Source organism: Haliotis asinina, chromosome 3 (assembly GCF_037392515.1).
Source record: "Haliotis asinina isolate JCU_RB_2024 chromosome 3, JCU_Hal_asi_v2, whole genome shotgun sequence".
Taxonomy (NCBI): Eukaryota; Metazoa; Mollusca; class Gastropoda; order Lepetellida; family Haliotidae; genus Haliotis; species Haliotis asinina.
This window is the reverse complement of record NC_090282.1, coordinates 3,592,276-3,736,454: the sequence shown is the minus strand read 5'-3', so window position 1 is coordinate 3,736,454 and position 144,179 is coordinate 3,592,276. Positions and strand designations below refer to the sequence as shown.

The 144,179-nt window shown below is 40.3% G+C and overlaps 4 protein-coding genes across 5 annotated transcripts; 2 read left to right on the top strand and 2 right to left on the bottom strand.

Moving 5' to 3' along the window:
- Nucleotides 1–210: 210 nt before the first annotated feature.
- On the bottom strand, nucleotides 211–19,260 carry LOC137279153 (degenerin mec-10-like). Its single transcript, XM_067811630.1, has 12 exons — nucleotides 18,834–19,260; nucleotides 16,761–17,336; nucleotides 13,807–14,006; nucleotides 13,354–13,457; nucleotides 11,620–11,783; nucleotides 8,291–8,374; nucleotides 5,592–5,706; nucleotides 4,555–4,627; nucleotides 3,852–3,909; nucleotides 3,483–3,556; nucleotides 2,290–2,365; nucleotides 211–1,851 (listed from the first exon to the last, which is right to left on the bottom strand). The coding sequence occupies exons 1-12, from the start codon at nucleotides 19,035–19,037 to the stop codon at nucleotides 1,669–1,671; spliced, it is 1,911 nt and encodes a 636-aa protein (XP_067667731.1). The 5' UTR covers nucleotides 19,038–19,260; the 3' UTR covers nucleotides 211–1,668.
- Nucleotides 19,261–33,089: 13,829 nt separating this feature from the next.
- LOC137277268 (DNA-directed RNA polymerase II subunit RPB1-like) lies at nucleotides 33,090–35,599 on the top strand. The gene is made up of 2 exons (XM_067808928.1): nucleotides 33,090–33,122; nucleotides 34,100–35,599. Exons 1-2 carry the CDS (start codon nucleotides 33,090–33,092, stop codon nucleotides 35,597–35,599), a joined length of 1,533 nt encoding a protein of 510 aa, XP_067665029.1.
- Nucleotides 35,600–47,164: 11,565 nt separating this feature from the next.
- LOC137277267 (hydroxylysine kinase-like) lies at nucleotides 47,165–52,528 on the top strand. Its single transcript, XM_067808927.1, has 5 exons — nucleotides 47,165–47,480; nucleotides 47,737–47,876; nucleotides 50,048–50,140; nucleotides 51,443–51,527; nucleotides 52,026–52,528. Exons 1-5 carry the CDS (start codon nucleotides 47,165–47,167, stop codon nucleotides 52,526–52,528), a joined length of 1,137 nt encoding a protein of 378 aa, XP_067665028.1.
- Nucleotides 52,529–59,203: 6,675 nt separating this feature from the next.
- LOC137277321 (myosin-9-like) lies at nucleotides 59,204–133,855 on the bottom strand. Of its 2 annotated transcripts, none has more exons than XM_067809004.1 (32): nucleotides 133,814–133,855; nucleotides 133,022–133,076; nucleotides 108,862–108,998; nucleotides 107,464–107,716; nucleotides 106,859–106,942; nucleotides 105,965–106,062; nucleotides 104,888–105,032; nucleotides 104,367–104,492; nucleotides 103,562–103,687; nucleotides 97,881–98,048; nucleotides 96,958–97,083; nucleotides 96,527–96,694; nucleotides 95,959–96,030; nucleotides 92,189–92,254; nucleotides 91,435–91,596; nucleotides 90,153–90,232; nucleotides 89,114–89,210; nucleotides 88,787–88,872; nucleotides 88,346–88,409; nucleotides 87,972–88,106; nucleotides 87,786–87,841; nucleotides 87,437–87,561; nucleotides 86,056–86,233; nucleotides 85,497–85,611; nucleotides 83,787–83,828; nucleotides 82,455–82,597; nucleotides 81,929–82,021; nucleotides 81,481–81,554; nucleotides 79,572–79,612; nucleotides 78,805–78,892; nucleotides 76,318–76,744; nucleotides 59,204–59,329 (listed from the first exon to the last, which is right to left on the bottom strand). In XM_067809004.1, exons 3-32 carry the CDS (start codon nucleotides 108,966–108,968, stop codon nucleotides 59,305–59,307), a joined length of 3,570 nt encoding a protein of 1,189 aa, XP_067665105.1. In that variant the 5' UTR covers nucleotides 108,969–108,998; nucleotides 133,022–133,076; nucleotides 133,814–133,855; the 3' UTR covers nucleotides 59,204–59,304. The 2 variants fall into 2 exon arrangements, with proteins under 2 accessions (XP_067665105.1, XP_067665104.1); XM_067809003.1 differs by lacking the exon at nucleotides 59,204–59,329 and adding an exon at nucleotides 62,866–63,001.
- Between the last annotated feature and the right edge of the window lie 10,324 nt (nucleotides 133,856–144,179).

Below are 144,179 nucleotides of genomic sequence, written 5' to 3'. Positions count from 1 at the left end.
CCGGCAATAGTTTGAAAGAAGTATGATATTGTGCCACATAAAGAATTCAGGCGCCACGTTCCAACAACAAATATGGTCAGAGGTTTCAAATTTAGATGGCACCTATTTTATTGAAAACAAATGATTTAAAGTCGCATTTCAGAGTTTGAATGTTATATCATCGGCAACTTTATATCAAATATTTCAATGAACGAGTGTCGTACACTTTGTTTGAGCTCAGTAGGGTTCTTTGTGACATGACTCCGAATGTTCACGGAAGACATGTCAAAAGATAAAAATGAAAATCATATTGTTGTATATAATCACATGTTCATATGGTTTCTCTATTCGGCTTCGCAGACACTGTAAGTCTGTAGATGTTGGCAAATAGTAGAGATTATGATAAAAATTCTCTTTGTTGAAGTTCTTTCAAATATACACACCACGAAATAATAATAGGAAATGTTTGAGGGTTGTGTTTTTAATGTAGACCTGTGTTACATGACTATGCTCGTGACGCCATGTTAAATAGCTGAAATCTCCCACAAGGAAATATTCGACATTCATTATGGATACTGTCGAATCTATCTCGTATCAATTTTATGCAGTTCATCATATATACAGTATTGTATGAAAAACACCCCTAACTTCATAACAACCTTTCATTTCTATTCTTTATCTTACTGTCTTGTGAATAGGACACCCTACGTGATAATAGTATACAGGATATTGAAATGTACATGTTAATGCCAGGTTTAGAACAAATCTAAATCTTAATGACGCTCATACTGAACAAGAACGTGGGGCATATAGTAGAGTCTGGGTGTGCTGGGTGTGCTGGGTGGTCTACCTGTCACTGTCGGGAAATTGGCACAAGACCAATACGTTCAATATTTCACAGTGCACAGATGCAAGACAGTTATCAGAGAAAATGGTTTACAGACAATATGTTTCACATATACACATGTATGACGTTGATGTGAACGTGCCATATTCATTCCAAGGAAAACAGTTCACAGCAAAAAGAAGTGACAAAATAGCATGGTAAATATAAAGAGGTGATCGAGCACTTATGTATGATGACGCAAAAGATTTATAAACCCTTAATTTCAAAATTGGAAAATGTAAACATTTTAACATTAAGAATATCAACCTGCGAATAGCCTTTGGAAAAATCCGGCAATATCACAGATGACATGGGGATCCCAGCTAACCTGGTTTTAAAATCAAGTCTGGACAATGAATGCATTAGTTTAACGCGTGTAATGAACTGGGTTAGCCATCCAGTCCCCATCTGTCGATTAGCGAGCATACAGGGTGGGCACCCCCTACTGAATATCCCCGTGTTGTGTAGTCATGCAGAAGTTGACATCCATGAGTTTGCCCTCTTTAGATAATTCAGTTTTCACTGGCAATCAATTGTTTTAAGATTTATGTATTAAATTAGTGGTGAGAGATATAGCTGGTGGAATTAATTCCGAAGTTTGGTTGATCAACGAGAGCTGAACGTTTATGAAAATAGACGGCTAACATAATATACTTGATATTGACAACGATGATTATCTGTTCCACAGTGCATTAACACGAAAGGACAGAAGAAAATTAATAATTCTTTTCATACTAACTAGCCTGTGTCCAGTGTAACAGAGCACAAACAATATCTAATATCACACGGTGGTTCTGTGAAGCTTACTCAGCTGGAGCGACTTTGATGACTTTCCCCGAAGGGTTTGGCCGTTCTCTAGAGACAGCCTTGACGATAAGGAGCCACATCATATTGCCCAAAAACTCCACAACCTCCACCAGAGTAATCACCGAGCAGCCGACAAACAACCCCGCCTGGCCTCCGATGTCCGCCAACAGGTTCTCAAACTGGAAACACAAAACAGAGGATCACGGAATGAGTGCTTCAAAACCGGAGACTATGACATCGTAAACCAGCGTGCCACCTGGTCTCAGCGGCTACGTTTCGGAGTCACTGTGCCAAACTCCATAAGAGTATATCGCCCCTATTATGTGTGTTATCACCCACCTGTGTTTGTGGTACACGCTTCCACCTGCATCACCTCGAGCTGTGATATAACAGCAGTATTGTTCAAGGTGGCATTAAACACAACTCACAGACTCATTCGCCATAACAACACCTAGATATGACGACCGTTATGATTCCGTTCTCCCCCAACCATGCGGTTTTCTCACTGGTCGTCAGGTCTAACGAAAATTAATGAGGCAGCAGAGAATTGAAGCCCTCAAAAACGAAAATATCTTTGCAACATCTCGATGATCTGCACGGTATGTTACGTCACTCACAGCGTATGCCTGGGTCTCGGTGATCTTCTCATACTGGAGGGTTTCGTAGAACACCTGCACCTGCAGGAGGTTCCTGCTGTAAGTCGAACACAGAAGGATATATTAAGCAGAGTATGGAATCACCTGCAGGAGGATCCTGTTGTAAGTAGAACACAGTGGGATACATTAAGCTAGGCACTGATGCACCTACAGACGAATCCTGCTTTAAGTAGAACACAGTGGGATACATTAAGCTGGGTATGGAAACACCTGCAGGGGATGATGTTGTAAGTAGACCACAGTGGGATACATTAAGCTGGGTATGGAAACACCTGCAGGGGATGATGTTGTAAGTAGAACACATTGGGATGCATTAAGCAGGGTATGGAAACACCTGCAGGGGATGATGTTGTAAGTAGACCACAGTGGGATGCATTAAGCTGGGTATGGAAACACCTGCAGGGGATGATGTTGTAAGTAGACCACATTGGGATACATTAAGCAGGGTATGGAAACACCTGCAGGGGATGATGTTGTAAGTAGACCACATTGGGATACATTAAGCAGGGTATGGAAACACCTGCAGGGGATGATGTTGTAAGTAGAACACATTGGGATACATTAAGCAGGGTATGGAAACACCTGCAGGGGATGATGTTGTAAGTAGACCACATTGGGATACATTAAGCAGGGTATGGAAACACCTGCAGGGGATGATGTTGTAAGTAGACCACAGTGGGATACATTAAGCAGGGTATGGAAACACCTGCAGGGGATGATGTTGTAAGTAGACCACATTGGGATACATTAAGCAGGGTATGGAAACACCTGCAGGGGATGATGTTGTAAGTAGACCACATTGGGATACATTAAGCAGGGTATAGAAACACCTGCAGGGGATGATGTTGTAAGTAGACCACATTGGGATACATTAAGCTGGGTATGGAAACACCTGCAGGAGGGTCCAGCTGTAGGTCGAACACAGTGGAGCACATTAAGCAGGGTATAACTGCACTTACAGAAGGTAGTTCTTGCTGAAAGTCTGAAACCTAAAGTAAAGTTTGGTCTATAGATGTGGCATCGTAAGGGTACGTGTTCTGTTTCCATACACCATCGTTTATGCTGACACATTTTTGTCAGTATTTCAGACTACGGGTGTAGGGGTCAGGTGTTGACTGATGACGCCCAGAGTGGTGGTATCTGGTATTACAAACCTGATGTTCTCTTTCGTGTTCAGTATCTCCGACAACCGAAGGGTCCTATTGGATATCAGCCTCTGAAGTTCATCCTACAAACAGAAAGAAATTAGAAACGTTAGTTTCATGAAACGAACACGAAAATTGTAGGTTTCTCTTGTGAATCCTACTTTTCACTTGTTAATCAAGGGTTTATGATTTCTTGATGTTACACGGTAATATTGGCAGAGGGAAACGCACATGCTGAATTTCACATGGATCACCATGCCAACTGTAGGTCTGAGCAATAGACACCGCTATTTGTTTGTCTCCTTTATACAGTCAAAGCTGAGAATAATGGCACCTAAGGCACCATAAGAAATTTAGAAATGACCATGAATATGTTACCAGACTGGCAAACGACGGAAAGTCAGCAGTAGATATAGTTTGCTGGTACATATTTAATCTGAAAAACAACAGAACAAAATCTTTGATTAAACCATAATGACATTGCTTTTTGTCGACAACCCCAAGAAATCCCCCGACAGACTGAACATTATTCTTTACAACAAGAGACAAAACCATTCCCATAGCAGCTTGTCGAATGTGTCTCGAGGATGTGTTCTTAAGATCAGAAAGAGTTTTCTAAGACATCATCGCATCCCGCTGACAATGTCATCCGGAAGAAACTCAAGCGAAGCCATCTATTTACTTGAAAAACTACTGAATATCTGACAAGAGTCAGTCTAGACACAATATGTGTCACTTACAAGTCTAACAAACTCCTACACAAATGTGTAGGTACAATCGAGCGCGTTCTTTCTACCAGATTTGAAAGCGTGTTATACCACAACCTATATAAGCTGTTTGATGAAGGGTTCAATATTCGAAGTATCGGGAATACCATCAGGCCGTGTTTTTTGAAGTTCCGTCACCTTCATACAGGAGATCATGTATTTGACAGAAGTGATAAATCGGTGGGCACCCTCTACTGCATCACTTAAGGCTCCCTTGAAACTGAACCATCGTGGCGTTAAAGCAATCTCACTTCCTCCTTGCCTGTAGTATAATGTATTACAACTGTTTTGGCTTTGCACGGACTTGTACTTACTCGCATGGCGGGGGGCAGTCACATTTGTCTCCATCCCTGGCATAGGTGTGGTACACGCCGTTGATGCACTTATCTGATAGGAACACAATAGTCATATTTCTCATAAAGACACATGTTATTCGCACTTCTCAAAGAGACATATGTCATTCACCTGTCTGATAAAGACAATTAAGAGTCACATATCCGAAATCGGTAGATGTTTTCACATATATAATAAGACACAATCCATGCTCCTATAACTCCACTGCATATATCATTTAAGACAAGATGGTATTCACAAATACAAGAAAATGATGACATGCATATGAGCATAAAACGTGAAACCGAGACTGAATTATTTTGGAACTGGTAACATATGCGAGCTTAATAACAGAACTGTGGAAATGGTGGATGTTGAGTGGAACTGTAGAAAGGGTGGATGTTGAGTGGAGCTGTACAAAGGGTGGATGTTGAGTGGAACTGTACAAAGGGTGGGTGTTGGAGTGGATTTGGTACATAAACCTCCGAACAAAAGAACGTTTACACTTGAAAACTGGATTTGAACCAAACACAAGAAAGAACAAAATATGTCTCAAGAATGCGGGGTACACATTGGCGAGGTGAGGTGGGGTAAGATGAAATGGGGTTTAATGCCGTGCTTTAGAATATTTTGCTTACATGACGACGTGCATGCGTGTGTCTGTTTCTAACAGCCCAGATTTAAGCACCAATAGTAGTGTTGGTAGTGTAGCTCACTGAGATATCATACCGCAGGTAATCATGACTAATCCACTCAGACTCCGATCCGATTATAGTGTACCAGACCTTTCTACTAGTAAATAACGAGCACCAGGCAAGAACCAACAAGTAACATATTATAAAGTCTTGTGGTATAACGCTGCCGGGGATCGAACCAGCGACCTTGCGCTCTCCGGACGAACGCCCTTACACCACGGAGGTTGCAATGGAGACACTGGCATAGACATGAACAGCTGACCAGTCAGAGTGGGCCCACAAGAGGATCACAAAATAATTAGCGTATCGTCGGTGCAACTCACAGTCCTCCTCGTTGTCACATGGTCGGCCGTTGTAAGCATCTGCGTTCGAAAACCGGGTATCAGTACAGTTGCAGGCTTTCACAATAGACGTCTGCAGACACGTCTTCCGACATCCCTGGAGATCAATAACCATAGTACAGGAACGTATGCAAAACATGCTTTAACTTATTATCTGGATGCATAGACCCTCGAGGAATGAGTAATTGTTTGATCGGCATTCAAGAAGTTGGTGAGTCAAACATGAAACATATGACTTTATGGATGACAGCTTCTTATGTATTGCATAGAGCGACGTTTCCATGTAGGTTCTTATCAAGCTAAAAGTGGATTCAATCAAGGTATACATGCAAGGTATAAAAAAACGTAATTGAATATCAACTGGTACATAATGATACAGGAATAATTATGTGGTATAAAATAATAACGAAACGTACTTTATTCATAGAAGCAAACATGGCAGGATGGCTTACTCATTTTCTAATACCGATAACGATGGTAACATGACGTTAACAACTGCAATGATTTTCAAGATTCTGGTATACAATCCTTACATATCACATAGTTATCAAGCATGAATAAACGAGCACAGCGTCAATATCTCCAAACTCCAACACCTTCCTCCTCACTGAGCGTATCAAACGTCGTGTTCACACTGAGGTATTACGTTCCATTATTGAGGACCGGCTTTTACAACACATCAAAGTTTTGTACTGGAAGATCTATCTGACCTGTGTTGTCGACCAATAATGTCCCAACCCTGCTCTGTGAGATTGAGATTTGGACTCTTACTGGCCACGGTAGACTTGTCCATTACGTAAGACTCAACGACACGAGCACTATAATGCCGTGTATTGTCGTCCACGGATGACTGGCCTTGTGTTCAGAGGATGTGATACAACACCCTTGTCTTGTATGTCAATAATATACTCTTGTCCACTCAGATTTTGTCTGATCGTCACAAGGGTACGTAAACTGTCGTGTGTGGGACGTCCCAGCAAAGTTAATGAAGCCAAACCAAACGGTACTTGCTCCACGGTATTCCACTGTTGGCATGCAGTGTTTATGCCAGACACAAGCTTGGCCATGAAATACCAACAAAAGAAATGTACTTTCTGGTCCGACCAGTTAGGGATTCCCCTTGCCATGCATTTCTAGTTATGTGGAGCGTGACGGGTTGCACTCTACCCGACAAATGAACCAGAATGTGTACTTCACTAACAAAGCGCCATTCCAAATACAGCACATGTTACATTTGGACATTTTCTAAATCGCATTAGAATTCACGCTGCTATGTTCTCTCGGGAAATGGACGGTCGTCAGAATGTCGTCCGGCTCTATACCAGACTGAGTGTAGGCTATCTGTTGGAACATGAGGTGGACGCCACGGCCCCTAACGCCAATAAGGTGCTGGGCTTTCCTTACCTATCCGATGCCGATGACAATCAACATCTTTTGCAACAGACCTCAGTGACATGACAGCTTTCCACATATCAGCAATACTAATAACAAAAACGCCGAAACATCCTTTCTGGACAGTTCATCCTCACGAACGTAATAGAAGGATCAGTATATCTATATACCTGGCAAACCAGTCCACCCTCGAAATGAAGCCAGGAAGGTTCTGCCTTCTTCTGGTCCTTTCAGTTCTCCTCACTTGTATTCTTATATGTATTCATTGGTGACAGGTTTTCGAGGTTATTCAGTCGAGGAAAATGTCTTCGAGAAAAGCATATTTCATATTTTCTTACATACTATGCCAAAAAAGAAACGCATAGGTCCGAAATCTGTTGCTAAAATGTTGTATTTTCAAAAATGTATAACACGTCCAGAAATAAGATTTAGTGTATGAATGTTTACACCAGTTTAGAAGGTAATGTGCATACATATAGATAACAGAGACGTTGCACGCGATCGTGGCGATGTAGCACGGGCCCAACGTCGGGTCTCTCGGCTCTCAGACCAATCTCTTTCCACCTGTTTCGTACAGTTTCATCGGATATCCTCCGAAGTCCAGACACCCTGGCAGCTGTACTCTCACCCGTGGCAGTACGATCACGCAATTGTAGTACCCGGATGTACCGATCCTCGGCTGCAGTGGTAACTCGAGGTCTGTCCGTACAGGGGCGATCATTTGTTATATCTGTTTGGTTGAAATGTGCTGCAAGCCGAGATATCTTGCTCAGACTAACATTCAGACGACTGGCAACAGAAGATTGGTAATCCCCAGCATGCTTTCTTTCAATGGCGATGTTCCGTGTCGCAGAGTCAAGACTTGACGAAGTGATTTGACCTTGAAATTCTTTCAAAACGAATGTCAGTTTCAGAAGGTAATCTGGATTTTCATTGCCAGACAGTGCATGTTCTTTGCTGGAAGGTGGAAGGTGATTTCTGTTGCATTTGGTGATGCCTTTTTAATCCTTGTAAGAAATCTTATCAACATCAACAAATTAGGTAAAAACATTTATTTGTGCACTATATAATTATGTCATCAAAGCATACATGTCGACGATTGTTTGAACACAATAGGTAATGGATAGAGTTTTGAAAACACAAATCGCCTAAGCGTTTCTTTTTTGTGATATTATATCCATGTTTCCCTTATTCATGTAATACAATATATTTACGGAAATATTGAAATATGTTTATTTGATATCATGTTGCCCTATGACATCAAACTCCTGGGTAGCATCAGTACTTACCTCAACAGAGTACTTCCCCTTGTAAGCGATTTTCCCTCTACGGACACAATGAGAGAATGGCTCACCTTTCTTCTTCACCATTTTCTGAATACGAAAACACAGCATGAGATTAACCATAACCCTTTACATTTTCAAAAAGTATTTTCTTCACAATCACAGAACGTATGTGAAATAAATGGGATAAATACTAAGGGACCGTTCATGAAATTAATGACTACGGGGCGATGTAGATGTTAAAGGAGGTCATCAGTTTGTACACATGTGTTTACCTTTGTACATAGGTATATTGTAAAATGTGCTTAAAAATTGGGATTGGGGCATTGATTATGTATGTGAAATGCATGGGGGTCACTCACTTTGTACATAAGAGGTCATTCACGTTGTACATACCATGAATTATATACGACCCTTAAGTGACAGCAGGACAAGGTTGCATATGTCTGTCTGTTCACTTTGCATATGTTCTGTAATTTTGTTTGCCATGTTCAGAACCCGTGGAGATCTGGGTTAGAATTGGTAATGGACTAGTTTATTTACCGACCGACTTCAATGGCTGGAACAGTGCTGGTTGCGGCGTTAATTTATAACCAACTGACAGACGAACCCAAACACATGAGAGGAACAATTCTGTTCAAATCAAAAGCGGTACATATTATAGCAGTTCTTTTGAGTACCTAGGTTGTAGGATTGTTATCAGATTTCAAAGAGTGTTATGCATAGGCTTTCACATTTCAAGCACTATTCCCACGGGTACAATGTCTTCTACACTTCTGCTAACTACTGGACAGCGTCTTCTTTATTCGTTGCATGTATGTGCCCCTTGGGGCATCTGTTTTCTTTTTTGTTAACATCAGAGTGATTTTTACGCAGGAACAGGATAAGAGCAGGACTGACTGACAATTACACTCATAAAAGTTTCAAGACGACTCAGTGTACATCTCTAAGTGAAACATCTTTACAGAGAAACAGAAATATATGTTAGACAAGCGTCATCCTCCAGGAATTACCTCATGATCATAGTGCCTGAATGGGCCGCGACTGAAGAATGCTTCTGTTAAAGGTCACATATACTCTTATTGGGTACAAATGCAAAATCAGTTGCTGACATCGTTATAAATGAAACCCCGTCATTACAACTGATCTTTAATTACCTTAAATCGACCTTTTTGTCAACAGTGCACAATTCTCAACCGCAAACGAAATTACAACCAATCAGAGCGGCGCGTCTCCGTGACGTAACAGTGGGTATAGAAATGAGGGTTGTGCAGTATTCATCTACATTTCAGGGGTTAAACTATTTCGTTTACAGGTTTGTACAAACCTGAAATCGCGAAAGCTGTTGAGAAAAATGAAAGCTATATGTTCTCACAATCTACTATCATTTAGTTTTGTCTCCTGCTTTGCCTAGTTTTTGAGTTACAACCCTTGTTTCCATAGACGATTCTGTCAAAATCACTTGGTGTTTCGTTTATGACTAACCAAAAGTCTTTCATATGCAGTGATAAAAAGAGTACCAAAAATTGAGTTTAGTGGTCCTTTAAACATTAATTATTTCAAACCGGAGGCGATATGTCCTTTAGATTTCTTAAACAATAGAAGCCAAAAGGTCTGCCATGCATACAAAAACTTCAGGCGTCCATGTGAAAAGGGATTTGCGTTCCTTCCAAAGTTTTGCAGTCATGCAACGAACACAATTATTACTTTATACAAGCGACCTTTGAAATCGAAATCAGCGATGGATGTAAATAAAGAGGTAGTATGTAAATATGCTTGTATGAATTTGAATATATACCAAAATACGACGTATATTCTTGTGAGGTCTAAAGGCACCGAGGGACTGAGTATCTGATAGAGAGGAGGGAGTAGTGAGTGACGTACTTCCAGGGACAGGTAATGATATTTGATACTGAAATATGTTTTCTTTTGGTCGCTTCCTCCATCCAAACTCCCGCATCCTTTCTGAAACATTCCTAGATTATAGAACATTTGATCCCTACAGACAAGTGCGTGTTTTTGGGCTCTTAAGAATTATTATTTAAATTAGCTTGCTTCTATGCTGTCATAACAGACCCGTGAAGATCCGGGGTAGAATAGGTCATTAGCAATCAACGTTTGCCATAAAAGGCGACTATACTTGTCATAAAAGGCGACTAACGGGATTGGGTGGTCAGGCTCGCTGACTTGGTTGACACGCCATCGGTTCCCAACTGCGCAGATCGATGCTCATGCTGTTGGTCACTGGATTGTCTGGTCCAGACTCGATTATTTACAGACCGTCCCCATATATTTGGAATATTGCTGAGTGCGACGTAAACCTAAACTCACTCACTCTGTTAGCAGGCCAGCTTAATGTGTGGAAGTGTGGAAGGTCATCAAACACCATGTCAAAATCCACGCATTATCATAATTAAGTATCACATGAATTAAAGGGAGTTATAAAGTTACGCACCAAACAGGAACCACTACCCTTATACATTGGAATACACATGTACAGCACATGCTGGACACAATAGCTCAAAGGCTATGGGCATGTTTCATGATGCATGATGCGAAGACACCACGGGCAGTGGGTCATGATAGATTCGTAACCAGTATGTACTGTATTACATACAGTAAATATAGTTATTGGCATGTATGACGCATGGATGCACTGTCACTAACTTAAACAATTGCCGTGTGGATAACTGCCACCAGTGAAGTAAGGGATGGTCCCAGGCCATCTGAGATTTCAGAAAGATTTCAGTACACATAATGAATATATATGGGGAAATGGGATCCCCTTGCCTGCAGCCCCGACCTAACTTAAAGAATGAACTGGCGAAACCATTCTGAATTTTGGTAAATGAGTTGAATCCATTTCCTGAAAAACATTCTGCAGTGAATCCGTCAGGTCCGGGGCCGTTTTCATTTTTTAATACTCTTCAAAGTATTTAGTAGTTCTTCATATGATTTCTGCCCCTTCATTACTAAGTTTCTTTCCAGAACTTGGGAATAGTTCTTCTAAATCTACGGGGAAGTGTCTGATTCTCTATATAATGTTTCGTAGAAGCGTTTTGTTTCCTGTAAAATACTCGAAGGATTTGATAATATCTCACCAATCCTGTACTCAAGTTCCACAATTGATTTATTTAGAAACATTCGAGATTCAAACCGGAAGTTGAAGCACTGCCCTGAAGAGACCCCACAAGCATCTGCTGACATACCCAATGCCGATAAGAACGATTTGTGTTATTGGTGGGATGACAGACGATAAGAACGATTTGTGTTATTGGTGGGATGACAGAGTACAATGAGTTGCAATAGAATGAATTTCAAAACTTTCAGCTTACCAGTCGAAGCCCTACGGATGTGACCTTACCAGGGGCAAGGTCAATCCCGTTGTCTTCCGGAAATGGAAACTGGATCGGGTCATGGATTGTTAGCCTTGCTCCTGCTGTTCTGGACAGAGACCCTATGTACTCGTCCTGCTCAATCACCAGTTCCAAACTCAACCCTACAAACAAAGCAAATGTCTAACTTCTTTGAGTGGCATGTATAGAGGAAGTTGGTGAAGCAAATACGCTCACGCTTTATGGATGAACAACCTCTTTAGTCAGGAGAAGAGACGCTTCGGTACAGATGCTTGTATCTTTGCCAAGCAAGGGCTAATAAGACAAGGTGATATTTGGACATATATTGGCGAACCTTGGACATATATTGGCGAAACTTCCAGGTAAATCAACATCAAAGTGAAAGAGACAACAAATAAACATATCCAAAGATGTCCTGCTCTGTACACCCCAGTGGTTCTGCATGTAACCAACCTATTGTCACTAGCTTCTACATGTAATCTCTTGTCATCACATTGTTACTGTTCTTCCCAATGAAGTTTATGTTGTTCCTGTTAATAATTTACTGTGTATCTATAACCCTGTCGTTTCTGTCTCATACTTGCTTGTCAACGGTACAAGAACTTGTATCGAAACGTCGCTTCACCTGAATAAAGAAGTTGTCCATTCATCAGGTTTGTCCTTATCTAAAGCGAACGTAGTTGATTTTGTGATTAAGCCATTCAGAACCTTCATGGCTGATTCCATCTGACAGGACTCGTCTGATTGTGACAGATCAGAGTTTTGACACTGACCGATGTGTCCTAATGTGTTACTGAGAATGGCAATATTGTGATTGAAAATGATTACCACAACTGTTAATTAAACATTGAAATACCACGGCTTGTTATTTTACAGTGACGCGCTTTGGTATAATGGCAATTTGTATAATGGTAATTTATTCCTCATGCACTTATCATGCACGACTGAAATACGTCGTGCGTATTGTCACGGTAGTGAGTCGCCTATTAGAGTAAGACGCATAGAGGTCTTTGCCATATGCGTATCACATGCATGAATGACGAGATGGACATAATGTTGGAGATACAAGGGAGGTGGTGGTAGATTAAACGAGAGAGATATCGAGCATTATAGTGATATATAGCAGTGACAAATTGCTGCAACACTGGGCTGGGACAAAGTTCTGTAACACTAGTTTGGGACAAAGTTCTGACACAGGGACACATTTCTGTAATACTAAGGTGAGACAAAGTTGTGTGTCAGACAAGTTGCTGTAACACTGGGTTGGGACAATGTTCTGAAACAGAGACAAAGCTTCTGTCACACATGGTGGCACAAGGTTGTATATCAGACAAATTGCTGTAACACTGGGCTGGTACAAAGTTCTGTAACACTGGGCTGGTACAAAGTTCTGTAACACTGGGCTGGTACAAAGTTCTGTAACACTGGGTGGGACAAAGGGCTGTGGCATTGTAACAGGAGATGGAGACTAAGACATCCACTATGGGGTTCTGCAATATGGGGTTGGGGAAAAGGGCTGCAACAGGTTAGGATAGTGGAGTGTGACATGTAATTGTGACAAAAGGGCAGTAACATGGGATATCGTGTGACAAAGGGCCTTGCTTTATGACTGTGACAAGCGGCAAACATCTGCTTCATGGTGAAGTGTCTCGGAACCGTGGCATAAGGGTTGTGTATATTTTCTCTTTGCTACGACATCCCGTAGTTGCCTACCATATAAAGGTCCAGACTTGTACGAGCGTATTCTACTGGCCGTCTTGAAACCATTGAATGTGTAGCAGTTGCCGTATAAATTATTGTAGAACATCGTGAAGTTCCTGGCAAACAGAAAAGGACATGTTTGTTTCCAGCATTATTGTTATTCATGATATAGCTGAAAGACGTTTTACATTTCAATCAATGTTGAGTGAGCATCTTTCAACACATATCCTCAGTGTCACGAACAATATAACTACGGCAGTGTGTACAGCAACATGTGAATATGGAACCAGTCCGAAACCTTCAAACATTGAGCCCAGCTGGATGTGGGTTGGTATGGATATAGAGTTCTTGTTTTTTTTACCTTTTTTTCTCTGTACAATGTAGCCAAACCTTTGAAAACCAAAACTGATCTCAGCAACAGGGCTTCTCTAAATTATAAATATTAATTCATTGTAATCTACTCACTTGGCGCCGCAGGTTTCGCCGTTGATGGAGCACGACTGCAACATCTCTCTTAGTTGGTGGCCCATGGTGAGTCTGGTGCTGATGTTCATCTTGACTAGGGCCATGCTGATCTTTTGAGCGGCCGCGGACTGTCCTGTTTCCTTCCCTTCCTCCAGCCATGGCAGTTCTGGTGCGTCATAGAAGGACGCCACGTTCCTCCTCTACACACACAAACTTTACACACTGAGCAAAAAGACCACAAGAAGGAGCAAGAGGGTGACCCGCTTGACTTTACGCCGCTTTAAAAAGTATTTCAGTTATACAACGGAGGGGGAGCTTGATGCGGAAGGACGTTCAAGGTGACAGTATGGTGCTCACAAACCGGGAAACATTATCAGAGATTTGTACCCATGATCACTGGTGCCCTGCAAACCTGTGGAAGGTAGCACCATACAGTCAACAGTGGTGCATGAGCGGCCAGATGACACACTCTTGTTTAATATTCTGTGGGTATGAAAGGGGCGAGTCACGATGGAGGTGATCGGTGATGGTAAACGGGAAGGTGTTACGATGGAAGGGGTATCTTGGGTTAACAGAGGGCAGGCACGATGACGGGGTATGAAAGAGGTGGATTTCACAATGCGGCTGTAACGTACCACCCTTCTCTCAGTACCCGGAGAACTGTCGGCTCACTGAAAAACCCCACCCCACATACAGTGTACTGACACCGGTTCCGTATACCTCGTCTACATACAGTGCACTAACACGGGTTCCATATACCTCGTCTACATACAGTGCACTGACACGCGTTCTATATACCCTGTCCACATACAGTGTACTGACACGCGTTCCATATGCCTCGTCTACATACAGTGCACTGACAGGGGTTCTACATACCCTGTACACATACACTGTACTGATACCGGTTCCATATACTTCGTCTGCATACAGTGTGCTGGCACTGGTTCCATCACATGGCGCCTGACAAAGTGTTATAAAAAACACAGATTTCATGGAATTTGGATTTGACGAGACAGGAGACAACGCGTCAAACCTGACAAACACTGGAACAACCTGACAATCCCCGACAACCGCTTGAGCAACCTGACAATCCCCGACAACCACTGGAGCAGGCTGACATTCCCTGACAACCACTGGAGCAGGCTGACAATCCCTGACAACCACTAGAGCAGGCTGACAATCCCTGACAACCACTGGAGCAGGCTGACAATCCCCGACAACCACTGGAGCAGGCTGACATTCCCCGACAACCACTGGAGCAGGCTGACAATCCCCGACAACCACTGTAGCAGGCTGACATTCCCCGACAACCACTGTAGCAGGCTGACATTCCCCGACAACCACTGTAGCAGGCTGACATTCCCTGACAAGCACTGAAGCAACAACTGGAACAATCCGACAATTCCTGATCCATTTGTGAGATTGTGTGTGGGGGTAAATTAAACGTATACAACCCAAACAATGACATGGTATTGACCAGTATAAATATACAGCGTTGATTACATTGATGTGTCTGGGTGTCAGACTATACAGCGATACAATGAACGAGAGATCGCCCCAGTGCATATATGATGCAGTGTTGTGAAGAGATGAGGCGGTTTTGTAATGTTGTGTATAATACTTGTGTACTTACACTGTAGTGAAAAAGTGTTCCCGGGACTTCGATGCTATGATAACTTTAATAGAAAGTGTAACAGAATTTGCAAAGTTGTTTACCGGTTGCTGACTTGAGCAGTCAGAGAAGGACTTCATTTCAGGAAAGTTTGTGAGCATCTTCACACAGACGTTGCATTAGTCCATGCATGTTTGGGCTGCAGTACATGTAGGCAGTGTTGGTTTGGGGAACTGGGTATTTTGTTTACATGTATTTCAATGAATTATGTTTGACTTTCTCTTGTACCACCAAACGTGGTTATTTGCGAATAAGCGAAACTTGAACTTGATATATCACTTTCTGACCCGGAGAACCTCGAGCTGTCTTGCAAGTTGCTGAGCAGCTTCTTAGACTCTGATAACAAGAAACTGCAACTGATAAAGAATTCCAACAAACTGACGAGTGATCGCTAGTAGCTGATGAATAATTCCTAGAAGCTACAGACGGATTCCTAGTAGCTCCTTAATAATGCCTAGATGCTACAGACGGATTCCTAGTAGATGCTGAGTAATTCCTATGAAAGCTACAGACGGATTCCCAACAAGCTCCAGACGGATTCCTAATAGCTGATACATAATCCCTAGGAGCTACAGACGAATTTCCAGTAGCTGCTGAATATTCTCTAGAAGCTGCAGACGGATTCCTAGTTGCCTCTAAATAATCCCCGGAGGCTACAGATGGATTCCTAGAAGCTGCCGAATAATTCCTAGAAACTACAAAGGAATCTCTACAAGCTACAGAGGGGTTCAGGTAACAAGAAACTGCAACTGCTGAAGAATTCCAACAAACTGGAGGGGGATCCCTAGTTGCTGGTAACTCATTCCTAAAAGCTGCAGACGGATATCCAAACACTTCCAGACAGATCCCTAGTAGATGCCGAATTGTCCATGGAAACTACGAACGGATATATTGCTTAATAATCCCCGAAAGCTACAGACGGACTCCTAGTAGCTGCCAAATAATCCCTAGAAACTACAATGGAATCCCTGGAAGCTACAGAGTGGTTTCGATTAGCTGCTGAAGGATCCGAAGTCAATGCTGGGAGATCGCGCCAAAGGGACACATGAAAATCCAAATTTAAAGCACATCCCCAACAGATCAAGCTTCCTGAGTCTGGCACCTTGTTAATATTTGCAATCGTTGGTTTGTCTGTTCTGCACAAACAGACAATATACCACATCCGATTTGTACTTTGTGTATATTTTATATTTGAATATTTTACACCACTTAACAATTGATACGTTACATATGAAGTATAGTAAAATCGTACTGCTTGTTTTACGCTCTGGATGATACTCACATCAAACGGAGAGTCTGTTTGTTGGTCGCCACTGTAGTCGCCGCTGAAATCGCCGCTGTAGTCGTAGTAATTGCCACTGCCACTCTCGCTATTGTCATCATAACCACTTCCACTTCCGGAACCACTCTCGCTTCCACTTCCGGAACCACTGCCACTTCCACTATAGTCATCATAACCACTTCCACTTCCGGAACCGCTGCCGCTTCCGGAACCACTCTCGCTTCCACCTCCGGAACCACTGCCACTGTCACTGCTTCCGGAACCACTGCCGCTGCCATCACCACTGCCACTTCCATATCCGGATCCACTGCCACTTCCATATCCGGATCCACTGCCACTTCCATATCCGGATCCACTGCCACTTCCATATCCAGATCCACTGCCACTGCCATAATAACTTCCATATCCGGATCCACTGCCACTTCCGTCTGCATAAATCACGCCATTGTTTAACGCTTCCTCCGATTTATTCACTATGTTCGCTAGAACCGAGCCTCCTTCAGAAAGTTTGGAATGTTTCACAATATTCTTGTTGCATATGGTGACAGCAGGAAACTCTAAAGGAGCATGGAGCACCTAAACATTTGGAACTATTTTTAAATAATGTTGGCGAAATTCAATCATAATTGAATTGATAAATCAAGATATATAAGAAATTGTATACCCAATCGAATGGCTGCGAAACACAAGTCAACTGGCACAAACGGCAGGTTGAGTTAACTCTATTAACTTTGACAATCACCTGACAAAGGTGCATCCCTTAACAATAACAGACCAAACCAGTTGTGACATGGTCAACCAATGCATTGGTATTCGCATATCAGTTCAGGCTGAACAAGTTGTAGTTTTATTTTACCGAAATACGTTTTGTCTAAATGCTTCATACAGTTAAACATGAAAATAAATCCGTGATGAATTATTAATGAATTCCATTAACGACCAAAACGCTAACGAAAAATGACAAAAGTGACAATGCGTTTGGCATAAAAAGGTTAAGCCTCATTAACAAGACGGAGAGCTGTTGGCATGGGCATCGAAGATGTCACATACGCTCATGCTGTTTCACACATGTGTCAATTACGAGGTATACGATTAACGATATCCACTGATTTACAAACACATTGGCTGCAACGTGAGGTTGCCCGAGTTCACGGCATCGTTTCACCGTATTCCCATGGATAAGATAACAAGAAGGCAGTTGATGACGAAAATACGGAGAGATCGTGGAAAATTGTTCATTGTAAGTACGTAAGAATTACCGTATGTTGCATAGACTAGATCTTGCAAACTGTTCACTTTCCAATATCGTAATCAGGAGCACATGTAGACGTGAATGCTACACACACACACACACACTCTCTCTCTCTCTCTCTCTCTCTCTCTCTCTCTCTCACACACACACACACACACACACACACACACACACACACACACACACACACACACCAGCAACACCAACACCACCCCTTCCCCTACTCAACTGCCCCCACCCCCTACTACCATAAAACAAAAAGTGATACACCCCACCCAACCTAAAAAAAATTATGAACGGTCCATTTTATTATTTTTAAAGCATATATGGACACATGCAGACACTCTTGTGGTGGAGGCAAACAGTTTTATTTGTAAATATTCTGTATCAATGCTCATCAAAGTAACAATTATATCGCACACGCACACAAACACAAACACACACGTACACACACACACACACACACACACACACACACACACACTCGAGCGCGCACACGCATGCCCCACCTCAGACTGTACAATCTGACTGTAGCATGACTATATGTTTGTTGGTTTGCCGCATTCAGCTGTGTCACAGGTATTGGTCGCGGTCTATAAAAATCGAGTCTGAAAAGTCATTGAACATTTACTGAAGATTTACTGAATCCTTGAATGTTGTAACCCATGATTGTCAGGATCTATAGTCAGGCTCGTTGACTTGGTTGACACACGTCATCGTATGCCAGTTGCGTAGATCAGTACGCACTCACTCACTCCTTGAATGCTGCAACCTTCTTCGAAGAAATCTGTTGTGCTGGAAAGGAAAGGATGTGCACTTACCTCTATCATAGTGTTGACAGGGTAGGAGTAGTATTTGGTGAACAACGCTCGTACCTGATAGCCACATAGCACAGAACACGTGAGTAAAACAGCTGTATAAAACAGTTTCTTTATGATGTTATCGGATATAGCGATGCGATTGACGCCATGCCCTGACCAGTTGTTCGAAAAGTGCTTAGCTTCTTCCTTGAAGCTGTGTTTCATGATGACCAAGATGCTTTCCGATGTGATGTTCTAGAGATGATCACCCAATGATAGCACCCAATGTCCACCCACAAAGCAACACAACCGAGGTCAGGATCATGTGGACTGGTCAATGGTAATCACAAAACGTCATAAAGACACATTCGTGATACACAAAGTCCGGGTGGGTGACCAATTCATCTACTTCTGAAGAACAAAACTGTTGAAGACGTTCAACAATGATGTCAATGTTCTGATGTTGGAGATCGGAATGGCACGACCAGAGACCCGAGTGATACCACACTCTCGCTTGTCCTGTCATCTGTGTGATTTTTGTTCAACTCATCGATTACAATGATCACTGGTCGGTGTCGGTGCCACCAGAGTATTGACGTTCATTAGAGATATTTATTTATTCATCCCATGCGCTAGTCCCATAGGGTCATTGTAGATCTAATGACTCGATAACTATACAACTGCAACCTTAACTCCATTTGAATATCATCTCAATAAACTACTTTCCATTTCCAAGCGAATGTCTCAGCACTGTATAAATTGTGTATAAGCACTGTTTGGCTGGTTGAAAACAACTTCACACACTACCCGACTATAGAAAGAATATCTGAGTATCCCTTACGACATACGTGTTGTGATCTACTGGTATTCTGGGTGGAGCGGTACTGCATGACGCCATGGAATAGTGAACACTGCAGGCATTGTAAATCATCATGCATCATAATGGCAGTTTCTGTTCCAGCAGATAGGTAGATTCCAGTACACTCAACAGAAGAGGAACGTGAGCACTTGCAGCTGTTTGGTATTGACCCAACTGAGTACTGATATAATATATTATGCGTGCACAACCACATTAAATGCTCTGCTACAAGTCAAGTTGGCTGTGTCCCAAGGACCTATAGTAATGAATCTAAATATCAGTTTTTAGTTCTATTTATCAGTGAGTGAGTGAGTTAATATTTAACGTCACATCGGCAGTAGTTCAGCCATATCGTGACACAACATCTAACACTGAAAAGGACTATATGTATATTATAAAACCTGTCAACTAGTAAACCAACTAGATTATCACAAGTAACATTAAACCTAGCGTGGAAGGTTAAACCTGATATCACTATATTGGCAATACAATATAAAAACAGGCTATAGATCGCCAAGAAAGGAAGGTAGACCAGCACACTAGGGACCATGGGGACTTAAAGTATCTTTGCTACTTGCATGGTCCCTAGTTGGATTTACACCATCCCCTCAGCCGCTGGCGATTGTAAGAATTTTTAGCCAAAATTAAAATAACAAATATACTACGCTTTAAAATCCTGGTAAGTTTCCACAGACTTTGAACGTTTTGGGACTTACGTATCCTCTCAGGAGGACATTAATTTTACAATACTTCAACCCCCTTTGAGGGTACAACCACTAACAATTCAAGTTACTAATCTAAACTACCAATATTAAAATACATCTATTTACAGAAGGTATAACTAAACCAAGAAATCAATTTCCTTAAAAAAACAATAATCAAATGAGAACTGTGTTTAAAAAGTCGACATCCTTAATTGTTTTAACTGTAAAATACTTATTCCTTAAGAAGGAGAATTCAACACAGTCAAGCAGGATATGCTTGATCGTGACTCTCTCATCACAAGGGATACAAAACGGAGGATCATTAGCTTTTAACAGGTATGCATGAGTATATCTTGTATGGCCAATGCGACATCGTCGTAAAATAAACTCTTAAAATCATGACTGACAGCCCAAGTAGTTGTAACCAATATACGGTTTTATTTCATGTAATTTATTTATACCTACTTGGGTGTCCCACTTCTTCTGCATCAGATCACGGATGTAAGTTCTAATGCTAGCTTTGTAATAAGTATGAAAAAAGAAGTGGTGTCACAGATTTATTGAGTGCTGCCTTGGCAGCCAGCAAGATCGGCCATCGTGTTACCAGGAATGCCTACGTGGCTGGGTAACCAACAAAAGACTATCTCGTACTGGCCAGTAGCAAGATCATTATACAATTCAATAATTTCAATTAAAAGTGGATGTTTACAAGAAAGATTTTTAATAGCCTGAAGGCAAGAAAGAGAATTTGGAACTGTTATATGTTGTTTATATTTAGGATGTCTTTGAAAATATTTAAGAGCCATTAATATGGCGTTTGCCTCTGCAGTAAATATGGAGCTGTTATCAGGCAATCGGGAAGATAATATTCTGGATCCTATGACAATGGCACAAGCGACAGCCCCACCATCCTTTGATCCGTCTGTAAATAAGGATTTATATGTATCACATTTAGTACGTAATTGACCGAATTCTTGTTTACATTGTAGTTCATTAGTTTCAGATGTTTTATATGTGGTCAATGTTAGATCCACTTGGGGCTTAGCCAACTGTAAAGGAGGGGAAGAAAGAAGACCGGAAGGAGCTATATCATTCAACTCAGCAAAAATAAGTGGTTTAATTTTTCAACCAAGAGGCGGAACAAGAGAAGATTTCTTATTGCATAAATCCTCATAGGGAGTATTGAAAAGTTATGTGCACGGTTTGACTCATTGGAATATAGTTTTGTTATATATTGTAAAGCTAATTTTATACAGCTCTGCTCAAGAGATGGTTCATCAGCCTCGACCTTGCGGTAGCTGTAATTGGGTCACAATATTCAAGGTTCTAGCGTTAGTTATTATGGGTCACATTTCCTACAGAGAATTATTTATGCGACACTCCTCTAAGGCAGTAATTTGGAATTAACTCCCTTTGACAAGCATAAACGAGGCTACGACTTTTCTAGAGCTGTCCACGTTAGTGGCGATGGTCGTATGAGCTCGAACTTTCAGGAAATGACTGTATGTATATACAAATGCTAGTTGCCGTGTTTGACGGACACGGACACATTCACTGGAGTACGTCATCAATATCACCTGATCTACATAGGCGATGCCAGACCGCTCGCTGTGTTACATTCTGCCTGTTTTTCTCTCGCACTAAGACTTTAGTGAGTTTGCTATATATTTTGATACCAAGCCTTAGATTTTGTCTCACTTGTATTGTATTTGAAATCGACATTGTGAAATTGACATGTGCCTTTGTATAGCTTGCTCTCTTTGCTTAACAATACAATATATGAATGTTTTAGACTTTTCTTTGCTCTGTTTTTCTGGTTCACAGGGGATTTCTTATACCTTTTGTCACGGCAAAGGAAAGTGCTGCCGTGATAATAGAATTGAGCCATAATCAAGCTTAGAACGGCAAGTGATCTATATAGGTGTAGAAGGGTAGCTTGATCACCTCTCCATTTTGAATTAGACACAATCAAGTGCCTTCTGACATTTAGTTTTTAGGGATTTGATATGCGGAAGAAAAGTTAAATGTGAGTCGAAAATCAGGCCTAAGAACTTGGCCTCCTTGACAACTTTGATGGGGGCACCATTTAAAAACAGTTCTGGGTCCTTATGTGGTTTTTATGTGCGACAGAAATGGATGTCATTAGTTTTTGATTTAGAAACTTTAAAGCCGTTTTCAAGACACCATCTATTTATTTTACTCAAACACAACTGCAGTTGCCGTTCAATAGTATGCATATTCTTACCGCGACAAGAAATATTAAAATCATCCACAAAAAGTGATCCATCAATTGAATCATTTAAAATCTTGGATAAACTGTTGATCTTAATACTAAATAAGATGACGGACAAAATGCTGCCCTGGGGTACACCCTGATCCTGATTGAAATGATCAGACAGGGTAGAACCCACCCGGACCTGAAATTGTCTGTCAGTTAAAATGTTGGCTATAAATTGAGGGAAACGGCCTCGCAATCCGAAGCCGTGAAATAGGTCGGTAATTGAACGGATCCGTATGATCAAGTGCAGGTTTAAGTATTGGTACTACTACAGCGTCACGCATTGAGGGAGGAAATTTACCCGCAGTCCAAATATCAATAAACATATTTAGAGGAGTTTCTAGGCAGGATTCTGGTAAATGTTTCAGGAGTTTAAAGGTATGCCGAGCTTTACCATTTAAAATTTCAAATTTATTTAAATAATGCACCATAGGATGGCGACGGAAACAATGCTCAGCTTTCTTACGTGCTTTCCTAGCCTGTTTGCATTCATCAGTGAACCATGGTTTTCGTATGTGTGGAAGTGCAGAAGACTTTGGGATACACTCGTCAGCAATGTCATTGAGTACATCTGAAAAACATTTAATAGCATCAGGAACAGTAATAAAACGTTTGGGATTAAGTTTATCAATACAGAGAGATTCATATAGAGTCCAGTTGGCCTTTTTACAATTCCATCGTGATGATGGAGGTACATCAGATGGGTTCACAGGTTTTAGTATTGTAGGGAAATGGTCACTCCCACACAGGTCATCGTGGACCAACCATTCGAATTCATTTAAAAGATTTGAGTCAGTAATTGATAAATCAAGAGTTGAATATATTCCTGTGCCAGGATGTACATATATATATGACCCGTCATTGCAAATACAGAGATCATTATTTGAAAGAAAATCCTCAAGTAATTTACCTTTTGTGTTCGTGATAGTACCAACCCACAGAGGGTTGTGGCCATTGGAATCGCCCACGATTATACAGGCTTTAGGTAATTCATTGTAAAGAGCTTGTAGATCAGTTACTAGTAACTGGACAGTGGATGAAGGTGGGATATACAATGAACAACGTGTAAATGCAACTTGTAATGTAAGTCGCACAGGAAATTTGTTTTAAGCGCTATTGCATTATGTATAACGTTTTGCCGTACCAAGATTGATGATCCTCCACTTGCCCTATCACCTGGAGGTGAAAAATAATGATACGCGTTGAAATGACGGAGGTCAAGAGGTTTTGTCTTTTTTAAAAATGTTTCCTGTGGACAGATTGCTGACGGTGTGAAATCCTGGATTAAAAACTGCAATTCATTAAAACTAGTCCTTAGTCCTCTTCAGTTCCACCGAATAATATCATTGTGATAAACTTTTGGGAGGATTTATAGGTGATCTACCATGCACCGTTTTGGTAGTCGACAAGCTGTGTGCCCTACAACGGACGTTTTCTGATACGTCCATACCCTCAAGAGATCCATATATATTGAATAACTGAATTCTATTTTCTGACCCTTTTTTACTCTGCCACTGAGCCTTATTGAAGAATCCACCTTTATACTTTTGGTTACCTTAACAAGACCTTGTTATGACTTTGTTGAAGATTGAGAAGTGAGGTCGTGATCAGGGGATTTCTCTAATAGTATTCCAGATGTACCAGGACGTGAGTCATCTGTTCGGGTAGATGTAGCGGTCGCGAAAACTGTAGAAGAATCTGTTTGATCCACGTTAAGTTTGTCTGACAACTTGCAGAAACTTTAATTACTCCAGATGTTGCATGCATCAGCCGTTGCCAATGGAATTTATTTAAATAATGCACCATAGGATGGCGACGGAAACAATGCTCAGCTTTCTTACGTGCTTTCCTAGCCTGTTTGCATTCATCAGTGAACCATGGTTTTCGTATGTGTGGAAGACTTTGGGATAAACTCGTCAGCCAATGGAAGCATAGCTTGCTGTCTGGTCTGAGCTGTGTACTAGCTTCTTGCACGCGAACTGGCCTCTGCAAAACTAATGTTTTGCGAGAAGTCTATTTTATTGATTGCCATTTGCTGTTTCGATACGGGACAGTCCTTAGAGTAAGATGAGTGATTCCCTGCGCAGTTGATGCATTTTTTGACATAACTGTCATGTGTCTTTTCACTGCAGTGAGCACACACAACAGACAATCTGCAAGTATTGTCCCCATGGCCGAATTTTTGGCATTTGAAACACCGAAGGGGATTTGAAATGTACTTTTCCACTCTGATATTACAGTATCCAGCCTTAAGTGATGTTGGAGCAGTAGGTGACGAGAAAGAAAACAGATAGGTATTAGTTTGGATAGCTGTGTTATTTTTACAGGTTGTGAAACTTTTGAGATATAGCACACCCTGATCTTTCATCTCGGAAACGATATAAAGTTCAGACATGTCTTCCAGCAATCGATCTCGATCACGTACGATTCCCTTACTCATTTTCAGCGTTCTGTGGGCCGTGACGGTAACCGGAGTGCCAGCAAAAGTGCCAGTGTTCAAAAGGTTGGTTGACTGTTGCCTTTTGGCGCACTAAATCAACAGCGCACCAGAACGTAATTTTCTAATGTCCTTTACATCGCCGGCAATGCCTTGGATACCCTTAGACACAGCAAAAGGGTATAACTTCAAAGGTGTATTATTCTTTGGTCTCGATGACAACAAAACGTGGCCAGTAGTCAATGTGTTTGAACGGTCTGAGGTCGTCAACAAGATCATTTTCAAGAGGACGTTCGCTCTTTTTAGTGGGGGTTTCGTAAGTCATCATGGTAAGTTATTTAGATTTCATCATCTAAACTCCAGCTCGCAGCACCAAGGATACCCGGATGATATACTCCACCAGATGAGCCCATGATACGATTCTAGGCAAAAACAGGAAAGTGTATCTTTCAAATGAAGAAGTTCTAAAAATTCGCCAAGACTTAAAAAGATACAATTTTCAAATTTTTAACATTACATAATGTAACGCTCAGGGCTTGTCGTGACCAGCCGATTGGTTGAACCGGGCCCATTCAACCACCCGTCTAGCTGACGTCAGGGCCGAAGTGGTGTATTAGGCAACAGGAACACGGTTGCAGGTCCCTATTGCCCTCAACCATCAGGATCCCTTCCTCCACCCACTGCAAACTGGTAGGTAGACCAAATACCCGGGTCCACAACGGGGGTGAACGGTTCTTTGCGTTACCCACAAAATTGTGGGTGTGGAGTAAGAAAAGTATTCCAAACAATTCTTTTTAAACGTTTTGATGTATTCACGAGCAAAATTGAATGAAAACGTTTAAAAGTATTAAGAGTGTATGACTATGTGTGTGAAGGTCAGTGGTCACCTCACTGACTGATTGGACTTCTGGTCTCATCCTCGTGACATGTTGTCCTCCATCTCATCGTTCCCCATCTCACCGTCCGCTATCTCACCTCACTGACTGATGGGTCCTCTGGTCTCATCCTCGTGACACGTTGTCCTCCATCTCAACGTCCTCCATCTCAACGTCCTCTATCTCACCTCAGTGACTGGCTTTACGCAATAAACAAGTAGTTGCCATCCATACAGTTGTGTGCTTCATTCTTTTAGTCACCAATGTCTGGAATGGTGATGAAACAGGTGGTTTACCCTCTGCTGAAATTGAGTCGTCCGTGACTGAAAATACGAAAGGGATATGTTTAACCAGACTTGATATTTTATTTAAGATTCTATCTTTGAACAGACGAATATTTGACATTGTGTAACTTTGGTATGTTCTACACGGGTAATAGCTCTGACTGCATTGTTTAGCGTTTTGAACAGGATGTAAAATATTCATATCTATAATGATTTACAACAAAACGACAGAGGTTTCTTGTGTCGTGTTCCGTTCGAGTAATACCTGACTGAAATATAGTATGGTCTAAATTCTATGGTAACTAATTAATTTATCTGCCACCGTGGACTCTGGAGGTAAAGCAGCTACAGGAGCGTGAACACAGGTGATACAAGCGGAACGGGCAATCTCTGACTTGTAGGATGTAATATTGACAAACTTTAAGGACATTAACTTTTTTTCCGTCAGTGCAAAGTTTCCATAAGGATTCTAGTACCATTGTCAAGCAGTGTGAAGCATAAGGTGGATGGGGTGTACAAATGACTGAGTGACTGAATGATAATTGTTTCCTCCACTGATTACGAAGAGTACAATTATTGCAAATAGCCTCAGTTTTGTGTCCGGTACCTCCTCAAACCTACTTCACACGACTGTGTATATACAAACCTGCCCTTGCGAATCACCGCCACACCAACCACCGGTTAACAGAAGACTGAAGAACATAGGAATAGATAGATCCTTTAAGCTTTCTCCCAGAGGTAATAACGTATACAATTGTCTACAATTGTCTGTAAATATGAACAAAACTCCTCTTTGATTGTAACCCAAGAAGATCACAAAAGCCTCCTAATTTAGGAGGTAGTAGCCCAGACGACCTTAGTTGCGACCCTCTTCCGACCCCCTTTACCACCGTTTCACAAAAACGTCGTACGAGGCGGTCCTAAATCCATGTCGTACATCGCTAGAGAGAGACTGTGTTGCAGTGGACCGGAACCTGGCCTAAAGATTGGTGCAGTATGATCTATGCCTAAGTAATAGGTGTCAGTACAGCCAAGTGGATTCCATTGCTCACACGTGTAAATGTGAGAAACACATATCTGGTAGCCATTACTCTGATATTGGGACCCATGAAAGACCGGGATAGAATGGATCTTCGGTAACCCACGGTGTTCGTAAGAGGCGACTATCAGGATGGTTTTAGTCTTGGTTGACACATGTCATCACTTCCCAGGTTGATGCTCATGCTATTGATCACTGAACTGTCTTCTCCAGATTCTATTATTTACAGACCGCCCCCATGTATCTGAAATACTACTGAGTATGGGATTAACACAAAAAAACACCAACCACATCTCTGATTGTGTTAGGTATTATTATTGTCCCAAAGACTTGTGGTCATCGATGCAGCTCCCAATATTGTTCCAGTAACAGGTTGAAAGTACTGATGCATGATTTGCCAGATGTTTTCCATTGCTAACTCGCTAACCTTACATGTGGCAGTATTGGATATGTCACTTACATGAGTTCTTTAATACAAATCAACGGTATAGTGTTGCTCGGTGTTATCATTATAATTTCTTGTAAAAAATACGTAAAAAGAGTATTTCAAAATCTTGCATGAGACTGACTAGAATTTCATGACATGATGCTTCGATGTTAATTAGTTGTATGGAATATATTAATATATGTGAAAGTAAGTATTTCATAGTACCATCACGATTTGATTGTAATTCATGAGCTCATGATATAGCTTCCTCGGGATACAACTGACTTCTTAAAGATGTGGAAAGGGATCTGTTGTTTTTATTGCTTGATGCTGTTGGAGAAATATGTAATGTGGGCTTTTAATAAAGGCATTTAGACTGTATGACACGACAAACCGTTCGGTATATATTGTCATGGACTTGACTGACATTCCCGCTGTTGTGGTATTTATATTGTCTTTTTGTGCTTACACTTTTTGGTGTACTGCTTTGTAATTACTATGTTGTAATTCATATTGAGCCACAGCTAACCACGATATTATTACGTAGAATGGTTATTTTACCTGAGCCCTTGTCTTTTGGGACCTAGTACAACTTTTTATTATATTGAGCAGCCACACTTTGGATAAAGGCGGGCTGGGACAGAGTGAGTTTATTCCTGGTTCCTTTTTTCCAGTTTGTGTATTCCATCAATGACAGCATCAGGTACTGACAAACATGGACCTGCATTTAACATGTATATTCATTCGTGTCTTCATTCAACGATTCACTAATTATCTGTGGATACCGGGTACAGTCTACTGTCAACAAAGGACAGGTTTATCAAGCCGTTCAATCAGCATGTATTTGTACGTGCGCTGGGTGCGTTATCACGATTCCCTAGGGATGCAGAACTGGAACAAGTGTTCTGAGAGAGTGGGCGTACATTCATGGCAAAGCAGCTCCACCGAAAGACCACAACAAAGGCCCAGTTCCCACAGCAGACCCAGCACCCAGGTCTCACAGCGTCCCTACTTTCAGTCTTTAAGCGATTCCAGGAAAATCCTGCAACAGAGAGTGTTGCAACGCGACGTCCTTCCAGGGAAATCCTATAACACTGCATCACTTCAATTTTTGTTATAATGTTATGTTTTACTGTTTTGCTGCTGAAAATGAATATCATGTTTATTTTGATACGTTTCAGAGTTGAGGCAGCTCTTCATACCACCTACACATACTATCAATCCAAGCAAACCATTCGCTATCGTCTATCAACGCCAAGCTTGAACCTAGTATGCAACATTGCATTCTTCGTTCACATATTTGTCTTTTTTTTCTTAATTGTCATTTCTTTCTTTAGTCTGTCCTTGCAACAAGTTTCGTATTATCGTCACCAGTGGATGGTGCTCATGGTAAATCATATTAGATCGGATTTAACGAGTAAGGGAAGCTAGTGGAGTTAAGCGCTACTTTCTTCATTTCAGAATGATATAGAATACACAACGCATATAGTTGGAAATCACAGTGATTGCGTGTAATTCTGTTTGGACAGCACACCAGAGCTGAAAATCAAGCACATAACATCACACATTTTTCAAAGGGTTTCTAAATTTGGATTCTGATTTCAAAAAGAGATATGAATAAATTTGACCTGCTGTACCTGCAATCACTGTTTACTAAGTGACAGAAACCCGTTGACACTAACTGGTGAAGGCAGGCCAGGAAGAGTAAGTCTTGGAATCAGACCAAAGATGTTTAAGAGCCCGGTTGAACGTTATGCATATATGTACACGTATATATGACAACCTTGAGTACTTTCAGAGCGTCCCTCAACCATAGAAATAACACCGTCGGTGATCCACGTGAAATCTGCCATAACCTGCCGTGCATTTGCCAACTGCACCGTTCTTAGTCAACAAGAGCTCTGATTTTCACGGCTGATCGCACTTAAATAGTGTTCAAATATTAATGCGTACAATGCTGGAGGAATATGGCAGGATCGCATTGTATTCTTCTTAATTAAGGTTGGGTTCTAATGACGGTGCATTCATGTTCCATACAAATAGGCATAACCGCCAGAGGTCAGGTCCAACAATAGTAATTCTGTGTTGCACCGACATGGTGGGGTTGACCTTTATGCCAGTTTCCTTTGTCTTCGATATGTTCATGTATCAGACAACGTTCACTCTGACGGAGAGCAATCAAGTTGCCTGAGCGTGTAACTGCACCTTACTTCGAGCTATCTTCATGTAGGTCTTTGTATGTCGATGATGCCTGACTGACGTCCCACAAGGGCTCCACGCTGTCTGTGGTGAGTGAAATGGATCGCAACTAGTCAAGCAACTGAGAGGTATTGGAGTGCAGAAATACACGAAGAAACTCCCGAACACTGTGAATACAATCACTGCATACTTGTCATGCGGTATTTGTTTTCAGGTCTTAATTTATGGTCGCGCTAATTTATGCACCGCAATGAATAATGTTCAAAGACGTAATGTGTCAGGCATTGTAATACACCTCTGGTGTCTCCCTTTCATGCATCATTTTCATTTATGACAATTGTTTACAGACATATGCGGTTACAGACATTTTGGGATGCGGTTACGCGCAGGACACACCACCCATGACATGATTAACTGGATTTAAACAAAGGAATTACCTTCATGGCGATTGCTGTAATAATATGTCGACAGGAACTGCTGATTTTGTTTGCCTTTTTATGCTGTTTTTCTTTTTCTTTTCTTTTCTTTTTTTCTTGGTGTGGAAAAAACATTCGAATCTGTTAGCATAAGATGTTTAAAGCTGAGTATCTACTACTGGAAAATGCCCACAACAACAACTCTCAAATAGATATAGCAAAAGCAGTCTGATGGAAGAACACCTACAACCACACACACTTGACTAGAACCTTTTGTTGATGATCTCCATGCACTTTGATAATCTATCTAAGAGTAAATTTAGACTTTCCGTACACAATTTTAATGTCAGTTTTTCCAGAGGGCATAAACAAGACGATATTGATCTAATCAAATGTGCAAACTGTAAATTGTTTTGTATTTTTTAAGATGACTTTCATGGATTATTAGTTTATTATTAGTTTGATAAATATAAAGATCTACGAGAAAAAGATCTTCCACATATCAAACATGTCCACAAAACAATATGTTACTAATAAATGGTAAAGTTATTAACATTTCAACATCTTCGTAATGCATGCAGTTACAACATTGTTGAAACATATATTTATTGTTATTTCAATCTGTGCTCACGTGACATTATAAATACATAACATTAAGTGTACAATAGGCCATAAGACCGTACATTAATATTACATCAAAGTGTCTGTCTGGTTCTTCGTAGATGTTGACTTGTTCACTGGCGGCAGGTTTCAATAATAAATAACGTTAATAGTATTCATATATTGCTCGCTTCCATTACGCAAAAACAGTTGGTTCATTTTCTGACCGGCCCAGCTTGCCCGTGGTCACAAGAGATACAGGGGCCAGTGATCCCCAATGACATGCTATCAGTAATCTACAGACACAATCTGGAACTCAGTCGTCGCCAAGCCGATACTCTCATCCCATTGGCAGAGTTTCATTATTCCCGTTTATATCACGGTGCAAAGTATGTTACAATTATATGAACAATACATTCCACAATCCTGTTTACTTTTCTCATCGTCAACATTTATAAGATGTGTCTAATTTCTTCACTTACGAATTCAGTTTACAAATATATGTATGCGTCTAATCTCCATTACATTCTAATCTTTCGATTTGCTTATGCACTTATTTTGTAACATTAAACATGATTCCCACAATTACATCCAGGTTGACGAAAACATCACAGATGGCATGCTGAAAACTGTCCTCCGGCTGTGTTTAGAGTCGATAATTCTTCGATACTCCAGTGATTGTCTAATAATATCTCAGTATCGAGTGTGGTCATACTGACATCTGCAATAGGTTCTACGCCAAACAGGACTTCCAACAGTGACTTCCCGATAAACAGTAATAATGATCACGTCTGTCTGTTGTGCAGTCGGCAATGTTTACACTGACCTTTTTAAGCGCTGATGCCATTGCTTCATCATCTAGTTTTGAAAACATGTTTATCATATCTGCCCACCAGTCGGAGCGATCCAGCAACACTGCATGTGACATGTGTATTTTGGCACGTGATTATACACTGCGTGTAAAGGACAAATTCTGTAACAAATTCTGTGACGAAACTGACTAACTGCTATGGCCCTGTTGATGTGAAATAATTGAGTTTTTAACAAAACAAAATACATTTTCAAACGACTTAGCAACGCTGACTTTTGGGTTCCCCAACATTACCTGCTTTTGAAGGCAGATGATCGATTCACGCTTTGTTAAGGTCGGCAGTTCCAATGGATATATACCTCTTAGTTAGTCCATTTAAGTTGAAGAATCCCAGCGTGCTGATGTGGCTCATGGGTGTGGAATACATGGGAGGTGAAATGACATGGTAACCACAGTAAACCCCCACACCGTATGGCTCATTGACCGGAAATGGTAACGACCGTAAACCCCAACACCGTATGGCCCATTGATCTGAAATGTGTCTCCTTGGTTGAGACCCCATCTATATGTCATCATCACTCAAAATACGTGCTTTATGGCATTTCAATACACTTACGATTTTAGTTGTCGGTGGAGGCGGATGGGAAATGGAGCATAACGTGAATTATATACAGCTGCTACCATCACGTCCTCATCAACAAATGTCTGATATTAGTCTCCAAAACACGCTACTGAGAAAGTGCGTAGTAGATGAATTCACAACGCGAAGAACAGACGCTATTAATTATATTGAAGTCATTCAGGCTGGCTCCGTGCACACAGATGGCATATTAGCCTACATAGGTCAACTTAAAAATCACTTTGTAATATGATAAATGCATTTGATGCGTGTGCTGTGTTCCCGTCTCCATGACTAGTAAAGTTATGAGGACAGCCTTCTCTGTGCTGGACCGCACAACAAAATAAGACCGACGTGTGAAAATGCACAAAAGCGGATCAAGGATCTTAAACAGATAGAAACTGAAATAGTTTGTTAAGAAAACAAATTTCACTGCGGCGGCTGTGATTTCACCAGAACACAGGTACATCTAACATTAGAACAAGGTGATCTGTTACAGAACACGCTGGACCTATCTCTTGTGGGGTGGAGGTCATCACCAACTGTCACTCTCAAGGTTCTTGAGAGGCATTTAGAAGTCGGTATTCTAATATACGACAAAATGTTATGGATGTCAACTTCTTCTTTATTGTCTTCACAACGTTTCTGGGCTATTCCTTGCCCCTTCGCCCACCTGACGTATATGTCACTCTTAAGGCAATATCATCCAGACACTGGATTCGGATAATCATGGATAATTCACCCAGCATCTCGGACGATTACGTTTGTTGCCGTATATGCTACTCAATGATTGTTAAGGATCTCCACTTGAAAATGTAAAAGGTCACATTGTGCGACATGCCTTAAGATGGTATTACGCGAAGGATCGTGAACAAAAACATACAACATAACACGACTAGTAAACGGCATCTCATCAAACGTGACGTATAAAAAGGTCATGAAAATAAGTCGCTTGTCAAAATACACCCTGTCAGTTGCGGGTGTGATGTAGTCAGTCTGATGCTGTCATCTCATGCTCCAGTGTCTTTATAGTTTCTGACTCACTCTTCAGTTCGAGCACTTACTCACGATCGAGCCATCCCCTTAGCTGTTCACTGTTCTGGAATATTGAAACCTTATTCGTCTTGAGCCACTCCGACACTGCGATCTATAAGTCTCGATACTATGTCAGTTCATGAGTGTGAACGACTGGACCAAAGTCCTGCTTTGTCCACCCACCTTCATCTACCACCATCTCACCGGCCTACATCTATCACCATCTCACCGGCCTACATCTATCACCATCCTACCTGCCTTCATCTACCACCATCCTACCTGCCTTCATCTACCACCATCCTACCTGCCTTCATCTACCACCATCCTACCTGCCTTCATCTACCATCATCCTACCTGCCTTCATCTACCATTATCCTAGCTACTTTCATCCATCACCATCTCACCGGCCTACATCTACCACCATCCTACCTGCCTTCATCTACCATCATCCTACCTACTTTCATCTATCACCATCTCACCGGTCTACATCTACCACCATCCTACCTGCCTTCATCTACCATCATCCTACCTACTTTCATCTACCACCATCTCACCGGCCTACATCTATCACCATCTCACCGGCCTACATCTATCACCATCCTACCTGCCTTCATCTACCATTATCCTAGCTACTTTCATCCATCACCATCTCACCGGCCTACATCTACCACCATCCTACCTGCCTTCATCAACCATTATCCTAGCTACTTTCATCTATCACCATCTCACCGGCCTACATCTATCACCATCCTACCTGCCTTCATCTACCACCATCCTACCTGCCTTCATCTACCATTATCCTAGCTACTTTCATCCATCACCATCTCACCTGCCTTCATATACCACCATCCTACCTGCCTTCATCTACCATTATCCTAGCTACTTTCATCTATCACCATCTCACCGGCCTACATCTATCACCATCCTACCTGCCTTCACCTACCATCATCCTACCTGCCTTCATCTATCACCATCTCACCGGCCTACATCTATCACCATCCTACCTGCCTTCATCTACCACCATCCTACCTGCCTTCATCTACCATTATCCTAGCTACTTTCATCTATCACCATCTCACCGGCCTACATCTATCACCATCCTACCTGCCTTCATCTACCACCATCCTACCTGCCTTCATCTACCACCATCCTACCTGCCTTCATCTACCATTATCCTAGCTACTTTCATCCATCACCATCTCACCGGCCTACATCTACCACCATCCTACCTGCCTTCATCTACCATCATCCTACCTACTTTCATCTATCACCATCTCACCGGCCTACATCTATCACCATCCTACCTGCCTTCATCTATCACCATCCTATCTGCTTTCATCAACCATCATCCTACCTACTTTCATCTATCACCATCTCACCGGCCTACATCTATCACCATCCTACCTGCCTTCATCTACCACCATCCTACCTGCCTTCATCTACCATCATCCTACCTACTTTCATCTATCACCATCTCACCGGCCTACATCTATCACCATCCTACCTGCCTTCATCTACCACCATCCTACCTGCCTTCATCTACCATTATCCTAGCTACTTTCATCCATCACCATCTCACCGGCCTTCATCTATCACCATCCTACCTGCCTTCATCTACCACCATCCTACCTGCTTTCATCAACCACCATCCTACCTGCCTTCATCTACCACCATCCTACCTGCCTTCATCAACCACCATCCTACCTGCCTTCATCTACCACCATCCAACATGCCTTCATCTACCACCATCCTACCTGCCTTCATCTACCATTATCCTAGCTACTTTCATCCATCACCATCTCACCGGCCTACATCTATCACCATCCTACCTGCCTTCATCTACCACCATCCTACCTGCCTTCATCTACCATTATCCTAGCTACTTTCATCCATCACCATCTCACCGGCCTTCATCTATCACCATCCTACCTGCCTTCATCTACCACCATCCTACCTGCTTTCATCAACCACCATCCTACCTGCCTTCATCTACCACCATCCTACCTGCTTTCATCTATCACCATCCTACCTGCCTTCATCTACCACCATCCAACATGCCTTCATCTATCACCATCCTACCTGCCTTCATCTACCATTATCCTAGCTACTTTCATCCATCACCATCTCACCGGCCTACATCTATCACCATCCTACCTGCCTTCATCTACCACCATCCTACCTGCCTTCATCTACCATTATCCTAGCTACTTTCATCCATCACCATCTCACCGGCCTTCATCTATCACCATCCTACCTGCCTTCATCTACCACCATCCTACCTGCTTTCATCAACCACCATCCTACCTGCCTTCATCTACCACCATCCAACATGCCTTCATCTATCACCATCCTACCTGCCTTCATCTACCATACCTGCCTTCATCTACCATTATCCTACCTGCCTTCATCAACCACAATCCTACCTGCCTTCATCTACCACCATCCTACCTGCCTTCATCTACCATTATCCTAGCTACTTTCATCCATCACCATCTCACCGGCCTTCATCTATCACCATCCTACCTGCCTTCATCTACCACCATCCTACCTGCTTTCATCAACCACCATCCTACCTGCCTTCATCTACCACCATCCAACATGCCTTCATCTATCACCATCCTACATGCCTTCATCTACCATACCTGCCTTCATCTACCATTATCCTACCTGCCTTCATCAACCACAATCCTACCTGCCTTCATCTACCATTGTCCTACATGCCTTCGTCTACCAACACCATACTTGCCTTCATCTACCATTGTCCTACCTGCCTTTATCTACCATTATCCTACATGCCTTCATCTAAAACCATCCTACCTGCCTTTCATCTACCACCATTCTACCCACCTTTCATCTACCACCATCCTACCTGCCTTCATCTACCACCATCCTGCCATCCTTTCATCTACCACCATCCTACCTGCCTTCATCTACCACCATCCTATCTGCCTTCATCTACCACCATCATATCTGCCTTCATCTACCATCATCCTATCTGCCTTCATCTAAAACCATCCTATCTGCCTCCATCTACCATCATCCTACCTGCCTTCATCTACCACCATCCTATCTGCCTTCATCTACCACCATCCTACCTGCCTTCATCTAAGACCATCCTATCTGCCTTCATCTACCACCATCCTATCTGCCTTCATCTACCACCATCCTACCTGCCTTCATCTACCACCATCCTATCTGCCTTCATCTACCACCATCCTACCTGCCTTCATCTACCACCATCCTACCTGCCTTCATCTACCACCATCCTATTTGCCTTCATCTACCACCATCCTACCTGCCTTCATCTATCCTACCTGCCTTCATCTACCACCATCCTACCTGCCTTCATCTACCATTGTCCTACATGCCTTCATGTACCAACACCATACTTGCCTTCATCTACCACCATCCTACCTGCCTTCATCTACCACCATCCTACCTGCTTTCTTTGTAAAGGGATGCGGTTACCATTACAGTTCTATAGCAGTCAGTTTCTAAAGCAAGTGCGATCGGAAGAAAATGCTCTCTAATAATGATGTACTCTGATACCATGTGGAAGAACCCAAACACAGGTTTTCAGGCACGTAATCGCGCCAATGACGTCATATCGGTCCATCTGTATTTGTTGAATGATATTTTGACATCATCAAAAATTTGATCCTTAGGAAATGTTGAGTACTATATATTTTTTTCTTCTTCCCGCGGCCTAGAGCTACACAATCAGAGGCCATACACGGTCTCTCAGGTGAACTGATGCATCGCTCAGGGTAAGTCAAGTGACCCACGTGATTGTTTGTAGCGGTCTATGTTGCCGCATTGTAAAGGACGGTCGAAGCTATGGCACAGTATAAGTATGAATGTATTTGGGGTTTTGGAATTCAGCATGACCTAACCGACATTGTGTGTATTAATCAGTGCGAATCATCCATTCACTACCCACCAACACAGGCTTTTTGTATGTTAGTTTTTTTATGGCTCCAATCAAATGAAGTTGATCTTCTAATGTACATGAAACAAAGGAAAGGGTGAACTTGTTATGTTATATTAGTTTTAGTGATACCACATAAAATTATTCCACAATGTTTGGAATATTTTATAAATTGACATGATGAGAGAAACCCATAGCCTATTTCCATGGAGTGTGTTGTTTATGATGTAGAAGTTTGTGTGAAGCAAGAGATCAACACGAGCCGAGTACCAGGTGAATGATTTTTAAGTGAGTGATCTTATCACTGGTAGAGTCTACAAAGTCAGTCAGACTAAACAAAACAGAACCAAATTTCATACATAATAATGCGTTCTATGATGTAAAAAGTATTTCAACTTTGCAACATATTCGCAACAACGTCGCTCTCCGCAGAATAAAGGAAGTTTTATATCCATGAAAATTGTCAGCATTCTTCATCAACACAATTTCTAAAATGTCCATCAAAGAAAACAACACGAGCCAGATTTGAGCCAAACACGCCGACCACTTACCCGTAGGAGTCCTTCGTTGTGGGAACTGTCACGTGCAGATTTTGTACTGTTAGAAACACTTACACCGATATACGATATTACTGTATGTACACCATTATAATAGGAAATGGTATGTATAATGTATGAGTCTTTGGTTTCCTCGTTCTAAATGGGAATGTTTCTATTATCTACACTGTCCTTGTTGGTGTACATGTGTGTATATGTTAAGCTGATAATGTGATTGCTGCTGTGTACTGTGTGTACTGCTGTGTACTGCTGTGTACTGTGTGTACTGCTGTGTACTGTGTGTACTGTGTGTACTGCTGTGTACTGTGTGTACTGCTGTGTACTGTGTGTACTGCTGTGTACTGTGTGTACTGCTGTGCACTGTGTGTACTGTGTGTACTGATGTGTACTGTGTGTACTGATGTGTACTGTGTGTACTGCTGTGTACTGTGTGTACTGCTGTGTACTGCTGTGTACTGCTGTGTACTGCTGTGTACTGTGTGTACTGTGTGTACTGCTGTGCACTGTGTGTACTGTGTGTACTGCTGTGTACTGTGTGTACTGCTGTGAACTGTGTGTACTGCTCTGTACTGCTGTGTACTGTGTGTACTGCTGTATACTGTGTGTACTGTGTGTACTGTGTGTACTGCTGTGTACTGTGTGTACTGTGTGTGCTGCTGTGTACTGCTGTGTACTGTGTGTACTGTGTGTACTGCTGTGTACTGCTGTGTACTGCTGTGTACTGTGTGTACTGTGTGTACTGCTGTGTATTGTGTGTACTGCTGTGTACTGCTGTGTACTGTGTGTACTGCTGTGTACTGTGTGTACTGTGTGTACTGTGTGTACTGCTGTGTACTGTGTGTACTGCTGTGTACTGTGTGTACTGCTGAGTACTGCTGTGTACTCCTGTGTACTGTGTGTACTGTGTGTACTGCTGTGTACAGTGTGTACTGTGTGTACTGCTGTGTACTGTGTGTACTGCTGTATACTGTGTGTACTGCTGTGTACTGTGTGTACTGTGTGTACTGCTGTGTACTGTGTGTACTGTGTGTACTGCTGTGTACTGCTGTGTACTGTGTGTACTGCTGTGTACTGTGTGTACTGCTGTGTACTGTGTGTACTGTGTGTACTGTGTGTACTGTGTGTACTGCTGTGTACAGTGTGTACTGTGTGTACTGCTGTGTACTGCTGTGTACTGTGTGTACTGCTGTGTACTGTGTGTACTGCTGTGTACTGTGTGTACTGTGTGTACTGCTGTGTACTGTGTGTACTGCTGTGTACTGCTGTGTGCTGTGTGTACTGTGTGTACTGCTGTGTACTGTGTGTACTGCTGTGTACTCCTGTGTACTGTGTGTACTGTGTGTACTGCTGTGTACTGTGTGTACTGCTGTGTACTGTGTGTACTGCTGTGTACTGTGTGTACTGCTGTGTAGTGTGTGTACTGTGTGTACTGCTGTGTACTGTGTGTACTGTGTGTACTGCTGTGTACTGTGTGTACTATGTGTACTGCTGTGTACTGCTGTGTACTGCTGTGTACTGTGTGTACTGCTGTGTACTGTGTGAACTGCTGTGTACTGCTGTGTACTGTGTGTACTGCTGTGTACTGTGTGCACTGTGTGTACTGTGTGTACTGCTGTGTACTGTGTGTACTGCTGTGTACTGCTGTGTACTGTGTGTACTGCTGTGTACTGTGTGTACTGTGTGCACTGTGTGTACTGTGTGTAATGCTGTGTACTGTGTGTACTGTGTGTACTGTGTGTACTGCTGTGTACTGTGTGTACTGTGTGTACTGTGTGTAGTGTGTGTACTGCTGTGTACTGTGTTTACTGCTGTGCACTGTGTGTACTGCTGTGTACTGCTGTGTACTGTGTGTACTGCTGTGTACTGTGTGTACTGCTGTGTACTGTGTGTACTGATGTGTACTGATGTGTTCTGTGTGTACTGTGTGTACTGCTGTGTACTGTGTGTACTGTGTGTACTGCTGTGTACTGTGTGTACTGCTGTGTACTGCTGTGTACTGTGTGTACTGCTGTGTACTGTGTGCACTGTGTGTACTGCTGTGTACTGTGTGTACTCTGTGAACTGCTGTGTACTGTGTGTACTGCTGTGTACTGTGTGTACTGTGTGTACTGCTGTGTACTGTGTGTACTGTGTGTACTGTGTGTACTGCTGTGCACTGTGTGTACTGCTGAGTACTACTGTGTACTGTGTGTACTGCTGTGTACTGTGTGTACTGTGTGTACTGCTGTGTACTGTGTGTACTGCTGTGTACTGTGTGTACTGTGTGTACTGCTGTGTACTGTGTGTACTGTTGTGTACTGTGTGTACTGCTGTGTACTGTGTGTACTGCTGTGTACTGTGTGTTCTGTGTGTGCTGCTGTGTACTGTGTGTACTGTGTGTTCTGATGTGTACTGTGTGTACTGTGTGTACTGCTGTGTACTGTGTGTACTGCTGTGTACTGTATGTACTGCTGTGTACTGTGTGTACTGCTGTGTACTGTGTGTACTGTGTGTACTGCTGTGTACTGTGTGTACTGCTGTATACTGTGTGTACTGTGTGTACTGTGTGTACTGTGTGTACTGCTGTGTACTGTGTGTACTGTGTGTACTGCTGTGTACTGTGTGTACTGTGTGTACTGTGTGTATTGTGTGTACTGCTGTGTACTGTGTGTACTGCTGTGTACTGTGTGTACTGCTGTGTGCTGTGTGTACTGCTGTGTACTGTGTGTACTGCTGTGTACTGTGTGTACTGCTGTGTACTGATGTGTACTGTGTGTACTGCTGTGTACTGTGTGTACTGTGTGTACTGCTGTGTACTGTGTGTACTGCTGTGTGCTGCTGTGTACTGTGTGTACTGTGTGTACTGTGTGTACTGCTGTGTACTGTGTGTACTCTGTGTACTGCTGTGTACTGTGTGTACTGTGTGTACTGCTGTGTACTGTGTGTACTGTGTGTACTGTGTGTACTGTGTGTACTGCTGTGTACTGTGTGTACTGTGTGTACTGCTGTGTACTGTGTGTACTGCTGTGTACTGTGTGTACTGCTGTGTACTGCTGTGTACTGTTTGTACTGCTGTGTACTGTGTGTACTGCTGTGTACTGTGTGTACTGCTATGTACTGCTGTGTACTGTGTGTACTGTGTGTACTGCTGTGTACTGTGTGTACTGCTGTGTACTGCTGTGTACTGCTGTGTACTGTGTGTACTGTGTGTACTGCTGTGTACTGTGTGTACTGCTGTGTACTGTGTGTACTGCTGTGCCCATAATGTTGTGTTCACCTGTTATTGGAACATATTACACTACAGAATCCAGTTTTAGTTCACTTGTCCCTATCAGTATCAAGCGTATTGCATTGTGTATTAGCTATCTTGTATTTTGCTCTATTATCTGCTGGAATACAAATGGAGGGGTTGGGACACCCTAAAGTGAATGACGAATGACGAATGACAAGATATTTCTTATATACAGTGAATGGTCCCTTGTCATTCAGTTTCTCATGGTATGGGAGAAACGGAATGACAATAATATCAGGCGGAATGACACCGATATCGGGTAGAGTGACATTATGTTTGACTGATTTTATGTCCAATATTACCGCAGAGAAATAAAATGACATATCAGGTACAGTGACATTATTTTGACTGAATGTATTTCCAGTATTACCGCAGAGAAGAAGAAAGGAAATAATATCAGGTGGAGGGACACTGATATCAGATGGAATGATACCATTTTGACCGATTTTATGTCCACAATTACCGTAGAAAAATGGAGTGACTCTCATATCAGGTGGAGTGACCCTCATACCAGTTGGAGTGACTCCGTTTGATTGAAAAAGAAACAGTGAAAACGTCATAAACATGCCACTTCTTTTGTAATATTCAGCCCATCTGACTGACGACGAGGCTACCTGTGATGATCTGATTAAATGTAATAGCCTCTCTAAAATCATTCAGCCACTGTTCCTACCGATGAGGACATCTGAATTAGTCCATAGGGTTCCAATCCGACCTCCAACATGTGGTCTTTGTTGTAGCTATATTGAAAATCTGAGATATGCTATAACAGTTAGTCAGCTATTTTTGCTCCTTTTGCGGTACCTGGTTCTTAGTGCATTATCTGTGTTCAGGTATTACACAGTCGTTGCTCAAATAACGTACCCCAGTCAGTGTTAACTTACTTACTATGTTTTGTCGCGGAGACATTACGGATGTACACACACAATTCTCTACTTGTACCGCTGAGTTTGTTTATACTTTCATTACTCTGGACAATTCACCATCTGATAGCTTTAGGATAGAAGCAGAATGTAGATTAATGATTGAATTTGACAAATACATATTGAGTGGATCTATCAAACGTGAGCTTATGAAATTATGAAAACAAGAGATCAAATCATGTAATTGAGTGCAAAAGATATGAGATACGGGAGTAATTTCAAGGACAAGTAACTCTAACACAAGCATGTCTTCTGAAACTTTATTAATTAAAACTCTTGTGAAGTAATATTCTTAATATTGAGCACAAAACTTGCAACTGTAATAAGAGGTGGTTGCCGTAATGTTCTCAAATAAGCACAGATACAACACATGAGGAGTACTCATGGTTCTGTACCCATCAACAAGAAGCACATACGTATTTGTTCAGCAGCTGATAAACAAGGGTGGGAAGTAGTTCTGCTAGAACTTAGTTGAAATGTTCACACGCCAAAGTCCTCAATGGATGAGACAAATGGCAAATCTCACCATAATGGAGATTCTACAGCAGCTATGCAAGTGGACTACCATGTAGTGCATTTACCTATAATTCGAAAATGAAACTGAATGTTACTTCCTAACAGCAAGTGGTGATTTTGATAACAAAAGCGATAAAATGGAATGGCAACACTAACTCCGCCGACCTCTAGCGATGTCGCTGATGTATGTTACTCTTCGAGGTATTTGTGGTGATACACCTGCCTGAGTGAGTGCAATAGCAATCATCCTAGGAGCTGTAGGTCTGCTGTGACTGGACTAGCGCACTGTTTGACACTGGGTTTGTGTCACCTGGTAGACCATCTTGCACCTGATTCAAGCTTGTAGCTTGGGGCACCAGAAATAAAGTCAAGAAAGAGAAAGAAGACATAAGATTTGCTAGTTCAGTTAAATATCTTAAATGTAGAAAATGTATATTTTCACTTTCTAAAAGATATGGTTGTGAAATAAGTTGTATTGTGATGAGTAATGTTTGAAGAAATGTTAATGGAACAAGAAATTAATCCTGAAAAATGTGCATAAATATGCATATGAACTTATGTGTCTAAATATAGAACACTCACTTCTACACATCTTGGAGAATGTTGAATTATGAAGAATAGTTATAAAAAAGAGGATAAAACAGTATTGACAATGATGAAAGGACATACCTTTTCCATAAACATTTAAAACCGTGAATGTGGACGTTTGGGAAGAAAATCCAGTGTGTACTTTCTGTTTGCATACTTTAGCCAGTGCTCGTTGGATCATTCTTGAAGATGCACCCTTTTCAACACCTGCACAAATGACACGCTCTTCTTTAATAGATGACACAATGTCTTTTAGAGCTCCGAACAGAGGCAAGTCTGTGCGCTGAACTAAGTTTGTCTTGTCCTTGTCCTTAAACATCTCCTTCAGTTTCAAAGGCCACTTCCTGCTCGTTTGAACACATAAATGTAATAAGTCTGGATGTAATTAAGTAACAATGTCATTGTGTCTACAGGCCACACATTCCAGCTTGACTCCTCCTTCAAGATTTTGTTGAAATATTCACTGATATTATTTGTGGATTTTAGCTCACCAGGAAATGCTGGAAAATCTGATGTTACAGGCATGGTGTATCATCACGGGTCAAGAAACCTGTCCAAGACTTGTGCAGCTTTTCATAGGTATCAAGGAAATCCTCTTTTATACTGTTATCCAAAAGTTGCTCAGTGTGGTCCTTAAGAACCTTAATGCCATCCTTTTCTCCTTCCTTTCCTTTTTGACCACATTTCAACATCTTTCAAGGGGTGATTTCTGCAAAGGGGATCGGTGAGACGTTTAAATTTTGAATTGAGAGGTCCCGTTATCCCATTTTCTCGGTATGTCACAATGGGAATATTTGAATCAGTTGACAAGCCTCTGTAAGAAAATCATCATGATCTTTCTCACATCTCATTTCATGCAAATGAAACATAACTTGAAAGATTAGGTCGCCCTTCATCGAAACATTCCTAATGACTAAAGGGGACACATAAAAATCTTCAAGATTAAATGTTGTGTCATACGAAAGGAGTTGAGGAAGAGATTTGTTCCTAATGTTCAGCTTGATTAGATGTCTGGCTAACTCAATTGAAGACCATTGTCCAACATACATAATCAGATTTGGCCATAAAGTTACTGTTATATGATGCTTGTATGTACAGCAAGTTCATATAAGCTGAAAATGTCATCATTGGATAATAGGTTTTCTTTTCTGTTTTGGAAATAATATTTGTTTTTTGTCTCTTGGACATCCAAATGGAGCCAAGTCAGGTGGACACCTCTCTGAACTTTCATGCAAATGTTTGTATAGTTGCTGTGGTGTTTTGCGAAACTCTGCCTTCTCTATCTAGTATATCTGTTTCAACACGTTTTTTTGTCGGAATGAAAATCTTTGTGTTTTTCTTGGAATTTCCGTGTGGGATGTTTTTGGCTAGTGACGAATCTTCTAAGCAATGTATGGCATACCTCGAGTGCTCTCACTTTCGTGCCCCATTAGACCAAAGACCAGACTTTTGAATCCGGTCAAGGAATCCTTTCCTTGGGGTCTTTGATCTAATAGTAACGTTTTCACTATGATTGATTTCTTTTTCCTGTTCGTATAGTGTTTGGAGCCGTCAGTCCATCCGACTGTTATCCCTCCAGTAAGGTTAGTCCATCCGACTGTTATCCCACATGTACCGTCAGGCAATCAGACTGTTATCCCTACTGTATGGACAGTCCATCCAATTGTTATCCCACATGTACCTTGAGGCCATCACACTGTTATCCCACATGTACCGTCAAAGTCAATCAAAAAGGTGTCACTCCACCTGATATCAGAGTTATTCAATTTTTACACAGCAATATTGGACATAACATCATGTTACGGATAATAATTTGGCGTGAGAAAGGTATTAGAAACCCCCTCAGAACCAGCAAAATTTTTCACACAATTCTAAAATTATTCACAATAGAACTAGATGTTTATAGTACACAACTGAGTACAACTGAGACAAGTCTAAAGTAATGGGTCACAAATATAATATCAACTCACCAAAGTCTTGGTTTTCACTGAGAAACAGTGCTAATAAATCTTGCACGGTCAGCGGTCAGTCTTGTATGTAGGTCGATTTTGAAAATGAGACGCAGAGGCAAACAGATGTAGGTAGGCCGAATGATGACACAACTCAAGTATTATTGTGTGTGTGCGTCCGTCCGTGCGTTCCGTCAACACAAAAACCAGCCTTCACTGATTCTTAAGCATTCCAGCGAACCATGGAAACTTCGCGACCCGCCAAATGGAGGCAACTCTAAGGCGCCACTTTAAAGGCTTTCTTTAAGGTAATATTGGACCTAAAATACGTCAAAATGGAGTCTTTCCATCTGATATCAATCATTATGTCATACTGCATGAGATTATTGTCATTCCATTTCTATAAGGTAATATTGGACATACGAGACATTCACTCATTCATTGATTGGACACTCACTCGTAACATCAGTGAATATGCAGCCATGTGTCCTTGTATCAGTATCATTGCACCACATGACAGTGGCATACATTTCACAAAGGAAATTTTGGGGAATTTATTCAATCAATATTTTCTCTCTTGTAAGGTATTATTGGCGGTAGCAAAAGTGAAAACGGTGTCATTCAACCTTGTATTAGTGTCACTTGTTGTCTGGTAGGTAATATCAATGATAACGTTAATACAAATGCTTCAACTTTGCCGTTATTTCACTCTTATTCCACGTTATATCAACTGAAATGGTACCATTCCATCTTTTAACAGGGTCATTCTCAATTGTATACGGAAATATATGGGAACATGATACAGTGATAAAAATAGGATAAATTGTGTCATTCTACCTTGTAGCTGTGCCATTCAATATGATTTTGGGTAAAATACAGGAATACCTGTCTAATATCTGTCATCCCATACCGTGAAAAATTGAATGACAAGGGACCATTCATTGTTTAATGAAATACTCTGCCATTCGTCATTCCATGTCATTTACGGATCGTCATTCTCTCTAGGGTGTCCCGAGGGTTTCCATATGTCCAGGTCCATATGCGTCCAGGTCTTACTGACAGCTTGAGGTGAAGTGCTAAACAAAAGGATGACGTCACCAGAGGTTTATAATGTGTGATTAGATAACGTCTATAATCATGAAATATCCCTGGGGTTATTCGTACAATGGAATATGTTCCACAATGATTAGCACTGGCACATTATCAGGACCTGTACGTCCCTGTGAGGAGTAAGGATACTTCAACCCTCTTCTCCAAGCTTTTCAAAAAGTTATTATCAATTCTGCATTTTCAGAAATACGCAAACATGTGCATTTACGTTCAATAAGCGTCCCTTAAATTTAAAATGCGATGTCTCTCCTATAAAAAGAAATTCCACAGCCACTAGGATCCACACCTTTCAATGAGCTGGCCCTTGGGACACCGTCCTGTCTCGACAGGCAACCCAGGGAGATCTAGCGTCATGAATGGGTCTTATCTTGAGACGTTTGTTCTCATACCCTACTAGGTGTTCAACTTTCTTTGGAAGTAATATCAAGGGGTGCCTCACCTGCGGCGTCAGTTATTGTTAAGAACACTACTCCATCACGGCTGAGTGGCCACGAAAACATGACATCATATCCCCAGTAGATACATATCTAGATAGTATACATGGAGGACTCTCAGGAGTTGAAGCATGAATGAGAATCCCCCAAATTTTCCATTTAGTTCTGTCGTACTATCTTTACCCCTGCACTAAAGATTGATCTAACCTCTGAAGTCTGAGTACGTTCAGGTTTTGGTCCAGCGACATTGTTCTGAATGAAATACACGCACGCACGCACGCACGCACGCACGCACGCACGCACGCACGCACGCACGCACGCACGCACGCACGCACGCACGCACGCACGCACGCACGCACGCACGCACGCACGCACGCACACTACTTAGCGCTATTGCCGCTTGTTACCCTTTGAGGATATTTCGCCACTGTTTTTTTTATTACAGGTTGTGTGAGGCTGAATCCTGATTGAGATTACCTGGATAAAGAAAACCATGTCAGACTCCCGACGTCCGTATGTGACCAGAGATCAGGTGGAGGACATCCTGGTGTCCTTGTATCACCACAAGCCCACAACTATCACAGAACTGCCTTCATTTATGGACAGAAACTTCCTGGTGGAAACAGCAACGTTTGACCGATGCGTGTTAAAAATAACAAACCCGGATGAATCCACCAACGACGCCAAGCTGAAAGCTCTGGTGGAGGTTACCCTGATACTGCATACCAAGGGATTCCTGTGCCCAGTTCACTTGCCTAATATACATGGCAACATGTTTATCAAGAGAGGATTCCCTGTGCCATTACAAGGTAACTATGGCAGATAGAATATCTTTGACTGAACTAATATATTTGAAGACCTACTCTTCACCATGTGCAGTCAAAGAAAGGTGTATGATTTGCATTGCTAATGTTACCGCATTTTCTGTAACAGATTATGTGATAAGTAGTCTTTGGTAGAGAAGACCAACAATATTTAATAGCTGAACAAGTATGTTTTTGATACTGTGAGACGGAGAAGTGGGCGGAGTATATGACATATATGTTTGGGATTTCTATTCCGTAGATAGTCCCCACGAAGACTGTTGTATTCGCCTCCTCACCTATCTGCCCGGACAGCCCCTAGACACTTGTTTTCCCCTGCATCACAAGCAGACCTACTTTATGCTGGGAGTGCTACTGGCCGAAATGCATGACGTACTGAAGGTAGTGTGTTAGACAATCCAGTACGTCGTGGGGTGTTGACGAGATGTGCATGACGTATTGAAGGTAGTGTGTTAGACAATCCCAGTACGTCATGGGGTGTTGACGGGATGTGCATGACGTACTGAAGGTAGTGTGCTAGACAATCCCAGTACGTCGTGGGGTGTTGACGAGATGTGCATGACGTATTGAAGGTAGTGTGTTAGACAATCCCAGTACGTCGTGGGGTGTTGACGGGATGTGCATGACGTACTGAAGGTAGTGTACTAGACAATCCCAGTACATCATGGGGTGTTGACGGGATGTGCATGACGTATTGAAGGTAGTGTGTTGGACAATCCCAGTACGTCATGGGGCGTTGACGGGATGTGCATGACGTATTGAAGGTAGTGTGTTAGATAATCCCAGTACGTCATGGGGTGTTGACGGGATGTGCATGACGTACTGAAGGTAGTGTGTTAGACAATCCCAGTACGTCGTGGGGTGTTGACGAGATGTGCATGACGTATTGAAGGTAGTGTGTTAGACAATCCCAGTACGTCATGGGGTGTTGACGAGATGTGCATGACGTACTGAAGGTAGTGTGCTAGATAATCCCAGTACGTCATGGGGTGTTGACGGGATGTGCATGACGTACTGAAGGTAGTGTTTTAGACAATTCCAGTACGTCGTTGGGTGTTGACGAGATGTGCATGACGTACTGAAGGTAGTGTGTTAGACAATCCCAGTACGTCGTGGGGTGTTGACGGGATGTGCATGACGTACTGAAGGTAGTGTGCTAGACATTCCCAGTACGTCATGGGGTGTTGACGGGATGTGCATGACGTACTGAAGGTAGCGTGTTAGACATTTCCAGTACGTCATGGGGTGTTGACGGGATGTGCATGACGTACTGAAGGTATGTACTAGACAATCCCAGTACGTCATGGGGTGTTGACGGGATGTGCATGACGTATTGAAGGTAGTGTGCTAGACAATCCCAGTACATCATGGGGTGTTGACGGGATGTGCATGACATATTGAAGGTAGTGTGCTAGACATTCCCAGTACGGCATGGGGTGTTGACGAGATGTGCATGGAATGACGCAGATGGCGCTTGTGTGGTAGTGGAGTTATATCACATGGTGTTGTATGTTCGTTACTTGGCATGGTAATGTACGCTTGGCACTTGGCATGGTGGTGTATGTTGTTGCTTGGCATGGTGTTTTATGGTGTTACTTGGCATTATTTTTAGGTTTGTTAATTGTCATGGTGTTTTATGTTGTTACTTGGCATGGTTTTGATGTCTGTTGCTTGGTATGGTGTTGTATGGTATGTTTGCTACTTGTCATGGTGTTGTATGCTGTTATTTGGCATGACTTTGGATGTTTGTTACTTGTCATGGTGTTGTATGTTGTTGCTTGGCATGGTGCTGTATGTTGTTGCTTGGCATGGTGTTGTATGTTATTACTTGATGTTGTTACTTGTCATGGTGTTAAATGCTATTATTTGGCATGACGTTGGGTGTGTGTTTCTTGGCACAGAGTTGTAAGTTGGCTGCTTGGCATAGGTTTGTTATTTGGAATGGTATTGTATGTTGTTACTTAGCATGGTGTTGTATGTTGTTACTTAGCATGGTGTTGTATGTCTGTTACTTGTCATGGTGTTGTATGTTGTTACTTGGCATGATGGTGTATGTTTGTTATTTGGCATGGTGTTTAATGCTACTCGGGATGGCGGTGTATGCTTGTTACTTGGCATGGTGGTGTTTGTTATTTGGCATGGTGTTGAATGCTACTCGGGATGGCGGTGTATGCTTGTTACTTGGCATGGTGGTGTTTGTTATTTGGTATGGTGTTGTATGCTACTTTGGATGATGTATATTGTTACTCCACATGGTGATTTATGTTTGCTACTTGACATAGTGGTATATATTTGTTTCTTGGCATTATCGATATTTCTCGGTTTTGTTATAATTGGGAAGACAGTATTGTGCCCAGAGGAGCTGAATTGTTGAGGCGCCGCAGTTTGATGAGCGAAGGATCGTACAGTATGCATGTATTTTCAAACAAATTTAGCTTAGACTTTGCCGACCGATGTCCATAAGTGGATAACAAATGTGTTTGGGTTTTTGTGTGTGTGTGAGTAGTTAATGAAATATGACATTGTGTTTGTTATTTTCTCCTTATATACAGGATTTCCCGACCTGTTGCCTGCAGGTAGAGAAGGATAACCGATGGATCGCAGAAAATGCCGGAATATTAGAGGACTACCTGCTTACAACTCAGGTAGGAACATTTCATTAACATTTTTCCCCCGAGGCTCACGTGGCACGAGCATGTATACCGGCAACATTCATGTCTTTGCTCACACTCAACACAGTTATGACATGCAAGTGCTACTAAAGTCGCCCTTTAGGTCTGGAAGGGATACTCGGATACTTGAATCCGGGCCAGGTGGAGTCCTATTTCAAGGAATTGAGTATCAGGGAAGGGAGGGACTCTGTAATGTCAAGGACGTGTAACTCTATCCTAGTGCGAAATTGACGACACGCGTGCTAAGTTGAGTGTTTAGGCTCCTTTAACCTTGACACAAATCGCAACATGCCACATTATATATTATGGATGCAGTACATGTTAAATGCACAAACATCTTGCTCTAAAACACAACGTAAAACATGCAGGTGTTCATTACATTGGGTAGCTCTAATTGCTTATTAAGTTAGTTCATTGAAACTGTCAAGACTACATTGAATTTTGTCTGTAGCTTATATTTCATTTCAATCTCTGACCACGCCACACTCTTCTACGTACGGTAGTGGCAGACAAATGATTCAACATTGTAAGCTATGCAGGTCAAATACCGACAAAGACAATTCGTGGGTTTGTCTCTGGACATGCTTCATAGGGTGTGTTCGAGAGACACTTACTACTAAGTGCACTTGCAATAATTTCCTAAATAAACATTGGTATCATAGGTATGATCATACACAAGCTGAACAGTAACATACTTGTCCTGGGGTGCTTAACTTTCTTCAAAATTATTTTCCAATGATTTCTATAGCTGTTGAAGTATTCTGTTGTGATATTCACCGACTCTGTATAACACGAGAGCCAGCACACCACCACCGAGCATGCGCTTTCCCCATACCTTACCACTAAACAGTCTACCGCTAAAGAACATGCGCATTACCCCGTACCTCACCACTAAACAGTCTACCGCTAAAGAACATGCTCACGCCCCAATACCTAACCACTAAACAGTCTACCGCTAAAGAACATGTTCACGCCCCAATACCTCACCTCGAAACAGTCTACCACTAAAGAACATGCTCACGCCCCAATACCTCACCTCTAAACAGTCTACCACTAAAGAACATGCTCACGCCCCAATACCTCACCTCTAAACAGTCTACCGCTAAAGAACATGCTCACGCCCCAATGCCTCACCACTAAACAGTCAATCGCTAAAGAACATGCTCACGCCCCAGTGCCTCACCACTAAACAGTCAATCGCTAAAGAACATGCGCATTCCCCCATACCTCACCTCTAAACAGTCTACCGCTGAAGACCTGTAATATTTCATGTAGGAAGACGATATAAGGGACATTGCGAGCATCGTTCTTGGGGATTTTCAGCGCAAACTGTCGGCAAAACAAGGTTTCTTGCAAAAAGGTAATACGTTTCATCGTCAAGTTTCGACATCGCACTACATTCATTGACAAAATGCTTATGTCAGTGACGCATGAAAAGGAGATGGGATGCACAAACTGCTGACAATAACGTATGATGTAATATAGTAAAGACGTCACGTCAAGTGTACTACAGGTTTCAATATGGCGTTTCTCGTTGTATGCAGTGACTTGTTAACTTGCAAACTGACTACTGAGATCATATGCATGTCACTTTGTATTACATCAGCTTTCAAAACGTTGACCGTGTCAAGGATTCGCCTGACAATCATCTGAGCACGTGAACCAAACAATTGTGAAACCTGCTAGTGTACCGTTTGTCCCACACTGGAAGGCAATATGATAGCCTATTTACCAAGACTTCTGAGTGTGTTGTAAACGGAAGGATGGTAGTATTGCGTCTTTAGTCTAGAAGTGTTCCTGTTTGGTCTAAAACTATCATAAACCCAGAAACATAACCACTGGCATGTCCACTTTTCAGGAGTAATTCATGGCGATCTCAACATGGCTAATATCATCGTCAAGACTCAGCTGCCTGGATTCCAACTGGTTGATTACAGGGAAGATGGAAAAAAGCTATTTGGAATAATAGACTTCAACGAAGTCTGCTACACATACCGAGTGGCAGATGTTGCACAGCTAATATTCGGCGCCATGCAGAAATCTAATGCTGGCCAACAGGAAGTACTCCGTATTGGTGGTCACGTTATTTCCGGTTATCTATCCATTCGGGCACTAAGTGCAAGTGACCTTGAGATGTTGTACGACTTTATGCTATTATACAGCTGCCAGATTGTTCTGTTTGGAGAACATTCCATTCGTAATCAGAAGAATGGGAACACGTACATCCAGGGTCTGGTGGATGGAAGTAAACGATGGCTGAGGATTCTCAAGTCTCTATCATGGAAGTCTCTGTGTGGAGTATGGCATGATATCCTGCGGGATTACGGAATACATGGATTTTTCACGCACAATGCCGAATGATGATTATTTGCCTTTCTCTTTTGTTGTGTGACACATCGCTAAAGACCTGAAGATGCGATTTAAAGCAGCTTACAGGTTGAATTTTGAAAACGGTTACAGAATGTTTGACTCAAAGCGGACCGATGAATTGAAATGTAACTCGAAAACTAATAATCATAAAATGCTCAATGAAACTCTGATCTTGATTAAAACATCAGACCAACTCTGTGTGGCATGTGCGTAATGATTTTATGGAGTTGCATGTACAATGTGTTTAGGACGACCCCCCAGCCATTAATTATCAACGGTCCGTAAGATTAGCGTCGCCCACTAACAGTGGTCCCATCCCAAATCATGACTGCCATGTTTGTCATGTTTGTCATGTTTGTTTGGGAGAGTTGGCCTATACAACTGATGTTTGCAAATGCAGTTCGAATATAATTCAGTTATACCAAACTAAACCACGTGCACGCCATTACCAGATATACTTATTAAGTGGTGCAATGGGCATCACGGAACTAATACTTGTCTTCGTTGTGTATGAATTATAACACACACCACCATCTTGTTCATACACAACAATCGATCGAGTTACAGACGATCATAAGCAATTTACGGATATGATTGTGACTTACAACTAACATGCTTTGAGGACCGAGAGAGTGATTGTAAGTTAAAGTAATAACAGGGGTACTCAGTTTAGCGAGGGGCTTTTGCCCGTTCTCCTGTGAGTAAATATTGATGGTTTAGAGCTGTGTCGTCCACAAACCTCACTCCTTGGCGCAAGGTCGCCCCCCAAGAGAAGAACCAGACAATGTCTTGACTTATCCCGGGGCAACAGAGGAGCTATTGTATTAAATAAAGTTGCAGAGTTTCAAAACATCCCAAGCCCCAGTTACTCCCTGAAGAATCTAGGACCCTAACCACACTTTCGACAGTATATAAAATTCGACTTCGCACCAGAATGAACACATAAGCTTCTTGATTTATTACTCCCTGGATTTCAATATCCACATTTCCTGAGTGAACTTGTGAGCGAGGTCAACAGTATTCGCTGCATCCCAGAGTATCCAACTGTTTGCGGGAGGTAAGTTCTGTAGGTCTTTGACATTATGCTCTATAGTGAGCCCCACGTACGAGGGGATGTCAATAAGTTTTGAGCCTTGAGCACTTTTCATACCCAGGTGTCACAGCCTATGGTACGACATTGAACCTTGGGGTGTAGCTGATGTGATATATAAGTTTTGGTATTTTACTCTCAGACGTTATTCAACAGCTCACATTGACAGAAAGAGACCCCCCTCACGGCTGTGAAAATGAATAAAATTGAGTATAGAGCAGTAATTAAGTTTTTAGTTCTTGAAGGAGACTCGGCGAAGAACATTGAAGAAAGGCTTTCAGCAGTTTATGGGAAGTCTTCCCCTTCATCTGCTACCATCAAATGATGAGTGAAAGAATTTAAGCATGGTAGAGAGAGTCTTGAAGATGACCCCCGTCCAGGTCACCCAACAACAAGCACTAGTCAGGAAAACATTGACAGAGTGCATAGACTTGTGCAGGAAAATCGTCGAATCACACCCCACGAGTTAGAGGAGACCACAGGCATTTCACACGGATCCATCGAGACAATTCTTCATGAACATCTCGTCGTGTCTAGGGTGTGCGCAAGATGGGTGATAAGAATGCTTACAGATGAAACAAGGGTCACCATAAGAAACTCCATGCTAACCAGATACAACAAGAATCCAGAAGATTTTCACTTTAGGCTAGTAACCTGTGATGAAACCTGGATCCACCACTATGATCCTGAGAGCAAACAAGAATCCATGGAATGGAAACATGTCACTTCTCCCAGGACCAAAAAGGTCAAAGCCTCCAGATCAGTGCAGAAGGTAATGACGACAGTCTTCTGGGATAGCAAAGGCGTCATCCACATAGATTACTTACCAAAAGGAAGAATGGGGAATATTACGCTAACTTGTTGAGGCAAGTGCAACAGTCAATCAAGGAGAAGCGCCGGGGCAAGATCAGACGTGGTATTCTTCTACATCAAGACAATGCTCCAGTACACACCTATCGCGTTGCAGCCGCTGCTGTCCAGGAATGCGGGTACGAAATCTTGCCGCATCCCCCCTACTCTCCAGACCTGGCACCAAGTGATTGCCATCTGTTCCCAAATCTCAAGAAACACTTGCGTGGTGAGCTTATTGCTGCTACTAAGGCTTGGTTTGAGGACCAAAATGGCTCTACAGAGATGGCATCAGCTCCTGGCAGAAAAGATGGAACAAGTGTCTTGACTCACAAGGGGACTGTGTTGAAAAATAAATGTGGTTAATACCAATATTTTGTGTTTTTCTATGCAAGGCTCAAAACTTATTGACATCCCCTCGTATCACCAAACGGTCTTTCCTTTGAAATATACTCTTCAAAGAATGTAGGGGAACTCTACTTTCAGTGTACGACTGTCGGAATTGGGAGATTTGTGGGACTGAATCAATGTTGATACAATAATAATGGATGTTTTGAGAATGCATCCCCACATGGATTTCATTCACAGCAGAGCTGTTCGTTCAGTTATCCCCCCTGTTAGGTAACTGGAGTATGACATGAAAATTTCAGGTTTACAATTTTCAGTCAGTAGTGTTTGATTTGACCCTGAAAACCTTGACCATGCACAGATGCAAGACAATTGTCGGAAAAAATGGTCTACAGTGACTTATCGACCTGACTGAAAAACGATAAGATTCATAATGACACCCCATGCACGTGTAGGAGGCTCCCACACCGTGCATGTGCTTCCAATGCATTGTGTTTGCGTGTGGTGATAACGTGAAATGATGCTGCATACACAAGATGAATGTCATTATAAGTTCCTCAGTGGGTTTTCTTTCTACCAGACTTCAAAGTTCAGGTTCTTCTACTTTTTTTAAGAGCATAAGAGAGGTCTTTACAGCTCAACATGTTTGTTGCCAAATTGCATGTTTTCGTTTCTTTCTTTCATCGTATAAAACTACGCATTGTTACATATACATAATGAAATATTGTTTCTAGTACCTTGCAATATTGGTGATTCAAGGAATTCGATTTTACGTAGCTACGTCAGAGATGTGGCACTTGGTGGACTTTCAAACTTGGCTGGTCATACCTAAACGATGGAGTGTTTGCACACTGGGGGAAAATGATCAACTAGCCGTGTGCCATGTTGTAAGGTATCTCATGTTTCCAAAAGTTGTGTCCATACTGGTGCTTTATACAGACTGCAGCATTTTAGCATTGTGAGAAATCTTTCAGCCGTGACTACTAATATACATGCACACCTTTGGTGGATCAAGCAATTTAACGGGAAACCTTCCAAGTTGCAAGTCAGGGACCGCCTAGAAGTTTATAGTTATTGGAATGCTGCTATTCCTGGACCCATTATATAGCTGCTACATCACTGATATGCTGTTTCTCAACGTGAAAGAGGGGCAGGTCATATGGAGGACACTGGGTCGGTGTTGTTTGACTACCACTTGAAACAAAACAGTTTGTATTGCAAACAACATCTACCCTATAGTGACAAATATATTGTTAGAAATGCAGCTGTGGGAAGTCTCCCAGTGCTGTCATAGTTTACAAGTACCATGAAAGAAAGAACAGAAACCTTGTTACATATGTATGAGTTTTATTTGGAAATAGAATTATCCAGATTATCTTAACAATAAGTATATGCCAGACACAACTCTCTATACATATCACATCATACTTCATTGGTACACATGTAATCAACTATTGACTGAGCCCATTATTTCATATAGGCACTTATTACCAAGATCACCAAGTATAATGGTACACATAAATGTCACATAGGAAGTTGTCACACCCTTGTCGACTTACTGATCACCATTTTTGTTGCTGCTGTCAGCAACATTTTACTACCAATTTCAAATTAAATATCTCTGAAATTTACTTCAGAAAGATATTGACTGGTTAAAAGGAGAACTTAGTTAAACAGTTCAGTCATTAAATGTCCATATTTGACTACAGGATTAAGGGTGCAAGATCAGATTCCAAGGTTTTCAGGGGCAAGCTTGTTTGGTATCACAATTAGTGTAGACAAAACACTGGTTGACATCTTAAGCCACATTGTCATGGTGAGTTGACCCAGTCAACAATGTCAGATCCTCTCACCACATGATCTGTGGAGCTGAAAAGCACTTGGTCACCGGGTCTTCATGAATGCTAAAAAGGGCCTCATTTCACACCTTTGAATAGCATTTGAGTCATCTCACCGAGCGGCAGCTTCATGTAGAACAGGCTGCAGGTGTCTCACAGATATTCAGTGAACCATTCATGTCTTCCTCACTGCTGTTTTTTTCCTTTACACAGAATCTGTTTGTGAGGATAATCAAGACTGGGTTTTCTTTTGTGCTGACAGTCCATCTATTGAAATGTGAGAACCCCACATCCACCAAACCATCATCCCTTTACCACAATTATCAGATGAATCAATAAAACTGGACGAGTATAATTAAGCATACTCTGCATAAAATTACTTTTGTCTGTTACATGTGAACATTCAGTCTTTCAAATATGTAAGTGAGCACAGGACACAAGAAACAATTGCAAATCTGACCCTGCACCATTGTATCTGAAGCTTAAGTAATACACAAGTATATATCATTTGACTACTATCTAATCATAAGACAACACCTGTCGACTTCATATATACAGTTGTATATAACGTTCGACAACTGGTCAGTGCTAGAAGATATGAGACTAACTTTTCACCATCATAACTAAAAGTTGTAGAAATGTATTCAAGAGAAATTGCATAAGTGCTATTCCTTATGTCAAGGAAGATATGAGAATATTTACCTTTTTGATTTAAAATGCCAATACCAGCAATTAAAATATCTAAAAACAAAATAAAATTCATTCACCTCTATATCAAACAAAAAATGTTATAAATAAATAATAAATAATCCTTGACAACAGAAGACAAATTCAAATTCAAGTTTAGCACTTTAAATATGTAGTTTATGCTGTCAGACACATTCCTGCTGCTCCTGCTGGCTACACATGGTAAACACACCTGATACATCAAACATAGATTTGACAGTTAAGGATACACTCTCCAAATCTGACTGGTGAACCACTCTACACAGCCCTCACAGTCACCAGTATAGACACAACATGTGGACCACATTGGTACATGTGTATGCTGTAAGGGGATCATATGGTGAAACATGTCAGTGATCATCAAACTTTCTTCATTCTCATAAAATGTTACAATACACAGTCTCTACTGTGAGCTGCCATTACCTATGTCAAGAATACTTGGCAAAAGTAACCTTTTTATTCTCTCTTGGTTTCTGACTAACCATCCAAAAAAAGTTTCTTAACTTGATGGAAACAAGAAAAAACAATGTTCATCACAATGGATGACAATGGGATGTGTATCATGATACACACAGTGACGATATGATATACATGCTACAATCTAAATGAAGTAGTGTGGTGTACACCAAGATTCTAGTGTGGAGGTATATCATGTCATAATATAGAGGGTCATGTTGAAACTTCAGTTCAATATTACATGCCTACACATTTAGGCCAGTGGAACATCAAACTCAAGAAGCAGCAGGATTGTGTGTAGACTAGTGATTCTAAAGGCAGGATCAGTTCTTGGTCTGGTTACAATATTACTTCATGCATTTCATCTTCAGAGAGTTATATAATGCTGGCTGGCGTGACAACAATGCTTGACAATGGTATGCAAGCAAGGGCTTGGGGGAATATCTCCCCAGTTCATCCCCTTGGTAAATGAGTTGGTAACTATGTCACAACCGTTTGTTTGCTGAATTGTAACTTCCTCTCCTCTTGCATGCAATGGAAAACAACAAATCTCTCCATTTCATATCTCATGACTAAAGTGAAACATGAGAAGCGACAATGTATGATGATACTCCCGTCATCATCGCTGCTGAAAAGATGGGTTTCCCTGCTCAATGACAATGCATGAAGAATTGCCCCAACACCACCCTGACTACTGTAGATGAGTACATGGAGGTATGAGTGGAAACTGCAATAAATATATACACATACACAGAAAATAAATATCCTCTAAAAGATCTATATGACTTGAGATATCACAGATACGCTGTAATCCTGATATATGAAGACAGAAATCTCCCTCTAAAACAAGACCAACCTGACTACTTCAAACACTATGCATAGTGAGATACTGTTGTGATTTGACATAGGCAGGAAGAATAAAATGCATCATTTTGCTGGCAGTTCTCAAGTTTGTTACAAGGCAAGAAAAGTCCTGCTGAATTTGCATCAGAACATTTTACACAAAAGTTCATTACAAATGATGTTGTTGTTGTTTAGAATTCAAAGGTGATAAAATGGAATGTATGCCCACAATAAAACAGATGTGTCTCCAACGCTGACATCAGATCTACTTATAAATATTCTCAGACACAGATTCGTGTCACCTTTCTCCACATGTTGTGTGAGGTTACTGTCAGTATAACAACAGTCACTTCCTTCAGTGCATGATACCACAGCATGCCGAAACTCAAGTTCAGCATGATTATTCAATTTGTGTTGAATACGACTACCATGGACATCTCTTTATCTGGCATGGTACTGATGGAAACTTTATTCACAACACGCCTTACACTACTTCCTGTTGCAAGAGTAGTGCTGACATGTGACTGTCTTTGTTCCGCTTGTGTTGTGAGGCATCTCATTGGCTTGTTGCTGCACTTCTCCTGTGTTTGACTGGTTGATCATCTCACTTGCTACGTTTACATTTCAAGTACTTTGAGGTACCTGCACAAAAAAGAAGACAATAGTAAGAAAACTAAAGGAGACCACTGCAGTATGAAGAAACTGCCAAGGCTGTTACAAGTGACATGGAGCTTAACACCTAGGTCCACAGTTATCACCAATCAAACACAGAGTCACACAATGCAGCAAGTGTCTCCAGTCCTACTGTATGACCTCTATTCTTTAAAATTGTCATTGTAAGCCAATACCATAAAAAATCACCACTAATTCCACGTAAATATTATCCCAAAATCCAATGTAGTGATTATTAAGATTCTCATATGAAGGAACATCAATTAATTGATGCTTGATCAAATATGTGGAACAGCTTCACTGAGTTAAATCAAACATCTACTTTGCTATAGCATATTGCCAACATTAAGAGGAGAGATTAGCAATATTTAGGAAGGTGAAATACCTTACTTGAGAAAGGCTCAATACCAACATTGAGAGAAGAGAAAGCCAACATTTAGAAAGGTAAAACATATCTAACATGAGAAAGGCATCAAGCCAACATTCAGAAGATAAAAGGAACATTGAAACAGACATGATGCTGGTTTTAGGGGAAAACATATTTTGAGAAAGTAAAATACCTATAGTGAGCAAAGAATGCCTACATCAAATAATATCTATTTGCAAAAAGTTTGAATGCACATTTTCAGAGGCAAAATAGCAGCACTGAGAAAAGCTTGCCTATTTTGAAAGTGCAAAATACCTTCAGTAAGAAAGGGACTTCTACTGTGAGATAGTACAAAGCAGTATATTGAGAAATGGAACATGGCTACACTGACATTTCTCTCAAGCCTGTACAATAAGGCAAACAAACAATTTCAATGAAATGCCAAACCATCCCAGAAACAAACCAAGCACATTCATGTTAAAATGTCATAAATCATGTCCAAATTCACAACAAAAAGTATGCAAAACCATGAAAACTGAAACTATACTCTGTATAAAGTTTAAAACAGTGAAAGCAGTAGTCATGTCAAACTATTCTTTGTCTCAGATCTTGAAGTGACAGCATCAGCCAACACATATTCCTGGTGTACCTGGTCCCAAGCTTTTTCACCTTGAGTATCAGGCTCTATGTATTCTGGGTTCACAAATATGAACGTGAAAACTGCACATTGTGAAGGGTTGTACAGCTTTTGGAACAAGTCCAGTGCAGTTAAGATACGAGGGGATGTCAATAAGTTTTTAGCCTTGAGCATTTTTCATACCAAGGTGTCACAGCCTATGGTACGACATTGAACTTTTGGGTGTAGTTGATGTGATATATAAGTTTTGGTATCCTACTCTCAGAAGTTATTGAACAGCTCACATTGACAGAAAGAGACCCCCCTCACGGCTGTGAAAATGAATAAAATTGAGTATAGAGCAGTAATTAAGTTTTTAGTTCTTGAAGGAAACTCTGCGAAGAACATTGAAGAAAGGCTTTCAGCAGTTTATGGGAAGTCTTCCCCTTCATCTGCTACCATCAAATGCTGAGTGAAAGAACTTAAGCATAGTAGAGAGAGTCTTGAAGATGACCCCCGTCCAGGTCACCCAACAACAAGCACTAGTCAGGAAAACATTGACAGAGTGCATAGACTTGTGCAGGAAAATCGTCGAATCACACTCCATGAGTTAGAGGAGACCACAGGCATTTCACACGGATCCATCGAGACAATTCTTCATGAACATCTCGTCATGTCTAAGGTGTGCGCAAGATGGGTGCCAAGAATGCTTACAGATGAAATGAAGCAAACAAGGGTCACCATAAGAAACTCCATGCTAACCAGATACAACAAGAATCCAGAAGATTTTCACTTTAGGCTAGTAACCTGTGATGAAACCTGGATCCACCACTATGATCCTGAGAGCAAACAAGAATCCATGGAATGGAAACATGTCACTTCTCCCAGGACCAAAAAGGTCAAAGCCTCCAGATCAGTGCAGAAGGTAATGACGACAGTCTTCTGGGATAGCAAAGGCGTCATCCACATAGATTACTTACCAAAAGGAAGAATGGGGAATATTACGCTAACTTGTTGAGGCAAGTGCAACAGTCAATCAAGGAGAAGCGCCGGGGCAAGATCAGACGTGGTATTCTTCTACATCAAGACAATGCTCCAGTACACACCTCTCGCGTTGCAGCCGCTGCTGTCCAGGACTGCGGGTACGAAATCTTGCCGCATTCCCCCTACTCTCCAGACCTGGCACCAAGTGAATACCATATGTTCCCAAATCTCAAGAAACACTTGCGTGGTCGTAGATTTCAGGATGATAATGAGTTTATTGCTGCTACTAAGGCTTGGTTTGAGGACCAAAATGGCGCCTTCTACAGAGATGGCATCAGCGCCTGGCAGAAAAGATGGAACAAGAGTCTTGACTCTCAAGGGGACTATGTTGAAAAATAAATGTGGTTAATACCAATATTTTGTGTTTTTCTATGCAAGGCTCAAAACTTATTGACATCCCCTCGTATAATGCCACTGAACATATATGAATTTCTGCAGACAGAACATTTTTTTCTCCAAATCTCAATGTCATGCAAATAATATAATAAATCAGTTACAATAACATTTTAGTTGAATATTATACTTTCATCTACTATTATAAATCATTTAAGATATATACAGTTCAGATGTGAGATATATGAACAATGCTGGCTGCCTGTGAGAACAGGTGTATCATGTAGCACCTGCTGCCGAAGGTAGAAGATGGACTAGGGGTATACTCGGTCAGTCGCTGTTATATATGCAGCAGTGACAAATCAACATGTGGAAAGGGCACAATAAGAAGTAAAACCTATCACGTGTGTGCATGTTTATTACACAGTGAAGAGTAATATCGACAGACAATTGCTCACCAACTTTCAGTCATTTTGTGAACTATGAGGGTACACATGCAGGAAAAGGATACTAATGACATCAGTGCTCCCTGGACATGACTAACACAAGGAGGACTCAAATATATGACATGGAACATACTCCAGGACAAAATGAAGACATTACTGACACAAGCAGTTTACTGACTAGACATGACACGCAGAGGCACATCCTGGTGGTAGACAGACATCACAGGGCAGAGTCAGCAAGTTGACAACTACGACAAAGACAGACAATCTGTCTGCCATCAGACACTGAACAAACATTATACATGGGTCTCATTGCCAGACATGGAAGTGGGAGGCAATGCAACACAATCAGCCATATGTGTATTGAAAACTGAAAGGACACTGATGTTCCACATTGTGAATATCACCCTTTGATACATGGCCCAGGGCAACCTATCATAGGGTGTTCTTTTCACTGAGCATCAGTTCACCTAGCTCTAAGATTGCAGTTGTCTTTGATGACAGAACGACTGTCATGTAATGACATAACATCCATGTCCGAGACATATAACTGTAATTAACCTCCATGAGGGCCATGAATTTGTTGGTGTATTTGTGACAACACCACCACTTCCATGTCAGCAACACCCCCACGCCACAGTTAATCTACACCACTACGTATCTACCCAGTCACCTGCTTTAGCTAGCACCTCTAGCTCCTCTAACTACTGCAAAGCAAAGACTTGTCACTCGACTTGCCGCGGCCGCGTGGACGCAACAGCTGAGCTATCACCTTACTTGTTATTTTCGGCGGGTTCACAGATAGAATAGGTTTTGGATGGGTGTTACCACCATGCCTGGAAGGCAAGCACATGCAAAGAGCAGGTTAAGACTTGGCTACACACAGGGTTGTCACTTCCATTTGCACACTGCCCATGTCAAATCTTCTCAATTTCAAAATGAAAGAAAGACTTTTTGGAAACATGCCATAAGAAATACATGCCATATCATTCGATATTATACATGTGCCTCACTTATCAAGTGTATCTGACATGAATGACAACATGTCAGACAGTGAGATGTTTGGGAAACTGTATTTCCTGATTTTGTTCCAAAGCAGTTAAAATATATGAGCCATGATGGAAGTGAAAGTGATTTCGTGTACTGACCATCACCACCCTTTCCGGGAATGTTTCCTCAATTAAGAGACATGACTTTGTTGACTTGATGTTACTGTTCAACATGATTGCCCTTAAGGTCTGCTTTTATTGAGTCAAATCTCATATTCCTCTAATTTTCGTGTTGGAATATTACAAAACGAGTTACTGCATTCAAATTTGTGACTTAATCTTAATGCATCCCAACGTGTCCCTCCCTGAACTGAACACAGAGTAAAGACAGTTTGGTTCAGTCAACTTAGAGGTATTCGGACTGGGAGACACCATTATGTGGAAGGTCATATCAGAGACTTCCTGTTAATGTTACCCTTGAATCAAATGAACAGTACAGCCAGTGTGTTAATGTGGGAATACAGCAGTCTATACACACGCACCGAGGGATAGGTTCCCTAAAACATGGAGAAAACATATGGAAGCGATACACTTGAAAATGGTCTGCTGCTGAAGTAAGTGAATTAATGGTCTCAGTTTCATACAATATGATAAAGGACAGACTGTTACAGGAGCATACTCTTCCCAGTGGCTGAATTATGAGGGACAATTGTCTGAAATAAGAATGAGAAATGATTGTGGGAAGTACCAATGCAATGACGACTTCTCATCAGATAGAAGGGTCACTGAGGACACAAACAATCGTATCGGCTCCGGTGTGGAATAGAATCTGATAGTGATAATATGTGATAGTTCTGTGAACTGCACAGTACACAAGTGCCTACAATGTCATCGTAGTACAGACTAAGGTCTCGTCCCTGAGTGAGGGAGTATGCATAAACATCACTTTTAGCAATATTCCAACAATATCATGATGGGTGACACCATTGTATGTGGGGAATTGAACCCAGGTTATCTGCATAACTAGCAAACAGTCTGAAATAAACATGTTTTACAGAGACTGACTAATCCCATCTGGCGAGACAAAAGGCAGACAAGCAGGAATCAGCATGTAGCTGACATGACACCTTCTCCTGTGACCTCTTCTCCCGAGATGTGACCATTCTGTTCTGATACCCCTCTATTCTGATCCTGCAGTCATGAAACCCTTCTGAGGGTCTCTCCACACATAATTCCCATCACCTGAGACTCGTGCCCCTACTCCAGGAATATGCTTCTCCCAAATATCCAGATTCCTCTTCCCTTACTTATGAGTATTGAACATCACAGGGCTGGCTGACTACAGTTCATCAAATGAGTTCTGTGATACACTTGTATGTGTTTAGCATTATTAATGTAAATATTGTGACATTACTGAATTTGACAACAGAGACTTCCTGACCTGTACCTTCACAAATACAGATGTTCTTTTTATGAAAGGCCACTATACTTGTGGTTTGAACAAATGGTAAGATTATCAATGTACTTCTTTACTTTCATCTCTTTATGTGAAGTGTGAAGTCATCAAAAAACAAAGCATATCTCCAAGAAAACTGACTGATTTTCTTACTATTCACTGGTTTCTAACTCAGTTCATTAGAAATCCTTTTTATTACAGCAAGCATATTTCAAACAGGAACAAGGTGAGATCGTCATTCACATTTTGTAAGGGTATCTGACAGATAAGTAAATGTAGTACACCGTAACCCATTTATTACCAAACCTGTATTCAAAATCAGAAAGAGCTGTCAGTGTAGTATCAGAGAAAACATGCCTGAGGGGTTTTGGTAGACAATGTAAAACCAGAGGGGGAGTGAAATTCCTAGAGGCAGAAAGTTGTTGCATTTAAATCTTGCAACGATCATTTTTTAGCATAAAGATATTTCAGGTGAAAGCAGATCTTCAACATGTAGTAGTGACTTGTTTTGTGACTAATAATTGTTTTTGGAAGATCTGGAAGATTCTGAGTAAGACTGTTTTGTAATCTTTGTTTAAATGTATACATGAATGTTTCTGCACCCCCATATCTCCAGGCTTATCTACACAAAGCCAAATCTATATTGAAAGAGTAGAGCCCTGATGTGACTAGCCCGTGTCATCTTCCCATACTCAACCAAGGATTAAGCATGGGATATGCATGCTGTGTTTGTCTGTTCCCCTCCATATGGACAAGCCTGCACCAGTAGCTGACTGCTCTATACCTGTGGTGATACTGACATGGGGTTGTTCTGCCATATTCGCCCAGAACTATGTTGTTATTTGTGTTGTTGTTCAGTCTCCGATGAATTCTACAGAATTTGAGCTGAACCTGTTTAATGACTTTACAATAATTAGTTCCCCATATTTCTGCGCCATAACATAATGTAGGAGTTACCATACTGTGGAATATTCTGAACAGTTCCTTTAAGTCCAAACATCCAAAAGTTTGCCGAAATCTGCTGAGTGCAAATAGAGCTTCTGTGGCTTGTGCTGCTTGGCATCACTGACTTTTTGTCCATGATAATTCCAAGATCTTTTAAATATTCACAGTTTGGATTTGTTGACCTGTGAAATACCACTTTTCATAGTTTCTGAGAAGGCCTCCTTTCCAGATGAAAATGATTTTAGTTTTATTCAGGTTTAATTTCCTTGATGTGGCATCACAAATTCTTCAACTACATCTATTTTGAAAAATTCTGAAAAAGCTGAAACATCATCTGCATATATGTGGCCAGCAATATCCGGACAGTCACACTTTAAGAATATACCTCTTCAACTGGTCTCTTCCAATCTTGTTACAAGCTGATTAATGAAAAGCATGAATGGTCTTCGTATACATCCTTCTCAGGTTCCAACATTGCAAATGAATTAATCTGACAGACCGTGGTCAGTCCTGACACAAGCTGACAAGTTAGAATACATTGATACAAGAAAGTTAAGAAATTGATCCTTAATTCCAATTTGTTGAAGACTTCGGAACAGAACATCATGGAAATGTTATTGAAGAGGCAGTAAAGTTTCCCTCTCTTCTTCACAAGATATTTCTGTATCATAGCATGCACAGTAAATATATGATCAATGGTGACTAAGATATAATGCTCTAATCATCACACTTGTCAGAACTTTGCACCGTGAATCAATGAGAGATATTCCACTAAAGTTACTGGGGTCAGTTACACTTCCAGATTTATGGACAGGACATATAACACTCTTTCCTCAAGCTGGTGGGAATGACTTGTTGGTAAATATTTTATTGAATAAACAAACATTTTGAATGTAATCTTGAACAATATGATTTAATTGATTTCAAAGACCCATATATCATTTGACTGTTGATGTTCATATATAGTTAAGAAAAGACAATTACAAAAAGTAAAATCTGGGAAGAGTTCTTACTAACAAAAAGTAAAACCTGTGAAGAGGTCTTACTAACAAAAAGTAAAACCTGGGTAGAGGTCTTACTAACAAAAAGTAAAACCTGGGAAGAGGTCTTACTAACAAAACAAAAACCTTAAATGTGGCTATGCTCGGTAAACGAGAGATGACCTGAGAGATAGTGAGAAGCACACTTTATATTAGCGAATGATTATGTCTGAATACAACACAGAAAAACATACAACCAGACTTCCTTCAGGAGTGTCCCCTCAGATAAGAGTGGTATACTGGTATCTGGAATGCCAAACTGATGGGTCGTTGATTGAAATCAAGATCCAGGTACTAAATGGGTCCCCAACAGAACCTGCTTCTATTACAAATATCAATATCAACATCAGACAAGCAACAATGGTTAATTATAGTCAATTGTCCTATTCAATATCAGAAGCTTTACCCACAAGTCAAAGCACATGTGTTCCGTCCTTCAATTTCAGCTCATACTTATTCAAAAAAAGTTTTTTAAATGTTAACTGCAGACCAATCAATAGAAGCAAAGAAAAACTCATCACAGCAAAACGCTTTCTGCATTCTGGGCAAATTGCTATGAGATATCTGCTCAGCATGACCTACACCATGTAGAAGTCAACTGGTGACTTGTAGCCTCCAAGCAGCACGTCACCACAATCTTTAAGATGGAATGTTGACTTGATGTTTGTTTCTGTGTTGTTTCCCTCTCATTCCATCAATATTTCAGTCATATGATGGCCGTCTATTACCAATCAAGTCTGGAGCAGACAATCCAGTTGATGATCTCATAAGAACATGTCTTTCCCACACACGTGGGGTGTGACAACATACAACCTTAAATATCACCAGATACATCATGTTTGGGTTACTGGAGTATGATATACAACAACCATATCATACAGCAAACTGCATTATCCATATTTGTGTGATGCTCCCTTGGAACAGTTTGGATACTGACTTGTGATTTTGTATACATGGGGATGGCAACAGGTGAAAGTAATTTCAAATGAATATCAGTTGGGGGTTTGGGGGCCCCTAACAGGGTCTGAGTTCGATTGATATGCATCTAAATCCACTGATTTGCACAGTATGTCAACCCGGTTTGTCAACCTGGTTCTATATGCAACAGAATGTGAATATTACAAACCTTTTGTCTTCACCATCTGAAGGTTTCATCTTAATCATTCTGTTTGCATATATGAAGTTTGTGTTGGTAAATCTGTGACAGGTCTGAATCCTGGGAGGAGACAATTGTACAGAATTGGAAGATGGATTCAAACCAAGATAGTGATGTCACTTTACTGAAGACTGCTGACGACATGACAGAAGGTACACACACCATCCTTCTGTAAAGCACCACTACTCTACAAGGCAGCAGTACATCCAGCATCACCATAGCTTTGATATAAATTTACACCACTTACATAATATATACATATACACAAAAATGGCAGCATTTTTAAATGTAACTGGTGTTCAACACTTATATTCACATTTTACTATAATACTGAAGCTTGGACGATTAAAAACTGAAATTTAATAACAAATTAATGTCATTCTCTAATTGATAAATACTTCACATACACACAATCAAAACAAGATCACAATCATAATTTTAAAAAAGACACCACGATGAAACAACATTTCTAACAAAACAAAAACACATTGTCAATTGTAAACTTTAATATTCAAACTTTAACTTAGTCACAAATGAACAAGTTAAAGGAAGACACCCATGCCAAAAACGTCATCAAACGGGTGAAACTCATAACCAATGTTAATAGACAACATGAACAATTGTTAACTAAAAACGGGGTTAAAGTCTCACCAAGGCACCACGCACACCTTAAATCTTGGATGTTTCAATCACCACGGCAACGACCCGACTTCTGCAAACCTTTACAAAAACACATACATGAATGACAATACACAAGTGAGAACAAACTGTGTGAGTCCAGCGCAACAGTGAGTGGAAGAAACACAATCTGTATACTAATTGTGGAAATCTTCACTGGTAGTCTTCAATTACCTAACCAGGCACACATAGTTTCCACAAGCTTACAGAACATCAGTTAAATAAAGGGCATATCAATGTTTTGTTGGAGCTTTCATGGACGAAGTTCTGAAACGTTTTACATTCCTTGAATTTCATCAGCAAGATGAGGTGCTGACAAGCCAACAATCATGATCAGCACCAACCTTAAGTAGTTATTGGTTCCCTAAATATATAAGATTACATTTTTCAGTAATGATTTAATTTGCAAAGGACATGGAAAGAATAGTAAAAAAATAGCAATTCTATTGTGAAGTACCTGTTAATATATATTTTATATAAACAAATGTGAAGATTTCCACTAGACTAATATCAATCTACACTGGATCCAGGAGCAGGTGCTTGTCTTGAAGACTGCAGAGCCCAGTCTTGTCTCTACAACCATTGTAACAATTATACTATTTCTTACACTTGCAACACTAAGATCACTTGTGCAACCCGGCCCATAATCTCATTCAGGGGCAGTTGCAGGTGCTTGTCTTGAAGACTGCAGAGCCCAGTCTTGTCTCTACAACCATTGTAACAATTATACTATTTCTTACACGTACAACACTAAGATCACTTGTGCAATCCGGCCCATAATCTCATTCAGGGGCAGTTGCAGGTGCTTGCGATGAGGACACATCATCAGATATTTATGCCACATAGGGCATACACACATCTATGTATTCCTTCTAGGGCAATAGCAGGTGCTTGTGATGAACAAACCAAGGTGATTGTTGCTTGGACAGTCTTCAACAACTACTGTCAGAAGTAACCTGGTATTGCTTCAAATCCTGAATGTTCTATGAGTGAATGTTGCAGCAGTTGGAACAAGCACCAGCAGAGGAATCTACTACACCACTATCATCTAGTCATCACACCTCAGAAGCAGTAGCTCTACTTACTACTGAAAGCTTCCCCTGCTGTATGACAATGAATACAGAATTCAGCAGAATCTGTCCTTCCTTATCACTCCATTCCTTCTCTGCTCTAATGGGAACAATTTGAAACATGCCAATGCTGTTGTTTCTTTTCTCTCCATACTTCCTTATACCACCCTGCCTCTGACAAACATTTTAAAATCTGTGACTAGTATGTGGATACCTTCAGGAAACATCTGCACTGTTGGATACATACATATTCCAGATCTGGCATCTTGGCATTGTTGTGCAGGAAGGAATGGAGAGGAAGCATTAAAGGTCAATACTGGTGTAGCTGCCAGGGCTACAGGTCTACCTACAACACACAGTACTACAGACCAGGCTAAGGGAAGGCACTACAGTGCTGCAACTTGGTATTGGCCTCATGACTGGTGGATGATAATCCATACTGAAGATTTGAGAGTAATAAGTGAATTTACTTTGTCTTTCAACAACACTTCTTCCTGACTTCTTTGACTGACAACTTTTCTTCATGATGGACAGATAAAACACACATTTGTGAGTAGACTGCTCTGTCTTCTAATTCCCTGTTTCACATCTGAGGAAATGTGGGATTCTTGATCTGATCTGAACATACCAACTCATTCAGTCTATTGTCCATGGCATCACAAACAAAGGATGATGTTACCTTCAACTATCAGCAACAATACACTGATATGGTGATAAACTGCTATGGGATGCTCGGGGAAAAGGACAACAATTGGTGTCTACCCATAAATGGGTGTGAGCCAAGTTTATGCCACATTCAGGGTACATTTTTAGTATCCCCATGTCCTGTTTGTTATCAAGGGGATAAGGAGTAACATGTGTGATGAATTAACTGTAAAATGTCATTATCATGTGAGCTAAATACTATCTCGTGAAGATGTTCATCAGTACTGCAAGTTCAACTCACAACTCGGGGTTGGGTCTATATAATGTGGAACTGAAGAAAAATGTTGTAAACCATCCAAGAAAGCACAGGTCTTGAATGTACAGGTACCAGTAGAACAGAGACAGAGGCATGCAACCTCTGCATAATGGTCATGTACAGATGAGAGACATGTTTTACACTTGGTAACAAACAAGAAACACAGTCAGAATCTTTGACTGAATTCATGATCAGCAAATACTGGAAAAGGTCCACAGTACTGGACCTCACATCACATTCCCCCTTCCCCACCGCCACCCGAGTAGATGATCAGCACAACACAATAGGACAACCATGCATCCCTGAACTGACTAAATATTTCAATCATAATACCATGGTAAAACCATATCCTAACCCAAACAGCAGACAATAAATGTCTCCAGGAATATGCCTTGGCATGTGCTCCTGATGCCCAACAACTAACACAGACAAAATTATAAGGTTGGTTCATCCTGGAAACTTTGAAGGTAGTGATCTACCATAATACTGAGTGCAACCGAAAAAAACTCAACTTAACCAAACTAATACTTACAAATATAAACCCAGTTCTACAGAGCCAGATGTACTGATAACAAAGGTCACACACCCAAGGTGATGACTATCCCAAAATCCAACAAAGGCAGACAAAATATCACAATAACCAGAAGAAATATGTAAATCTGCAACTTTACCTTGACATATGACTCCAAGTCTTGATGAGAAAAAGTCTACGATGAACTGACAGTGTCATGGATTCTTCATAAAAATAATATTGGCTTTATTACCAAAAAAGGAAAAGGTTTTAGAGTATTAATTATCTATCATATCAAAAAACAAAAATGGAATAAAGTGATGTCTGTTTCAATGTATGGGTACTTTATGAATAACATGATCAGCGATACAGTCTGATACACACCATCTAGGGATATTAGCACATCTATGTTATAATAGAATTATATATAAATATCAGAAAAATAAATCTCTGAAATTGTAATCCGAAGAGATAAATGATGTGATTGCGTGATGGTCTGCAATAATTCAATTAATTAGCAATTAAGACAAACAAAAGTAGCATGTTATCACGCAAACACAAACAATATTTCCCTCTATTAATGCTGATGAATATATGTGTAATGAAGTGAAGCTAGTTGGGATTAAACCAGCTTAAATAGCAACATGCAAAGAACATACAACATGGGATTCTACCTCCCCATGTCTTTAAACAGGCTTTATTATTCTCTGATACATTCTTCTGTTTAAGCTTGGATTCACACAGAATTTCTGCAAAAATCCCCTCCTGATATTAAGAAAACAATTGCAGCTTGAATTTGCTAGAAAATCACTCTTAAAAACAATAAAACTTTTTTTTCCAAACAATACAGTCAGGATGTGAAACCTCTTTGTACAAGAATGTGTTACATCATAGCATGCAGACTTAGTAATGGAGCCTTTGATGACGCATGAACAGACAAGGAGTGTCTTCGCTCATAAAACACAGGGATCATAGTAAAACCAAGGTTCATTATCACAGAAAAACAGACCCCCAGCCGGTAAGGAATTTAAACACCACATCTTATGTCCATCTACACAAAATAACTACAGTGGGCTGTATTCTTTGGACACATTAAAAACAACCATACATTTCCTTGTACAATGTACAATGCTACTTTCCCTGTATACTTTCTTCTGTCCAGTAGAGTGGGTTTCACTGTCTTGTAAACACTGAAGCATATGCTGATTCAACAAACCACATTTGTTTCACTTTGCATTGACAAGGGGAGATAACCAGGGGTGAATAATATAGAGAAAGGAAAGATATGTACATGTCAGAGGTCAATTTTCTCTTACCTCGACGTTCTTGCAGAAATTTTTCCTGGAGGTCACAATGCATGCCAAGCACATACAAAACATGTGACCGATAACAACTGTGAAACAACATGTATAAAAAAAATATGATTCACCATCTGCCATTGTGTAAAAGAATGATTGACATGAATTATTGAAAAAGTGCATGACTTCATTCGTTATGTAACATTACCCTCAACCCTGCCACCTCAAGCCTACACTAAATCATTCATATCATACGGAAAAGTAAGTCAGAATTATAGTTTCAAAGTGGAAAAGTGTTGGTTCAGTTTGAAAAAATATTTACTCAAGGAGAAAAATAAATGCAGAAGTAAGTTGAGTGTTGCAACACTCAGCAATATTTCAGAGACCTAAGAGGAAATTGTGCCCGGAGCATATACTCCAAACACTGATACTATTAGCAACAGTCCATGCATTCGAAGCACAAGGAGCCATCTCACCGAGCCTGAACACATGATGAATCAGTCAACTAGCACAGGTTGCTTTGGACAATTCTAACCAAGTACTGTCACAGACTTACCACTGTCTATTCTCATCCCTAATATCAAATGATCACCCAATTAGAACCCTCATCCACTAGCACACCCACAAAAAATCCAAAACAAACTGGAAATCAATTGTGACAAGCTCAATGTAAAAATGATGGTAAGTAGGTACACGCAAACAGATGTCCTGGTATGTGCCATAGATGGGGAGTGATCAATACATGGTCTCCAAGGTCAGAAAGGAGTGTTCACTGAAATTCATGGTGAAATTCTGTGTGGCAGAGGAAAGCTCCATGCAACACAACAGAACACAGTATGAAGGAGGAGCATGCAAGAGCTGAGGGCTCGGAGGATGATTCAGAAACAGAAAAGGCCACCATGCAAAGTATATGCTATGATATTTTAGTTAGTTGCAGATGAAGAGAACCACGATGACCAGGTATTAGTTGAAATACTCTTCCAGGAATGACTTCTCAGTCACTGCTGTAAACAGGAACAGGGTTCAGCCCAAAACTTAGTCTCAAGTTTCATTCAGCTCCTTCAAAAAACTTTTACTGTATGCTGTAATTTTAATTATGATATACCAGCTGATGTTTGCTTTTGTTTATTCAATGTTAAGCGCAGCACAAAGCACAAATATCCCGCAATAAAACAGCTGTCTGGGTCAGACAATGCAGTGATGACATCAATGAGGGACAGACACCAACACATTTGCACACAATGAAATGCATGAGCCAAGTCACAAAGAAAGCCTGACTAATCGATCACGGTAGTCAACTCTTATGACATACATGGGTTGCTGAAGATCAATCTTTACCTGTATTTTCACAGGTCATCAGTTAATGATATTCTATCATCAAGACAATGTCAATGTTTGCAACACTGCTTCAATTACAAGACCTTGACCGTTAATGAGCACCAAAAAGTGAAGGCCCATAGATGCATTGTTTGAATTTGTCACAGCCAATACCTAGAAGCAGATAGGACATGTTTCCCATACATAAGGGTACTCGTGTCTGTATGTCCTGAAGATGTCCCCAGCAAATGTGTATTAGTCTACAGCTCCTGACACTGTCATGTCCTCTGTTTCTACTCACACCCTACAGCTATACACACACAGAGAAGAGGAGCTTTAGTACAGAGCTGCAGGAGGAAGTACAGTGTGCAGAGTTGGTGCAACACACAAAGCATACAGAGAACAGTGTACTGTGATTGTTAGCTGACTGTGTGCACAGGCTGGAGATTCTATTCATTATCATAGGGTTGTGTAAACAGAACAGGTTTCCATTATCCTTGGGGATTTAACTTATCCTGGGCCATGTAAATAGGAAGGGATTTAACTTATCCTGGGCCATATAAATAAGATGCTTCTATTATAAATGGGCAATAAAAACAAGTTTTTGGACATTGATCTAATTGTCAACCACTTATCACATAGGCAGATCCAAGAAATTACAAAGGTGGGGGATTGAACCTCCCCTTGACTCCATCAGTGCAAAACATCACCTTCAATGTGGTCTTGAGTGGGTGAGGTTCACACGCTAGGGGTATACTGGAAGGTGGGGTTTCACCCTCTAGGGGTGTACGGAATGATGGCGTTTTACACTCTAGGGGTATACTGGAAGGTGGGGTTTCTCACTCTAGGGATATACTGGAAGGTGGAATTTCACGATCTAGGGATATACTGGAAGATGGGGTTTCACACTAGGGATACACACTCTAGGAGTATACTGGCGGGTGGGGTTCACATTCTAGGAGTGTACTGGAAGGTGGGATTTCACACTCTAGGGATATACTGGAAGGTGGGATTTCACACTCTAGGGATATACTGGAAGGTGGGGTTTCACATTCTAGGAGTGTACTGTATGGTGGGGTTTCAGACTGTAGGGATATACTGGAAGGTGGGATTTCACATTCTAGGGATATACCGGAAGATGGGGTTTCACATTCTAGGGGTGTAGTAGAAGATGTGGTTTCTCACTCTAGGGATATACTGGAAGGTGGGGTTTCACACTAGGGATATACTTGAAGGTGGGGTTTCTCACTCTAGGGAGATACTGGAAGGTGGGATTTCACGCTCTAGGGATATACTGGAAGATGGGGTTTCTCACTCTAGGGATATACTTGAAGGTGGGGTTTCACACTAGGGATATACTGGAAGGTGGGGTTTCACACTCTAGGGATATACTGGAAGGTGGGGTTTCTCACTCTAGGGATATACTGGAAGGTGGGATTTCACGCTCTAGGGATATACTGGAAGATGGGGTTTCTCACTCTAGGGATATACTGGAAGGTGGGATTTCATGCTCTAGGGATATACTGGAAGATGGGGTTTCACATTCTAGGGATATACTGGAAGGTGGGGTTTCTCACTCTAGGGATATACTGGAAGGTGGGGTTTCACACTAGGGATATACTGGAAGGTGGGGTTTCTCACTCTAGGGATATACTGGAAGATGGGGTTTCACATTCTAGGGATATACTGGAAGATGGGGTTTCACACTAGGGATATACTGGAAGGTGGGGTTTCTCACTCTAGGGATATACTGGAAGATGGGGTTTCACATTCTAGGGATATACTGGAAGATGGGGTTTCACACTAGGGATATACTGGAAGGTGGGGTTTCACACTCTAGGGATATACTGGAAGATGGGGTTTCACACTCTAGGGATATACCGGAAGGTGCGGTTTCTCTCTCTAGGGGTATACCGGAAGGTGTGGTTTCACACTCTAGAGATATACTGGAAGGTGTGGTTTCACCCTCTAGGGATATACTGGAAGGTGGGGGTTTCACACTCTAGGGATATACTGGAAGGTGGTGTTTCACACTCTAGAGATATACTGGAAGGTGTGGTTTCACCCTCTAGGGATATACTGGAAGGTGGGGTTTCACCCTCTAGGGATATACTGGAAGGTGGGGTTTCACCCTCTAGGGATATACTGGAAGGTGGGGTTTCACACTAGGGATATACTGGAAGATGGGATATACTGGAAGATGGGGTTTCACACTAGGGATATACTGGAAGGTGGTGTTTCACACTCTAGAGATATACTGGAAGTGTATCTGTGTAGGGTGTTGTATACAGGAAGATGTTAAGACCTAGACACCACTGCACAAAGCTGTGTTAGCACTAACACATTAACACAGGCTTATAGTGGTAGCAATAAGACTGCTTTGGGCACTGTGCTCAACAACAAGGTTAGTGAGCACTGGACACAGAAGTAGATCAACAAATTGGACAAATTCAGTATGGATATATGGGAATTGTTTACTAGTCAACAAAACAATGTATCTGCCTAATTACTGTATGTCAACAATGGCTATCCCATATATGACTCATTCCATGCTGGGCTGAATACATCTGTGTAAGAAACAAAATCAAACCATGACAAAGTTAAAGCTTAGCAACATTCAGTTACCAGCAATAACCTTTCAGTATTTACAGTGTTAATATGCTTTACTGGATGTTCAATGTCAGGAAGTGGGTGAAGACTTAAATATTTGTCATTAGCAGCACATACTCACTTCTGAATAAGAGCATTAATATCCTTCTGTTCCTGCGTGTCCTGTAGGCCACTCTGTACACCCCCTGCATCGGCTCCACCACTGGCTCCTGGCTCCGCTCCACCATGTGGTCGCAATGCTCCAGCCTCCACCTCCTGTCTCACCTTGGGTTTGGGGAGCGTTGGTGGAGGTGGTCCTTTGGATCCTGACCGTCCTACCGTCGGTTTGGTGAAACCAGGCTGTTCTGATGATGAAGGTGTTTTACTATCGGGGACTTTGGGGGTTGTGAGTGTGACTCCCTTTCCCTTGAGCCCTAATCGTCCACTTGTGAAAGAAAATGGTTTTACTTTTTTCTCAGGCTCCTCGGTTGTGGCATCGCTGTGACTTCTGTACTTTGAAATCAAGCTCTGCAGTCGGCCGGAACCATCAGTTGCAGGTTTCTCAGGCTCTGTAACAGTACAACGGAATTATTGAAGGAAACCTTGGCTTAACGCTATCTGGACTATATCCAAAACTCATATTTAGTTTAAAACTGAATCATAAATGGTAAGGCTGCATAAAACATATCAAATGTTTCTTGGGAACATTCTTTTCAAAAGTGACAAGAGTGGTAGAACCTTTCTTTTAACTTTTTGATAAAAGAAAAGTGACAAGGCAGGAACAGAGTTTTATATTTTTTTGTGTTGAGAAATACAGCTTGGACAGTTTAGCACATGTTAATGAGTTGTAGATTCAGTCATGCTCACTCTTACAGACACTCATTCTTATAGTAGATAAATGGATGATGGGGACGCAGCAAAGTCAAAATTATTTTTTTAAAACGGCAATAAAAATTGTTACGTGCACAAATAAAAGTGATGTGCCGATGCCCGAGAAACATTCCACTTTGTTCATTTAGCCTAATAACCATCCATCTTTGAATTAAAAAGCAATGTTAGCGGTAACTCAGTATTTGTATCAAGTGCGGTATATTTCGAATGATTTTGATCGTTTAAGACACATTTTGAAACTTTCAGCCAAGTTAAAATATCACAATTGCATATCATTAAGTTATATGAACATAAATTTAATATGACAAACACAATTTCATATGAATAGTATTCTTATCCAGAATATTAAGAAGACATTTACAATCATTTCAAGAAACAATATTCTAATGACTTCAAGTTGTACATGAATACCAAAATTTTTTAAAAAGCCTCCAACCAAAATCTAACAACAAAACCAAAGCAAGAAAATCGACGTAAAAAGATCCAACCCTCACTCACATAATGCATGGTGGTGTGCTCATTAGAATAACTGGAATTGTCAAAGAAACTGTGCATGTTAGAATCAACGGTCATGCAAAAGTGCTAATTCTTGATACACAATAGACGTCTGTCCGTCCGTCCTAATGGCACTGCTCCGCCTACAACGACCTGACATAGCAGTGACTGTGGACTGTCTTCACATTGCGCTGGCCCTATACAGTCCAAGGCTCCATTCCACTAAACATTCTCAACATAACTGTTGTTGTAAGCACATGTCAGTGAAGAGGATTAAGGACCTACTTAAAGCTCAGACCTCAAAGAGACACAAATTATCTCACCACAATCAGTATTGTAAGCCTGTGTTCAAATACAGGAATTACAACAGACCTCGTAATTACTTGCTCATAGCCCATAACTACTACAACATTACAACTACCAGAATCAAACTGACATGATGGGAATGAGAAGACTAATGACCAACCACAATGCTAATGTGTGTAGGTCAGCAGAAAGCATACCTCAGAACATGAGACCAAACTTTTACCTGAAAGACACTAAGTATGTGAATGCATCTTATGGCAGATGTATATTTACATATTTGTATAGATGTAGATATAGAAGCAGATAGATGAAGACAGATGAATGACACTTAACATACAGATGAGGTCCTTGGGTGGTATATAGAAGTTGGTATTAAGTATAAGGCATAATACTGTGGATGTCAACTTCTTCATTATTGTATACACATCATTTCTGGGCTTTACCTTGCTCTCTTGTCGTGTCACCTGGCACGTATAAACCCAGAAATGTTGTGTATACAGTTGACATCAATAATATTTTGTCTTACAACATACAGATGTTTATAGGTTCTTAGCCATTCATGTTCAAGGCCAGCATTATGAGAGTGGCAAGATTAATTGGCCTTAACCGCAACAGAACATCATTAAGGAAGAAAGGAAAACTTAACAAAATTTGTTTTCACTATTACAATACACTGTGAAAGAAATGTGTGACAATACTATCCTGCATGAGAATTCTTTTCAGATGAATGATGTGATTATTATCTACAGAAAGCAGATCCAAATAATAGTGACCTACCCAGTGATACTTACAAACACAGGTGAGAGAACAGAACAGTGCTCCCCTCCCTCTAACACAAACTAGCCAACACGGCAGCCAGCAACCGGACACAACCAACAACATTACTTACTGAAAAAGAACTGGGCACCATACAATCCTGTCGCAGGGTTGAGTTTACCTTGCTCACTAGGGGGCGCTGGTTTGGCCTCCAAGAACTTCTTACTGAGCAGAGGATCTGTTTGAATCACTTTAGGAACTGAACTTTCCTGAAAAATTGATTGAAGTTCATGAGAGCTAAACGTTTGGTCAGTTCACAAGCGGTACTGTCTCTGTACAATGCCACTCAAAGAAGGTACAGTCTCTACTACATGGTCGTGTACATGCTCCTTCACTCCCCGGTACCCGGTAAATGACCTCACAGAAAACTGTTGTAGTGGTGACACATTCGTGTGTTTACAAGCTGATGAACTGAGGCCATTAATAACTCATGGACATCAGAGGCGCCTGACCAAACACGAATATTGTGAGCATCAAACACTGGCACTAAGACAATGTGAGGAGCAGACACAGACACTTTGTTCAGCAAGAAACAGTACCATATGTGCAACATAATCTCAGCAGTCATCAGACTGAGAGCTCGTGGGCTTCTTTTCTCACTGAAACCAAATGACTAGTTGACTTACTGGTCATAAATGGCAGCTGTGTGTAACCACTGGTCTTTTTCACTTTTTGCAATATTCCAGCAATATCACAGTTGGGGACACCAGAAATGGTGTTCACTTATTGTGCCCATGTGGAGTGACAAGCCCCAGGTCATAAAAACACAGACCCAGAAGGTTCCAATGATTGTCACACCATCTTTTCAGAAAATACTGGGTTTTGTAACCTGAAATATTTTGTTTACACACACTGGCTGCTCGTATCAGCAGACACAGCACATCTCACCTTCTTCTTCAAGGCATCCTGCAGCTCCTCCTTCAGTGATCCTGAAACCAGACACAAGTCAACATAGCAGTGCTTCCATTGAGGATAACTGTTGAAACTGTATTCAGCAATATTCCTACTACAAGACTGGATCAGATAAACCCTTGATTGACATTAGGAACAATGACTGAGAACTTTAACTGAGAAAAATACTACATAAGCCGCAAGGGACAAATAACAACATACAATCCTCATTCATCAATGTGCAACAAAGGCTTAGTAGATATTTACTTGCAACTGGGTCTCACGCATACAAAATATAAATTCTTAAACATTCTTTAGTTTCATTTAGTATGATGTTATTGGCCAGAATGAAAACGTAAATGAGTGATTAAAATCAACAACAATATTATGCTCTCCTACAATGCCACCCCAGCCTTAAGGCACACTCACAAACAATATATAAAGGGTGTACGTTCTTTGTTTACAGGCATGTCCATCTTGTTTCAACCCAGGAAATACAGCGACCCTGGATATGTACTCAACAGTGCTAAAGGCTTACAAACGCACTCACTTCACTTAACAAAGCCATGGAAGCATATTAGCATCTTGGCAACTAAATTGAAAGACAAATTTCAATGCCTCTAATACACTTAAATTCCTCTACACACTTGCACACAAAATGAGGTGACAACTATGAAGTCATGTCCTGAGTAGAAGTGTAAGATATAAACTACTAGTGGGGGTATCCCGACAAAACAGTGACAGATTCTCACATGGCTTATCAGATCAGTCCAGGAGCTACAAATGTGCAGCAACAAAATGTTACAAACAAGCAAAATAACACTACAAATCTAAAATACTCATGAACACACTGCACAGCAAATACTGAAGTTATTTGTTAGAGTAAACACACTTTATGTGCAGACTTCAATTGTTAGTAACTATCTCAACAATCAAGCCCTTTCTTGGCTGAATAATCTCCCTTCATCCACGTCCAAAGGAATCAGAGAATGGGAAATGAGGGCAGCTTCTCATCAAGTGTCAGGTAACTACATTCTGGCCTTGTATCTAGCAGACATTCACGTTGAAAATAGATTCAAGCAGCATTTCACGTACATGAGGATAGCTGTGATCTGTTTCACAGGTATTTAATAAGTGACAGTAAGTCAAGATAATTTTATGAATGAGAAACTATTTTTTCTGCTATGATGGAACATTTTGGACATCATCATAACCAGAATCCAGTTCAAAAATATCTAAACCAGAGTTTACAAAACTCACTCTGATGAATAATACCGATATCTTGAATCCAACCATCCCTAGAGAAACAAAACTGGCAGTCTATCCACCCTCTCCTGTCATTTATCTCTCCTCAACCATCCCTACAAGACATTCTTTGTCCGACAACAGTTTAAAGATGTTGCACCATAACAGAAGGAAGAAGTTGCCATCCATAAAAATATCCCACCTTCGAAGATGAAAGGTTAACAAAGTTCTTATTAAACTGAAACACATGCTATCTATTTATTTGCCAGATCATTCAAAGTCCATTCTACGGTAACTATATTTGTATATATCTTCTCAACCATTCCTTACTCTCTCAAACCCTTCACAGCTATTTCTGACTCTTTCAAACCCTTCACAACTATTTCTGACTCTCTCAAACCCTTCACAATTATATCAGACTCTCTCAAATCCACTACAAACATTCCTGACTCCTTCAAACTATTCTCAACCACCATTTTCAACGACTTTCTCAAAACCTTCTTAACCATCTTGAAGGTGCTCCTCAATCCACCCTGAACCTCCTCAACCCACCCTGACCCTCCTCAATCAACCCTGACTCTTCTCAAACCACCCGGACCCTCCTCAATCCATCTTAATCCTTCAGAGCTGTTAGTAATATGGTGACGCAAAGCAACTGTACTTGGTGCAGTGTTAGATGCAGGCTTTGGCAGTTTGCTTCCACGAGTCAGCCGGACTGTGTTACCTGAGTCCAATCTGAGAACAAACAAACCTTATCAGTCACATGTAATATCTTTGTAATCCAATTCATACTTAAAAATAAAGTTATGTTTCCAACAAAAGGATAACTTGAAACTAGGAAGTAAAAATGTTATTATCTACATTATCTGCAAACAGTTGTGTCGCCAGAATTTGCTGAGTGATAATTTAGCGAAAAACACACAAATACAAATCAATATTAAGCTTCAAATGAAATTCTTATAATTTATATCTGGCAATGTGCTTATTAAGAATGATTCTCAATGAAAAAGCAGTGATACAACAGAAGTACACCAAATACCATTCCAAGAACAGAATTACTCAATTTGATCATAATTCTGAGAAAGGAGCATTGTCACTGTAACACCTACTCATCATTCAGGTTGCCCTTGTTCCGTTTCAGACTTTCAATCTGTTTCTCCAAGTCCTCCACTAGTTTGCGAAGGTCACCGATTCCATGATCCCTGAAACAGAGTGGGAGTTAACATACAAACTGCCGGGACAGAGAGTGACAGATTAAATAAAGATCCTTGAAACAGAGACAGAACTTAAAGTACACATCCTTGAAATAGGGATGGAACTTAAGGTTGAGATCCCTGAAAGGTCATGTTGGAGCAGTAAAGACTGGATCCCTGAAAGAGTGTGAAAGATATTGTATAGTTATGGTGTGAGTTTATGTGCCATTTTCATAACTGAATCCAAAGTTTCAAAAATCACCCAGACAAGAATTTAACTGCTCCCTGTGAAAGATTTTCTATTCATATAGATGCTGAGCATTTAGTTGTCCCAGAGGTGCATCCATTAACCACTTGCACCAGAAGATAGCAATGCTGCGGTTATGGAAGTCATGTGCAAGATGTCCTAGACCACTGTCTGTGTCCAGTGACCACTACCTACTTGAGATCTAGTTCCTCCTTTGTCTTCCTGAGCTCATTCTCCAGAGACCAGATCTGTCGGTCCTTCCTCTCAATCTCCTCCATCAGCTTGTGAAGCTCCCCTCTCATCTGATGCAGCTCTTCCCCAACATCTTCCAGCGACTCCTGCAGCAACAAGAAAGTGCAACAACACAGTAATCAACAACTCCCTCAACAATATTCAACAGCTAGAATAAAACACAATAATCACTGACCCCTCCAGACACTGCTGGAAGGAGAGGACCTCATTTCAGACACTCAACAAGGGATGCAAATGACCATAAATAGGCATGTGCACACGCAAACTGATAAGAAAGAAAAGTAAGGAAAGAAAATATTACAACCAAATGGATATGAATAGCTGAGCAAATTAAGAAAAAAATAGGTGATAGTTACATTTGATATGCTCAACTCTTTATGATAAAACTGAAAAGAACTGTATTCCCTTTGTTATGAAGTCAACATCATTATCCCTTCATCATTGTGCCAGTCGCTACAATCAATATCCACCTTCCATCCTTTTCGTTTACCACTCTAACCTGATCAACATATCTCACGCTCCACTTGTCACCCCACCCAGATTCACATACCTCACCCTTCACTAATTACCCCATCCTGATTCACATACCTCACCCCCCACTCATCACCCCACCCTGATTCACATACCTCACCCTTCACTCATCACCAGGCCTGAATAACATACCTCACCCTCCACCAATCACACTACCCTGATCAACATATCTCACCCTCCACTTATCACCCCACCCTGATCAACAAGCCTCACCCTCTAGGCATCACATCACCCTGATCAACATACCTCATTCTCCACTCACCACCCCGCCCTGATTAAGATACCTCACCTTCCACTCATCACCTCAACCAATCACCTCAACCTCATCAACATACCTCACACTCTACTCATCACCCCAACCTGATCAACATACCTCACCCTTCACTCATCACCCCGCCCAGATTCACATACCTCACCCCTCACTGATTACCCCATCCTGATTCTCATACCTCACCCTCCTTTCATCATCCCATCCTGATCAACATACCTCACCCTCTACTCATCACCCTACCCTGATCAACATAGCTCAACCTCCAGGGATGACTCCAACCTGATCAGCACACCTCACCCTCCACTCATCACGTACCCTAACCAACATACCTCACCCTAGAAGCATTACCCTACCCTGATCAACATACCTCACACCCCACTCATCACCTCACTTCAAATCCCATTTACCTTGAAGTAATCGTAACCAACAAAAAATTACAAAACAAAGATGAACAAAAAAGGCAAAGTGCAAACCCGTATCTGTGAAGGTTTCTTGGTCCTCTCTTCCTCCAGCTCCTAATGAGACAAAACAGAAACTACTCTGTCACTACGTACAAGCATGTAAGTCAGATGGGGTAGTGGTGAGTCTGGAGGGTCACAGTGGAGAAGCTACCACTTCACTACATACTAGCAGGTCATGAGGGACAGAGAGGCCCATGTTCACAGAGTGATCACACCACGAAAACAGACGGAAGAACATAAATACTTGTAGCACAAGGATCAGTTTGTGACCCACGGCTCTGGTATGACACAAAGACATGTCAGCAGTGTGAGAAGCAGAGAACAGGGAAGGTAATAAAGGAGGATGACTAATACAGGTAACTACTAGAAGGGCTCACACTAATTTTCATTTGCAGAAGCCAGAGATCTTTCACTTACTGCCCGACAAAGGAGTGCAGTTAAACATACTGAGGGTTTCTACAAGTGATAATGACCTGAACAATACCATTACCTGAACAGGATAGGATATTTGATACAATAAAAATAAAAATGGCATCAGTTTGGGAACATCAACCACCAACAACAAATAACAGCGATAACTGACACATGTTTTATAAATATGGAAGCATTATAGAACCTAACAGGTGAGGTCACTATGGACATTGATGACATTTGACCTTGGCCCTATATGCCCAATTACTACCAGATGCCATTTTCAGGTGCTCAACAACCTTAGAGTTCCTGGAGTTCCAGTCCATGTTTTCATTGCTTTTTGTTGTATTTTGTGGTACATTTGTTATGGTTGGCACTGGCAAGAAAGATGCGACAAATGAGAGTCAGAAATATCGTCAAGTTCAAACAAGTCGAAGATGATTGAACACAAAAGCTGACCTACACACCGCATGACTGAACAATGCACTTGATAACTGCCCGTCATCAATCATTTTTTGGGAATTATCAATTTACATTGGTCCGCTCATTTCTGATAATGCGCCAGCATTTCAATGACAATTCTATCCATTTCAGCTCTACAAAATGGCAGACTACACAGCTTGAGGTGAGTTTCATGCTGAACCTTTGTGTCCACTACAATTCAGACTGCTCCATCCTTCCAAAAACCACTATGTTCTCTCTGCAATTATGGACTATGGCATATTTAAAACTAACTTTCTCACTGCAGGGGTTCAAAAATTCCTTTGAGAGTAACTGTGGCAAGAAAGTAACTTGTCCTGACTAATTTTCAAGTTGCCCTGATTTTATGACACAATGTTTGATGTTAATGTTTACTTGACTATGTATGGAAAAGTGATAAATTTCAAAGAACGATAGCTCTACTTTATTATTATTGAGAAAATACACAGCTACATTATGAGCAGGTATGAAATGAAATCCAAGTATATTCGCAGTGTGAAACCATAATAGGAAACTACCTAGCAGCCCACTGACAAGAAAGATGTCATTATTTGATTGCCCAACATGAAAACTGATTTTTGAATAACTACTCTAAAAGTTATTCATATATGTCACTGTTTTTTCATCAAAGGTCTAACCACATGAGACAACATGACTGTCTGCAAGCTTATAATTACAGAAGTGGCTACACAAGAACTTAAGGAAGTAAGACTACATGCCTACTACCCCGGACTGAGGTTGTGTGACTACACTCAACAATGATGACAACATAATCTATAACACGCTGTTTTTACACTGACTTGAGCCCAATGGTACATGATATATACATACATCTTTCAAGTTTTTCACAGCCTGATCCTGCTTTTGCTTGGCAGCTTCTGACTTTGACAATTTATCTTTGAGAGACTTCACTTCATCTTCCAGCTTCTGAACTCCTAGGTCAGATCTGTGAACAAGGAGTACATCTGGATGTTCAAACTGGAACAGCATATGATAATGCCATTGGCCTCTGTTACAGTACAAATTCTTTACCCTGTGAACCTGATATAGTACATGATCCTTATGCTATAGACCTGTTACAGTACATGATCCTTACCATGTGGGACTGTTACAGTACATGATCCTTACCATGTGGGACTGTTACAGTACATGATCCTTACCCTGTGGGACTGTAACAGTACATGATTCTTGCCATGTGCGACTGTTACAGTACATGATCCCTACCCTGTGGGCTTGTTACAGAACATGATCCTAGGCCCTACCCTGGTGGCTTGTTGCAGTACATGATCCTTACCATGTGGGCTTGTTACAGTACATGATCCTTACCATGTGGGCTTGTTACAGTACATGGCCTTTACCATATGGGACTGTTACAGTACATGATCCCTACCCTGTGGGCTCCTCTGTGATCTTGGCCTTGAGTCTGGAGATGGTCTCCTGTAGCTGTGTGACTGTGTCCTCCAGCCGCTTCTTGCTGCCCTCAACCAGCACCAGCTGACCATTTAGGAGTTGCACCTGTTTCTGGAGGGCGTCTCTCTCCTTGCGGAGCTTTACCATGTCCTGCTTGTCTGGGCAGATAAGTAGAAAGACAAGGATCGTGATCAGCAGTCTGGAATAACATGTTCATAACGTCCTGTTTTTTTCTGTACCAGGTCACAGAGGATCTTGGTTCCTTTTCTCATACACTGAGCAACAATGAATTAGTGAATAAATGACCCACATCTGATGTTCTTACTAAACTGTATGAGTGAGTGTTCCTGAATTTCATTTACATCATGCTCACTGAAGAAGGAATGAACAAAATGGTACAGGTTGTATATATTTTCCATTTTGGGAAAGCCAGCATCTGGGTTTCACTGGAGTTTAACTGGGATAGCAAAGTGATGCCACTCTTCATTGCAGTAGTGCCATGGACAAATGAACACATCCGATTCACAGGTGTCATAACTCTGTGACCATTCCTATAGAGACAAGCCTAGAGTGACGCTTTCACCATGACAGGGTAGTGCAACATTCATGACACAAAGGTGCTGTCTACTATCAAGACAAGCCCATAGTGACTATTCTACCAAGATAGAGTAGGTGTCTTTTCCCATTAAGGTACATGACTCTTCTACCAAGACAGGGTGGAGCATTCATGATTCAATGGTTCCATTTCCCATCGAGGCATGTGACCAGACAATCCAGTGATCAACAGCATGAGAATCAATCTGCACAACCGGGAACCGATGACATGTGCCAACCAAGTCAGCGAGCCGGACCACCCAATCCTGTTAGCCATCTCTTACGACAAGCAAATTCACCTTTTATGGTAAGCATGGATTGCTGAAGGCCTGTTCTATCCCGGACCTTCACAAGTCTCTACCAAGACAGTGAGTGAGTGAGTGAGTTTAGTTTTACACCGCACTCAGCAATATTACAGCTATATGGCAGCGGTCTGTAAATAATCGAGTCTGGACCAGACAATCCAGTGATCAACAACATGAGCATCGATCTGCGCAAGTGGGAACTGATGACATGTGTCAACCAAGTCAGCGAGCCTGACCACCTGATCTCGTTAGTCGCCTCTTACTACAAGCTGAGTCGCCTTTTATAGCAAGCATGGGTTGCTGAAGGCCTATTCTACCCCGGGACCTTCACGGGTCCTCTACCAAGACAGAGTAAAGGAACATACATGACATGACATCATAACACACCTACAGAGACTGAGGCCAAGCAAATATATCCCACGAACTGAGGTCACAGCGTCCTATCAAGACCAGCCAGCCTACCTTTTTCCAGCGTCTCCTCGTGGCCATAGTTAATGATCATTCTCTGATGTCGAGACTCCAGACTCTCATAATCCTTTCTCAGGTTGGAGTAATCTTCACTGAGCTTTCTGTTTTCTCTCTGCAGTCTGCAAACAGAACATTTTGAGCATGAACTAAAATAGCAGATAATACTGACAGCATTCCATCCTGAGAGTACATCCACCCAATTCACTCCAACTGCCAAGTTAGCTCTGGGATCTGAATATGGAAAGTATAGCATGACAAAAATTTAATAGAGCTTCACTTACCACTGCTTTGAACAATACAAGAGACAGATGACATAAGTAGCAGCTGTCAGCTTCCTACATACCTTTCCTCACTGGCACCTGACTGACCACCAATTGCCTGTTTCAGTTTAGCATTTTCCTGAGAAAATAATAAAAAAAATAATAATAATAATAAAAAAGAATTATATTTTCAGAGAATTATATCTGAAAATAGATATGTAACTGTATGATATTTGCCATATACTTGAAAAAGGCTGTTGTTTCCATACCTGCTCCACAACCTCCAGTTTGTCTGACATGACATCGTTGATCTCGCGTAGTTGTTTGTTAGCTGCCCTCAGTTCTTCAGTCTTGTGTTCTAGATCACTCAGGCCAGGCTTCTTGTAGATCAACTCACTGTTGGCCTGTACACATAACATCCTAGATCATATCATATAATGGTCTCATGTGTCTCTAGTCCTCTAGTCCAAGGTCAAAGAACAGTAATGTTGACTCATGTATCCTCAGTCAGTTCACAATAATGGTATATCAACGTATAATCTGAAAGTAGTTCTGTCAGTAGGGTAAATTTTTCTGACTATTTAGTCATATTTGCTCATTTATTCTGAGATATTTTATACAAGAAACAAACAAGACCACCTACAAGAACATCCTCCTTCTGCTTGATGAGGTTGTCCCGAACCTTCTCCAGCTCTGTGATGCGGGCCCTACAAACATCAACGGTCACTGAGTACATCCAGTCAATAAACACAGTCACTTTTAAGAATCAAACAACTAAGGCACAATAATTCATTTCTCAGAAATATGCAATGGCAGTTAGTAATACTTATGTCTAGACAGGCAAGCCAGTTGTTGATAGCACAAGCAGAGATCCACACTACCAGGTTTTGAAGATTCACCAGGTCATACATTGCTATCCCCTATCCCATCATATTAGCTGCACCTTAGGAACAGTATCTATGAGTCTTGGTAACCTTGGAAACAGTGTGCAAGGAAACAGATGTGCTGGTTCCCTTGAAACAAGACACAATAGTTGTCTGCACCACAGACAGTTTCTAAGTCTGAACGATAGACTCAAGACTACCTGAGAAGCTCATTCTCTGCCCGGAACTGCTCCACCTTGCCACTGAGATGGTCCACGTCATGCAACTTGTTCAGACTGCTCTCAGTCTGTGAGACAAAAACAAACAGTGAATGATTTTTTCATAGCACCACAAAGCAAACAATGCAACTCAGGATATAAATGAATCATCAAGGACCTTAGTGTAACAGCATGCAGACCACTTCAGATAGGTAAATGTCTAAGGAATACCTGAGAACCTACCCCCAAAATATTCCCGAGTGTATATTCATGCAACCTAACCCAAACTCTTAGGTGAATTCACTCACATGCTGACTGTCACATACTCACACTCTTTGTGAGGACTTCCTTCTGCGTTTCAAGGAGTTTGATCATCTGCTCATTCTCAGCCTTCTCCTGGTGCATACGGCGGTTTTCAGATCGTAGCCTTACAAGACAAAAACATCAAATTGGCATGAAAACACTAAGCACTGTCACTTATCTGAATCATTTCATTATGTTCTGTACCTTACTATCAGTATCACCTGTAACCACTTGGCAGTATCACCTGTATCCACCTGGCAATATCTGCTATACCCACCTGACACTACCACCTGTATCCACCTGTCAGAGTTACCTGTACCCACCTGTACCTTACTATCAGTATCACCCGTACCCAACTGGCAGTATCACCTGTATCCACCTGGCAGTATCTGCTATACCCACCTGACACTACTACCTGTACCCACCTGTCAGAGTTACCTGTACCCACCTGTCAGTATCATCTGTAACCACCTGGCAGTATCACCTGTACCCACCTGGCAGTATCACCTGTATCCACCTGGCAGTATCTGCTATACCCACCTGACACTACTACCTGTATCCACCTGTCAGAGTTACTTGTACCCACCTGTCAGTATCATCTGTAACCACCTGGCAGTATCACCTGTACCCACCTGGCAGTATCACCTGTATCCACCTGTCAGTATCTGCTACACCCCTCTGACACTACCTGTATCCACCTGTCAGAGTTACCTGTACCCACCTGTCAGTATCACCTGTAACCACCTGGCAGTATCACCTGTACCCACCTGTTAGTATCACCTGTACCCACCTGTTAGTATCACCTGTATCCACCTGGCAGTATCTGCTATACCCACCTGACACTACTACCTGTACCCACCTGTCAGAGTTACCTGTACCCACCTGTCAGTTTCATCTGTAACCACCTGGCAGTATCACCTGTACCTACCTGGCAGTATCATCTGTATCCACCTGTCAGTATCTGCTATACCCACCTGACACTACCACCTGTAGCCACCTGTCAGAATTACCTGTAACCCCCAGTCAGTATCACCTGCACACACCTGTCAGTCTCACCTGTACCCACCTCTCAGTGTCATCTCTTTGGTCTTCCAATGATTCATACTGCTCTCGGATTATCTTTAGTTCTTCCTGTAATCTTCTCACCTGTAAGAAAACAATTCAAGAAGATAAAGTCACCAATATCCAGCGCAATGGGAAAATACTCTTTATGAATGTCAGTTACTTACAACTGTATTAAATGTTTTGATGTATTTATAGCAATGCGTGAGCGAGTTTCTTTTTTTGTCACACTCAGCATATTCCAGCCGTCTGTAAATATTAGAGTCTGCACCAGATGGTGATCTAGTGGTCACCAGCATGAACATCAGTCTATAGAAATTGGATACAATGATATTTGTCAACGAAGTCTCTGACAATATTACAAAGTGGGAGGAGACTATTGAAAGATTTTAAAGTTCTGCTCCAGGAAAGAGCACTATCTCCTAGTTCAGTCAAAGTCAAGCTTGTTGCCATGGCAACACAAACTACCAATTGGCATCAGTGCACACCAAGGTCTATCTATGTGCCAAGTTTGCTGATGAAATATTGAACAGTTTCAAAGTTGGTGTAAATGAGCGCTACCATCAGTTTCAGTCTAAGTCAAACTTGTTGCCATGAAAACGCAGAAAGAATTATTCATATCTGGGTCTTACCATCAAGTAGCATCTATGGATGATGCTTGCTAGTGTACCTAGTTTGATGAAGTCATGTACGTGAGATCGACTCTAGACAACATGAAATTCTCATAGGCACAGTCTAAGTCATATTTCTATGGAAACAGCTAAAACTAAACCCCATAAGGCACATAAAGGATCATGGTTGACAAGTGCATCTAGTTTGGTTCTGCTATCATGAATAGTTTAGGAAATATGCTTCAAACAAAGTGTGATAATAACATTAAAGCTTGCCTTGACCTTTGCACCACATAGCACTTACAGGGAAGAAGTTGTAAAGATATACACAACAGAGTTTGTTACTTGTGGAGAGGTAAGCAAGCCTTAGTGTTTCCAAATGTTGGCACCATCCTAATGTACCATGTATAATGTTACCTGCAACACCAACAGCAGAAAAAGTGTCATCTAAATTGTTTTGGAAAATTTCGGTCTATATCCATGAGCTTGACCCTTGACCTTCCAACACAATTTATGCAACTGCTACACTATAATTTGTTATCAGGATGCTGATGACCTGAAGATATAAAAGTTGTGAATGAACTTCATGTCCTTGTGCAGGTTTTGAAGCAGTGACCGGCCACATATCATGTTGATCCCAACTAGAATACTCTAGTCACGTGCTGTCCAACTTACAATCGACTCAGTATCATGACACTTGTCTGTCAGACTCTGTAGCTCTGACTCTTTCCTTGCCATGGCATTTGTAAGTCGTTCACATGTCAGCTTCCACGTCACCATCTCCTCCTGCTGGATAGTGGACGTCCTCCGGATCTCCTCATTCGCTCGCTGAAGTTTCTGTTACAACATGGAATCGATCGTGCTTGTCAACTGCCACAATGTTAGCACGCATTTTGAAACAACAACTTCATCTTTGACAGCAAGGGGTTTTTTTTAAGATGAAGGATTAAAAAAAACTCCTAATGTGATTACAGGATATGCTCACCAGCATATTTTATGACTATTTTACCATGTTTACCAAAAATCCTTTCCTCTAATACTCGGGGTTAGGTTTGAGTTTTAGGGTTTTAGATTTAGGGTTAGGGTTAGGTTCGGGTTAGGATTTGGGTTAGCATTTCTTTCTTTTTCCGCCTGAGTGGTGAAAATATCCCATAACAGCCCCAAACTATTACATTGAACCATTCTTTCTAAATGGTAGACTAATGACGTCTGATTTTCTAAGCTGCATTTTTGTGAATGCTATCAGAACAAGGCAGCTCCGAGGACACTGTGCCTGATGAAGGTATGGGGGAAACATGGAGGGAAGCGGCAAGGACAAGCACTGGTCAGGTCATTATTCCTTCCGTAGTACCTGTGTCCACACAAAGTGAAACACAGAAACTAACAGTTACAGTAAAAGTCAGGACATGTCAGTGTAACCGTGACTCACCATTTCCAGCTCCCTGTTGTGGTTGTCTGTCTGAGCCTTCTCGTTCCGCAGCTGCTTGAGGTCATTCTGTACACAACACATATAGCACCAAAAACATGGTAGAACATGTTAGGACAGGTTAGGACATGGTAGAACATGGTAGAACATGGTAGAACATGGTAGAAAATGGTAAGACATGGTAGGGCATGGTAGGTTATACTAAACAACACACACAGGACTCAGTGAGTAAGTGATTGACTTTCACACCACATTCAGCAATATACCAGCTATATGGCTGTGGTCTGTATATAATCGAGTCTAGACCAGACAATCCAGTGATCACCATAAGCATTGATATCTACCATTGGGAAACGAAATCCATACATTTACTCACACTTTTATTGCCATTGCATTTTGTACAAAAAGAAACTTTTTCTTTCTAAGGTTTACATTACATTGCAATCCCATTTCAAGATGTATTTGAGGGGATGGGACTGGACTTACAACAGTGCACAACTCAAAGTACTCTTGTTCTAAATTAAGCAAGTATTTTGGTTTTATATCAGTGAATAGATTTTCATTTCCTAAATTGTTTGTAAGTGGGAAATAGATATGAAAGCAGACAGGTACTGAAGAAAAACAAAGACCTCAAAAGTTTTCATTTCATTCCATCCTTGTGTTATATATTTGCTGAACTTCAAACAAATATTGAAAGGAAAACTTTCGCTTTTCCTTGAGGAACCAACTAAACATGTGATAAACACATACATAGAGAATTCAAATGTCTGCTGGTGCAGTCCTTCATAATATCATTAAAATCATATGCAAATAACGAACTCATGAGTAGCGAATTAACGGCTATAGCGAACTGATTTGCTACCCCTAGCCCCAAGTGCTGACGTGATTAGCGAACTCACTCAGTGTCAGCGCAGCTACTTAGCGGTATACATAGTTTAGTTATATACTTGTGAGATGTTGTGATTGTTAAACATGCTCTAGATAATGTCTGTGAATGATAAATTCAGAATTTTAATGTTATGTCAATGAACAAGAATAAAGATTTGTAGCCTCAGCATATATATGTCTCTACATCTCTACACTACAAGATGGCGGTCAAATGTGAATGACGAACAATAGACATAGCAAAAGAAATATCTTGGTGCCTTGGAGTTTGCAATATCAATGTTTCACTGTACTATTATAAATGCACAAATACATGTACACAAAATATTTACTCCGTCACCTACAAAGTCTGCACAGCACGTTACACATTATTCCAGTGATATCATAAATGACACATTACCACAACTGACATGCTAAGAAGCCCCGAAACACTCAGTGTCCAACCTCACTCTGATGTACACTTATCCCACAATCCATGCTGAGGACCAACTATCATATTTCACTGGCCACTTGAATTTTCAAAATTAAGTCATCTATCACACTATACTAATGATAATAAATACTCCAAATGAATGAACAAAGATAAAAGTGTGTGGTGTAAATACGTTTATCTCTGAGTAATTTCCTCCCAGTAAGTGTGCTGTTTGCTATTTGATAGGGTGGACATCGCAAGTGCTAATTATGTTAATGGGTATCACAAACTATTAGCATACATTTTGACATATGTTCCTCAAAGCAAGCTAAAGAACAGATGGTTTCTGCCTATTACTATAGTATTTCATGGCAGCGAATATGTCATATTATGACAAGTCAACACATTAACTACAGTCATATGACAGAACCAAATGTTCTTTAACTTGTTTTAGTTGTAAACATACTCCCTTGTTATTTAAGCTCATCAGAATCTATAACCTATATCCATGATACGTCTACATGAAATACATGATGCTGTAAGCGGGCGTTGATAGGCTGACCATAGCAGGACAGTCCGAAAGTGTTGTCACAAGCACGCCTAGACACAAACAGTAAACAACATGGGCTGTGGTGAGCTGCTGAATGAGACATGAACTAAATGGCACAACTGTGTCTCTGATCTGCCTGAAGCTACAGCTGGGTAAACTAAACAGCTGACTAGACAACTGAAACATTCAAACTAGCTAATAAAACGTTAAACACAAACACTCACACACACAGAGTGTAGAGGTCCCGTACTCCAGGTATGATCTCCTGTCTCATGACTTACACCACACAAAGCTCCTCTTACAATACCAGTACCAGTTAGCTGTGTCAGAGTCATTTGTGGAGGAAAAGGTGAATCATCCGTTTACATCCCTTACAGGTGTACACAGCAGAGATGTTCACACAGGACGTGTTCACACAGGAAGTATGTTCAGGTGTGCATAAGGGTGTATGGATACAGTAACACTACTTGGTTTGTGTGGGCAATATGAATGCCCCTCAAACTGTGACATGCCTTTAAAGGCCATCCTGTCACACCTTGACGATTTAGCCAGTGGTATGCTAACACAGGAAAAATTTGGAAAATACATGGGGGCAAGTTGATTAAGTTATGAGTAAGTTCTGCATAACTTAAACGCACACAGAAGCATGCTGGTGTATGTAGTATGGCAAGGTCATCAGGAACTACATTCACAACATTTACAGGGAAGTTTACACAGTTACGGGGAAGTTTTGCGATTGTCACATGTTACGTGTAAATTACTCATAAAACGAAATACTTTGAATTAATGTCCAGCATATTCATAAATTATTTCTAACCTACGTTTTACCATATGTGTTTTGACATGTAAACATATCTGACGTGTTACAGACAACAACAGAACTTACTGAGAGCGTTCCTAACTTACAGCTACTGTGACACGTGATTGTCGGGGTCACACTGCCACGCATAGTGCATACATGATTGGGCATAAGTTGTGAATTTTCATCAACGCGCTAAACATCCATTGGTGTTCCCTTTTGTAAGCTACTGAACCATTCTATATAAGTAACTGTTACATATATAGTATATGTGTATATGCTCAACATTGCCAAAACCTACGTGAACATACGGCAGTTAAATCGTTAAGGTGTGACAATGCTATTACCAGCCGAAACCACAAGAAGTGTAGACTCGCTGGCTGTGCTACAGTTGCACAGTGAGCCATAAGGGACCTCTACACAGTGATATCTTGGGCATCTTATTACTACTGGCTACAAAACACAAGATGATAATCAATTGGTACTACTGCATTGTTGTTAAGTTTACTTGAATTCTTTCTCAAGAATATTGACATCATCTACTTACGAAAATATACCAAGAGGCATCTCATAACAATTTTGAAGCCTCAGTTTGTGCATTTGATAGAGGTAAAAGAAAGTAATAAGTTAGATGCAGAGTACAAGTCAAGCCATTGCAAGAGCCCACATATCAACACTGTGGCTATACAAACCTCAAACCTACTCAGACCATCTAAAACTTTGGCTGAGTGCATCAGCTGAATAAAAGAACCACACCCAATGTTAGCATTCCTCAACAAAAATACATATACACCTAAACACATGAAATAAGACATAGTATATGACAGTCACAAATATATCAGCCAAATATTGACAAGATTACAGTCATGAGATACTGTACCACTGATGAGAAGCTATAGCTAGATGGATTTGACTGGACAGACAATATTAGATTCCCTAATTCTTGTAACATTGGTATACCAAAGGGCAGCATTCACCTAAAGCTTGTACTCAAATGGTGTACAGAAAGATAAAATTATTCCAAGTGACATGTTTGCAGTGCATGGACCTGCTCCAAATGGGCCACAGCTAGGCAGAGTCTTGTGTAAAGAGTATCAGGGGCCACAATCTGACCAGGATCATCTCACCTTCATCCTGGACATGCTATCCTCCAGCTCCTCACGGCCCTTGCGGTCTTCCCGAGTCCTTCCATCAAGCAGCTAGCAACAATTGGAATGAATCTCTACTGAGACTGAACATTACACAGACACCAACCCAAGCCTACAACAGGGTTTACAATGCTGAGGCATACTACTGACCAAGGAAATGCTAACTACAGTGTTCTGTCCATGATATACAATGAGATCTGTGACTGACTGACTGAGAACCCAGGTATGTTATAGATCCCTTTCACCACAAGCATGATGTATCTGAACCATGCCCAGTATGGTGACAAAGACATTACTGAAGCAGTTACACAAAGGTTATGTCCTCCACAATGTGTTAGTCAGGCTGACTCAAAGTTAAATGCCTCTATTATATTATTTCCAGTTTCTTTATAGCACCTACAATCCAAACATGTTACTCTCCACCACCATCCATCCCTCTGACAAGATGATTCTGACAGCCTCAATAACCCTTGTTTCTTGACCTTGTCAATGACCTCCAGCCCCTCTGACTACAGTCTTATCCACAACCACCAACTGCCTGACCTACCTGTGTCAGTCTGTCCACCTCACCCTGAAGCCGTCTCTTCTCCTGTTCTGCCAGCTCCTGGTGCTGTTGCTGCATCTTCTTCCCATTCTCCAGCAGCGAGATCTGCTCCAGTGCACGCTCATAGAAGGCCTTCACTGATGCCAGCTCCATGGACAGTTCCTGGCTTACCTAAAAAAAGCAGACAATGACATAGATTAGGGTCCACAAAGCTGGATCCATTCAGTACCAATCTATTTGCAAAAACTGTAAAAGTTAAGGATAAGAATGCAAGCTGTTTCAGGAAAGGTGCAGTGCACACCCCTACCAGATGTGACATTCCCAACTAGAAAAGAAATCAGACAACTGACTCTCAGTTCCTTCAAAGTAAAAGTGTATTCATGCACAAGTTGGGTGATGCATCTTGACTAAATGTCCCTGCTTAATGAACTCACCCTTTTCACCCCCTGGAGTTCCTCCCCAAGCTTCTTGGTGTCATCATGCTTCTTGCTAGATGACATCTTTGATTTGTTCAGGTCACCCTGCAAGTCTGTGATCTGCTCCTCCAGCGACAACTTCACCTACAACATGGTGTCAGTTTGAGAATGACCGATAACAACTCTGCATTCCTTACAAATAAAGCCATGAGGTTCTGAATCTTACCAATAAAACTACAAAATGAGACAAAATAAGACCCTTGGGATGTTTACAAAACAATGTCTTGACAATTGTTACACTTTCAAACTACACATTGATACTGGCAATGTGTGCTTCTTTTTAATTTGGTTGCTATAGCTGACCAAAACTGCCTGCTATATAAGTGAGAATTCAAATAATTCGAAATTTACCACAGTTTGGCCACATATTGTAGTTCATCTTCACAAATATGTTGGACTTAGTGTCCTCCAAGCCAGGTATGCTAATTGTATAATGTAGGCAGACAGACAGGCATTCCATCAACATCTATATATTTCTGAAGGATTATTATATTGCGTCATCTATCAGGGGAAAGGTGGTACAAAAGAATGACACAACAAGAGAAACCAGAGACCCAAAACTCATCACTACAGCATGCAGCAGGAGAGGAGACAGACAAATATGAAAGAGCCCTATGACCAATTTTACCCTCTCCCCTTCCCGCCCCCAACTGTAATGAACAATCAGTCTCCAAAAAATGTTAAGATTTATAGCTGGTATCTCTCGTATAGGTAGCGATGAATGTCAAAGACGTAACACAGCTGGTCAATAATGAATAGCTGAATCTCAGATGTTTTACCACTGTTTTAACCTCTATTGTCTCAAAGACTTAATACTGACATCTCACAAATCTCATAATGTTAGAATCTTATAAAAGTAAATCTGAGACTAGCAGGATTACCTTAATAAGCTGTTCCTTGTCCAGGACAAGTTGCTGCACTTTGTGGTTGAGATCAAGTTTTTCTTGAAACAGCCGATCTTTGTCTGCTGACACTGTAGCCAGCCGAGCTTTCAGGTCTGCCACTGTGTCTTGATAGTTCTCGATCTGTTTGGAAGCGTTGTGTTTGTCCTGTTTACAGGCAACAATCACAGTTAAACACCTTATTTGCATGTGGCCACTGCCCGTACAGCACACTGCTAACTTCTCCAAAACTCATCTATATCAGATTATGTATTGTGGTACGTTATGACATGCCATTATACCTACAAAGATTTATTTGTTCAATTTTAACCCATTCCACACTGAAGATGAGACTCCACCCGTGTACCCCCTAAATTGTAATGGTGAGAAAAAAATATAGATGTGTATTCAGGTAATACAGGTGGTGGTGGTGGGTGGGGGAATGGGCAGAAGTCTTCCCAAATGATCGGCAATGGGTCCACTTTAAAGTTGTCAAATAGCAAAGTACCAACATTTCAAGGAAATCATTAAAATTGAATACACTAATGAAAAAAATCAACGGGTTTCATAGATGTTATCAAACATACATCTACATAACTATTACCATCTTTTCGTGCCATCATGTTATATAAGTCAAGTTCCACAATTTAAGTATGTATGGTGATTTGGTGATTAACATGTTCAGTATAGCATTACTGTACTCAAAATATATTCCGAAAGTTTTCGTTTATGATAGTATCCATTGCTGTAATATGATTGGCTGCCTTATGTTAAATGCATGATTTTTACCAGTCACAATACTTATGGCAGAATGTTGCGAAAAAAATCTTTTGAGAACAATCTATCCAGTAAAATTGCTGCTTACAACTGCGAAAATATTCCTAGCAAGGTTACTGTAATATTACGATTTCAGCTTTCAATCGATACCCTCCATCAAAAGAATCTTCTCGAGTTATTTATACAGAACTTAGAAAACAGATGTATTTCCCAATGTTGTGTCATGTTACCGAAAAGCCATTGCCTTCAGGAAAAAGGTGACTATACATATGATTTAATTAATATATTTGTGATAATTTTCGAATTACGTAAAAATGAATTGATAAAAGAAATAGGCAAGGGGATATAATGGCATCTTACAAATGTGTAAACTTGTATTTTTATCAGAAATAAACTTATTTAAGTTGAAGTTGTATTATTTGAATAATAGGATAAAATTTCCTTTCATATTTATTTCTGCTGTATTAGACCTCAAAGTTCAAAATGGTGTGTGACATGTAGCAGCAATTATGTTTCACAAGTTAATATTTTACTTGATAAACATAGGCCTCTATCATATTATATGAGACTATGTTTCTCAGGTTTCAATTTGTTTTCATTATTCTATTCACTCTAAAGGAAGTGCATGTTACCTAATACAGGTGACTTTTGTGAACATTGAGTGTTTTGTCTTTCTTTATGAGAAAGTGTACCAAAGGTCAATCATGAAAGTGGGCATGTTAATGATGTTTCTATTCAAAGCCATAGGTGCATACATCATTAAAATGTGCACATCAAGATCATATCACATGATTGTGACTTCAATCAAATGTTTCTTGAGTAACACAGATATGCACCTTACCAGACTCTTTAAACTATTTGAATTTCAGCATTCCTTGCTGTTTAAAAATGTTACAGCATATACGTAGTATGGTTGAGTTGATCTAGGACATGGTGTGAGCTAGTTTCAGTTGAATTTCTCATATATATGAAATGAGAAATCATGCAATTATCTGTGCTATCTTTCCTTTGGACATCAGTTACAATTAAAAGAAAGATTTGTTGACTGGTTTTTTTTATAGTAAAGTGTTGGGCTGGTAATTTTTGGAAAGGACTAGTGACACACAAAATCAAGTAGCCCAGAGGACCAGTTAAAATATACACCGAAGAAAGCTCTGTATCTTTGAAAAGGGCTATACAATGCACAATGGTTGCTCCATATCCTTGTGATTCAGTTTCAAGGTAAAGGAAAGTTACAGAGTGAGCAGATCTCGATAGCTGTTCCTTCACCACATATTGCAGTACAAGTGAGTGTATCACAACATATCGCCATACGAAATTCAGGAAATACACAACCTTCCACATGTAGCAAGTTTCCATGTACAACAAACAAAATGCTGGATAGATCTTAAGCATTCATTCCCATTCATCACTATTATATAAAGCTGATTGATTATTGACATAGCTGATGGTATCAGTGACTTTATAAAAAGCATTTAAACAGTGAGGCTGACTGAGGTACAACATTAATTTGTCTAAAAATGGATATTTTGTTAGTCTGTGATAATTTAAAACAGCATTAAATACAATGATGGACAATAGGAGACATTTTCCATCTTATTGGTTCTTTAAATAAGTCATCCTGCACACGTAACATGGTAGTAGGAATTTGGTGAATGAAACCACAGATATTTTCATACATTTCAGCAAAATTTGAGATAAATTGTGACAATCACTATGCAAGTGACAATTAATCAACAGCAAGTCTGCAGGGGCAGCTGAGCATGTCAACAGAGTATTTGTGTGGAGTCAAGGTTTGTATGGACACAGCACAGAGCAAGTTGTTTGGGAAGCACTTCACTATCAGTGGCATTTTGTTTTCATTTGTCACACCAAAGTGGGGTCAACGACAGACAATTTTACTTCAAATCTTTCACTACAGCTGTGTTTAGAACACAGCTTTTTCTTCAGAGGCATCCCGTTCCAAAGATTTCTATTCCTTCTTCAAGAACCAAAATAAGTCTGTACATAACCAAGTCTGGACCAAACAACTGAGTATGAGCATCAATCTGCACAGGGTATCAAGCTAGTCAGCGAGCCTGACCACCCGATCCCGTTAGTCGCCTCTTACGACAAGCATTGTCCCCTTTTATGGCAAGCATGGGTTGCTGAAGACCTATTCTACCCCAGATCTTCATGGGTCCAATACATTTTCAACTCCCTGGGGATCATACAGCCATGCTGCCTGATAAGCGCAATGAACTAAACACTCACCTTGCCAATACATCTTGACAGATACCCATTTTACAGCTGAGTGTAGATTTAAAGCTTACATGCAACTCAAAATACAAGTTTGCAGATTCTGATATATTTCTAACTGCTCTAACTGAGTTCGATTTCCCAGTTGCTTCGTTTCAAGTGTAGTAAGCCCAAGTACAAGATACAGCACTTTTGATTTCTTATTGATAATCAGAAAGTATATCATCATTGTTTTATTTTATTTATTTTTTGGGTTCCATCTAAGCTTTACTGTCCGTGGAGACATTCCTCCAGGTGCTTAATTGACTGCCAAACTGACCAGAAGATGTTCTTCCACATACCTAGCAGATTGTCAAAGTAACCAAAAGATGTTCTTCCTCGTGCTAAACAGACTGTCAAACTGATGTGGAAACATTCTGCCTGGTGCTCAACAGACTACCAAACTGATGAGGAGACTTTCTTAATGGTGCTTAAAGGGGCACTGATGTGGAGCAATTTCCGTGGATTGGTGTAAACTTGTTATTGTTTTTCTCCCGGATGAGTACCCAGATGATATCCCAGAATTCGTGACTGGTTCGAGACCTCTGCAGCGCAGTCCTTATGCGCAATTGATAGTTTAATTATAGACATATCAACGAAGGTGAAGTCATTTTTACATCATTACAAATGTATTATGAAAACAAATCAAACACTTTGAAGGTCAATCAACTGCCAGTGGTAGAAATGGTAAAAAACTATTAGGACAGAAAAATAACGAAGCCAGTGTACGTCTCTATATTTTGTCTTATAACCCTTATTAGTTTATTGCCATATTTGTATGATTTTGAAAATTAATAAAAGAACACACTGTCTGCTTATACTTATAGTAAATTTCTAACATAACAGCAACATTTATACATTTAGGATTGTAGATTGTAGATTGCCAATGTGGATCCTATTTCACACACATACGCTATCTAGTGTGTGTTTTCTGTCATATAGATTCAGCTGAATGCTACAACAAATAAATTAAAACAAAATGCAAATAATGAATGTAAAACAGAGTAATTCTATAGCAACAATGTCAGGCTACTATCTTGTTCAGGAATGTATCCATCAATATCCACGTAAAAGAAATCGTATTCCATTCATCTGCAGCTGGTAAATAATACTGCTCTGTGTCGTGTGTCTTACAACAGTCTAATTTGTGAAAAAGCAACACAGCGTCTCACGTCTTTCACATTGGTGAAAACCTGATAAACCTCTCACTGGTCACCCAAGATAGTACACCTGGCAACAAATTGTATGATGTCCACACTTCTAAGTAATTTAGTTAACCAATGATGGGCAATCAATCAATCAACGCAAGGGTGGTTAATTCTTTGAAGGGAGGATGTTGTTTTTACACTCGCACTTTACGACAGGGTGTAGTCAGTATAAATTAGTACATCTACACACACTGCCTTTTGACAAATCCACTAGAAGATAAAAGTAATTAATTAATCAGTGTGTTATTGGTTAATCCTTTGATCGATGTTTGTTTTTGTAACTCAGCTGATAAACCCTCTTGCATCACATACATGCACATATTACATAACATACAACACATTTCCCAATACAGACCTTAATTTATAATGTTGAGTATTTACTCCAGACAGGAGAAATGCCTAATGGGAACTTTTGTTGAGTAACTACTAATTATACCTGTTATAAATTCATTAACTGTCCATCCAAAGAATGATGACAAATAACACGTGTAGGTTTACACCATCAAATGCAAGTTCCAGCAAGGAAGATGTAATCTCTGTGTCGCATGAAAACACTTATAGGCTGAAACTTTTTTGAGGATACCAACAGAACTTTGTTACATAAGGAATACATACAGGCATTTGCTGTGTACTTGGGTAAATAGGTGTAATAAGTTTTATTTTTATGTAAGAAATTTTTCAGATTTCTCTACCAACGGCAAAGTCATCGTTTTTAGTTTACGAATTCAAATAAATCAACTGTGTGTATGAATAAGGAATGATAATTGCTATCACAGCTGAACCAACACTCAAAACTATCGAAATATAAAATTTAGCAATCTTTCGGACTGAAACAAATGGCACTGACATCATATTTTCACGTAACATGATTAAATATTGAGGATAGACATAGGATCAAATTGGATCAGTCACTATACCATCCAAGCATCTGAAAAAACTAAACTGCTGGGATATTTTGTTACGATCAGACAAGGAATACTATGGATATTTTTTAATAATGGCATATGATGGGCATCCGGCCTCCTGACTGTTTAGGTGAAAAAATTCTCCTAATATGGACAGGAGCCCACTCCCTTTGTCCGTCACGGTCGAGGGAGTGGGCACTGACCAATTTGCAGTTTGGTTTCGTAATTAGACCGTTGGCAAGAAACATTATTCACTCTGCATCAGTGCCCCTTTAACAGACTGTCAAATGGACCAAAAGATGTTCTTCCTGGTGCTTAACAGACTGTCAAAGTGACCAAAAGATGCTCTTCCAAGTGCTTAAGAGACTGTCAAATGGACCAAAAGATGTTCTTCCAAGTGCTTAAGAGACTGTCAAAGTGACCAAAAGATGTTCTTCCAGGTGCTGAAAAAACTGTCAAATGGACCATGAAGACATTTTGCTAGATGTACTCTTCCTCACACTCTAAAACTTACCTGGGAGACATTCTTCCAGGTGCTGGACAGACTCTCATTCTCATCACGGACCGCCTGCAGCAAGGTTCTCAACTCCACCATCTGCCCTGCCATCTCATGAATCTTCTTACAAAGCACTGTATTCTCCTACAAGTGAATAGAGGTGTCTTCTAGACTTACAGATTATTACGGCATTCATCAACAAGATGCTTAGTGAATTCTACACATCATCTCTAATGTATTATCACAAATGCTGTATGCTTCTGGATCACAAAACCAAAGCAACCATTCCACCAAAACAACTGACAGAGCTGTTTATAAAACTGTCCCGCCTTGTAGCATTGTCCTTCCTGTGTTTCGTGTCTGTCCACCCTGTGTTACACTGTCCCACCTTGTAGCATTGTCCTACCTGTGTTTCGTGTCTGTCCACCCTGTGTTACACTGTCCCAACTTGTAGCATTGTCCTACCTGTGTTTCGTGTCTGTCCACCCTGTGTTACACTGTCCTAACTTGTAGCATTGTCCTACCTGGGTTATTCTTTCCAAGCTGCACAACACTGTCCCGCCTGTATAACACTGTCCCATATATGCAAAATTACCCTTTTTGTGTAAAACTGTCCTACATACATAACATTATCAAACTTGTGTAGCACTGTCCTACCTTTAAACACTGTCCTCCATATGTAACATTATCATCCCTGCGTAACACTGTCCTGTGTAACACTGTCCTATATATATCACATCATCATACCTGTGTAACACTGTTCTATATATGTTACATTACCATACCTGTGTAACACTGTCCTCCATATGTAACATCATTATACCTGTGTAACACTGTCCAAGCTGTTCCTCACATTGTTCCTCTCCTGTGACATCATATCTAGATTAGCCTTTGTCATCTCCACCATTTCCTTCATTGAACCAACTTCATTTTGTAGAATGTCACGTTCCTGCAAAAAGTGCTATCAATTTTACAAAATACAAGATAATGTGATTCACTGAATAAATTAAAACAAGGTGCTGTCCATTCTGTTACATCCAAGCTGCAAGTCTCCATTACAGTACCACAACACCAGAAGAACATCAGATGTGCATTTTGAGATGTGCATTTTCTCTGTCCCCATGTAATGGTTCTTGATGACAGGGAACAAAACAGACACTTTTAGAGAATGCTCAACGAAGGCAAACAGTTAATCAATTCAAAGTGAGTAACAGATAATAAGCTAAGAAGAATATTTTACATCTTCATTTTCCCACCATGTGTGTTCTACTACTACAAGTGGATGCAGCTGGCCAGTAGGTTGTTGGTTTAACACCTGACAGATGTGATGGGGCAGTGTTCTACCTTCTGGAGCTTGGTGTTCTCCTCCTCCAGGAGAGAGAGGCATGATGTGGTCTGATCCAGCAGACTGGTACGAGCATTGTTCTCAACTTCAGATGACTGGTGCTGGCTATGAAGAGACTTTAGCTGGAAGTCCAGGGCCGTGATTCTACAAAGATAGGTCAATAGTTTCACATGAATTCTATCTCACAGCACTTGTGTCTGAATCTCAAATATCATAAAAACTTCCTTTGGCAATGGTGTTCATTAAACAATAGTTTATAAACAACATTTGGGCATGATGACTTTTCCCTCAGCTGACATTAAGTAAGGACCTCCCTTAGTCCCTTACAAAATTTTCACTCTGCCTTACATGACTATCTCAGCAGTCCTTCAAGTCCCTCCCTGATCCTCTAATCTCCTTCCACTCACACCCAAGTCTTTTCTCCACTCCTCCATTCCTTCCAAGTCTCTCTCACACTCCTCCATTCCTTCCAAGTCTCTCCGATGACCCTCCATTCCGTCTGGGTCTCTCCAATGCCCCTCCATTACTCCCAAGTCTCTCCCATGCCCCTCCATACCTTCCAAGTCTCTCTCCTATGCCCCTCCATTCCTTCCAAGTCTCTCCTACACTCTTCCATTCCGCCCGGGTCTCTCCAATGCCCCTCCATTCCTTCCAGGTCTCTCCCATGACCCTCCATACCTTCCAAGTCTCTCTCCTATGCCCCTCCATTCCTTCCAAGTCTCTCCCACAATCCTCCATTCATTCCAAGTCTCTACAAGGACTCTCTCCAATTCAGCCTGGTTTCTTCAAACCACTCCCAACCACTTCAGGGTTTCTTAGCCACGTGCTCTCTATTGCATTCCATGTCCAACCAAATGTCTCCATCCTTCCTAAGCTCTAAATGTCACCTTAACCTGTGCCCTACCCAGATCATCCAACTCACTGCCCCTAACCCTTGGCTCCTCACCAACTCCACCACATCAACCACTCTTGTTTATTTATAGCTGCCTCCAAGTCACTGTAAGCCACTCCATCTCATTCAAAATCCCTCCGAGGATCTTCACCTAATGTGTGACCTGTGTACAGCGTGTCCTCACCTGTCTTGCATCTCCTGGCGTAGTCGGATGTTCTCCATTTGAAGAGCCTCCTTCTCTTCCTCTGCCTTCTCCAGACTCATGATCTTCTTCCGGTACTCCTTGAACATAAAACACAGGTGTCAGAGTAAGTCACAGTACTACTCCACTATAAGAAATTTATTTAGACCTGCAATGTATTGCAATGTACTATACCGGTGTATACATCCACACAAAAATTTACAGTGAGCATGTAACAACATTAATACCACATCAAAAAATCCCAGAGTTAATACGAAATCATGCTTGTCAAACTAAGTGTCCACTGCATAATTACATTCAAAATTTCCTTCAATGTTTTTATACTAAATGCAGCAATAATGTGTGAGAATTTATGGGCAGACCCATGCTAGTTACAACAACTTCAATCAGATTATCACAACTGACACCTTGAAATATACTTTGGATGACAAACAGTCTACACTCATCATAAATGCCATACTTTGACTCACTGAAAGCTATATTTGTTGTAGTTTTTGCTATCACTAACACAGGAACCTCAATTATGACTTGTAAAATAGTTTCATACATAAAACATGCAACCATAACATCTTGCTGTATCAAACTGGTATCTATAATAATATTTTGAACACACTCAATACATTTTGTAATCAAAATAGAGCAATACTGGACTGACAAAGTGACAGTCGAAGACATAATTCTTCCAAACGTTGTTATTAATTTGTTTGAAAACATGGACTGGTTATGTTTCAACTGAATCACCAGAAGGTTAAAAATGTGCACAGCTGAGTACTCGTGGTATAGTGATGATCTCGATCTATGCATGAAACAACATCTGGCAGTACAGGATGTGTGACGGTGTAATATAACCATGTAGCAACTCGAACAAATACTTACTCTTTCTTTAAACTTCAGGTCCTCTACAATCACTGCATTGTCCTTGGCTGTTGTTTCTATCTTGGACAGTCTACTATTCTGAAGCTGCAAGGATGTACAACAATATGGTGGTTGGGTGAAGATAAGGACAACACTCAAACATTCTGTAGCTGCAAGGACGTACAACAAGAAGGAACTCTGTCTGATGAAGGTGGCAATCATACACACCATACAGTGATGTGAACTAGGGCATCATCTTATAGAAATGAATACCATACACAAAGGTTTATGTCCATCCATGTACTCAAGGATATGTGCAAGTGCTTGCAACAAAAACAGGAATCTTTTGACACACTGATACCGAAAGCAAGATTAGCAAGCCAACCACATAGATGGACTATCAAATCCATCTACACAGGTACTAACTGGAACACTAGCAATCCATCCACACAGGTACCAACTTAGACACTAGCAATCCATCCTCACACAGGTACCAACTTAGACACTAGCAATCTATCCACACACAGGTACCAACTTAGACACATGTAATCCATCCACACAGGTACAAACTTAGACACTCGTAATCCATCCATTATCACCAATCTATCTGCACAAAAGGTACTCACTGATAGCGTCTCCTGAGCTTCCTTCAGTTTGTGCATCAGGACAGACCTCCGTGTCTCACTGTCTTCTAGGTTGTCATGGAGACTGCGGACAGAGCATTCTGCGGGCATTGTCAGCGACACCATACTTCCAGTTGGGGAGGTATCTCGGCTACTGGTATTCAGCCTTGACATTGACCTTGACCTTGTAAGTCTGGTAGGAGCCATTGAAAAATCATCCGTTGTGAAGACTCGGGATTTAGTCCGGAATGTAGAGCTGAGAAAGTAGAGGATGATGAAATTATGTAAAATGTATATCATTCTGTGTTGATGGCAAAGATTTCTGAAAAAGTTGACAAAAATGACATGTGCCTACTGTCAGCATCTCACACAAGCCGTAACAAGTGCCTACTGACAACATCTCACACAGGAGACAAAACCACACACAGAAGGTTACAACTGCCTCTCACACAGGTGGCCAGTGTCAAATGAAATTACTGCAAACAGGAGGTGACAAGTGCCTACTGGCAACAACTCACACAAGTGGCCAGTGTCAAATGAAATTACTGCAAACAGGAGGTGACAAGGGCCTGCTGACAACATCTCACACAGGCGGCAAGTGTCAAATGAAATTACTGCAAACAGGAGGTGACAAGTTCCTACTGACAACATCTCACACAGGTGGCAAGGGCCTCCTGACAACCTCTCATACACATGAGAAGTGCCTACTAACAACAGCTAACACATACAAGTGGATACTGGCTTTAGCACAAAGGTGACCAGTACCCACTGACAACATGTTACACAACAGGTAACAAGTTGGTACAGAGAACATCAGGTGACAAGTTCCTACTGACAACATCTTAGACAGGTGACAAGCACTTACTGACAAATTTTCACACTGGTGACAAGTGCTGACTGACATCTCACACAGGAGGTGACAAGTGCCTACTGACAACATCTTACACAGGTGACAAGTTCCTACTGACATCTTACCCAGGTGACATGCACTTACTGACAAAATCTCACACAGGTGACAAGTGGCTATTGACAACATTTCAAAGCAGCTGACTGCCTACTGAGATCTCACATAGGTGACAAGTGGCTACTGACAACATCTTACATAGGTGACAAGTGGCTACTGACATCTTCCTTTGGTGACAAGTGGCTACTGACATCTTACATAGGTGACAAGTGGCTACTGACATCTTACATAGGTGACAAGTGGCTACTGGCATCTTACATAGGTGACAAGTGGCTACTGACAACATCTCACATAGGTGACAAGTGGCTACTGACACCTCACACTAGTGACAGGTGGCTACTGACAACATATCACACTTGACAAATGCCTAATGACAACCACACAGGTGATAAGTGCCTTCTGACAACATCTTACATAGTTGACAAGTGGCTACTGACCTGATACCGCTGTCAGAGTCAGGGTACATTGTTGTCAAGTCATGGACGGCCCGCAAGGGGGAGCGGCTAGGGGTGCTCCTGTACCCCAGGGTATCATAGCAGGACATGGTTTCTAGTTCCCCTGCCTCACCATCAACCTGCAATATAGTCATCAATACACAGTGATCAATACACAATCATCAATACACAGTCATTAACACACAGTGACCAATACACAATCATCAATACACAGTCACCAATACACAATCATCAATACACAGTCAACAATACACAGTGATCGATACATTGAGTTAATAATAATAATGCACATTTATAATGCGCCTTTTCCACGCCCTTAGGTATGCTCAAAGCGTCACAGAAAATGAATAAAACTATGTACAAAGATGAAGATAGGTGAAATCATGTGAAGTATACTGAGAAAAGGTGGATTTTGCTTTAAAACTATCAAAACTGTCAGAGTCTTTGATGTCACATGGAAGAGCATTCCAGAGGACTGGTGCTGTGTAGGAGAAGCTGCGGTGTCCGAAAGATTTCAGTTTGTAGGAGGGTATCACAAGAAGATTCTGAGAGCATGTAACAACATGCAGGTGAGGCAGGTCAGAGAGTTAGAAAGCCACAAAGACATTTGTACGACAGACAGAGTTGCCAGTACACAGTCAACAATGCACTGTGACCACAATACTGGATCTGTAAACTTACTTAATTTGAACAGAAGACTGGAGTACAAGACATACTAGTGCCTGCACCATTTACTCAGTATCTGTAGGCAGTGTAAGTCAGGGTAATATGAACACAGGACACAAATCCACTTCTACATGATAGGAGTGAGACACAAACATTAACACACCATGCAATGACAAACACCAGACCCCACTTGGAACACTGTGTCCATATCCAGGGGGGTCCCTGGTGTTTCTGGTGTTAGAAGTAAACCTATTTCATGACAATGACAAAAACAGGAAAAAATGAACACTTTTCATTACTGAAAACGGTAATGAACATGACTTCCTTTGAGGTTAATTAAAGAGGGTTGGAGAAAAGGAAAAAGGAGACAATCCAGTGATTAACAGCACTGGGATACACAACTGGGATACGATGAAAACAATCCATTGTCAACCAAGAGAGAGAGAGAGTGAAAGAGTGAGAAAGACAATTAGATTTCCTCCAGAACAAGGACACAGTGTTTGACCAATCAATCTACAGTCACCTGTTACTACAAGCACTGGTTATGGAAGACCAGATCTAATCCAGACTTGACACAGTGGTCCATGCATCTTGTGTTTTCATGAATCTCGAATGTCCATCATGCACAGGTTAGCAATGTACTGACACTTCAAAATCACCTTCAAAGATGTTACCACATGTAGCCTTATGTGAGGACAATTCAAAACAATGCCACCTACAATGAAACAAACGAAGTGGTCAGCCCGCAGCCGTCAGAGTAAGCAGGTGGTTTCAACATTCTGTATATGGAAATCCATAATGTGACTTTTATTGTCCAATATGACTCCCAGAGTGGTGGAATAAATGCTCTCAACAAGGGTAATATAAATCATATATTGCCTGTCCAAATACTACTGGTGAGACAACTGAAGGCAGGACCTCCTTGCCCTTCCCTCCAAGACTCCAACACATAGTCAGTATATCACAAACCTGTCGCTCTGGCTAAAGATCACACATATCCTGGTCAAGTTAACACTCAAGTCTCCTCCTGGGAGGTAATGGTACTCAGTAGCTAGTTGTCATATATCCACTAGAAAAGGGTTCTATGTCATAATGGACTACTGCATCTCCTGACCATGGACTCTGCAGTCTATAGGACATTACATGAGATATATATGACATTTGGACATTCTAACCTAGGTAGTGCAATACATATGACCATCCTGTAGACGAATCTGTTTGAAGAAAAAATTACCTTTTACAGATCAAAGAACAACAAACTGGTTCAGGATTGCAGATCTATCCCAACTGCCATGGAACCAGTCTCAACACCATGTTAAAACAACCATATAAACCCACGAGGGAGGTATTCTCGAGACCCCTGACAGAGATAACTTTGGTGTACTAGTCTGGTGACTGTTGGGCATGAGCTCCTGGGTGCCTTTCCTGTGACTTCAACAGTAACAATAGCTGTGTGTACAGCACAGGTATCTCCTATCTCACAGTAATTGTTCCCGACAGTGTCGACAGTGTAGATGGTCCCTAGATAGGCCTTGAAATGGCAGACAGACACTGCCTGGGGTGCACACTTGCCTCACAAATACAGCTTGAATAAACTCTAAATTTTTCAATCAATGTTTATGGATATCAGAAACCATAAAGACGATGAGAATATATACATATAGTTAAGGTGAGAGGTTTCATAGAGTCTCCCTAAAGCCACACACTGTAGTATGACTGAGTTCATCCTGTAGCAATATTGCCATATGTAATACGAGTAGTAGGGACATCCAGTGTTTGCCCTAGACATGGACATTTAGGAGTCATTAACTCATTAAGGCCAAGAGACGTGTATGTGTGGCAAATTAATTTGCTTCTCACAGCAAGAGCCGCATATTGGGGGTAATAAAAAGCACCTCTCTTTCAGTGAGAGACTCGCATATGCGTTTTACATTTTAAATTCGTACTGTACCTATTATTTCAATCAATTTAGCAGTAATGATCAAAGATTAGCTTTTCTTACGAGAGAGGTTAGTTTCTGTGTTAATCAGAAAAACTATTAATGTGTTTTGATAACAAGTGCTTGCAATGTTGGGGGCTTATACAGACAAATGAACACATGTCTGCGAGAAAGGGGATTATGAGATGTTGTTACAGGAGGTAAGAGTTTGTTACTCGTCATTGGGAGTGAATACTAAGACACTATATTTGCACATTGATTGAATTAACGATGACAAGGTTACAAAAACTTCTTCTAAATAAAATCATTCATTGACTCGTAATAGTTCACATAATGAATCGTAGACATAAATAGCAATTACTAATTTAGACCTAACTCATTTGCGACTATTGCTTTTTAAAGTTGACAATAATACATAATCGAATATGAAGTGATAACTCTTGCATCTACGTACTCATAATATACATATATAGTACACATAAACCATACAAAGGTAACTGGGGCATTTTGTTCAAGATGTTTCATGTTGATCTGAAATGTGATTTTTCAATGCAATTTACATAAGCATTGTGTAAGAAACGTTTGCATTTGATCTCTGTAATTATCTTATCCAGTGTAATGATCGCGTGTATCAGAGCCATCGTCAATAAAAGGAGGATAATATATCAGTTACGGAATTGATGTGTATAATCATTCAATCAGACAACACTAAATGAGATATGTGAACACCTCTTTCAACCTCAAAATAACAGACTCTGGCCGAAAGCATGTCCAGGTAAAGTTTTGTCCCGTGACAAGTGTAAAACAAACTAATGCGCTGTTACATCATTGGACAACCTGTTTTGTGAAGTTACGCCCATTGTGAATCTTCTGAACCTTGTTTGCTTTAAAAAAAAATATAAGTATGTCCATCTTCATAAATATTTGGAGAGATTCAACTACAAGTGTATACATCACAATAAATCAATATCTTGTAACTTTTTTAACTCCATAATACATGTACTTGAATTATGATATTTATTCGTAACTATGTGCAGATTAAATTGAAATGTTCAGCGAACCATTATGTTTGATGTACAAGCAGTGTGCACAAAATGTATATGCAAATAAATACTATCTCTACTCAATGGTTGGATTGGGTTATCTGGGGTAAAAATAATCGGATTGTAGCGCTTTGAGCGCTTGAAAGAAAATACACTCGTCAAAGTGCTTGTTAGTCCTACGTGTACATTTCAGGCATCCTTTCGATTATGTACGTTCACGATACACAGACTGTTTTATAATAGCTAGATTTGATAAAGCCAAAATCTGGCATATCGATTGGTCAACGATCTAACCAATAGTCAACCTGTATCCAAGCTGTCTAGTGACCGAACATGCTCTTCAGAAATTTAGCCCACACCCCATCACCTGTCATTTCCTATGTGACAGGTATCTCATGATACAATTTTTCATAGATAACAAATCAGGGACTATATTGAACAGTTAAGATACAAAACGTCCTATTCGGGAACTTGATGACGCCCATCCCATGACCCTTTGTCTTATGTATGTGCAAGGAATAGCATTATACAATATGTATACATGTATGTTCATGTGATAACGTATATTTTCTGCATTAAATCTAGATGAACTAAAGTGGCAAACTGTGAATCTGTTCCATATACGTAACACACTAGCTTATTAGTACTTACCTTAAAATATTCGGTATACACCAGCAACGTATCAGCGAAAACGCTTCTTTCACAGAAGATTAGTAGGCATGTGCGTAAATTCTTCTTTACTGCCATTGACATAGATGTTTTGAACAATTTAACCTCACACAATGACATGAGAGGGACAATTTGTTGAAGTATATCTTACATACAAAGAATACAAACATGTGTTAAGAAAATACACATACACATGTCACCAAAAGTCTACAAGAGAAAGTGCAATAAAATTACGTAAAACGTTACATATGTGACAGGGTCATACTTTGTATGCCTGTGCATTTGTATGTGTGCACATATAATTAGCTGTTTTAGTTAGTTTTAAGCATTGTAAATAACCACTAATTCTCTATATTTATTTCAGCATCTAACAGACGCTGAAACATGCAATGGAAATATAAGTCTTAACATATTACATTAGTTTCAGCTTACTACAATGGCTGAACTAAAATATATATTAATTTATGTATTTTAAACAAATTCTTGATTCCAAATCATATCAGCGCCGGAATAGTTCATGAAGTTTAATCGCTTAGTTAAAATCAAGTGTTTACTCAACCATGACAACACGATACGATTGGTCCATTCAAACCTGCATGCTTTTTCTATGCATGAACATCTGACACCAGGACAGATAGTCACCTGACAGGACTGACAAAACTTGTGTGACGGGCAAAGCCTAGACATGCACTAAATCGTCATCAGGTTAGTAAACAAACTATCTTAAACAATCTGTGATCATATCTAATATAACCATAACATTATTATCTTAAAACACATAAATACGTATATTAAATAAATCACTAGTAATTAATGCCATCAAGGTAGCAGGCGTGTAGAGCAAGCGCCACGCTGGTAAGCACACAGTTTCTATTTTAATGTGTGTCATACGTTCCCTTTGAAACATATATCCCATTAAATAACAACAAAACGAGGCATTGTGAGTATGCTTTGAGTGTGCTTTGAGTGTGAATATCGTCCAGGTATTATTACCTTATTTTGCACAAGTAATGGTAAAGTATCTCAATCTCAGCTTTTACTGTGTATGAAATATCTTTCAAGGTTTATCATTTTGTCTCTATGGATAGTTTACACCCAATCGGTTTGTTTCTTTTTACAATCTATCTTATTTCCAGTATATACCTACATAAATCCATCGTCTGCTATGACAGCCAGGCATGAACACGGGCCTCTGTGCCATACACAGGGTATGTAATGTGCCGCACTGCACTGTTTACATCATGTGTATATATACTGAACATCATTGAAAACGCACCACCCCTAAAATTGTGGATTTCTAAGAGCAGAAGTGAGCAATCTATGTAAATTTTACATATTTGTGTAGACCAATGTTTGATAAAGAAAAGAAGCAAAAAACAATCAAGCAAAACAGTGAAGATTTAATGCAGCTGACAATGAAATAAAGATGGGGTCAAAATGGAAAGTCAGTAGCGTGTATGACCCCCGTTAGCAGCAACACAAGCTGTGCAACGTCTCCTCATTGAACGGATAAGTCTCTGAATAAAGTCCTGAGGCACTGCATTCCACTCTTGCTGCAAGGCATTGTCGAGTTCCCCAAGGTTGTTGATCTGCGGACGACGTGCGAGGCGTTGGCCGATGTAATCCCACAAGTGTTCGATGGGTGACAAATCTGGTGACAATGCAGGCCAATGAAGTAGAGGAATGTTGTTGTTAGCCAGATACTGTATCGAAACACGTGCAGTGTGGGCTCGTGCATTGTCATGTTGAAATGTGTGCAGATCTTGATGCTGGTGAAAGAAGGGAACGACGTTGTTCTGAAGAATGTTGTCACGGTAGTAAACGGCATTCACTCTGCCACGACAAACAATCAGAGCGGTTCTGTGGTGATAACTTATCCCTCCCCACACCATAATGCTGCCCCACCCCACCGATCGGTTTGCACAACACAATCCTGATGATAACGTTCACCCCGTCGATGCCATACCCGTAGACGCCCGTCAGCATTTCGCAAGTGAAAACGCGACTCGTCGGAGAACACCACACCATGCCAACGTCGTAACAACCACACACGATGCTGTTCAGCCCATTGTTGGTGTTCACGGCGATGCCTGTCAGTCAGGATGGGTCCAACGTAAGGGCGTCGACAACGTAACCCTGCCGCACGGAGACGGCGTCGGACGGTGGAAGCGCTGATCAAACCACGTCGACCCTGGACAGCGTTGGCGGTTCTGGCAGCGGGCAAGGTTCGATCCCGAATATGGCGCCGTACAATGTCTCGATCTTGACGAGGGGTGGTAACACGTGCCTGACCTGGGCGTTGCCGGTCCCTGCTGGTTCCTGTTTGTTGGCATCTGTTAGCAAGCCTCAGAATGGTCGAATGATGACACCCAAATCGTCGTGCAATGTTTCTGCTTGAAGCGCCGACCTGCAACATACCCAAGGCCTGTTCTCGTTCCTCTGGTGACAATCTTGGCATGGCGAAAAAACTTTACTTACGAAAGTACTGCGAAAATGAGAACGGTTTTGTGCCGAAGGTCATTTATACCCCTGAACAGCATGCTTTCTGCATGCAATTTGTGCCCTTCGTGTGTGATGTGCATGAATTTTGTTGTTTTCATGTGATGTGTTCGATGATGTGTTCGAACGATCCGTTTTTTACTGTAGAGCGTTATTTACGATCTAGTGTGTTATTATCAAAATTCCCACCATTAATTTTCCATTTCCAAAAGATTCTATTGCCTTATTTCAAAATTTACAGGTGGTGCGTTTTCAATGATGTTCAGTATATATATATCATTCTAACATAGAATCAGCATCTCATGTTAACGCTCTATGGTAAATATTGTACACTATACAGCTATTACTACTGTTATCATTTATGCCATTGTCTAAGCCATATCATGAGTTATTGCCCCTGACACTGACAAAGTTAATGCACACATAACGTGGTGGGCGCTCATACGTCTAAGCTGTATTAACATTCATGTAATGTACTGACTATGTATACAAAGATGTAAAATGTATGTTCTGCACACATGCTAAGGTTGTTATCATATTGTTGCTATAATTGTTTCAGGGCTTATTGTGAATTCTTGGCCACTTTCATCCACTTGGGAATAAACTTGAACTTACACCCTTCATTCACTTTGCTGTTGTCATTGTGACCCTGCTACACATACATGACATGTATTCACTCCTGCTTTCTTTTAACATATACCTTTACAACACAATTAAACAATTAAACAATCAGGACTTGCTCGTAATCTCCGACACCTGCCAGGGAAATCAGGCATGAATAGCCCTAATTAGCCTCGCCACAGCCAGCCAGGCAATCAGCATGGGGCTCCAGGTGTTGAGCAGTGACGTGGCTCTCGGGCTTCATGAGTTAAAGGTCATGTGCAACGAAAAAAAACAAGCATAATTTAAGAACACATTTATCATTTAATATATTATACACTGGTGATTGTGATAATGCAAATAAACCAAATCTTATGTGTACAATCGCAAATCAAAAGTGTAATATTTTCTACTTTGGTTTAGTTCACTCGAAACGTAGCACATGGGAGGCCGAACCTAAACAGAGTGTGTGGGTGTTCATTCACATAAGTGTAAAGAAGACTTTTCATTGGCTGATTCATTTGCCGATACGCTGGGTTTTATTCTGTGCATAATGAGATGATCTGTTGGAATGGCACTTTTTGGATAACAACTTCTTTTATTGTACATTTTGGTAAGGATTCATATACCGTTGTCAAGCAAGCAAGAGTGACATCAGTATAAGAATCTATACCAAAACGTCACATCATATAAAATAGAAGAAGTTTTTTTTTCATAGCGTTATTTTTCAACTTTATAAGGGGAATTCGCATTACTGATAATTTGTTATTGTACGCATATGTGAAAAGGATTTGGAATCTGCAAAGTTGTATTTTTCGTTGCATGTGACATTTAAGACTCCCTGGGGTCATGACTTCATCAAGACATCAACTGTGATTGTTTGATAATGATAAAAAACAAGGTAAAGCAGGTCAGGTATTTAATCAGCACTGAGCAGTTAACTGGCAAACAATAAACTGTGTAGTTTTAAACAACAGCAAATCACATGCTTAGATTATCTGAACATTGTGCCCAGTAGCATTGACTCAACAATGATGCAAGCTTTTAAATTCACTTAACACTTGAAATAATTAGAATGCAGGTTTCTGCATCAGGGCAAACACTTAGAAACAACAAGCCATATAACAAAGGAATGGGATTCATGTGCCAATCAGAGGTGTCCATATTGACATTTGAGCGCTACTTCAACCAAGAACAATAACTCTTACAGTAAAACTAACATGGGCATTACATCACCATGTGCTAACTCTTATCATGGAGTACTGAACCTCTCATGTAAATAATTGTTAGTGGGGTAGCCTTGTGGAGTCGAGATATTGTTTTCATAATGATTAGGAAACTGGTATATAACCCAGGGCAAAGTCAAAGGAGTTTCATTCGCCCTATGAATCACAATGCCTACCAAGGAAAGAATCAAGAGGAAACGAGAAAGGAAGTGTCGTCGACTGATAGATTTCTTCCCTTCGCACCGGTATGTGCCTCTAAGTTCATAATTTTTAAGCTGTTCATTTCCAATTCCTTTTCACATGCCTTTCATATAATACCCCAATTTGCTACAGACAACAATCTGTGGATTACATGGGGTGTATTTTTGTGCGTTTGGGGACCGATATTCATACGACTGTGCCGTTTAGGTGATAATCTGTAACTCGAAAATGGCCGCCATTTTGAATCCATCAGCAATTTAAAACTGAACTTGTATTATTTCCATGTTTGTCCTGGTAAATGAAATAGTTGAAACAGCTTACATACTGTTAAAACAGTTCTTTTAGTTTTGTGTTTAGTGGCAATTTCATTAACATTAGTATGTCTTGAAGGAATAAAACTTATTTGATTTCAAACAACAGGAAGCCATATTCAATGTTGAAGCAGATACAGTAGATACTTCCATTCAGGTGAATGTTTGTGCAATATTTTAGCAATAATAATCAGGATTTAAAATTTTACTATCCAAAAATATTTTTAGTATGATATTTTAACTTTGTATACTCTTTTTTAGGCAGGAATTAGACAGAGTCTGAGGTAGCCTCAGCTTGTTCAATTACTGTCCATCCACGCAACAGTGATTCTGTCCACTTCTGAGGTTGAGAGAGTGTTCTCAGAAGTGAAATTGATTGTGACAGATCAAAGAAATAGACTCAGTGTTCAGAACTGCAACAGGCTTCTCATGATTAGCCTGGATGCATCTTTAGCTTCAGACATTGACTTGAAGAAAGTTGTGAACAAATACTTGGCAACGAAGAAAAGAAATAGTGAAATTGTAAACAAATGTGATAACAGATTAATGTCTTAAAATGGGTTTTTTTCAAGTTCTAATCTTAAAATCAAAACTGAGAAGAGTAAAAATGAACTTTAGAATTGAAATTATCAGACGATTTGAACTCATACACAATAACCAACACCAACCAACCAACCAATTTCACCAACATGCCCTTTTAGTTTATGAAATGCCCTTTTCCATGAATTTACCCTGCCCTTTCTGAACCCTTGGGGGAGCACTATGGGTACATTGTGTAAAGCCCATTTCTGGTGAATATTGCTAAGAATGGCGTAAAACTAAACTTACTCACTCTTATATAAATATACTTTTTTGGACAACTGTATACCTGTTAAGCCATTCACTTTATTCATTCCTAGCTACTTATCTTTTACTTGCAAATTATTCCTTTTGACAACAACAAAACAACAAGATGGTTATCAGCTTCAACAATGCATTTCTCACACTACAAAAATAAGTTTAATCACTGAAACTCAGAAGAAACATCATGGAAACCAACATTTCCAGTTCGTATACAGGGAGTTTCCTATAGTTTCATTGTGGTTTCCATGCAGCTGAAACTGCACCATTTCAGGATGGTTTCCCGTTTGTTTCATTACCCACTCCTCCAAGCGGATCCAGCTGGTTTCCGTGTTTTTAGTTTACTGTTGGTTTCCATACAAACTGAAACTGAATTTTGCACCATTTCAGGATGGTTTCCAGTGCAATTTTTTACCCACTCCTCCAAGCAGGATCCAGCTGGTTTCCATGTATGAGTTTATTGAAGGTTTGAACCTGGTTTCCATGTATGAGTTAATTGTAGGTTTGAACCCGGTTTCCATGGTCTAGTTTCCAACCTAGTTTCCAATCCAGTTTTCAACCTAGTTTCCATGAAACTGAAACTTGCTCATGCCGATCCTTTACCCGATCCTCCGGAAAAGAGATTGTTTCATGTCTCACATGTAGCAAATCAGGTATTTTGTACAACTGTATAATGGCAAAAAGCTTCAGGATGAGGAATAAAAGAATGAAACACAAATTCATTAAACGTTTATTTATATTCAACAATCTTCTTGCAACCAAATAATAATTGGAATATTCAAAAAAGTAAACGATATAAAAACAAGTGAATAAATAGCAGTGAGTACAGAATGTTTTCTTAAACACATCATTTAGGATCAGTCCATATTACTTGGCTTTCCAATTTGAGAAATGTTAGCCCTTTCCCCAAGAGAATAAGAACTTTCTGCTTCTCCTCCGGCCAGTCAATCATTTCACAGCCTTCCTGCTTTCCAGCTTCTGAAATTTAGAAAACAGACTATCAGTACAAAAAAGCATTCATCAACAATATCCATGGCTAGAGTAAAGAAACCTGTTCAATATTGTTTGAGGTGAAACAAACTGAACCCCCTGTCCAATAAGCAACGAGCTTAAAAAGTATAAACTAAGCATTTGACTGGGGCTTAAAATGTGGAATAACACACATTTCACATGAGTAATTATTAAATAAGGGGTTGGAAATCTGAGAGCACAACTTAGTGAGGAAATTGGAGTGTACCTTTGATGGTGGCGATATTTTATTTTGACATGAAAAATACTTTTTGAACCGAAGCAAGGGAAGTGAGTTGCCAACCTTCGCTCGCTTTGCACGCATATATGAAGACTGGTTATTTTCTCTACACTGCCACATTTGCGCTACAGTTTGCCTGTGTCTGATCCAAATCACAGTAATATTGAGTTCTTGAGTTAACTGAGTGCTGAGAGAAGGAAGCCATTTCTCTTGCTAAGAATTCGACATGCATTTGTTTACCAAGGTCGACTAAAAAATTTCAAATGTATTGCCCTAGTCACTTATTTACGTTAAACATTACAAATAACATGTGCTATTGCTTAATTGAAGAAAATAACACTGTACCTGACCAGATTGTGGAATGTTCCTTTTCTCCCACTGCGATCGACGACTGCTGCTGTTCTAAATTTTTCACGTATCCGAGTCTCCAAAGCTTGTATTGTAACTCTCATTGTTAGTTTCTTGAATCAGATAACACAGGCAAGCATAGTAGTAACGCATTGTGTTGAGTTCCTTGTCGCTACTGCAAAAACTGACTAGACCTGCTTTCAAAACAGTCGGCACTTGGGATCAAGCGACAAAGTGGCGACAACAGTGCATAGGGGCATCGTGGATCTAACAAATACCTAATCCTTTATTGATTGGCAGGCATCAAATCCTTATATGGCCCAATTTGGTTGTGATTTTATGGCAAAGACTGAAAATGACAACTTCAGTACATAAACCCGCTGCTTGTATAAAATCTTATGAGTTCACGTGCCCATGGATTACCGATTCATTACTTCCGGTTTTGTCTGTCAACACCTGACTCAGGTAAGTTCCATTGTTTTTACAGCAAGCTAATTTTGATAATAGGAGCCTGTTAAGTGGCCCAAGGAAGTCAAAACACGGACCCGGTACACTAATGACCTGACACTGATTAATTGTCAAGTACTTGAACTCAGTGTCAAACCATACCAGCTATAAATGCTTTTAATGTTAAATTTTATGCACTGTCTCAATTTATTGTATAATTCACGTATATTCTGGATATTGAGAAACATCATCATGTAAGTACTGAACTGACAATTGTTTGAATGACTCTATACTAATCTTCCTAAATGCTTATACTCTTTCACATTCCCAGGCGTTGGCAGTCTATAGTCTGTTTTATATATTTCATCATTTACCTTGTAATTATTAATCTATAACAATATAAGTCTTGGCATAGCTGAAATATTGCTGAAGTGGATTTAATATTACATTATTATTTACCTGTACAATATATTTACTGAAAGGAACATTAGGATACCCAAATGCTATGAATATAAGTCCGTACATAACTCAATTGCTCAATAAGTCATTAATATATAATAAAAGTTTGATCAATGTATAATGCTGAGTCATTTTTAAATATTCTGAGTCAATTCACCTTTTATTCTTGTATACAGGTATCACTGTTTTATTATTTCTTTTCATATAAAGAAAGCGTCTCATCCTCAATTTGACAAAGCAGACAACCGAAACCTGGACTCGCCTCAATCATCCCAATCTAGAGTAGAGAAACCAGACTAAGTATGCCTCGCACACATAGCTGGACAAAGGCCATTTATAGTCATTGTTCCTTTACTTCACCATTTGTATGTTTAGTACAGTTATTGTGAAGTTTGTGAGCATGGTAGTTGGAATATGCTGCTTCATGACATCATGAATAAACAAGAATGTGAAGAAACAAAATGTATCGTTTGTTCTTGTATCATCAGTTTGAAGACACATGTTATATCATGGTTCCCCCAAATGCTGTGTCAACAATTTACTTTTTTTTGTTCATCTAAGCAATGATATGAATCTGCTATTCCTTGCCCAGGCATATTCAGACTGAATTATAAGGCCTCTCGATTATTCTAAGTTAATCTTCAAAACTAAGTTTCAGTCAGGAATGGAAACCAACAGTATACACATGACCATAGCTTCTTGTTAGTTTCCGTCTCTGGAGCTTAAAGTATCCATTATGGATTCTATTTGGATACTAGGTCACCCAGTTTCACTGAATGGATGCCAGCTGGATGGCAAACAATTACACATTGTATGTTACTTAGTTCAAAACAGCGAAATGGAAACAAACATGAAACTACATTTTCTGCTTTTATGTTGGTTATCATTTAATGAAATCTTCCAATTGCAAATTCCAGATATGGAAACCAACGAGAAACTCCTGACCTTAATTTTTTTCTTTTTGGTTTCCATTTACAGAAATACCAAAATCACAGAATCCTTGTCTATTCAACGCTCATTATGGCATGACTGAATTTGTCCCAGTGTAGGCATTTCCCGCCTGGCTGATTGTGTACAATCAAACACAACCAAACACTTCTCTATAATATCAATTACTGGTTCTTCTGGTCAAGTCTCAAATACAGATCAAGTTTTGCTGATTGTCCAACAAATCAACGTGAAAATATCCCCATACGTAATTACTGGTTCACACCTTCACATCATAATGACAGAGATGAGCAGCCAGGGATGTGATATTCATGTAGTGCTTGAACACCTGAGGCCACACAGCCAAAGGAACTAGAATATTTGTTTTAGAAATGTGGGCACTGGCGACATAACAATGGAATATTTATACCGGAAAATACAATATGTCAGCCTTCAGCATCTTAACCATACACAAGAAACCAAGTTGGACAAAAAAAGTACAAATTGTGTATTCTGGCTTCCTTGTAATTATATGAGTACTTTACAATCATACAAACCCAAGAAAGCTCATTCTGACATGACAGGAGAAGAAGCCTGCATCTATGACTGCCAGGCCACTCGTCAGCCTGACTGACAGTTACACAGTGAATCAGAGAGGTAATGTTCTTCCCACTGATGACTATGCTGTGTAGATATGGAATACTGACCACACATCAAGCAAAGTCTCTATTCACGAACTCAGTCACTTATTAAGAGTATAGAGAATAGCACTCAGTAAGCAGCTTCCGTTATTTCAATACTTTGTGATAATCGTACGTGTGTGTCCCTGGCCTGCAAGTAGACACCTGCATGAAGTCCGACCCTGCTGTCAGTCTGTATTAATCCCGTCCACCCCCTGACATTCCACCGAGCTGTTTACCTGATGTGTATGCAGGTAACCAGCGAGGCCCTATATCAACTACTGCCTGAAGTATTACCCCTGGAATGTACTACAAGATATAATTATGTGTATTAAAACATGACACAAACAAGCTTCAGTGGAAGGCATGCAGAATTCCCTGTCAATAACAGGTAACACATAAATCAGATATTATCAATAATGCTTCACTGACCAGTCCATGTGGAAACACATTTGTCGTGTTAAAGTTCATCAGTTAGAAAATAAATGATTGCTGGAAAATACTTCCATTTGTATAAGTTTTCAAGTTGTGCTCCGGAAACGCATCCTTGGAAAATGGGAAAATGATAAATCATCAAAATCTGTAAATAGCAAAAGGCACCACTTTGGGATCTACCACACATATCTACCAAGCATTGCTGACAGGTATTAAGAAGTTTTTGCGTTGTGCTCCGGAAACGAAACACACCTCTCACTTTTGAAACTAAGTCTGAAACGTTTCCATGTCAACCAAGAACATAATAAATCATAAAAAACTGTAAATAGCAAAAGGCACCACTTTAGGTTTGGCTGATATATCTACCAAATTTTGCAGAAAAATATTGAATGGTTTTTGTTTTATGCTATGCTATGAAACAAAGCCCATCCCTCCATTTTGAGATTGTCCGAAACCTCATGAGGTTGAATTGTCAGGATCTAACTAACCTGTGACCGGGTGTAAAATCCTTGAAATCAACGTTGTATGCAGACTCTTTCTGTGTTGTCACAACCCCTAGTGTGCAGTACACAACCCTCTGCACTTAAGAGAACCCACGAATCCGTTGGTATATGACCAGATGGTGGTCACAAGAATACCTGCATACACCTAGTTGCGGGTACAGCTACATGCAGTAAACTTAGACAAATTACTGTGACTATGTGTCCCAGTCTACCCAGCTGTGAATTGGCTACCTCGTTAGGATGAGAGAGCTACAATAAACTTGGTAGCCTAGTGGCAGCAAGAGTTGTTTACTCCCCAGGGAGTTGAGATTGATAATATTATGTAACCCTAAGACGGACATCCAATGATCAAGGGAAACGGATACCAGGGAGTTGAGCAAGCAATAGTTACATGGATATGTGTGCTATGTAAATATCCAAAAATAATGATAACAATAATAATAATAAGTTTCCAAGGAAACCAAGAAAATAATAAATCACAAAAACCTATAAATAGCAAAGGGCACCACTTTAGGTTCTGATTGATATATCTATCAAGTTTTGCAGAAAAATATTGAACAGTTTTTGAGTTATGCTCCAGAAACAAAGCCCACCCCACCAAGACTAACACCACAATGTACTATGGAAAAACATATATGCCTGAAATCTGTAAATAGCAAAAGGCACAACCACAGGTTCAGTTTATCAATATTAATTTTAGTCTAAAAATATTGAACAGTTTTTGAGTTATGTTCCGGAAACTAAATGATTACGGACAGGCGGATGGACAGACAGACAAGGCGTCGACTCTATGCCGGGGGGATAAAAAATATCACATGCAGCAGTCTAACTGATTTGGAGATGATCTCTAATGTCATAATCAGTGGTCATGCCCAGGCCAGCCAGCCAGCTGCACACACAACCTCCCAACTAGCCCTCCTACAAGGGTAATCTCTGATAACATGGTGTATTCCAACCCAAACGGACGTCCTCACATTGCAAATATTTCCTACTATTCAAATATAGATTGTAGTTTATCACCTGGAAGGCAGATAAACATGTGTTCACTGAAGTCAAGATATGACTGTGTCAGACAGCTGTCAGAGGAGATCATTGGTGTTATACATGTACCAGAACGTTTAGGGGTTGGGCTTGGAAGTGCTATGTTTCAAACATATAAGTACAAATTGAATCATTTAGAGAAAGAATAATTCTGTCAGACAGAAAGACCTCATCAGTATGGTGACTTTATGTGTAAATGAATTGGTATATTTAGTTTCAACAAAGGAGCATAAAAAGTAAGTTAGACTTTTGTGAGTGATGAAGAGCACAGTGTTTGATGGCACCACTGGGATAAAATGCCATTGTTTAGATATTTACGGTCCTGCACTGTAGAAAGGGTACCACAAGGGCAAGGATGGCACTGTAAAACCAAGCACCCTATGCAGGAGCAGTGTTAGCAGTGGGTTCCACTGGCACCAGATCCACCAAACCTAGCTTACTCAATGAATACAACCAAATATACAACCAGTGTATAATAAGACTGTACAATAAAAAGACCAGAAAAACCTATGTCGCAAATAAACGCTAAATGCTAATTATTTCATTTCACTGACTGCACAGTAGGGTCAACTATATGAGACAAGATTCGTTTATTTCGGAATTAGTACCACACAATATTCTTGATTATTCACTGATGGCTTAATGACACCCTTGTGTGTCAAGCCTAATAAAAATAATTATAGTTTGAGGTTCAAGCTTTCTTCTACAAACCTGCATCAGCAGCTACCTTTCCTTCAGGAACCTACTGTCAAATTCTATTGTCCACTGATTTGAATATAAGATGTTATAATACATATTGTATCATGACCCATGTATTGCTGAACACATCGTATCATCACCCTTCTGTATCACCAGAGTCAGAGTGAGTGAGTGAGTTTAGTTTTACGCCGCACTCAGCAATATTCCAGCTATATGGCAGAGGTCTGTAAATAATCGAGCCGGGACCAGACAATCCAGTGATCAACAACATGAGCATCGATCTGCGCAACTGGGAGCAAATGACATGTGTCATCCAAGTCAGCAAGCCTGACCACCTGATCCCGTAAGACGCCTCTCACGACAAGCACAGATGCCTTTTATGGCAAGGTGGGTTTGCCAAAGGCCTGTTCTACCCCGGGACCTTCACAGGTACCAGAGTCAGAGAAGAAAGGCCGAATGAAGCAAGTTTTAGACATTTGTTACTTGAGTGAGACCCAGCCTACACATTGTGAGGGGTCACCATGAAGGGCAATAAACATGATTCTAATCTGGACCTTCACAAGTAAAAACGGTGGTGAAATCCAAGTCTTCACATCCTAGCTACATTACAAGGGGGTTCATTCAAAGTAGGAACATTTTAAGTTGTTCACTGGTCAAAAGGGGGGCATGGGTTGATGTACCCTCGATTGTTTGAGCCCTGAAGCCTGAGCCCCTTGGGTGCCACAGGGACATATATGTCCTTCCAGGGACTGGGAAAGAGAACATTGACAATGGGCCATTTTCTGGGTTATTAACCATTTCCTTAATTTTGAATGCGCCACTGCCCTCGTATCAATAGTAAACTTTTTTAATGGGCCATATGTCATTCTAATGTGCAGAATGGCCCTTGGCCCCTGCCTTTCCCAATCCCAGCCTTCCTCTTCAACTCTCACTTTGAAGTCCAATAAAATTCTAAATATACGATGCATACAAATATACTTTATAGTTTTGAATTCTGTGGGAAATGTCCTGCTTCTTGATACCATCCACTATTATCTCAGACTATGTCAAACTTCCTAAAATAACCTTTCAAAATATGCTTCATCGTAAATGTTGCCATTTTGGGCACAAGGCAAAAAACCCAACTCACAGCGTTTTTTGCTGTATATTTGGTAAAGTGAAAATCTGATGATTACTGGGAGTACTGAATTTCGAAAATAGCATATTAATGATCACTGATATGACGCTTTCATGTGACCACTTATAATTCTGCAACATTGCAGATGAACACTGTATTAGTTGGGGTGTTTTCGAAAATACACGTACACAAACGAGGAAGGGCGCTTTCCTCTATATTAGATAGTGCTTACAAAATCACGTTTCACGAAGGGCGGTATTCAGACGCCAAGTACATCACATATTTTTCATACAGTCATCCGCCATAAATTCATCACTGAATTCCCCATACATTTTAGAATCAGATTACAAATGGTCTCTGTCACCAATACCAACTGTCTAGATAAAAATAATGATGTTGGGTGTGAAAACGAATGCTGTGCTCAAAAGATTGCACTTATTTGAAATGTAAACAAAGAAACAATCCGATTTTACACTACACTGCATTTTCAGAAATTTTCTGACATCCAGTCACCTAATCACTGCTTGCAATGGCTAAATATGTTTAAAATATGCAGGGGAAGAGTATCATAGCAACAAATGGCAAACTGAAGAGAAATACCATGCAATGATTTGACAATACAAAGTTTCCATGCAGTGTGACTCCATGACTGACGCAAAATCATGCTGAACAGGAACATTAATTATCAGCATTTCTGGCTTCTTCTCTTATTTACAATGTAAACAGTTTAGAACATATAACAATACACAGAATAATAATCAGAATCAATCGATTACTTACATCGCATATGTATGTACACACAACCTATGAAACAAGGGAAGAGTCCTCGTAAAATCCTGTGTTACCTTTTCAGCAAAGCCGCCATATTATGACCACATATTACACTCAGTGGTAGAGATGTTATACATCAACATTGTTGTACATATTAGGCAACTTCTTTGAGGTGTAGGTCAGTTGAACAAGAGCAAACATAATCACCCTGTCATTCCAATTACACTTTCACTATTTTGATGTATAGTTTGTATCTTTCAGATATGTTTTCATGAAACTAATTTCAGTATCTACTTTTAGCCTTTACACATGTGTTAGAAGATCCCATGTAGCCATTACTGCAACATGTGCTTAGTTCCTGTGATGTACAATAGTCAATACACTGGGACTGTAGTTGCACTTCCATATGAAGAGGTGAAGAGGTTCATAAACAGCGATTTAATTTAACCTTATGAGTAAAACTGATAATATAAGTGTAAAGGTGTTATACATTTTATGAAATGTACATGCACACACATTTGAACTAATGCTAATTTTTAATTGTTTGAAGCATGGGTACAAATCTTTTGTTGCCATTGCTAGACTTTGCTTACAAGAAATATATCAGTAATACCCGTACATCATACATAAGTCAATGTTATAAGAGACAGAGAATTACTACCACGAAGTACCATATGACTTGCCACTCACAGCAGTGTACACTGAAATGTACCTCACTTGTAAGCGGGGTGCATTAAATAATGGAACAGTGCTCAGCCAATCAAACAGCACCATTTATGTGTGAGGTAAGATAATAAATAATGGAACAGTGCTCAGCCAATCAAACGGTGCCATTTATGAGTGAGGTAAGATAATAAATAATGGAACAGAGCTCAGCCAATCAAACGGCACCATTTACGTGTGAGGTAAGACAAGTATGCCTGCTGAGTGCCAAGCACAAGGGTGACCAACACCTGTCCATCTTACACTCCTTGCCATGGACAGATCTAAACAACTAGGTAATAACATACACCTTCACTTGTAATAACAGCAAAGCACATTTGCGGAAGCTAGAACTAAATTAACATGGACAAAACTATGGTCTGGAATGAAATGAAACCCAAATTCACTATTTCTATGTCTCGCAAAACAACTTTGGTTTAATGTTCCATATATCTTAAGAAATAGCATCATAAAAAGACAATTTGAAAATATTACCTATTTTTATGACAACCATAACACATTACTTAACTGGTACTTTCAGCTGATATAAAATCCTGCATAACAGTGCCACCTGGTGGGGTGACAAAATCTTGAAAACCTGCAGTGTTTCTAAATAATATTCACTTTGTAAATATCAGAGGAAACTTCTTTGCAAACCTACAGTGTTTCCAGCTAATGTCAATATGACTGTTCATAATGTCAGTATCAGTGCACCATTGAGGTCCACTTCTCCAGATTAATGTGAAGCATTGCTTACCTGTCACGTCCAGCAATTGACGAGCCTACATAATACCACAGCACCTATGCCCGGTTGAGCTAGACAGCCATACACAGTGGCATGTACTTGAAGCTCTATATCAACATCAGATCAAACCGAACAACACTTCTTGTGCTTGAAACATTCCCAGCCCACACGACCACTGACCCATTACACAGCTATTCACAGTCACTATGAAATTATCAGTGTTATGTGGCTCCAATCACCCCCACCTATCCCGGCCCTGCTACACAGCCTTAGCTTGGCAGACACAAGCACTGACTCCAGTGTGGTCAATACCCGTGTAATTCACGCCCAAACATGCACGTCGCTTTTACTCACTACAATAGCACTATCATTTTCATTGATTACAGGATGTGTGTTCATGTTGAGTGAGCAGGATGCTGGGAATCACCAATTAAAGTATTAATGAGATTGTTAATCTTTGAGGATGTGTGGAGCAGTGGTTAAAGCATTTGCTCATCAAGCTGAAGATCCACGTTTAATTCCCTACAAGTGTACAATGTGTGAAGTCCATTTCTGGTGTCCCCAGATATTGTTGGAATACTCCTAAAACACTGAAAAACTAAACTGACTCACTAACTGCCAGTCATTACTGATGAGGATGCACAAATAAGCTGTAGATTAGAACATTATCTGGTAACTGGGAACAGATCAAGTATCAACTGTGAAAAGACTATAAACACAAGTTGTTTCATGGTAACAGAGAAGTTGTGTATTGGGAACAGACTGCTGACTGCAACAAAATCACCTGTTGATTTAGAAAAGATATCAGGTGTGCATAAAGGCCACTGGGCTTGATTTCCAGGTGTGCCGTATCAGTTTAGTTGCACCTTGTCTGTTTTACCAAGTAATTGTAGGAAAAGGCAGTTAATGAATTTTATAAGAATAATTCATGACACCAATGTTACATTTTGTGGCACAGAATCATCGTCAAGTCATATACTCACAATTGACTTGTTGCATGAAACATACCGATGACATTGTAACGATGAAAACAGTATTATCATGGGCAAGGGCATGTTTACTCTTCACAGTTGGAAACTGACTGGAATCTGACTGCAGTTTTCCTGGTTTTGTCAAAAATGCATTTTGAACTTTGAAAGCATTAAATGAGCTCTGGAATGTAAATGTGTCTTAAGTTTAAAAAAAAAATATTTTGCTGTCTTTACGAACTGGCTGATCATACTCACTGCAAAACATGATATCATTTTTTATCCTTCTCCACTTCAGAACCATACTGATCCATTAAGCACATTTCAGCAAGACCCATTTAACAGTTTAGGAAAAAAAGAACTATACAAAGGTTCAAAAGTTCTGTTCAGGAATGGACAAGAGACACACTGACAGACAGGTGGATGGACAAGCATATCTTATATTCTCTTGTTTTTCACCTTGGAGCAGAATTAGCCATAATAAAAGTTTCCAGGATCTAATGCCAGCTCAGTCCAACTCCATAAAGATCCTGGTAAGATGTGGCCTTCAGCAATGCATGTGTCAAACAGGACCGTTAATTAAATTCGTGAGAGCTGCTGACATGATTCACATAGCAATCATATCCCAGTCATGTAGATCAATGTTCATGTTGTCAATCACTGGATTGCCTGGTCCAGACAACAAACCCTGGCCCAGCTATTGTTGCAGGTAGTCACTAGCAGTCATTCCAAACAGAGATGACAATGTTGAGATGAAACTGAGCTAATGAAAAGGAAGCTAAACTGATAATAGGATACTTCACACATCCTAGGCTTCATTACAACAAACACATGATGGGTCAGCTTCATGGTCATGTCACAAACCTTCCTGGGACTGGGCAATCCTAAGTTTCATGATTTCTTGCTGCATCACTGCCAAAAGGATAGACTTGGCGGATTTCTGAACACATTCAGAAGAATATGGTAGTTCCAGAGTCTTTCTTAGGCCAGGCCCTTGCACTTAGCATTTAGTGGTAAAAAAGGGATTCCTTGATAAAATAACTGGAAAATGTGCTAACAAGAAACAAGGCATCATTTGGTGAGGAAAGGTTCATCGAATTCTCCTTTGATCAACAAGGTGTCTTAGTTGATTGATAAGACTTCTCAGATGAGAAATGAACATGTGCTAGCAGTGTGACTGTCATACAGAAGTAAGTCTGTTATAGAGACCTTCCGTTTTCTCTTACTGTCATCCTTTCCCATTTATCATCTTGATAAACTTCCAAGTTAATTTATGTAACTAAACAACAAAACCTAAGGAACAGTGAGATCACATCATCTACACTTGTCAGAGACACGAGAAATACCTCAGCACAAGAAATACTTCAGTACAGAATCACATGTGCATCCAAGGTAAGGCAAATGCTTGTCTGGACTACCTGCACCAACACTTGGGTCCATAGTATGTGACTGCCTACACCAACAGCTGGGTCCACGGTATGTGAATGCCTACACCAGCTGGGTCCACAGTGTGTGACTGCCTACAACAGCTGGGTCCACAGTGTGTGATTGCCTACACCAACAGCTGGGTCCACAGTGTGTGACTGCCTACAACAGCTGGGTCCACAGTGTGTGATTGCCTACACCAACAGCTGGGTCCACAGTATGTGAATGCCTACACCAGCAGCTGGGTCCACAGTATGTGATTGCCTACACCAACAGCTGGGTCCACAGTGTGTGACTGCCTACACCAACAGCTGGGTCCACAGTATGTGAATGCCTACACCAACAGCTGGGTCCACAGTGTGTGACTGCCTACAACAGCTGGGTCCACAGTGTGTGATTGCCTACACCAACAGCTGGGTCCACAGTATGTGAATGCCTACAACAGCTGGGTCCACAGTAAGTGACTGCCTACACCAGCAGCTGGGTCCACAGAGTGTGACTGCCTACAAAAACAGCTGGGTCCACAGTAAGTGATTGCCTACACCAACAGCTGGGTCCACAGTGTGTGACTGCCTACAACAGCTGGGTCCACAGTGTGTGATTGCCTACACCAACAGCTGGGTCCACAGTGTGTGACTGCCTACAAAAACAGCTGGGTCCACAGTAAGTGACTGCCTACACCAGCAGTTGGGTCCACAGTGTGTGATTGCCTACAACATCTGGGTCCACAGTGTGTGATTGCCTACACCAACAACTGGGTCCACAGTGTGTGACTGCCTACAACAGCTGGGTCCACAGTGTGTAACTGCCTACACCAACAGCTGGGTCCACAGTGTATGACTGCCTACAAGAACATATGGGTCCAGGGCCTGTGACTGCCTACACCAACAGCTGGTCCAAGGCCTGTGTGTGCCTACAAAAACAGCTGGGTCCAGAGTGTGTGACTGCCTACAATAACAGCTGGGTCCAGGGTGTGTTCACATTAGGTGGCATTAAAAGCTGTTAACTCATTTTAAGGTCATTTCCATTCCACCGTTAATATTCGGAGGAAACTTTGGAAAGTGAGATAGGATAGGATTATAAATTTAATGCTTTTACATTAATGTTTTCTCCTATCCCTATTTCATAATTTGCCATTTTATACATACAAATCTAAAACTTCTCACATATTTTATCTTTTTGGATTGATTTAAGTTTGTCATGCTTCAGAAAATCAAAATGCATTCCTACAGATGGAATTTCCAATAACATAATTTATCCCCTATGGGAAAATATACACCAGTGTGTGTGAGACTTACTTCTGTTCCCCAGTGAGAAAGGTGGAAAATTTCCTGTACGCATCACATCTAGAGATGGTGTTGTCTTGACATACAAGTAAACATGTTTATAAACAGTATTGGGTCTATTTTTCAGGATCAAATGAAATCGTCTGAAACTAGATGAGGCGAATAACACTGAGATTAGTGCATTGTATTTTCTGTGTTGATAGTTAACTCAATAATGATTGACACCTTGATAACCATGAAATGAAACTGTAGACATCAGTGTGTTCTAGCATCACAGATCTAGTTGCAGGTTCCCCAAATGACTGGTGTGTGACCTTGTGATCAGGTGTAGTGACAGAAGACCTACCTTGATCAGCAGCCTCCAAATCCAGGTGGTATATCCAGCAGGTCCGTGTCATATGCTGCTGAAATACAGGGAATTGTACACTGTCGGAAGAGTGGGGAAGTTGTACAGTGAGGAAGTGGGCAATATTCCAGCAATATCATTGCACCTACATGAGGAATCAAACCCAGGTCTTTGGCGTGATGAGTGAATGCTTTTCAGCTACACCACCACCCAGTGTACAGTGAGTCAGTGAGTGAGTGAGTGAGACAGTAGGACTTGTACTGAGCTGAACACTGTGGGCAAAGTAGAGGGGACTCATGAATATGTAATTGCTGGCTCTGCTGAAACAGTTGTTTACAAGCTTATTTTTTGCATGAACAATGTGATGTAAAGTTGATTGCTAGACTGAGTACATGCTGATACATCTGAGTGAAGTTTCTTGGACAGCTGAAGCGTGTCCAGAACATATAGTTTGTCAGATGAGATGGCGTGGTTCAACTTTTTAAAACGTCTTGACAGTATCCGATATTACAACCACACCGTTTTATGCTCACCGACTTAAACTACTGTCGAGAAAATCCTAAAGTAAACATTGGTCCATGCTACCTGACTCATCATCGACTTGGCATACAGGTGTTAATGAGCAGGCACCATGCACTGTTGTGACAGACGACCTAAGAGCACAGCAATGGGGCGTGTATACGCTACATGCACGTGTGTATGAAACACATGTAGGTCTGCCTGACCTGCACACACAAATGATACGGTACTCTCACAACACTCACACTCTTTAACATGTTAATGACAACGCACCTGTCACATGCCGGCCGCCATCTTCTCCCTAGCTACCAGTGGCGTCCCCTCTCTGTGACGTCACAGAGCAACACGTTCGATCTTGAGCGGGGTTGATTTTCCCGCGCTTGTGTTGCGACGCGACTTAATTAGCGGCGGGTAGCGAAGATCAATAGATCAGTAGCTGGCTTCAAGTGAGTGGACTTGAGTGGCTGTGTGCTTACGCGTTCACCTTGTGCCAAAGCTGAGATCAACTTACTTGTTCGACCTTTCATAACGGTTACAATAATCTTCATAAGCAAATGAGTCCTTTTTAAATCTTTAGCTTTTCTGAGGCATCTATTTCAAAATGTAAATATTTCTGCGTAACAACATACAATAGTTTGTTGCATTTGGTGTTTTTTTTACAGACGTCGCACACCAACGCGCCATTAGCACACCGACTCGTTGAGCTCTTACTGTGGCGGTCACGTTTTACGAAAGACTTATATCCACATTTGAGTGTACATTTCTCTTTCTCGACAGTTAACTGTAACGTGTCTACAATCTATCTTATATAGCTGTGTACGCAACGAGCGACGAGCTCTCTCCTCTTCTACAAACGAAGTACCATCTCAATGCTATCTCAAAACCATCGTATATTCTTTACTTACTTTTGGGGGAAACATTAAAACTTAAAACATTGTAGTCCGCTCTCTAAACTTGCATCCCTCTGAATTAATTAGAAAGGATGAAGCTGCACTTTGTATCTGTTTCTGTTCAAAGTTGATACCATAATATTGTGTGCTGACTGATAATGCATCTAATGCTCCATAACCCCATACACATGGCGTTTTGAAATTGTAAGGTGACACACAAACTGTTTGTCTACCTGGCTGTCCGAGCCTATGCATGTTTTAAGTCTGAAGTACCCAGGGTCTAAATTACTATAGCTACCATTATTTAAAAAGCCCGGGCTTACACATGATGTTTGCTAAAATAATATTCTAATTCTGGTCATCAGAACAATATTTAGAATGGTAATCCCTTTTTAATCACGCTGACTACAAGTGAGTGAGCCTGTGACTTTTGCTTTACGCCGCACTCAGCAATATTCCAGCTATGTGGTGGCGGTCTGTAAACAATCGAGTCTGGACCAGACAATCCAGTTATCGACAGCATGAGTATCGATCTATGCAAGTGGGAACCAATGACATGTGTCAACCAAATCAGCGAGCCTGAACACCCGATCCCGTTAGTCGCCTCTTACCACAAGCATAGTCGCCTTTTATGGCAAGCTTGGGTTGCTGTCGATCTGTTCTATCCCGACGTGCACTTCATACAATATTCCTTGATAACAAAGCACTTACCAGTACAAACTAAAAGTGCTTTATGGTTCAACTTCTTTATTATACAAGGTCACAAGGTTTCGAGACTGATTCTAGTCTCTTCTTCAGGTGAGGTGAGGATACTTCTAAATGTCTTTGAAACAACTTATTTACCAGTACAGTCACCATGTACAGTAATCGTGTTATTCTTCATATCATAAATTTGAAATGTATCTTTCTTTCAATGATGATTTCTTTTCTGTTGTAGTGTATGTGAATGGTTTGTTACAATCGTGGTTATATGTGAATTATAGCTGAAATGTAAATAGTATTTACACTCACTAAAAAAAAACAACAAAAACTCGATCCATGGTATTGCATCAGTAAACATGCGCTATACAATGTCAAAACATATTTGCTTATTGTTTGCTTATGATGAAGTCACATTTCAATCAAATGATTAATCGATTATTCTGTTTTAGTCGAATTAATTGAAGACTACTCTAAGTTCTCCTTATGATGTCAACATTTTGACAAGATAACAACAATTTGAAGGTATTAAAACGTCAAACGGCAAACAGTAACACTTAAAAACTCTTTAAAAATGAAATTTCAGCAAGCCCTCAATCTAAATATTACGCTTTGCAGCCCATCAGGTTTACACGGACAAAATGGCTTGCTTCCCGCGTGAATGCTTTCTAATGTTTATGATACGAATGGGCAGAAAAACTAAAAAGAAGACCTGTTAAGTATGTAATTTTTGTTCACCGAAAAACCCGACCTAGGATTATCAAGGAACATGCAATTTGCCATCAAGTGCAAAACAATTTCCATGCATGTACGTCAGCGGAAGACACTCAACATCTGGCTATACATCAGAATAATATATGACCTGGTGATAGGATACAGTAATAAACAACCTCGTGATATAACAGAATAATACATGACCTGGTGATACAACAGAGTAATAGATTACCTGGTGATACTACAGAATAATACATGACCTGGTGATACAACAGAAGAACACATGGCCTGGTGATACAACAGAGTAATACATGACCTGGTGATACCACAGAATAATATATGACCTGGTGATAGAACAGAGTAACACATGGCCTGGTGATACAACAGAGTAATACATGACCTGGTGATACAATAGAGTAATACATGACCTGGTGATACAACAGAGTAATAGATTACCTGGTGATACAACAGAATAATACATGACCTGGTGATAGAACAGAGAAACACATGACCTGGTGATACAACAGAATAATACATGACCTGGTGATACAACAGAGAAACACATGACCTGGTGATAGAACAGAGTAACACATGGCCTGGTGATACAACAGAGTAATACATGACCTGGTGATACAATAGAGTAATACATGACCTGGTGATACAACAGAGTAATAGATTACCTGGTGATACAACAGAATAATACATGACCTGGTGATACAACAGAGAAACACATGACCTGGTGATACAACAGAATAATACATGACCTGGTGATACAACAGAGAAACACATGACCTGGTGATAGAACAGAGTAACACATAGCCAGGTGATACAACAGAGTAATACATTACGTGGTGATACCACAGAATAATACATTACCTGTTGATACAACAGAGTAACACATTACCTGGTGATAGAACAGAATAATACATGACCTGGTGATAGAACAGAGTAACACATGGCCTGGTGATACAACAGAGTAATACATTACCTGGTGATATAACAGAATAATACATGACCTGGTGATAGAACATAGAAACACATGGCCTGGTGATACAACAGAATAATACATGACCTGGTGATACAACAGAATAATGCATGACCTGGTGATAGAACAGAGTAACTCATGGCCTGGTGATACAACAGAATAATACATGACCTGGTGATACAACAGAATAATACATGACCTGGTGATAGAACGGAGTAAAACATAGCCTGGTGATACAACAGAGTAATACATTACCTGGTGATACCACAGAATAATAGATGACCTGTTGATACAACAGAGAAACACATTACCTGGTGATACAACAGAATAATACATGACCTGGTGATGCCACAGAATAATACATGACCTGGTGATACAACAGAGTAACTCATGGCCTGGTGATACAACAGAGTAATACATTACGTGGTGATACAACAGAATAATACATGACCTGTTGATACAACAGAGTAACACATTACCTGGTGATACAACAGAATAATACATGACCTGGTGATACCACAGAAAAATACATGACCTGGTGATACAACAGAGTAACACATTACCTGGTGATACAACAGAATAATACATGACCTGGTGATGCCACAGAATAATACATGACCTGGTGATACAACAGAGTAACACATGGCCTGGTGATACAACAGAGTAATACATTACGTGGTGATACAACAGAGTAATACATGACCTGGTGATACAACAGAGTAATACATGATCTGGTGATACAACAGAGTAACACATGACCTGGAGATAGAATAGAATAATGCATGACCCGGTGATAGAACAGAATAATGCATGACCCGGGGATACACAGAACTCATTACACTTGTGTCCTACGATTTTTGAGTCATTCTCAAAAGTTGCAGCTATTTGGTGTACAAAAGACAACATAATTCAAATACAAAATAATCAATCACTATTTTCATAAATGTCAAACTACATTGTTAAGTTTCACATATCAATAATATTTTAGGCTTAATTATGTTCAATATTGTCATGAAGACAATTAATTAAACTAATTAGGTTTAAGCCACAATGTCTTTCCTGTAACAACAGTAATACTTATATTTTTCTTAAAAATAAATTGATACCTAAAGATATTACATTGTAAATTCTACCTTACCTGCTATTTTGTTACACACACTTAAAACTTCAGGTCTATGATTGCATGTTTATGAAATAAACCTGATGTACACTGTGTCAGATGAAAAAGTCAAATCTGCTGGTACTTTTCAATGTTCTTGATATCAACTCAACTGTCTGTCATAAAAAAATATTGCACTGAAGGCGATTTGAAGAGAATATTATGATATTTCTGATTAATTTCTGACAATGTCTTTCTGTTCATATGAAAGACAGTATCCTTATGCCAAAGACACTCTATATTACTGGGAAGAGAATATGTGAAATAAATTTGAAAAACTATTTAATTGTGACAAAAATCTTTCATCTATCTGTAATGAAAGAGAGAGTTCTTTGCGTGTTATCCTCAGACGTATAGTAAGTGTTACTTGTTATATCCATATCTCCAAATAAGGCGACTAACCATGACATGTTTGTTACAGAGAAGACAATTCGACTGTATGTTTAGTTAGGATAAGAATACATATCCATCAGTTTCTAAAAGTAGGGTTTTTTTTACCATACTTGTAGACCAAAATATATAGTCTATATTTTAGAACTTTGCCTATTTGTTACCCGAAAGGCATGTCTGTGTTACTGGAAAGACATTTCAAGAACAAGTTAATGGAAGACAAGGGAGAATTTAAAGACTATAGACTTCGTGCTTTAAATAAACAACAATTAAAGTAGCAGTTACTATCTTGAAATTTGTTTCTTTTAGGAACTCAGAAGAAAATCTTAACGACAAGTTTGACAGTATTTGTCATGAATTTATCAAACTGTCAAACAGGTTTACAAGTAACAGAAGCATCCAAGTTTTGATCATCTGCCTCGAGTTGTCAAAGTAACAAGGAAATCAACAAAATTAATCTCTGTATTTGTTATACCCATTTTGCCAGTTCTGAAAAGCATAAGGAAATGAATGTTTCATTGATTTTAAGTCCTTTAAATCAGGGGTATTTTTGAAAGGTGTGAAATATACAAATTGTTAAGGAAAATATCAATTGTTACTTCAAATATAAACTTAATGGTCCTAATGTGAGCACACAGCAAATCTAGATGAACAAAGACTTACTAGTTGCATTGGGTATTTTCAAATTTGTATTGAACTGTCTTTGCAGTTACATAACTTTCTTTCCAGTAACAACCTTTTACAAAAATAAGTATAGCTGCATTCAGAAGAGAAAGTGTAAAGCATGTTTCAGTTTCAGCACATATACACCTATGATCTTTATCACAATTAAGCTGTTAATGATATTGACATTAAAATAATATGAATATGTGACTAATCAAGACATGTTTCAATGAAATAACACTGATGGTCTTCCCAATAACAAAATAGCTGTTACAGAAAAGACTGTTATTTGAGAGACAAATTGTAAAAGTAAATTCAGAAAAAAATAATGACTATTCCCTTTCCCATTTCAGACAACATCCTTGTGTTGTAATTATGGTTCCAAATGCAAAGAGAAATACATATTTTTGGAAAATTGTTTGTTTCTTTTGTTAATTAATGTTACTTAAAAGACACCCATGCAAAATACTTGCAAATGTTTACTTTTCAGCTTGATTTTCTTTAAAAGTTTTGTCTTGAACTTAACGCCACATGTTTATCACTCTCAGCCAGAAGTTGTTAATGAGCATGATAGGGAGTTCCACTTTCACAAGATGAGAGATCACTGATTATTTGATACTTTTATGGAACTGTTACAGGAAAGACGTTTTTCTTGTAAACAAAAGAAAAAGATTGTTTTTTACTTCAAAATTCAGCCTGAAAATCACAAACATCTGCCAGGAATGGGAAAAAGGTCTATTCTTTTCAACTACTCCAGAAACAATATTTTCTTAAATGAAATTTTGTGCACAGCAGACACCCGATGTTAGGTTTCTGCACCTGGATACATGACAAAATGCATATCCTTTGTTACAAAAAGGAATAAAATAAAAAGTATTTGGTCCTTTTATTTGTCATAAAAAATTCCCAAGCTACATTAGATATTGCTAATGAAACAGAAATCAGATTTTTAACACATTGATAAAATCTGATGGTTATATTGAAGTTTTAATCCTGATACGTGAAAAAGCTTTTGAGAATGACTCTTATACGAAACGCATTATTTTGCATGAGTTTCTTATCAGTAATGTGACACACTTGGCCGAGTGTAACAATTTCTTTATCATCCATTTGATTTATGTACATTGTTGCAGTAAAACACGGTAAGAAAGTTTGACGGCCCACAACAACGAAATACAGAAACAATGGTTGCTAGGCAAAAGTGACGAGTGCACATGTGCACATATGATATTTATTATTCACCCGTTGACGATATCACTGTTTAATAATTTACGTGATAACGTACCTCTGACGTCAAAGTGGTTTTACAGTTATAAATAAAAATTAAATATACAAATTTATGGATGGCAACATCGTATTTATTGCAGAGCCACGTTTCGATAGAGGTTCTTACATCGTTATCAAACTGAAAGTGAATACAACCAGATGATGAGAGGTATATATACATGGTATGTTTTGACAAGCAGCTGATGATTAACATTAACAAAATATAATTGAGTAATAACCGGTACATATTTAGGCCAGTGGGAGAGTAGGAACAACCAATGAGACGGGTGATGAAGCCAGTAAAGGGGATTAAGTTGTAATATCAAATTGATTGGGTGCTTTTATAGAGTCTTTTGTTGGATTAAAAAGTACATATTAGATCATGACAATATTCTCTGGCATTAATGAATGAGTCAAAAACAAACAAACTTAAATAAAGAGCATGATACTATAGGTTATTCACAGGTTATTACTAGGATTCCGGGTTATTACTAGGATTCCATAAAGAGGTTAGTTTCAGTTATGTAACTTTGAACCGATTCTTTAATGTTTTCATTGTCTAAAGGGGTTAAATCGTCATTACCGTAGAGTATGGTATTTATGTTGAGGTGATTAACAACAAAGTATTTGTCACGTCTAAACTGGGCATACTGGGGACATGACAGAAAGTAACGGGTCGCATCTTCTCTGTTATGGCCACATGAACAAGTGCGTTCATCAATCAGGAATCTGTCAAATACATGTGCTGTTTAGGTCACCACAACCTAGCCTAATTCTAGATAGAATAACTTGGTAACTATAACTAACAATGTATGCAAAATTAGAAGGAAGCATGATTTCTGTGGAAATCAATTGCTTAAATCTAAGTAAGGAAGCTACATTTCTAATATTAACATCAAGTGCATTCCATACTTTTACAACAGAATGCAAGCAGCGTTTGTCTGAGAGTTGTAAGAGTTGTAGTTACGAAGGTTGTAACCTGTTGTGGTGGAGGTGTTAGGTGGGACGCATAAAGATAGGTCTTTAGGAATGTAGGATGAGTAATAAATAAAACGCTAAATGATGTAATGTGTCCAATATCCAATATCCACTCTCCATTATTTGTTACCATCAAGGAGAGATTAAGAAATATAGTACATACCAAAGAGATATATTTGATTATTCATCCGTTGATGTGACCTATATTACAGACATAGCTAATAATTGGGATTCCCTGTTTATATACAAGGATGCTTCTGTAATCGCAGTTGAAATGTTCACTATGCTTAAAGTATTAGCATTATGTATGCTTCAAATGGTTACCATACTCACTAACCACTCGCCGTGGATGAGTAATGTAATACGTAGTTTAATCAGAAAACGCAACCGAAAACGTAAGATTGCAAAAAAGAAAAAATCGCCTGAGGTATGCAGTACTTTCAGACAAATAAGAAATTCCGTTATAAATGAAGTAAGGAAAGTAAGTACAACAACACTGACGAAAATAAGTTCATCATGCGTTAGTGAAACGTGGTGGTGCTTGATAAGCAAAATCTTAAAACCAGTAAATCCGTAAGTTCATTCCCTACTATTGTTCATATTGATGTACTGTAGTGACAATCAGTACATTGCAGATATATCAAACAATTATTTTACTAATCAGGCTGTTGTACCAGAAGCAAAGTCCGGAATAGAAGATATTGTCATGATATATACTGGATCTATGAACGACATATCTATTGAGAAGAATGAAGCTGATGACATTCTACATTGTCTCTCAATGTTACGAAAACGTCGGGTCTCTGTCGAAGTTATTTAATATCTCTTTAAAACATAGCGAGTATCCGAAAATCTGGAGAGAAGAGATTGTTGTTCCAATTCCTAAGAAGGGTTGCACTCATGAATGTAGTACGTGTATTTTACAGGCCAGATGCTTTAACTAGTTGTTTATCTAAAGTTTTGGAGAAGTGTATCTTCAAATACGCATTCAGTTCCTTAATGACAACAACATACATCATGTCTTATTTGGGATTTCACTTTCTTAGTAAAGTACAAATTGTAGTACTTTTTTGGGTTGAGTCCCTTCAGGGATTCGAACCCGCACCCTCAGAGTCAGACCCCTAATCGCCAGCACACAAAGTCAGCCCTCAGCCACCCGCGACTCCCACTGCTGGCGGTAAGGCGCCTGACTCTGAGGGTGCAGGTTCGAATCCCGGATGGAATAAACTAGAGCGTTACAGTATTAAAGGTGACCTACTACATACTTGTTTGAGTGATACAGCAGTGTCATTCTTGTTTTAGTGATACAACAGTGTCATTCTTGTTTTAGTGATACAACAGTGTCATTCTTGTTTTAGTGATACAACAGTGTCATTCTTGTTTTAGTGATACAACAGAGTCATTCTTGTTTTAGTGATACAACCGTGTCATTCTTGTTTAAGTGATACAACAGAGTCATTCTTGTTTTAGTGATACAACAGTGTCATTCTTGTTTTAGTGATACAACAGTGTCATTCTTGTTTTAGTGATACAACAGTGTCATTCTTGTTTTAGTGATACAACAGTGTCATTCTTGTTTTAGTGATACAACAGTGTCATTCTTGTTTTAGTGATACAACAGTGTCATTCTTGTTTTATTGATACAACAGTGTCATTCCTGTTTTGGTGATACAACAGTGTCATTCTTGGTTTAGTGATACAGCAGAGGCATTCCTGTTTAAATGATACAACAGTGTCATTCCTGTTTTAGTGATACAACAGTGTCATTCTTGTTTTATTGATACAACAGAGTCATTATTGTTTTAGTGATACAACAGAGTCATTCCTGTTTTAGTGATACAACAGTGTCATTCCTGTTTTGGTGATACAGCAGAGTCATTCTTGTTTTAGTGATACAACAGTGTCATTCTTGTTTTAGTGATACAACAGTGTCATTCTTGTTTTAGTGATGCAACAGTGTCATTCTTGTTTTAGTGATACAACAGTGTCATTCTTGTTTTAGTGATACAACAGTGTCATTCCTGTTTTAGTGATACAACAGAGTCAATCCTGTTTTAGTGATACAACAGAGTCATTCTTGTTTAAGTGATACAACAGAGTCATTCTTGTTTTAGTGATACAACGGTGTCACTCTTGTTTAAGTGATACAACAGTGTCATTCTTGTTTTAGTGATACAACAGTGTCATTCTTGTTTTAGTGATACAACAGAGAAATACTTGAGATGTTGATTTTAGCAACCCAAATCTCCAAACTTTTATTGGAAAAACGGAACAGTATTTTATATCGTGACGGATAGTCTTTCTTTTTAAAATGTGTACTGTACATGTAATCATTATTGATTTTAGTACCATGCTTTGGCATCGTGTAATCATAGCTTTCGACCGTGGTAGCCGTGCCAATTTACACCTATCAGAGGGGTACACAAAGTACGCAGTCTAGACTACCAATTGTCCGACTTTCATTTTAGTGGAAGTCGCGGTGGCTGAGCAAGGTAGGCTTCTGACTGTGTGTGCTGGCGATTAGGTGCCTGACTCTGAGGATGCGGGTTCGAATCTCGGATGGGACTCAACCAAAAAGTACTAGAATTTGTACTTTACTAAGAAAGTGAAATCCCAAATATGACATATGTTGCATTTGAACACTTTCTAAATGGCATCGTGTAATCATGCTTTGATTTAAAGTGTATTTTACATTGTACGTATAAGTCTATCATAGTCTGTCTTAATAACCTGCCTGTTGTTTTATATCGTAAATTCCAGGTGAGACTTTAATCAAAACAATTCTATCGACATGGCCCCAGGGCATCAGAAAACAAATGACCTGCCTCCCGCGCTTAAAGCGTCATTCCACACTGATTCACCAACTGTAGGTATTTAACAGACGCTTCAAACAAT

Excerpts from the sequence above, each read along its gene's own strand:
- LOC137277268 (XM_067808928.1), top strand. The coding sequence starts at position 33,090 with ATGGATAATTCACCCAGCATCTCGGACGATTAC. Across the intron at positions 33,123-34,099 it reads CCAGCATCTCGGACGATTAC|CTACTTTCATCTATCACCAT; the intron begins GTTTGTTGCCGT and ends CCATTATCCTAG.
- LOC137279153 (XM_067811630.1), bottom strand. The coding sequence starts at position 19,037 with ATGAAACACAGCTTCAAGGAAGAAGCTAAGCACTTTTCGAACAACTGG. Across the intron at positions 13,458-13,806 it reads GGCGAAACCTGCGGCGCCAA|GAACTTCACGATGTTCTACA; the intron begins GTGAGTAGATTA and ends TCTGTTTGCCAG. Across the intron at positions 8,375-11,619 it reads CATCCGTAGGGCTTCGACTG|AAAATGGTGAAGAAGAAAGG; the intron begins GTAAGCTGAAAG and ends TTTCGTATTCAG.
- LOC137277321 (XM_067809003.1), bottom strand. The coding sequence starts at position 108,968 with ATGTCCTGCTATGATACCCTGGGGTACAGGAGCACCCCTAGCCGCTCC. Across the intron at positions 105,033-105,964 it reads CGCCAGGAGATGCAAGACAG|AATCACGGCCCTGGACTTCC; the intron begins GTGAGGACACGC and ends CTATCTTTGTAG. Across the intron at positions 98,049-103,561 it reads CCTGGAAGAATGTCTCCCAG|GACAAACACAACGCTTCCAA; the intron begins GTAAGTTTTAGA and ends GCCTGTAAACAG.
- LOC137277267 (XM_067808927.1), top strand. The coding sequence starts at position 47,165 with ATGTCAGACTCCCGACGTCCGTATGTGACCAGAGATCAGGTGGAGGAC. Across the intron at positions 47,877-50,047 it reads AAATGCATGACGTACTGAAG|GATTTCCCGACCTGTTGCCT; the intron begins GTAGTGTGTTAG and ends CCTTATATACAG. Across the intron at positions 50,141-51,442 it reads ACTACCTGCTTACAACTCAG|GAAGACGATATAAGGGACAT; the intron begins GTAGGAACATTT and ends TATTTCATGTAG.